The sequence below is a fragment of the Dipodomys spectabilis genome, unplaced genomic scaffold (assembly GCF_019054845.1).
Source record: "Dipodomys spectabilis isolate Male_0828 unplaced genomic scaffold, ASM1905484v1 ptg000091l, whole genome shotgun sequence".
Lineage (NCBI taxonomy): Eukaryota > Metazoa > Chordata > Mammalia > Rodentia > Heteromyidae > Dipodomys > Dipodomys spectabilis.
Genome location: NW_024870768.1, coordinates 1,105,109 through 1,215,678, shown reverse-complemented (window position 1 = coordinate 1,215,678; position 110,570 = coordinate 1,105,109). Strand labels below are relative to the sequence as shown.

General features: G+C 45.8%; 2 protein-coding genes and 1 non-coding gene across 3 annotated transcripts; 2 read left to right on the top strand and 1 right to left on the bottom strand.

The window, feature by feature from the left end:
- The first annotated feature begins 9,956 nt into the window (after nt 1-9,956).
- Nucleotides 9,957-15,998, top strand: Tsr2 (TSR2 ribosome maturation factor). Its single transcript, XM_042684864.1, has 5 exons — nt 9,957-10,057; nt 10,210-10,300; nt 13,110-13,201; nt 14,132-14,302; nt 14,518-15,998. Exons 1-5 carry the CDS (start codon nt 9,974-9,976, stop codon nt 14,650-14,652), a joined length of 573 nt encoding a protein of 190 aa, XP_042540798.1. The 5' UTR covers nt 9,957-9,973; the 3' UTR covers nt 14,653-15,998.
- A 44-nt stretch (nt 15,999-16,042) lies between these two features.
- Nucleotides 16,043-81,541, bottom strand: Fgd1 (FYVE, RhoGEF and PH domain containing 1). Its single transcript, XM_042684863.1, has 18 exons — nt 80,685-81,541; nt 52,728-52,901; nt 51,722-51,899; nt 51,135-51,594; nt 47,201-47,290; nt 46,336-46,484; nt 43,739-43,895; nt 43,492-43,630; nt 31,626-31,684; nt 31,343-31,489; nt 29,460-29,552; nt 29,273-29,352; nt 21,490-21,520; nt 20,881-20,982; nt 20,141-20,266; nt 19,824-19,985; nt 17,025-17,168; nt 16,043-16,530 (listed from the first exon to the last, which is right to left on the bottom strand). Exons 1-18 carry the CDS (start codon nt 80,989-80,991, stop codon nt 16,228-16,230), a joined length of 2,901 nt encoding a protein of 966 aa, XP_042540797.1. The 5' UTR covers nt 80,992-81,541; the 3' UTR covers nt 16,043-16,227.
- On the top strand, nt 30,293-30,399 carry LOC122112081. The gene has a single exon (XR_006148091.1). It is a non-coding gene; the product is annotated as a U6 spliceosomal RNA (small nuclear RNA).
- Nucleotides 81,542-110,570: the final 29,029 nt, after the last annotated feature.

Sequence of the window (110,570 nt, the reverse complement as noted above, 5' to 3'; positions counted from 1 at the left end):
TCTGGCTTCTTTTTCCTGGTTAACTGGAGGTAAGAGTCTCAAAAACTTTCCTGCCTGGGGCTGGGAAGGTGGCTCAGTGGTAGAGCACTTGCCTTGCATGCATGAAGCCCTGGGTTCAATTCCTCAGCACTACATAAGCAGGGAAAAAAAAGCCGGAAGTGGCGCTGTGGCTCAAGTGGTAGAGCGCTAGCCTTGAGCTGAAGAGCTGAGGGACAGCGCCCAGGCCCAGAGTTCAGGCCCCATGATGGACAAAAAAAACAAACTTTCCTGCCTGGGCTGGCTTTGTACCACAATCATCAGATCTCAGTCTCCTGAGTGACTATGGTTATAGGCATGAGCCACCAGAGTCCAGCTTTTCTTTGTTGTTTTTGTTTATTTGTTTATTAATTTGGCTTACTCGGGGTCTGGCTATGTAGGTCAGGCTGGTTTTGAGCTCTAGCTCCTCATGAGTGGTGATATTATAGGTGTACACCATAACACCTGACTAAATTTTGGCAATTTTTTTCTGGTAACAAGGTTTGAACTCAGAGCATCATGCTTGCTTGGCTGGTGCTCTACCACTTGAGTCACATGTCCAGCTGGGCTTCCTACTGCTTATTTTGGAGATGGAGCCTTCTCAAGGACTAGTCTATCTTGGATGGATTTAAACCTTGATCCTCTAGATCTCAGCCTCCTGAAAAGGTAGGATTATAGGTGTGAGCCATCGGTGCCTGGAAATTTTTGACAAATATTTTTGGGGGGTTTGTACTGGAGTTTTGAGCTCAGGGAATCTTGCTCTGGTTTAGCTTTTCCACTCAAGGCTGATGCTCTACCATTCAAGCCACGCTTGACTTTGCTGGTTAATTGGAAATAAAAATCTCCCAGTCTGGGCTGGGAAGGTGGCTCAGTGGTAGAGTGCTTGCCTCGCATGCCTGAGGCCCTGGGTTCAATTCCTCAGCACCACATAAGCAAAAAAGAAAAAAAGCCGGAAGTGGTGCTGTGGCTCAAGTGGTAGAGTGCTAGCCTTGAGCTGAAGAGCCGAGGGACAGCGCCCAGACCCAGAGTTCAAGCCCCACGACCAGCAAAAAAAAAAAAGAAAAAAAACTCTCCCAGTCTTTTCTGCCTGGGCTAGCTTGAAACCAGGATCCTCATATCTGACTTTCCTTTGTAGGTAGTGAGCTTACAAATGTGAGCTACCAGTGTCCATCTGGCAAATATTTTGATCTATGGTTGGTTGAATGAATACATGTGGAATGGAACCCAAAGATATGGCTATCAAACTGTAAAGACTAGAAAGATAGAAGAAAAAACTAGAAGATGTTTTTCTGGAGCTCTTCTCCTAGAAGAAGCTGCGTAAGGTTCTCTTGATTTTGTAAGGAGATGGAAGGAGTAGTGACAGAGGCCTTAGAGGAGGCCACGGGATTTAAGGGGGTAAAAAGTATTGAACAGAGCAGAGAGAACCATGAAAAGGAACAGAAACCCAGGGTACAATACTTTGCAGGATTGGTGACAGCTCAAGGCTGCCCCCAGTGGAAAAGTACTGCTTCTGCACCACGAGGTAAGACTCAGAAGAGTCCAGAATAAAGCAGATATCTTGCCAATCCCATCAAGTATCTTCAGTGATATTAGGAAACTTACTGTTTCTCTTCAAATTATGATGGTTGGGATTTGAAACTTTTTATGAGAGTATTAGAGAATGAGGAGAACAACTGGGCTCTGGTGGCTCACACTTACCATCCTCGCTACTCAGGAGGCTGAGATCTGAAGAGCACAGGATTCAAAGCCAGTCTAAGCAGGAAAGTCCATGAGATTCTTATTTCCAATCAAGCACCAGAAAAAAGCTGGAAGTGAAGCTGTGGCTCAAATAGTAGAGTGCTACCCTTGAGCCAAAATGCTCGGGATGGTGCCTCAGGCCCTGATTTTAAGACCTAGGGTCAGCGCATGTGTGCGTGTGCGCACGCACGCGCACATGTACGCGCACGCACACACACACACACACACACACACACACACACACACACTCACACACACGAGAGACCATATCAGATTTTCCTTTTTGGGTAGGTACAGTAAGACTTAAGACATTATACTTTATCATATATCCTTCTGTAACATTGAAGTTTCACCACATTCATTCATTCATTCAACAAACATTCGTTGAATACCTACCAAGTGCCAGGTTCCAGGGAAAGTAGAGATAAGAAAGAGAAGCAGAGTTCCTAACTTCTTGATGTTTTGGGTTGGAAACATATATTGAACTTGTTGTGTATATATGTAGAGCTGGCCACTGGTGGCTCACACCTATAATCTTAACTACTCAGGAGGCTGAGATCTCAGGATCTCAGTTCAATGCCAGCCTGGGCAAAAAAGTTATGAGACTATTCTCTCTAATAAACTACTAAAAAGAGCCAGAAGTGGTGCTGTGGCTCAAACGGTAGAGCACTATAGCCTTGAGCATAAAGAGGCTCAGAGACAGCACCCAAGCCCCAGAATGGGGGGGAGGGGCAAATTATATATATACTTAAGAGGAGCTCACAGTCCTCCTCCTTCAAGGTGCTGATGTTTGAACTCAAGGCCTCACATTTGATAGGCAGGCACTCTACCAATTGAACCACTCCACCAGCCCCTAGCTCTCTACAACTTTTCAAGTGTAGTACTTTTAAAAATTGGTGTTGGGCTGGGAAGGTGGCTCAATGGTAGAGCGCTTGCCTTGCGTGCATGAGGCCCTCAGTTCCATTCCTCAGCACCACATAAGCAGAAAAAAACCGGAAATGGCACTGTGGCTCAAGCACTGGCCTTGATCTAAAGAGCTGAGGGACAGTGCCCAGACCCAGAGTTCAAGTCCCACGACCGACAAAAAATAAATAAAATTAAATTTGGTGTTGGTACTGGGGCTTTAATTCTGAGCCTTGCACTCTCACTTGGCTACCTCTACTTTCTGCTTTTTGCTGGTTAATTGGAGATAAGAATCTTTTGGACTTTACTACCCCAACTACCCGATTGGCTTCAAACTGTGATCCTCATATTTCAACCTCCAAAGTAGTTAGGATTACATATGTGAGCTTCCAGCACCTGGCTAGTCACATCTGTTTTATTTCTCTAAGTGAAACTGGCTTGAGCATTTATGGACTGCGTTAGCAAGAAGTAAGCCCCTCTGGGCCTGAACGCCTTCCCTAAGATCTTTTATTTCAAGTCTCAGAGCTCTGAGCCACACCTCCATTTCGGATTTTCCGCTGGGTAATTGGAGATAAGGGTCTCCCAGAGTTTCTGCTCAGGCTGAACCGTGATAATCAGATCTCAGCCTCTTGAATAGCTAGGATTACAGGCGTGAGCCACCGGCGCCGACTACCATTTTCTTTTGTTCTCTTCCTCTCATTTATCCCAAAATTCATAGAGGCTGCAGAGGATGTTGCCCGGATGTTTTGTACTCAGCGGAGGTGGGAATTGAGTGTGGAGGAGGAGCCTCCTCTGCCGTGTTTGTCATTGCATCCCACTGCCACGACGCGTCGCTATTGCCCACTGGTCTACTTCCGTCTGATGCTGCTGGCTACTCCAGGGCAAAGCTTACTAACCTTTCACTGTAACTCAATGAGGAGGTTCTTCAAAGTTCCCCAGGTTGCAGCTTTAAAAGGCCGATCTTTTTTTTCCTTCTTTTTCTGTTATCATATCTATTTTTATTACATTACAGTAATTAGGAACAGTACTGTTCATGACAAAATTATGACAAATTTCATATGACTTTACAGCACATATTCCTATAAACATTTAAAAGTTAATTACAAGCCGGGAGCCGGTAGCTCAGTTTACGCTATACAAAAAGAGTTAAAATACATCCCAGATAAACATGTTACATTAAAAATATAGTACTAGGGCTGGGAAGGTGGCTCAGTGGTAGAGTGCTTGCCTTGCATGCATGAGGCCCTGGGTTCGATTCCTCAGCACCACATAAGCAGGAAAAGTCAGAAGTGGCGCTGTGGCTCAAGTGTAGAGCGCTAACCTTGAGCTGAACAGCTGAGGGACAGGGCCCAGGCCCAGAATTCAGGCCTCACAATGGGCAAAAAAAAAAAAAAAAAAAAAAATATATATATATATATAGTACTAGTAAGACATTGGTAGGAAAATGCAAAAGTATTTTCAACATGAAAACACGAGAGTGGATTAGAAGGTTCCAGACAAAATGTGTAATCCACTGAGCTGTGTGAGGGGGGTGGGGTTGAAATGAATATTTCCTGAAGATTACTTTGTGCTTCCTAAATTCATCTAAATGTAAAAGGCCAATCCTTGTGCACATATACTCAACAATTCTCAGAGCCCTCACTGCCCCAGAGGCACTGGCTCACATGGAGTCAGGTATTCACCCACCCCATTTCCTAAGAATTCACTGCAGAAGTCAAGAGGCATTCTTTTTCAGCCTACTGAAATTCCATTCCTTTTTTGATGTTGTTGTTGGTCATGGGGCTTGAACTCAAGGCCTGGGTGCTGTCCCTCAGCTTTTTTGCTTAAGGCACAGTGCCACTTCTGGTTTTCTGATTTAACTAGAGATAAATGTCTCATGATCTTTCCTGCCCAGCTGGTTTTGAACCATGATCCTCAGGTCTCAGCCTCCTAAGTAGCTAGGATTATAGACATGAGCCAGTGGTGGCAAACCCATTCCTTTTTTTTTTCTTTTCTGTTTGTCGTGGGGCTTGAACTCTGGCCTAGGTGCTGACCCTGAGCTGTTCAGCTTAAGGCAATCACTCTACTACTTGAGCCACAGTGCCACTTCCGGTTTTCTGGCGGTTAATTGAAGAGTCTCTCATGGACTTTCCTGCCTAGGCTGGTTTTGAACCACGATCCTCAGATCTCATCCTCCTGAGTAGTGACTATAGGCATGAACCACCAGTGCCCAGCCAGCCCATTCCTTTTTTTTTTTGTGTGCTGATAGTGGGGCTTGAACTCTGGGCCTGGGCACTGTCCCTCAGCTCTACAGCTCAAGGCTAGCACTCTACCATTTAAGCCATAGCACCACTTCTGGCTTTTTCTGCTTATGTGGTGCTGAGGAATTGAACCCAAGGCTTCATGCATGCTAGGCAAGCACTCTACCACTGAGCCACCTTCCCAGCCCTGCCCATTCCTTTTTTGTCTTTTCTTCCTCTCCTTCTTTCCTCCTTTCCTTCCTTCTTTTTCCTTCCTTCCTTCCTTCCTTCCTTCTGCTTCCCCCACACTTTTTTTTTTGTTTTAATAGGTATTGGGGCTTGAAATCAGGGCATCTCATTCTCACATGGCTTTTTAGTTGCTCAAGGCTGGTACTCTACCACTTGAGCCAAAGCTCCACTTCTTACTAATTCCTAGTTAATTGGAGATTGGAATTATGAATGTAGTACTGGTGACTCATGTCTGTAATCCTAACTACTCAGAAGGCTGAGATCTGAGGATTGAGGTTTGAAGCTAGCCCAAGTCGGAAAATTTGTAAGACTCCACCAAAAAGCTGGAAGTAGAGATGTGGCTAAAGTGGTAGAGCACTAGACTTGAACAAAAAGCTCATGCACAGTGCCCAGGCCCTGAATTCAATTCCAAGCACTGGCGCGCGCACACGCGCGCACACACGCACACACACACAGAATCTCACAGACTTTTCTGCCTGGGCTGGCTTCAAACTGGGATCCTAAGTTCTCAGATCTCAGACTCCTGAGTGGCTTGGATTTGGCTTGAGCCACCAGTACCCAGCTTGAAATTTCATTTCTTTCTTTCTTTTTGGCCAGTCCTGGGGCTTGAACTCAAGGCCTGGGCACTGTCCCTGAGCTTCTTTTGCTCAAAGCTAGCACTCTGCCACTTGAGCCACAGCACCACTTCCAGATTATTCTGTTGATGTGGTACTGAGGAATTGAACCCGGGTGTCATGCATGCCAGGCAAGCACTCTACCACTAAGCCATATTCTCAGCCCGAAATTCCTTTTCTTGAGCAAAAATGATTCAGTTGCCTCGAAGAAGACTCCAGATCTGATGAATACATAAGGATTTCTTAACTTTTCTTGGAGAAAAATACTTTACGTGGCTATTGATCACTCAGTTTTTATTTCCTACAATTTTAGTGAAAAACAAAAAACAGCAAAACACAATTTTTTTTAGATTTCTTTTGGTGGTATTAGTTTGTGAGTTCATGTCTCACAATTGCTTGTCAGGAGTTCTAACACTTGAACCTTTTTTGTCTTTCTTTTGCCTGTTTTTGTTTGTTTGTTTTGTTAGTCATAGGGCTTGAACTCTGGGCCTGGGCGCTATCCCTCAGCTCTTCAGTTCAAGGCTAGCTCTCTACCACTTGAGCCACAGTGCCACTTCTGGTTTTCTGGTGGATTATTGGAGATAAGAGTCTCACCGACTTTCCTGGCTTCGAACTGTGATCCTCAGATCTCAGCCTCTTGAGTAGCTAGGATTACAGGCCTGAGCCACTAGCTTCTGCCTTTTTTTTTTTTTGTAATTGTCAGATAGACTTGCCTGTTTTTGCCTCATGCTTCCCTTAGACCTTAATCCTCCTTCCCTTGGCTTCCCACCTATCTGGCATTATAGACATGCACCACCAGACCAGGCTCAACGGTTGAGATGTCTTTCCAACCTTTATTTTCTAGGCTGGCCTTAAACCCTGATCTCTACATCCTGAGTAAATGGCATTCACTGGCATGAACATGGTCTGAGATTTTTTTTTTTCTGCCAGTACTAGGGCTTAAACTCAGGGCCTGGGTAATGTCTTTGAACTTTTTGTTTTTTTCACTCAAGGCTACCACTCTACAACTTGAGCCACAGCTCCATTTCCAGCTTTTTTTTTTTGGTCAGTCGTGGGGCTTGAACTCTGGGCCTGGGCACTGTCCCTCAGCTCTTCAGCTCAAGGCGAGTGCTCTACCACTTGAGCTACAGCGCCACTTCTGGTTTTCTGGTGGTTTATTGGAGATAGGAGTCTCGCGGTCTCTCCTGCCCGGGCTGGCTTTGAACCGCGATCCTCAGATCTCAGCCTCCTGAGTAGCTAGGATTACAGGCGTGAGCCACCAGCGCCCGGCCCATTTCCAGCTTTTTTAGTAGTTAATTGGAGATATAAATCTATGGGCCTTCCTGGCTGGGTTAGCTTTGAACTTTGATACTAAGATTTCAGCCTCCTGAGGAGCTAGGATTACAGGCATGAGCTACTGGTGCCTGGCTGAGATTTTGTTTTTTTTGAGACAGAATCTTGCTATATAAAACTGGCTGGCCTTGAACTGGCAGTCCTCCTGCCTCACAAACTCTTGAGTGCTTGTAGTATAGGTATTTATCATCATGTCTCACAGGAGACTTCTTTTCTGGTGCTGGGGATTGAGCTGAGGGGTTTGTATACAATAGGAAAACTATCACTGAGATACACCCCATCCCTGGCTTGAGAGAGTTGATCATTTCTTCCCATTGAATATAGTCTGGAAGGACTTCTTTTTGTCAGTTGTGGGGCCTGAACTCTGGGCCTGGGTGCTGTCCCTCAGCTCTTCAGCTCAAAGCTAGCGCTCTACCACTTGAGCCACAGTGCCACTTCCAGCTTTTTCTACTTATACGGTGCTGAGGAATGAAACCCAGGGCCTCGCCTCATGCATGCAAGACAAGCACTCTACCACTGAGCCACCTTCCCAGCCCTGGAAGGACTTTTAATCGAGCTATACTGGCCTCTTCTAGTCAAATTATGGACACACGATCCATACTAAGCCAACTAAACTTTATTTAGGGAAGCGCTTCCCCAAATTATTTTTTTTCCTATTGTGAGGTTTGAACTCAGGGCCTGGGCACTGTCCCTGAGATTTTGCACTGAAGGCTAGTGCTCAACCACTTTGAGCTACAAATCCATTTCAGGTTTTCTGGTAATGTGCGCCTATAGCAAAATTACATCCTTATGGGAAATGTTTCATCTTATGTGGACCTTTCCATGGGAGAACTGACCACACATATCTTTTTTTTTTTTGGTTGTAGGGTTTGAACTCTGGGCCTGGGTGCTGTCCCTCAGCTCTTCAGTTCAAGGCTAGCGCTCTACCACTTGAGCCACAGTTTTCTGAGTGGTTTATTGGAGGTAAGAGTCTCATGGACTCTCCTGCCAGGGCTGACTTTGAACCATGATCCTTAGATCTCAGCCTCCTGAGTAGCTATGATTACAGGCTTGAGCTACCAGCACCGGCCACACATATCTTTTATATTCTTATCAGTTACATATGTTATTTATAAACAATAATTGCCAGTATGAGGAGGTATTTTAAAATTTTGATTAAACAATAGTACTGGGCTGGGAAGGTGGCTCAGTGGTAGAGCGCTTGCCTTGCATGCATGAGGCCCTGGGTTTGGTTCCTCAGCACCACATAAGCCAAAAAAGAAAAAAGCCGAAGTGGCACTGTGGCTCAAGTGGTAGAGCGCTAGCCTTGAGCTGAAGAGCTGAGGGACAGTGCCCAGGCCCAGAGTTCAGACCCCACGACTGGACCCCCCCCCAAAAAAAACAAAACAAAACACCAAAATAATGGTACCTATAATCTTGGGAGAAAAGTCAGGCTGGAGGTATATGACTCAAGTGGTAGAGCACCAGCCTGTGAGCACATAAGCCAAGGGAGCTTCATGTCCTGAGTTCAAACCCTTTTACCTGGAAAAGAAACAAAGAAACAACAACAACAAAAAATAAACAAAAGCAATTCAAAAATATTTGGGGGCATTTGTCAGTACTCAAAAATTTCTGCCTGGAGTGGGGTTGCATGCTCATCATGCCAGCATTTGGGAGGGTGTGGTAGGAAAGGTTAGCATTGCTTGTTGACATGGGCTAGTCCCAAGTTTACAAGCTTTGCTGTGTGAGGGAAGTCACTTAGGATACTCTTCTAAAAACAGTTTTATTGAGATATTATTTACATGCCTTCAGTGTACATAATGAACAGGTTAATTTTTTGTTTTGTTTTGAGACAAGGCTTCTCTATGTAGTCTAAGCTGCCCTTGAACTCACTATGGAGCCTAAGCTGTGTACTAACTTGAGATATTCCTGATTCAGATTCCAGGCATATGTCACCACTGCCTTTGGCTCCCACACACCACAATACTAGGGCTTCAATTCAAGACCTCACATTCACATGGCTGATTTGCTAGTTCTTTACCTCTTATGTCACTCTTCTAGCCTCTCTAGCCTTTTTTTTGTGTGTCGGTCGTGGGACTTGAACTCTGGGTCTGGGCACGGTCCCTGAGCTCTTCAGCTCATGGTGAGAGCTCTAACACTTGAGCCACAGCGCCACTTCCGGTTTTCTGGTGGTTAATTGAAGAGCGTCACAGAGATTCCTGCGGGGGGCTGGCTCAAACCTATAATCCTCACTGTTCAGGACGCTAGGATCTGAGGATCACAGTTCAAAGCCAGCCCAGGCAGGAAAAATCCCCGAGACAATTATTTCCATGTAATCACCAAAGCCAGTAGTGGAGCTGCGGTTCAAATGGTAGAGCTCTCGCCTTGAGCAAAAAGTCTTGAGAAAAAATAAAAGCTCAGGCCCAGTGCTCAGGCACGAGTTAAAGCCTCAGGACCGGCACACACACAAAAATATTCTGCTGTCGTTGACTATAGATGTTGGGACACTGTTAAAGATGCAGTTTGCTTTGTGCTGTGTCTACCACTTGAGCCACAGCGCCACTTCTGGATTTTCCTGTGTACGTAGTACTGAGGAATCAAACCCAGGGCTTCATACATGCTAGGCAAGTGCTCTACCACTGAGCCACCTTCCCAGCCCCGTCTTGTTTCCTTTGACTCGGTTATTGCGTATAATTTGTAGCGGTGTTCCCTACGTCACTGATTACCTCTATCCCCGCCTCCCTACTGGGGTTGGATTTTCAACTAAAACCTCGTATTTGCTGTTGGACTTTTCTATTGCTCTAGTCTTCCTGCCAGGTCAGCGGAAAAGCGAATCTGAGTTCTCATCCTCGGCTTTCGGCTTGTTTGGTCTGGAGCGAATTGGGGAGGGATTGGATCGCCGAGGCATCACGTGAGCCAGACGGTATGATGGCGGGCGCTGGGGAAGATGTGCGAGCGCTCTACCGGGCTGGCGTCCGAGCGGCTTTGGAGGCTTGGCCCGCTTTGCAGGTGAGCAAAACCATGGCAGGATGAAAGGTTAGAGTCTGGGACACAAGAGCTTGCCGGTCGAGACCCCTGAGACTTGGATGGGCGACGTGGGCGACTCCCGACCTTAGGCGGGTCCCTAAGCTGACATGGTGGGCTTCGAACTGTATTTTCAGATTGCGGTGGACAATGGCTTCGGGGGCGTGCACAGCCAGGAAAAGGCCGAGTGGCTTTGTGGTGCAGTGGAGGATTATTTCTTCCGCAATGGTGAGTGAGTGTGGGACGCCGCTTTCTCTCTGTGTGGCAGTGGGGACCGGAGAGGAGGAGCCCTGGAGAGCCAGCACGTCTCTCGAACGCTTGATGGATGACCAGTTTGCTACCCGAGGGCGAGGTGGAACGAAAGCTAGTTTGGGAGTCAGGATCTCGGGTCTGAGTGTCTTAAAGGTTGTTCTCCTAGATCATCATGTTATTTCCCTGAAGTGGGCGTTTTACCCTTATAAGATTGTTTCTTGGGTTTTGAAATGGGTATCACAGTTTCAACGCCAGCTTTGTCCAGTAGTGTTGTGTGAGTCATATCATTTAAAAACTGCAGAGCTGGGGGTGTAGCTCAGCTGTAGGGCACTTTTCTAGCATGCTCAAGACTTTGGGTTCCATCTCCAGCACACCCAATCTTACCAAAATTAGCAGCCACTATAGTGAAAAGTAGATGGAATTAGTGCTGTGTTATTCAGCTCACATTCAAAAGGTTTCAACATGTCATAAATGTAAACTTTTACATCTAATAAGATGTACAGCCAAGTGTTGGTGGCTCAGGCTTGTAATTGTAGCTACTCAGGAGATCTGAGGATTATTTTTCAAAGCCAGCTCCTGTAGGAAAGCCCGTGAGACTTATCTCTAATAAACTACTAAGAAAAAGCCGGAGGTGGCACTGTGGCTCAAGTGGTAGACCAGTAGCCTTAAGAAAAGTAATATCAGAGACATTGCTCAAGCACAGTGCCAGCCCCAGGACCGACACCCACGTGCATGTGCGCACACACACACAGACGTAAAAAGATTGTTTTTTTTTTAAAAATATGATAATTGCCTGATGTTAGCACATCTCAATTTGGCCTTGTCACATTTGTGTGTGTATGTGAGACGCTGGGCTTGAACTCAAGAGCCTCTTACTTGCACTCTACCACTTGAGCTGTGTCACAAATCCATGGACTAATCCATGACATTTCAAATCCTCAGTAACTATACGTGGCTATCAGGGTGGCAAAGATGGATACTATAGCCCCATTTAAGGGTTGTATTGGAACAAAGAGCCAAGCAGGGGATGGGTTAAATGCTATAGTGTTTTTTTTTTTTTAACAAAGTTCCCCATTTTCTAGCCTTGGATTTGGTATCCAGCAGAGTCCTATCTCAAGAACATTTTACTATCAAGTGAGGGATACAAATAAATGGACAAATCCAAAGCTAAATAAGTGTTCTGAAAGAAAGGAACACATGGTTCTTGTGGCAACTTGAGGTGGAGGTGGCACCTTTTCTGGGAAGATAGTGATTGGACTCCTTCCCTTGGGATGAAAAGGAGTCAGTGTGGGTGGGGAAAGCTAGGAAAGTTACACCAAGGAGGTCTGTGGTGATGGGGAGATAATGTGTAACTTTTGGAAGATGTCAAAAGGATCATTGTTCTAAGGCCATTGTGGGGTGGAGAACTGGGAGAGAGAATGAAGCTGGGTGGTAGGGAGACTTTCTACTCCAAAATGATAATATATGAAAGGCATTCCAAGCCGTGTGTGTATGTATGCTGGTCATGGGGCTTGGCCTGGGCGCTGTCCTTGAGAGGCCAGCTAGGATTGGAGGGTTGAAATTTGCAGCTTGATTTGACAGAGAAGTCTGAAAGAGTCTTTATCTCTGATTAAGCAGCAAAAATCCAGAAGGGTGTGTGTGTGGCTCAAGTGGTAGAGAGCCAGCTTTGAGCAAAAAAAAGAAAAGCCAAGCAAAAGAGCATTTGAGGCCCTGAGTCCAAGTCCCAGTACTTGCATGTGCAGTTTTTGTCTATAAAATAAGACCAAGAATAGGGCAATGGCATTTCTCATGGAAAAGAAGGTGGATTCGGGCATAGGAGAGTGCTTGGCTATAAGTAGGGAGGGAAAAAGAAGCAAGTTTCTGGTTTGAACGGTGGGATGAATTAAGTGCCTTTCAAGGAATAGAGGAACAGTAGAAGATAAGATGCAGGTTTAGAAGTTGGATATGGGGACCTAAGTTCTTTGTTAAATACCTGGGTATACAAGTACTCGGAGTTGGGGATAAATTTGGAGGATGTTAGATTTGAATAGTAGAGACAAGCAAGCAGGTGGGTGAACTCTTCCAGAGAAAGGGGAGGAGAGACTTTTTTTTTTTTGGGGGTCCGGTCGTGGGGCCTGAACTCTGGACTCTGGGCTTGGGCACTGTCCCTCAGCTCTTCAGCTCAAGGCTAGCACTCTACCACTTGAGCCACAGCGCCACTTCCGGCTTTTTTGTTTTTGCTTATGTGGTGCTGAGGAATAGAACTCAGGGCCTCTGGCATGCAAGGCAAGCGCTCTACCACTGAGCCACCTTCCCAGTCCAGGGAGGAGAGACTTTTAACTGAGAAAAGTAGACTGTGGGCCCAGAGAGCAGAGCTTGGCCAGAATCACATAATAGGTTTGTGTCAAAGCTATGAGAATTTTCTTATTGGAAGTATCATATCCCATTTTTTCTTACCAGTCCCATTGGCCTCTAGTCTCCAGAATGAGGTGAGCCAGTTATGAAGGCTCTCCATACTTCAAAACTCCAGGCATTGTGTTTGGTGAGTCCTCATAAGAGACTTTTAAGGTCACTATTAGCTCCACTTCACAGGTGAGGAAACTAGGCTCAGAGAGAAGTAGTGTGTTGAGTGTCACATAGAGGGGAAGTCAGATGAAACAAAAGCATTTTAGCCAATAAATATAACTGTTCACTGGCCTTTGCTCATTAATGAGGTGTAGACCTATCAAAAAGGTATTGGAAAATAGCAGGTAGGATGATGAAGTTGCCAGTCTTTGACCAAAGGGTCCTATCCTTTCCTACACAGCTGACTTGGAGTTGGATGAGGTGGAAGACTTTCTTGGGGAGCTGATGACCAATGAGTTTGATACAGTTGTGGAGGATGGGAGTCTGCCCCAGGTGAGTTAATTGTGGACACAGCAGCCATCTCCATTCCTGCAGTCTTTTCCTAACTGTTTGCTTTGCTTCCAGAACCTTGGCTTAAACCATTCTTTGCTTGGGTCATATACCAGGCCATTCTAAGATTCTGCCCCCCCCTTTTTTGCCAGTCCTGGGGCTTGAACTCAAGGCCTGAGCACTGTCCCTGAGCTTCTTTTGCTCAAGGCTAGCACTCTACCACTTGAACCACAGCACCACTTCCAGCCTTTTCTGCTTAGGTGGTACTGAGGAATTAAACCCAGGACTTCATGCATGCTAGACTCGTACCACTAAGCTACATCCTCAGCCCCTAAGCATTCCTTTTGCCTAAAGGAAAAAGTGTTTAGTCTTCCAGGCCTTTCCAAACCTTCCCTTTCTCCATATATCCCAGCCAGATCTGCTCCTCATCCTCATCCCAAGGGCAGGTTGATTCCCTTCCTCTTCCAGTTAGCATTACATGTCCGGTGAGATTGTCTTTCCTTCTGCATTTACTGTCTTTCAAAAAGCTCATGTTGCATACCTGTAATCCTAGCTACTCAGGACACTGAGATCTGAGGATTGAGGTTTGAAGCCAGCTAGGGCAGGAAAGACTGCAAGACTCATATCTCTCATTCACTACCCAAACATCTGGAAATGGAGCTGTGGCCTTGAGTACAAAAGCTCAGGGACAGACAGCACCTAGATCCTGAATTCAAGCCCCAGGACCAGCATACACAACAAAATCAAGCTTATGTCTTGTGTCTTTTCTGCTACAATAGCCTCCTTCACTGCTTCACCTGAGCCTTTCAGATGAGGCTGCCTCACTGGTGGACTTCTTAGAGGAGGACAGTTCCAACCCCCTCCCTCCCTCTGAGCTGGTTGTATAGTAAGATACTCTGGAAAATCCAAACTGGTTGAATGTTTTCTTGACAGGTGAGCCAGCAGCTGCAGACCATGTTTCAGCACTTCCAGAGAGGTGATGGAGCTGCCCTGAAGGAGATGACCTCTCACATCACCCAAAAGAAGCTTAAAGTCACAGCCACTGCACTTAAGACTGGCAAACAGGCTGAGGAGGCAGAAGCGGACACAGTGGAAGAAATGGAGGTGAAGAGGTACCCCTTGGGTGGTGAGGGTACAGATGCTTTCCATTTTGTGGGAGTGCATAGAAGTGATGTTTGTTGCTTATTGGTGGTGATGGTGATGATGGTGATGATATTCTCCAGAGAGAGGTCACACAGACATATCCTGGCAATGTTGGGTGAGCTTAGGTCTCCAATGATTAATGATGCATATAGCATTATCTCATATTTTTCCTCCAGGTCACAGCTGTGAATAATGGGGCTACTACTGAGAGGGTGTGTCCCCAGGCTGAGCCCTCTGAATCGAATTTCCAGACTATTAAGGAAGAGGATATAGTGGAAGATGGCTGGACCATTGTACGGAGAAAGAAATGAGTGGATCTGGAAATGGTTTTTGAGTCTTTGTTTCTTAAGTGTTTGGAGACTTCTGTAGGGTTGTTGTTGTTGTTTTGAGGTCTATAGACCTCTGGACTGTTTGTTCACCCTGTCCCCACCTTCTTCCCTGATCCTCTGTCCAGCTCCTTCCAGGGGAAAAAAGCCCTAGAGTCCTTGGTTGAGAGGGTGATGGGACCTACTTTACCATAACTCTTAAGCCTTAAGGTACCAAGTGAATGATTAGGCTGGCTTGTCCAGCACAGTGCCTCTTGGGTTTAACCAGTGTGAAGAGGGTGGGGGGGGGGATGAGTGTGGATGTGGTTGAAGAAGGGGTTAGACTCTGGTGGACAGTGAGCAGTTTAATTTGTGGAGAGGACCAGCATTCAGCTTTAGGGGGCTGGCTGCTCAGTAATGGTGAGATGAACATGGAGACCAAAGACAGAGAGAGAGAGAGACAGAGATATTGAGGATATATAGGAAAGTAGCTTGTTGGTGCCTCTCCCCTGTCCCTCTAACTCCTCACAGAGCAAGTCCTCTCCCCACCCAAACTTGAGACCTCCCAGAAATGTTCTGCTCTCTTCTTTCATTCATTCCAGCTTTCCCATGGAATTCCTTCAAATTCTAAGCCCAGCTAGGTGGTGAGGTTGGGAGAATTGGGATGTTTTCTGTCTCTTCCAACCTCTTCCTTCACTTCCCTCCCATCCTGTTAAAAGTCCAGGGATGAAGCTTCAGAACTTAATAAAGAATAGCTTCATTCATTGTTTAATCTGTGGGTTGACCTGTGTGAGCCATGGTATCAGGCAGACTTGTGGGAGCTGAGCTTCAAAGTTCAGCCACAGAGAGGTTTCTGGGCTTACCCTCATAGCCTGGTTACTTTGAACAGACAGACATAGATGAATGGACTATAACCGTGCTCTGAAAGTTACTGTAAGCCTGAAATAAACTGTATTTTTCTTTAAAAAACAAAACAAAGAGTATCCATTGTCCTCCCCCCACCCCTGTTCCCCTGTCCTGCCCAGTGGCCCTGCCATGGGTCTGGACGTTAAAATCCTGGGTAGCCTTGGGGCCAGGAAGCTATAAGCTGTGGAAGAGGCAGGAGGGGGTTTAGTCACCATCCCACGTGGAGTCAAAAACGTGAAGACACTGGCTGAAGAGGTGGGAGTGGGTTGGGCCCCGGGGTTTGTGGCAGAGCTGGCACTTGAACTCATGTTTCCTGCCTCTGGTGCTTTTGTTTGGGGGAGGGGATTGGGTGGAGGCAAGATTTTCGGGGTGTTTGGGATGGGGTGTAAATAATTGAATTCAGGTGGGTCTAGCAATAGCTCCCAACCTCCCTGGGGACAGGGATTTTTTTTTAAAAATAATTAATATCACTGTAGGAATATTTGTGTTTAAAAGCCCACATTTTGTGAAAAGATGAATTTAAAAAAAAACCCAAAACCCAGCATTCGGGATTGAAAGTGCCCGTAATGGGAGTTCAAGTATTGACTGAGCTGGGAGGGGAGGGGGCTGGAGTCCCCAGTTGGACATGGGCAGCTAGAGTGTGGGGTGGGGGCTCCCAATTCCCCCCTAAACCCTCTAGGTCTTGTCTCGGGTCTGGGGGGCTTCAGGGGACTCAGAAGTGGCTCCTGATGCTGCCACTGGTGCCTCCATCTCCCTGTCCTCAGACAGTGTGGGCCCGGGGCAGAACGTATCCCCACGGCCTGCCCGGCCCAGCACAGCCATCCAGCGCCGCTGAAGCTCCTCTGTCTCGGGACTGAAGTACCAGCTTAGGTGGCTCTGGGTTATCTTGAAGACATGCCTTCTGTCAGGCCGCTCCCCTGCCTCAGGAGGCCCCACCTCGAAGCCAATGAGGGGCAGGCTGCGCTGGGCTTTCACATCCTGCGGAGGAAGGACAGAGCTGGGGTCACCTGGGGGCTCTACTGGCTTGGTATCTACTCCTTTCTTCCCTTGCTCAAGAACCTGCCTTGGCTTCATTGTAATCAACAGGAAAAGGAACTAGGACTTGGTTTAAACACATGTCTCCTCCCACACCCCAAACCAGCTGGACTAGTCTCTTTAAGTAGAATGGTCTTTGACTTCCTCACCCCATCTGCATGCTCATCCTTACTCTGAATTAGACCTAGGAGTGCTAATGCCTGTTCCACTCCAGTTTTCTCCAAGCCAGACTCCCCATCCCACCTATTTGCCTTCCATGTTTTGCCTTGTCACTAGCTAGACTTTATGACCCACCCAAGGCTGGGTATTCTAGCTTTCCCTTAGAGATGGGCTCATCCCATTTGCCAAGGCCAAGGAAGAAGAGAAATCGGGGAAAAAGGGTAGCAGTGTGGCTTCACTAGGTATCCTAAAAGACTCAGAAGGAGGAGGATGCACACCTGAGGGGCTCCATAGATGTACAGCACCAAAGGTTCATTCTCAGGGACCACGAACCATGCCTTGTGCCATCCTTTCCCGCCCTTTTCCATGTAGTGCAGGAAGCTGCAGATGACGCTGTTCTCAGCAGCTACTGAGGCCTGTTTCTGGATCCAAGAAACATGGATAAAGTCATTGGTAACAGATGGCCTAGCCTGACTCCATTCTAGTTTAAGTAGCTTCTCCCCTCCCCTAGTACATGGCTTGCTATTCCATGTCTCAGATGCAGACTGTGATGCTCAGGTGATAGAAGTTTTGACTATTGCCTCCTAGTGAGTCCAGATTCAAAGCTAGACTTCTCTGCTTGACCCAGGCCATGACTGTTGTATGTAAGAGCCAGAGAGGGAACCTGGGCTCATGCCTGTAATCCTAGCTAATCAGGAGGCTAAGTCCACACACACACCACACACACACACACACACACACACACACACACACACACACACACACACACACACACACACACACACACACACACACACACACACACACACACGGCCGAAAGTTCATGAGACTCATCTCCAATTAACCACTAGAAAACCAGAAGTGGCACTGTGGCTCAAATGCTAGAGCACTAGCCTTGAGAGATGAAATGCTCAGGGACAGTGCCCATACTTAGAGTTCAAGCCCCATGACCATTAAAAAAAGGCCAGAAGTGGAGATGTAACTCAAGTGGTAAAGTACCAGCCTTGAGTGGAAAAGGCTAAGGGACAGTGACCAGGTAATGAGTTCAAGTTCCAGAATTGGCATACATATGCACACATGCACATGTACACACTAACAGAGAAAGGTGTGCACACACCAGCAAGGGCATCTAAAGGCCAGTTAGATAACTGGTTAATTTATTCAAGCTGTTCACACTTTCAACACCTCACCTCTTTACATCTTTCATCATACATCCATCACTCAGCAAGGGGCAATCTAGCACTGTGGTTAAGGGGGTGGATGGTAGGTGGTAGGTAGGTAATGCAAGCTGGCTCACACTCCGAGCTCTAGATGAAAATATATTGACTTGGAAGGAGAACACAGAGGGCTGTTGTGAGGATTAAATGAGCTAACACAAGCAATGCATTTAGTATAGTTATTGGCAGAGTAAGCTATTTTTTTTGTGGGTCATGGGTCTTGAACTTTGGGCCTGGGCACTGTCCCTGAACTCTTCAGCACAAGACTAGTGCTCTACTAGTGGCTTGAGCCACAGTGCCACTTCCCATTTTCTAGCGCTTAACTGGAGATAAGAGTCTCAAGGATGTTCCTTCCCAGGGCTGGCTTTGACCCATGATCCTTCAGATCTCAGCCTCCTGAGTAGCTAGGATTACAGGTGTGAGCCATCAGTGTCAGTGCCTGGTGAGTAAGCCCTTTAAGTGTTAAATGGCTTGATATGCTTAAAAAAACCCAAAATAAATTCTTCTGGGAAGAATTTATTCTACTGATCCTAGTTTGTAATAAAGGGCAATTTGTTGATTGAACAAAAAAAATCCTTGAGCTGTGTCTATAAATCTCAGCTACTCAGGAGGCTGGAGGCAGAATAACTGAGGTCAGCCTAAGGAATATAGTGAAATCTCATTTCAAAAAACAAAACCAGGAGCTGGGCATGTGGCTTAGCGGTAGAGTGCTTACCTAGCATGCATGAAGCCCTGGGTTCGATTCTTTAGTACCACATAAACAGAAAGAAAAACCCCGTCAGAAGTGGCACTGTGGCTCAAGTGGTAGAGTGCTAGCCTTGAGCAAAAGACGCCCAGAAATGGTGCCCAGGCCCTGAGTTCAAGCCCCAGGACTGGCCTAAAACAAAACAAAAACAAAACACCTGGGCACTGGTGGCTCATGCCTGTAATCCCAGCTACTCAGGAAACTTGGATCTGATGATCACAGTTTAGAGCCAGCCCTGGCAGGAAAGTCTGTGGGACCCTTACCTCTAGTCACCAAAAAAGCCAAAAGTAGAGGTATGGCTCAAGTGGTAGAGCACCAACCTTAAGTTAAAAAGCTAAGGAAGTGTCCACGCCCTGAATTCAAGCCCCAGTAACTGACAAAATAAAAACCACTTATTGACTGTGTCACTTGGTCAAATAACCTCCACATGCCTTAATTTCTCCATTGTAAACTAGGGATATGAGCATAGGTAGATTACTTACTATAAGGGTTAAAAGTGTAAAGTATTTTCATGAAATGACTCTTGGATTATTATTTTTTTTTTTTTGTCGTGGGGCCTGAACTCTGGGTCTGGGCGCTGTCCATCAGCTCTTCAGCTCAAGGCTAGCGCTCTACTGCTTGAGCCGCAGCAGCGCCACTTCTGGCTTTTTCTGCTTATGTGGTGCTGAGGAATCGAACCCAGGGCCTCATGCATGCAAGGCAAGTGCTCTACAACTGAGCCACCTTCCTAGACCCTTTACTCCCTTTTTTTTTTTTTTTTGACAGTCTTGGGGCCTGAACTCTGGGCCTGGGTCCTGTCCTTGGGCTTTTGTGCTCAAGGCTAGAGATCTACCACTTGAGCCACAGCTCCACTTCTGGCCTTTTGTAATTAATTGGAGATAAGAGTCTCACAGACTTTTCTGCCTGGGCTGGCTGTGAACTGCAATTATCAGATGTCAGCCTCCTGAGTAGCTAGGATTACAGGTGTGAGCCACCAGCACCTGGCTGTATATACTCTTGTACTGGTTTTGCTCGGTCCATGCCTGGGTTACTTGATCAGCCAGTGCACATGGCACCCTACATTTCAGAGAGTCCAGATCTCCTCAGATCACATTGGATAGGGGCTTGGCTCTTACCTCCAGGATAGACCTCCTGCGCTGGGGTGTATGTTGGTTGCAGGCTGGACTGCTCCCGGGCACCCCATGCAAGGCCACATAGCAATCAGTGCACACACGATTGGAGCGGTTATTGTCATAGATGAGGCGGGCCCGGAACTCAGAGCACTTCCCACAAACCACCTGGGGTGGCAAGTGGAAAAGAACAGTTGGATTCTGGCCGGCCTTTCCCTTTAGTGTAGCAAGTACCACGGCAGATTTGCACCTATTCCTCCCCCCTTGGAGGGTATCCATTTCAGAAATGGGTTTTTGGGTTGCCCCTGCCTCCCAATACTCACATGCCCACAAGCCTTGCAGTGGTGCCTGCGTTTGGTGATGGAGTTGAAAGGCTCCTGGCAGCGCATGCACATGGTGACTTCCTTTTCCCGGATGGGCGTGGGTGCTCTCTTCCCAAGGTCCACATTCTAGGGAAAGGCCAGGATCCAGGTCAAAGACAGCTGTTCTGCTCAGTTCAACCAACCCTTGTTCATTTCCCAAGACTTGGATCATTAAGGAGGATGGGGGCAGGAGACACATGGAGAATACCTGCCCTTTTCTTTTTTTGTGTTTGCTTGAACTCAGGGCCTGGGCACTATCCTTGAGCCTCTTTTGCTCAAGACTCTACAACTTGAGCCACAGCTTTCACTTCCAGCTTTCTTGGGGGGGTGGGGGGAGGTAAGAGATAAGAGTCTCATGGACTTTTCTTGCCTGGGATGGCTTCAAACTGTGATTCTTGGATCTCAGCCTCCTAAGTAGCAAGGATTACCTGTAGCTTTGAGCCAGGACTGGTTCCTACCTCATTGTGCCATCCAAGGTAGGTCACTTTACTCTCTGGGCCTGTTCCCCCCATGATTTCTCTGCAGCCCTATGAACAAAAAACTGCTCCTCCGAGGTCATGCATTGTCTGTCTAGTCTCTACTTCCTAGGAATGAGAGGATCATGCCAAGGAAAGGTGGGAATTTGGAGGCTGGAAAGGGATTCCCAGTGCTGAGGGAGATAGAGGTGAGGTGTCAGGGCATGGAGGGAGGACGACTCTTACTGGTGAGTTGGGTGGGGTATCTTCATCTTCCCTGTTTGTTGAGTTCAACAGTTTGAAGGTCTCCAGGGTCTGCTCATGCTTTAAGAGGGTGGAGTTGATGGCCTATCAGGGAGGGGTAAGAAATGAGAGGTCAGATCACTCCACAAGCCACCTATCTTCACCCTCAGCTCACCTTCCTATGCCTTAGTCTGGAGTAAGGAAAATTTACGTTCTAGGCTCAGCTGTGTCCATGTCAGACATATAATCTTGAGCAAACCCCTCCCATATTCCAGGTAATTAGAAAAATGAGGGTGGAAAGCCAGGGGATAGAGTTGGGGGAAGAGCTGTTACTGGAAAAACCTTAGCTGGCCTTCCTAGCCTCTGCCTGAGCTTAAGGCTTCACAGGTTTTGACCCACTCTGAGAAACCAACATCCTGAATTTGTGAATTTCTGTTTTGCCACTGGACTTCAGTTTGCTTAGCTATAAAATGGGGATGGCAAAGTCTGTTGGAAGGGAGGTATGTAGGCCCATTCTGTTAGATAGGAGTTTTGGGGGGAAGAGTCTATGTCCCCTAAGAGACCTGTTAATACTCTTTCAGCCCCCTCCCACCAAGCCTTCTTGGATGTTACCTGGACCCAATCTTTCTTCTCCTCCTCAGTCCTTGTGGGGAAGAAAGAAAAATGCTGAGTTAGGCAGGTCAATAAAAAAATTAAATTAAATTTAAAAAAACCTGGAAGCCGGGCACTATTGGCTCACACCTATAATCCTAGCTACTAAGGAAGCTGAGATCTGAAGATCAGAGTTTGAAGCCAGCCTAAGCAGAACAGTCTGGGAGACTTATCTATAATTAACCACCGAAATGTCAGAAGTAGAACTGTAGGTAGGGCAGAAGTCTTGAGCTTAAAAGCTAAGGGACAAACTGGGCACCGATGGCTCACACCTGTAATCCTAGCTACTCAGGAGGCTGAGATACTAGGATGACAATTTGAAGCCAGTCCAGGCAGGAAAGTCCATAAGACCCTTATCTCCAATGCAGCATCAAAATAAAAGCTGGAAATAGAGCTATGGTTCAAGTGGTAGAGCACTACTTTTGAGCCAAAAAAAAACTCAAGGACAGTCCCTAGGCCCTGAATTCAAGCCACAGGACTGGTGCATGTGTGTATGCGCGCACGTGTGTGCGCGCACGCGCACGCACACACACACACACACACACGCACTGGCAATGACTATTACTTTCTGGATCATTCTGAGCATCACTGAGAACGTGTAAAGCCCAGCCCAGCAGAATGTGTTATATTAATCACTGTGACTCCCTCCACTCTGTGTCTCTTTTTTTGTGCCAGTACTGGGACTTGACCTCAGGGCCTTGTTCTTTTCTCTTAGCTTTTTCCCTCACAGACCTTCCCTTCTGGTTTTCTTGCCTCCCTAAGGCCTGTGCCTCAGTGAGTCCTCCTCAACCACTCACTCTGCTGCCTCACATCTTCTAATTTCCTTCCACATTCATACTCTAGGCATCTAAAGTACTTTTTCTAGTTGAGTGTGATGTAATCCCAGCTACTGTGGAGGCAGAGATACGAGGAGGCAAGCTTGAATGAAATTATTGAGACCCACCCCTTCTTCCCTCCTTCCTTCCCTCCTTCCTTCCTTCCTTCTTTCCTTCCTTTCTTCTTTCTTTCTTTTTCTGTCCGTCATGGGGCATGAACTCTGGATCTGGGTACTGTCCCTCAGCTATTCAGCTCAACGCAAACACTCTACCACTTGAGCCAGAGCACCACTTCCGGCTTTTTCTGTTTATGTGGTGCTGAGGAATCGAACCCAGGGCCTCATGCATGCAAGGCAAGCACTCTATCATTGAGCCACCTTCCCAGCCCATTGAGACCCTATATTAAAAGCAAACAGACTATTAAGTGGAATAGCTCTTGTCTAAAAAGTTCAAAGCATAGGGTTCATCATGTGTGTTCATTATGGGGCTTGAACGTAGGGCCTATGTGCTATCCTTAAGCTTTTGTGCTCCAGGCTACTGCTCTACTTCTTGAGCCACAACTCCACTTCTGGCTTTTGGTGGTTAACTGGAGATAAGAGTTTCATGTATTATACAGGGTGGCTTCAAACTGCAATCCTTAGATCTTAGCATCCTGAGTAGTTAGAATTACAGGTGTGAGCTGCTGGTGCCTGGCAAAAATGGTATTTTTCTAATATGAAAACCTGATTATAACCTTAAAACCACTTCATGGAAAAGTAAAGCTGTTGCTCAGAATTTAGCTTTAGGAATATTTGTTGCCAGCTGGGCACCGGTGGCTCACGCCTGTAACCCTAGCTACTCAGGAGGCTGAGATCTGAGGATCACTATTTCAAAGCCAGCCTGGGCAGGAAACTCCATGAGACTCTTATCTCCAATTAACCACCAGAAAACTGGAAGTGGCACTGTGGCTCAAGTGGTAGAGCATTCTTCTTGAACTGAAAAGCCCAGGGACAGCACCCAGAGTTCAAGCCCCACGACCGACACACACACACACACACACACACACACACACACACACACACACACACACACACACACACACACACACACACACACACACACACACACACACAATGTTTTTGTGGGCGAATGATATAGCTCAGTGGTAGAACACTTACCTAGTGTGTTTGAGGCTCTAGGTCCAAATCCTATATGTATGCTCATGTGTGCAAACATACACACACAGAGAAAAGAATATTTACTATAATGCCTTTGTTGGTGATACTGGGGTTTGAACTCACAGCCTCACATTTCTAGGCAGGTGCCCCAACATTGGAGCCTCTTGTCAGACCCCTTTTGCATTATTTTTGAGACAGGATCTCCTTTTGCTTGGGATGGCCTATACAGTGATCTCCCTATGTGTACCCCTTAGCATTTCTAGTATGACAGATGTGTGCCACTGCACCTAATCAATGGTTGAGATGGAGTCTCAAACATTTTTTTTTTTGGGTCCGGTCGTGGGGCCTGAACTCTGGGTCTGGGCGCTGTCCCTCAGCTCTTCAGCTCAAGGCTAGCGCTCTACCACTCAAGCCACAGCGCCACTTCTGGCTTTTTTCTTTTTGCTTATGTGGTGCTGAGGAATCGAACCCAGGGCCTCCGGCTTGCAAGGCAAGCACTCTACCACTGAGCCACCTTCCCAGCCCAGTCTCAAACATTTTTGTGTGTGTTTGTCTGGCAAGGTCAAGACTCAAACTGGGACTTCCCTATCTCTACCTCCCAAGTGGCTAGAATTACAGGCTTGAACAACCACACCTGGCACAGTGTTTTTTATTATAGTAAAAAATTGGAAGCAGAGCTGAGAGGGAGGTGAAAAAAATATGTCATTACTACAAGACAATTTTAATGATGTAGAATGTTTATTATAAGAAGCAAAAAGAACATTTAAAGGCAGGGCAACTGTTGCTCACACCTGTAATCCTAGCTATTCAGAAGGCTGAGATTTGAGAGTCATGGTTCAATGTCAGCTGGGGCAGGAAAGTCTTTGAGACATTTATCTCCAATAAACAACTCAGAAAAATCCCAAAGTGGCGCTGTGGCTCAAACTGTATGTGGTACTGAGAAATCGAACCTGAGCTTCATGCATGCTAGGCAATCACTCTACCACTAAGCCACCTTCCCAGCCCCTTGAAATTATTATTATTATTATTTTTTTTGGTCGGCCGTGGGGCTTGAACTCTGGGCCTGGGCGCTGTCCCTCAGCTCTTCAGCTCAAGGCGAGCGCTCTACCACTTGAGCTACAGCGCCACTTCCGGTTTTCTGGTGGTTTATTGGAGATAGGAGTCTCACAGTCTCTCCTGCCCGGGCTGGCTTTGAACCGCAATCCTCAGATCTCAGCCTCCTGAGTAGCTAGGATTACAGGCGTGAGCCACCAGCACCCGGCCCTTGAAATTATTTTAAGAAGAGTGGAGCCGGGGGCTGGGAAGGTGGCTCAGTGGTAGAGCGCTTGCCTTGCATGTCTGAGGCCCTGGGTTCGATTCCTCAGCACCACATAAACAAAAAGAAAAAAAAAAGCCAGAAGTGGCGCTGTGGCTCAAGTGGTAGCTTGCTAGCCTTGAGCTGACCAAAAAAAAAAAAGAAGAGTGGAGCCGGGCGCTGGTGACTATGCTTATAATCTTAGCTACTCAGGAGGCTGAGATCTGAGAATCAAAGTTCAAAGGTAGCAGGGGCAGGAAAGTCAGTGAGATTCTTATCTCCAATTAACCATGAGAAAACTGGAAGTGGCGCTGTGGCTCAAGTGGTAGAGCACTGCCTTGAGCTGAAGAGCTGAGGGCCAGGACCCAGGCCCAGGCCCAGGTTCGAGCCCCATGACCACAAAAAAAAGAAGGGAGGGGCTAGGAAGGTAGCTCAGTGGTACAGTGCTTGCCTTGTATGCATGAGGCCCTGGGTTGATTTCTCAGCACCACATAAGCAGAAAAAGCCGGAAGTGGCACTGTGGCACTGTGGCTCAAGTGGTAGAGTGCTAGCCTTGAGCTGAAGAGCCTAGGGAGAGTGCCCAGGCCCAGAGTTCAGGCCCCATGACCCACAAAAGGGAGAGTGGGGCTGAGAATGTGGCTTAGTGGTAGAGTGCTTGCCCGGCATGCATGAAGCCCTAGGTTCAATTCCTCAGTACCACATACATAGAAAAATCCATAAGTGGTACTGTGGCTCAAGTGGTAGATTGCTAGCCTTAAGCAAAAGAAGCTCAGGGCGGGCTGGATAGGTGGCTCAGTGGTAGAGCGCTTGCCTTGCATGCCTGAGGCCCTGGGTTCGATTCCTCAGCACCACATAAGCAAAAAGAAAAAAGCCAGAAGTGGCGCTGTGGCTCAAGTGGTAGAGTGCTAGCCTTGAGCTGAAGAGCTGAGGGACAGCGCCCAGGCTCAGGCCCCAGGACCGGACCCCCCCCCCCCCCAAAAAAAAAAAAGCAGCTCAGGGACAATGGCTAGGCCCTGAATTCAAGCCCCAGGACTGGCAAAACAAAACAAAAACAATTTCAACAGGTTACACTACTCTATTTTCACACAGGCAAATAAAGTATTTTGACCATATGCACCCTCTTCATTAGCCATTTCCCCTCCTGTTATTATCCATTCTCTCTGTAGATCCTGTTTTACTTGTTACTTATTTTTCCTACTATGTATTAATTGTACCAAGGGGTTTCACCATGGCATTTTAGACATGCATATACTTTGATCAGAATAACTCTCTCCATTGCTTTCCCTTTCCCTGCCCTGCAACCCCACTGATCCACAGCTTTTCAGCTTTTCATTGAGATCTAGGTGGTCTGCGTTCACAACTGCAATGTATTTCAGAATTATTCACCCTCCATCTTTCTTTTTTTTTTGTCAGTCTCATGTGGGCTGGGGGCCAATGGCTCATGCCCATAATCCTAGCTACTTGGGAGACTGAGATATGAGGATCATGGTTTGAAGCCAGCCTGGGCAGGAAAGTCCATGAGACTCTTATCTCCAATTAACCACCAGAAAACTGTAAGTGGTACTCTGGCTAAAAGTGAGAGAGTGCTAGCCTTGAGCAAAAGAGTTCAGGACAATGCCTAGGCCCTGAGTTCAAGCCTTACAACTGACAAAAAAAAGTCTTGGGGCTGGAAAGGTGGCTCAGTGGTAGAGCGCTTGCCTTGCATGTATGAGGCCCTGGGTTCGATTCCTCAGCACCACATAAGCAAAAAGAAAAAATGCTGGAAGTGGCGCTGTGGCTCAAGTGGTAGAGCACTAGCCTTGAGCTGAAGAGCTGAGGGACAGTGCCCATGCCCAGAGTTCAGGCCACACAACCAGACCCCCATCCCCTCCCCCACAAAAAAAAGTCTCACAGGACTTGGACTTTCCTGCCTGGATGGCTCTGAACCTCAATTCTCAGATCTCAGATTCCTGAGTAGTTAGGATTACAGGCATGAGCCACCAGTGCCCGGCTAACCAATATTTTATATGTGTATTTTCTGTGCCCATACTGGAGCTTGAACTCAGGACCTTGCAATTGAATGGCTTTTTTACTCGCGGCTGTCATTCTGCCACTTAAGCTACACCTCTGCTTGCAGTAATTTACTTTAAAGATTGTTCAGCAAAGGACATATATGGCAGGCTACATGTGATGTCATATGCCTGTAGTCCCAGTTTCTTGGGAGGCTGAAACAAGAAGCTCAGGCATTCAAGGCCAGCCTAGGAATCCCAACAAAAATGTAAAACTGAAAAGAAATCTGATAGAATGCTTGTAGCTGACAGTTTCTTTTGCATGATGCTGGGAGCAAAACCCAGGGCCTTGTGCATGTTAGGTAAATGCTCTATCACTGAGCTATACCTCCCACACACCCAGATGCAACTATTGACTTTTAAATAATTGGCTCTAAACCCTGGTTCACACATTAAAATTACCTGAGGATGGGGCTGGGAAGGTGGCTTAGTGGTAGAGCGCTTGCCTTCCATACATGAGGCCCTGGGTTCGATTCCTCAGCACCACATAAGCAAAAAGAAAAAATGCTGGAAGTGGCGCTGTGGCTCAAGTGGTAGAGTGCTAGCCTTGAGCTGAAGAGCTGAGGGACAGCGCGTGGGCCCAGAGTTCAGGCCCCACGACCAGACCCCTCCCCCCCAAAAAAACTACCTGAGGAGCTTTAAAAGCTCTCCACATTGAGGCTGTATCCTAGACCATTTAAATCAGAATCTTTGGGGATAGGATTGGGGGCATCAGTTATTTTTAGAAGTTCTGAGATGATTTCTGGGGTTGCATGATTGAGAACTGGTTGTCTAAGTTGTGGGAATATGGGTGCTTATTGCATCACTTTGCTGGGTATTTAAAATTTTCCATTAAAAACTATTTTGGGGGGAACCAGTCCTGAGGCTTGAACTCATGGCTTTGTTGCTGTCCTTGAACTTTTCTGCTCTACCACTTGAGCCATAATTCTATTTGTAGCTTTTAGGTGGTTAATTGGAGATAAAGAATCTCACAGACTTTCTTGCTGGAGCTGGCTTCAAACTGTGATCCTCAGATCTCAGCCTGCTTGAATAGTTAGGATTATAGGTATAAGCCATAGTGCCTGGCTTAAAAACAATTCTTTTTTTTTTTTTTTGCAGCCAGCCCAAAAGTTAATTAAGTTTATTAAAATCACATAGAAGGTTTAACAAAGTGCACAACAGAATGACACCACTGGTTTGTTATAAATCACAGTGAATTAGTAGAATCCAACAATGTGATTTCTTTAAGAGGATTGTAGGACAGGGTTAATATTATAAAGGACAGGATCCCTTTTCAATAGGTGAAGCCAGTCAGCCTGTAATCCCCAGCTATTTGCCTCCAAACACTGCTTGAGAAAGCTGAGCCTTTTCCTCACATGTTCTTCTCTGACAATTACTAAGCAACTTAAAACACAATTCTTAAAGGCAGTAAAAGTGATTGCAAAGCAAAACTCTTTGTTCCTTCCTTGGGCCACTAGGCAGAAACCTTATACTTCTTGGTGACCCAGCATCCCTCTATCATCCCCTCTTGTGCAGACAATGTGCTTTTTTTGCCAGTCCTGAGGCTTTAGGCTTGAACACTGGGCCTCTTTGTGCTCAAGGCTAGTGCTCTACCTCCTGAGCCACAGTGCCATTTCTGATTTTCTGATGGTTACTTAGAAGAGTCTCATGGACTTTCCTGCCCAAGGTGGCTGTGAACCGGGATCCTCAGATTTCAGCCTCCTGAGTAGTTAGGATTACAGGTGTGAGCCTGTAATCCTTGCTATATTTTTCATGTCTTTACTCACCAGTCATTTTTTACTTCAGTTTTTTTTTCAGTACTGAGGTTTGAACTTAGGGATATCGCTTGTTTTTTTTTCACTCAAGGATGGCACTGTACTACTTGAGCCACACCTCAACTCCAGCTTTTTGATGGCTAAATGGAGAGTCTCATGGACTTTCTGGCCCAGGCTGCCTTTGAACTGTGATCCTCAAATCTCAGGCTCCTGAGCAGTTAGGATTATAGTTGTGAGCCACTGGTGCCTGGCCAGCAAATGTTTTAGGGTTGTTTGTCCCACACCAGGATCCTACCATGGACCAAGCATTGCATTTGGTTATTTTTGGTTATTTTAGATATTTCTCTTAAGTCAGTGAATCTACAATATACTGGTTTCGATGTTGTTATTCATGATAGGATTACCATACTACCGTCCTCTAACATAGCCCACCAGAAGAAATGTTCATTTCAATCAGAGAGAGCTTATTCAATCTACTAAAGGCTCCCCTGGCAGGAATGCTGCATCTTCTTCATGCTTGGAGTACTCACCCTAAATCCATATGGTGGCTAGCCCTCAGAGATCAACCCCATTGCTGAAGAACATGCCTGCATCTTGGGGGAAAGGTGTCTGGAATGCTTCAGCATATCTGAAGGAAAGAGGGGTTCGGAGGGAAGTCATAGGCAAGGATAGGTACCTGGCCTGGAGCTCCAGGGAGCGCTGCTTTCCTGATACCAGGAAGGTCCGAGGAAGGTTGAAGTTGGAGCTTTCCTTTAGCTGGATAGATGGAAAAAGGGTTATGGTGAGGCTTACTGAGCTCCCCACGGCCCTAGCATTCTGCAGCATGCACTCTGGGTTCTCATTTCCCACCTCCTGGTGCTTACCTCCATGCCATCTACATCGATGCGTGCCCGCACGCTAAACTTCTGGCCAAGCAGCCGCAGCCTGGGCACGCAGTAAAGGAGGCGGTCGTTGAACTAGAAAGGAAAAGATTGATATGTATGTATATGTGTGTGTGAGTATATGTATATGTATATATATATATATATATGATGACCTTGGGCAAGTTCCTTCTCTCTAAATCTGAGTTACATCATCTGTGAAGAAGAGGAAAGAAAGCCAGCCATTGGTGGCTCATGCCTGTAACTCTAGCTACTCAGGAGGCTGAAATTTGAGGGTCATGGTTTGAAATTAGTCTGGGAAGGAAAGTTTGTGACACTCATCTCCAATTAACCACCAGAAATCCAGAAGTGGAGCTGTGGCTCAGAGTGGTAGAGTGCTACCCTTGCGCAAAAAATTCAGGGACAGTGCTCAGGCCCTGAGTTCAAGGCCTATGACTGACAAAATAAAAAAAGAAAAAAGAAAAAGAAGAGGAAAGAAAAGCCAGGTCCTGGTGGCTCACAACTGTAATCCTAGATACTCGGAGGACTGAGATCTGAGGATAGTGGTTTAAAACCAGCCCTGGGCTGGGAATGTGGCTTGTGGTAGAGTGCTTGCCGAGCATGCATAAAGCCCTGGGTTCAATTCCTCAGTACCATATAAACAGAAAAGGCTAGAAGTGGCACTGTGGCTCAATGGTATATGCTAGCCTTGAGCAAAAGAAGCTCAGGGACAGTGCCCAGACCCTGAGTGAACAGCTGACACTAAGCAAAAGGAAATAAATGTACCTATCACCCAATTTAGTAGAAATAGTTCTATTGTTAAAGTTCGTAGAGTTGTGCTCGCTTCGGCAGCACATATACTAAAACTGGAATGATACAGAGAAGATGAGCATGGCCCCTGTGCAAGGATGACACGCACATTCATGAAGCGTTCCACATTTTTAACAAAGGAGGAGGCAACAATGCTTGATAAGAAATGTACTCATTATTTTGCCCATGTAACTATAACCCCTCTGTACGGTATGTTCACAATTAAAAATTAAAAAGAAAAAAAGTTCATAAAGTTCATAAGCATTATCTTAAGATAATGAGGATTATAATAGTGAAGGTTAAAAGGTGTTTGTGACTTTAGCTAAGTATAACTATGCCACAGTACTATGAAATTTATCTAATCATTTAATCTCAATAAAGAAATATTTGGAGGAATAAAAAAAAAACAGCCCTGGCAGAAAAGTCCATGAGATTCATCTCCAATCAACCAGCAAAAAGCCAGAAGTAGAAGTATGATTCAAAGGTAGATTGCCAGCCTTCAACAAAAACAAAAACAAGCAAAAGCACAAGGCCCCTAGTCTAGGCCCCAGTAAAGGCACCAAAAAAAAAAAAAAAAAAAAAAAAGAAAACAAATCCCAACATAAGTGTTTTGGTGAAAACACAATGAATGACTGCAATAAACTGGAGATGGCAGAGCCAAGCATCAGTGGCTCATGTCTGTAATTCTAGCTATTCAGGAGGCCCAGATCTGAGGATCATGGTTTGAAGCCAGCCCAAGCAGAAAAATCCATGAGATTCTTATCTCCAACTAACCAGCAGAAAGCTTGAGGTGAAGCTATGGCTCAAGTGTCAGAGTGCCAGCTTTGAGCTAAGGGATAGCATCCAAGCCCTGAATTCAAGCTTGTGTATTGGCACAAAAAAACAGAGCTGGGATTTGAGGATTTAGCTCAGTGGAAGAGCAAGTACAAGGCCCCAAGTTCAGTCCTCAGCTCTAGAAAAAAACATCAACAATAGAGATAGGAGGTGGCACAGCCTTGAGTGAGTACCAGGTTCATCTGTATAGAGGAAGAAAGGGAATATCCACTCCCACCACCAACTCCACAGCTGTCACTTACTAGTATGAGGTATCGGTCTTGAGTGGTCCCATTCTTTGCTGAGAGCTTCAGGATGTGGCCTTCTTTTATGAGCTCTTTGGTTGGGCTGACAATGTCCTCCTCACCTCCTAGCAGCTCATATACCTTCAGCAGCTTATGCATTCGCTCCTGGAAGAAGACAGCAGGGCTTGGGGTGTCAATTGCCCCCTGGATATCTTCAAGGCATAAGCCCGTCCCCAATCCCAGGACAGAGATACCAAAGACACGTGGCCAAGGATGGGCAAGTGCTAGGAGAACCACTCACCATCTTGCGAATGGCAGCATTAGAGTGCTCTGCCGCTGTGGCTATCAGCTCCAGAGACTCTATGGGGAACAAAGAGGCAAGATCAGATGGGAGATTAGCAGAGAGGAAGCTCTGGGGGCTTCTTTCCCCCATGGATAGCATCTCCTGTCCTGTCCACAATCTCCTCATACCAGAATGTTCAGCCTAAAGGCGTCCACAGCACTGGGCATGATGGCTCCAGCCTGTAATCCTAGCTACGTTGGAGGCAGAGTTTAGGAGATTGTGGTTTGAGGCTAGCCTAAGCCAAAAATAAAATCAAGAGACCCCATCTCAACTAATGGCTCAGAGCAGAGTTGCACTCCTAGCTACAAGGTAAGTACAATGGTTAGATGCAGTGCTACGTAGACAGCTTTGCTCTCTGGCAATAAGGAGAGGATAAGCCCAATTAGGAGGACTGCAGCCCAGGTCAGTCTGAGGAGTGAGACCCTAACTCAAAAATAACCAACACAAGAAGGGGCTGGAAGTGTGGATCAAGTGATTGAACATGTGCCTAGCAAGTATGAGGCCCTGAGTTCAATCCTCAGTATCACACACACACAAATAAATCCATAGCAACATCATGTGAAATCAGAAACAGTCTCAGCTGATGCCACAGTAGCAGAATCACAGTATATAGGTTAGCTGGCAGCCAACAAAATGGAAGCTTGGTAAATTACTATTACCATTAGTAGTAGCAACAATAACATTTGCATATGTAAATATGAGGAAACATCCATGTGCAGGAAGCTGTCTCTGGATGGTGGGACTATGTGTGGTTTTCATTGTCCTCTTTAGAGGGTTGGGTTTTTTTTGTATTTCTCATTTTTGGAACACAATGTAGCTATAGTGCTCTTGCTGATTTCAGACTCCTGAGCTCAAGGAATGTTTCTATCTCAGACTTGCATAGCTGGGTCTACAGGCTCACACTACAATATCTAGCTTTCTTCCACATTTTTTTCACTCATGGTCTTTGGAGAGCTTTTATTATTTTTTTTTTTCTTTGGTCGGTCATGGGACTTGAACTCTGGGCCTGGGCGCTGTCCCTCAGCTCTTCAGCTCAAGGTGAATGCTCTACCTCTTGAGCTACAGCGCCACTTCCAGTTTTCTAGTGGTTTATTGGAGATAAGAGTCTCAAGGTCTTTCCTGCCCGGGCTGGCTTTGACCTGTGATCCTCAGATCTCAGCCTCCTGAGTAGCTAGGATTACAGGCGTGAGCCCCCAGCGCCCAGGAGAGCTTTTATTATTAAGGTATGAGTATCCTCTTTCAAGTTAGTTTCACTACCAGTGATGTGCACATTCATCTGCATTAAGAGAAGTTTGGTTATTCCCACATTTTTTTGTGCCAGTCCTTGGGTTTGAACTCAGGGCCTGGACACTAGCACTTTACCACTTGAGCCACAACTCCATTTCTAGCTTTTTGGTGTAATTAATTAGAGATAAGAGTCTCATAGACTTTCCTGCTCCAACTGGCTTCAAATCTGAATCCTCAGATCTCAGCCTCTTAAGTTCCTAGGATCACAGGCATGAATCAATGACACCCAGCTCATACATATATATGTATATATACATGTGTGTATATATATGTACACACACATACACTATATATATATATATATATATATATATATATATATATGGAGAGAGAGAGAGAGAGAGAGAGCTTTTCTATCAGAAAACATCAGTCACATAAAGAAAATACAGATCTGGGGATGTAGCTCAGTAGTAGAGCACTTTCTTAGCATGCATGAGCCCCCTCAGTTCCATTTCCAGTGCCACAAAAAAGCAAACAAGAGAGAAAAATGATTCTTTGTTTCAATAATTCTGATTATAGGAACATATTCTTTGTACAAGTACCTTTTCACTGAAGTTTTGTTTAGAATATAGTCAAACTCCAAGCAAAAATATCAAATGGGAGGGGCTCAGTATGGTGTACTCATGTAATGGGATGTCAAACAAATTTTACAAATGATATTTATGTAGGATTTATAATAAGCTTAGAAATGTTCAGGGTAGGGGCTGGGAAGGTGGCTCAATGGTAGAGGCTTGCCTTGCATGCATGAAACCCTGAGTTTGATTCCTCAGCACCACATAAGCAGAAAAAAACTGGAAGTGGTGCTGTGGCTCATGTCGTAGAGTGCTAGCCTTGAGCAAAAGAAGCTCAGGAACAGTGCCCAGGCTCTGAGTTCAAGTCCCAGGACTGGCAAAAACAAAAAAAGAAACCTCCACCCCACGTAAGCTTCAATACCTCCCACTCTACATGCTGGGTCTCCCTACTTAGAACATGCACCTTGCCAGGCACCGGTGGCTCACACCTATAATCCTAGCTACTCAGGAGGGAGGCTGAGATCTGAGGAACTTGGTTCAAAGTCAGCATGGGCAAAAAAGAACCGTGAGACTCTTATCTGCAAAAACTGGAAATGGCACTGTGGCTGAAGTGGTATAGCTCTAGCCTTTAGCATAAAAAGGCTCAGGCACAGCGCCCAGCCCGAGTTCAAGCCCCCCCCCCCAAAAAAAAAAAGAACATGCACCTGGCACTGAATGGACATAGGTGGCATTTCTGAAGAGGGCTCATTTATATAACAAATGAAATTTTGTGTGTGTGTGTGTGTGTGTGTCTGCCAGTACAGACCTTGATCTCAGGGCTTCATACTGTCACTTAGCCTTTTCACTCAAGATTGGTGCTCTACTACTTGAGCCATCACTCCACTTCAGACATTTTGCTAGTTAATTGAAGATCTGTCTTTCAGATGTCTTCCCTGCCTGGATTCACATCATGATTTTCAGATCTCAGCCTCCTAAGTTGTCAGGCACGAGCAACTTCTGTCTGGTTCAAATCAAGTCTTGTTTTGCTAGGAATGTGCATCTCCATGATCAAGTTTGAGTCATAGACCAAGCAGATCTGTGTTCACTGGCCCAGCTGAGGCTTTCATATGTCTTTTTGGTGAAGAGCCTTTCTCCCACCCTCTTTAATCCTGGCCATCAGAAAAGCCTACATAACACACTGCTCCCTTTTGCTCTTCTGCTCAAACCTGTCAATGGCTCCTCTGTGCCTGCTGGGAAAGAAGCAGCCCTTTAGCTGCCATTTAAAGCGCTTGGTGACTGGCTTCTGCAGACCTCTGGCTTCTTCCACGTATGCCTCCCTCAACATGTCCCAACCTGCTCCACCAGGCCAACAGCCACTGAGTCTTACTGAAGTTCTTCACCTTCTGTAAGCCTGTCCTGAGTACTCAGGCTGGGTTAGGACCATCTGGGTTCCCACATTCCCCTCTGTTCACTTCCATCCCACTAGTCCTACTGGGACTGTCATTGTATCTGTATCCCTCAGTAAAGTAGGTGATCCTCACAAGTCCAACGCCCCTCTCCAAGCACAGGTGTTCTGCATAAATCAGCTCCTTCCATAGTCTCAACTCTGTAAGATAGGTATGATTGTGCCATATTTATCTAATGGCAAAACCAACATTCACAGAGAAGGTGGCTGCCTTAGGTGGTTTACCTGGGAGGTGAGGCATGTTTCCCTGCTGCATTTTTTCTCCTACATATTGTCCTTCCCACTCAAGGGAAAGGGACAGGATCAGTGACAGGGGTAGAGAGAGCTCAGGGAAGAGGACAGGAAGAAGACTGGCAAGCTTGGGCACACAAGCTCAGGACTGTGTAGATTGCTGGGCACAGGCTTGAAGGTTTTGGTTGCTTTGGGTAGCTGTGTGTGGAGATACACAATGTGGGAGGTAGATTGGCATTTCCAGGAGTCCAATGTGTAAGGTTCCATCTAAGGGTTCAATGTGGAAAGGAAGTCTAGGAGTTTACCTGGAGGTTTAGGCTAGAGAGTTTGGGGAATTTGCTATAAGGGTTTAGTCTGAATGCTTGACTGAGGCCTATTGTGGGTTTGGCAGGTTGAGCTCCTGGTTTTGGAGTTCAGTCTTGGGCTTAATGTAGGCATCTGAGGTCAGCAGTTTCAGCTCACCTAGTTTGGGGAGCTGAGCTACAGTCCAGACTCCAGAGTCCAGCCTGGGAGCCAGAAAGTGGGTGAGTCAGTCTGTGGAATCAGAGCTATGATTCAGTGGGGCTCATCCTGGGGATTTTAGTTGGAGGGGTAAAAAAAAGTGAGCTCACCGTAGGATCTCCTTCAGAGATTTAGTGAGAACCAGACAGGGAAATTCTTTCTGGGGGGTGGGGGTCGGGAGTGGGCTCATGAAGGGAGCTCAGTAGGCCAAGCTCAAGTTCTGAGGTTTGTTCTAGGGATTCAAATAGGGATAGGATTGGTATGAAACAATCTAAATTTGAAGAGCTAGCTGAGTGCCAGAGGCTCATACCTGTAATCCTACCTACTCAGGAGGCTGAGCTCTGAGGATTGTAGTTTGAAGGCAGCCTGGGTAGGGAAATCTGTGAAACTCTTATCTCCAATTAACTACCAAAAAAGCTGGAAGTGGAGTTGCAGCTCAATTGATAGAGGCCGAACCTTGAGCAAAAAGAAGCTCAGGGTGGGGCTGGGAAGGTGGCTCAGTGGTAGAGTGCTTGCCTTGCATGCATGAGGCCCTGGATTAGATTCCTCAGCACCACATAAGCAAAAAGAAAAAAGCCGGAAGTGGTGCTGTGGCTCAGGTGGTAGAGCGCCAGCCTTGAGCTGAAGAGCTGAGGGACAGCGCCCAGGCCCAGAGTTCAGGCCCCACGACTGGACCCCCTCCCCTCCCAAAAAAAAGAAGCTCAGGGACTGTGCCCAGGACTTGAATTAAAGCCTCAGGATCAGCATATAAGACAAAGCAAAAGCAAACAAAAGAAAAAAATTGAAAAGGTCAATCTGCAAATTGATTTTAATGGGGAATTCAGTATGGATGACATCAACAAAGGCATTTAATAATCAAAACACGTGGCCTGATGCTGGTGGTTCACTCCTGTAATCCTAGCTACTCAGGAGGCTGAGATTTGAAGATAGCGGTTTGAGGCCAGCTCAGGCAGGAAAGTCTGTAAGACTCTTATCTCCAATAAACTACTAAGAAAAAGTGGGAAGTGCTGCTGTGGCTCAAGTGGTAGAGTACTAGCCTTGAGCAAAAGAAGCTCAGGGACAGATCCCAAACCTCGAGTTCAAGCCCAAAAAACAAAACCACCACCACCAAAAACAACAAGAAAACAGACCATAATCCGGGCATTGGTGGCTGACACTGTAATCCTAGCTACTCAGGAGGCTGAGATTTGATGATCCCGGTTCAAAGCCAGCCCAGGCAGGAAAATCCTTGAGACTCTTATCTCCAATTAACCATTAGAAAACTGGGATATGAGCCGGGCGCTGGTGGCTCACGCCTGTAATCCTAGCTACTCAGGAGGCTGAGATCTGAGGATCGCGGTTCAAAGCCAGCCCGGGCAGGAGAGACTGTGAGACTCCTATCTCCAATAAACCACCAGAAAACCGGAAGTGGCGCTGTAGCTCAAGTGGTAGAGCGCTCGCCTTGAGCTGAAGAGCTGAGGGACAGCGCCCAGGCCCAGAGTTCAAGCCCCACGGCCGACAAAAAAAAAAAAAAAAAAAAGAAAACTGGGATATGCTCTGATTCTTTTTTTTTTTTTTGGTCAGTCGTGGGGCCTGAACTCTGGGCCTGGGCGCTGTCCCTCAGCTCTTCAGCTCAAGGCGAGCGCTCTACCACTTGAGCCACAGCACCACTTCCGGCTTTTTTCTTTTTGCTTATGTGGTATTGAGGAATTGAACCCAGGGCCTCATGCATGCAAGGCAAGCACTCTACCACTGAGCCACCTCCCCAGCCCTGCTCTGACTCTTATCTCCAGTTATGTACCAGAAAACCAGAAGTGTTGCTATGGTTCAAGTGGTGGAGCCCTTGCCTTAAGATGAAGAGCTGAGGGTCAGCAACCAGGCCCAGAGTTCAAGCTGCTATATATACATACATACATATACATATGTATATATATACATATGTATATACATATACATATGTATATGTTATATACATATATATGTATACATTATATAGATGTGTGTGTATATATATATATATATATATACATATATATGTATATAAAGGCAGGGTATGGGGACTCAGTCTTAGGATCAGTCTAGGGAAGTTACATTGGCAACTCGCTTTGGGGGTCACTAAAGACAGTTTCCATGTGGGGCTAGGTGCTAATGGTTCATACTGGATTGCTCGCTACTCATGAGGCTGAGATCTAAGGATGGAGGTTCTTAGCCAGCTCAGGTGAGCAATCCCATGAACTACCAAAAAAACCAAACATGGAAGGAAATTTTCAGAACTGAGTCTTGGAAGCTCAATGTGAATAATGTGATTCTGCAGGGGTCAGATGGGTACAAAATGTAGAGTCAATAGAATGGTGAAGTCCCCTTCCTGGATCCCTAAACAGGACCTAGTCTGGAGATTGCAGTCTGTAGACCCAGCCTGGGTATGTCTCAATCCATAAATTCAGTAGAAAACAGGGAGCTTGATCTGGGGGAGTCAGTCTGGGGGATAAGACTAGGAAGACAAGCTTAGGTACTTAGCTTGGATGGGGACAATCTAGGGGACAATTTGGGGACAATCTAGGGCATTAGGCTAAAGGCTTAGTGAGGGACTTTCAATTTGATGGATGGAAATAGAGGTCTTCATTCTGGGGGACTTGGAGTAGGGAGATTAGAGTGGAATCTCTGGAGCTCACTTTTGGCTGCTCAGTTTCAAGTTTTTCTTTTGTTTTGCTTTTTGTTTGTTGGTAGTGGGGCTTGAACTCAGTACCTGGCCAACTGTCACTGAGCTTTTTTGCTCAAGGCTAGTTCTCTACCACTTAGAGCCATAGCACCACTTCTGGTTTTCTGGTGGTTAATTGGAAATAAGAGCCTCATGGACTTTCCTGCCTGGGCTAGCTTTGAACTGTAATCCTCAGATCTCAGCATCCTGAGTAGCTAAGATTACAAGTATGAGCCACCAAGCCCAGGCTAGTTTTAGGGTTTTGCTAGGGATTAACACCAGGGAATTTAGCAAATCCAGTCTGAGAGCTTGGTGAATTTTCAGTGTGTGGGATGGAAGAAGAGTCAGTCTTTTGGGATCAGGCTTCAAGTTTCTTTCTTTTTTTTTTCTTTTTGTTCATGCCAGTACAGGGTTTTGAACTCAGGGACTCACACTCTCACTTGGCTTTTCCCCTCAAGGCTGATACTCTACACTTGGGCCACACCTCTACTTTTGTCTGGTTAACTGGAGATAAAAAGTATTTTTCTAATGTGAAAACCTGATTATAACCTTAAAACCACTTCATGGAAAAGTAAAGCTGTCGCTCAGAATTTAGCTTTAGGAATATTTGTTGCCAGCTGGGCACTGGTGGCTCACACCTGTAATCCTAGCTACTCAGGAGGCTGAGATCTGAGGATCACTATTTCAAAGCCAGCCTGGCCAGGAAACTCCATGAGATTCTTATCTCCAATAAACCACCAGAAAACCGGAAGTGGCACTGTGGCTCAAGTGGTAGAGCATTCTTCTTGAACTGAAAAGCCCAGGGACAGCGCCCAGAGTTCAAGCCCCACGACCGACACACACACACACACACACACACACACACACGCACACACAATGTTTGTTGTGGGCGAATGATATAGCTCAGTGGTAGAACACTTACCTAGTGTGTTTGAGGCTCTAGGTCCAAATCCTATATGCATGCTCATGTGTGTACACATACACACACAGAGAAAAGAATATTTACTATAATGCCTTTGTTGGTGATACTGGGGTTTGAACTCACAGCCTCACATTTCTAGGCAGGTATCCTAACATTGGAGCCTCTTGTTAGACCTCTTTCCTTCCTGACTTATTCTCTCTTCCATGATTCTGGCTAGCCCCACAGCTTTGAATACTATCCATGTGTCAATGGCATCCAAATCTCTCTTCCTGGAATTCTAGACTCATCTAACTGTTTAAATTGGTAGCCCCACTTTAATATATCCCAAATCAGTGGAGTTGTGGCTCAAGTGGTAAAGTGTTAGCCTTGAGCAAAAAAAGCTCAGGGACAGTGGCCAGTCCTTGAGTTCAATCCCCAGGACCTGCACACTAAAAAATAAAATACTGCCAGGAGCTGCTGGCTCATGCCTATAATCCTGAGATCTGAGGATGATGATTTGAGGCCAGCCCAGGCAGGAAAATCCATGAGACTCTTATCTCTAATAAACTACTCAGAAAAACACCAGGAGTGGTGCTGTGGCTCAAGTGGTAGAGGGCTAGCCTTGAGCAAAAGAAGCTCAGGGATAAGCCCCAGGACTGGCATCAATCAATCAACCAACCAATCAATCAGTACCACTTCCAAATAGAATATATCCTGAATTGAACTATTTCTCATCACTTCCACTGATAATAACTTCATCTAAGCCATCATTATAAATTGTAAATGCCTTCTGATATTTTTTAATGTAAAGTTTTGTTTTAAACTGTTTCGTCGGTCGTGGGGCTTGAACTCTAGGCCGGGGTGCTGTCCCTCAGCTCTTCAGCTCACTTGAGCCACAGTGCCACTTCCGGCCTTTTCTGTCTATGTGGTGTTGAGGAATCGAACCCAGGGCCTCATGCATGCAAGGCAAGCACTCTACCGCTAAGCCACCTTCCCAGCCCTCCTTCTGATTTCGTGGGTCTCTCTCTCTTCCTCCCTCTCTCAATCTCTCTCTCTATTCCCCCTCTCTCTCCTGGTACTGGGGCTTGATATCATGACCTGGTGCTCTCACTTGACTTTTTCTGCTTAAGGCTGGTGTTCTACCACTTTAGCCACAGTTCTATTTCCAGCTTATAGCTGGTTAACTGGAGATAAAGAGTCTCATGGCCTCTTCTTCCTTGGCTGTTTTCTAATAGTGATCCTCAGATCTCAGTCCCTTGAGTACCTAGGATTACAGGAGTGAGCCACTAGTGCACAAATCCTGACTCTCTCTTTTGCTTCCCATGTAGGCCAGATCAAAATTTCCCATGGCACCCACCATACTTAGAATCAGTCCATCTTCTTGTCTCAGCCTTTGAAGTCTTGCTCCTCTCTCCAACCCCACTTCTCCCATTCTACCCTTATTTGTCATGCTCATCATACTAGCCTTCCTGTTGGTCCAGAGATATGCCCACTCCCAACCTCTCCAGTCTTCCCATCTTGGGGACTTGGCACCTGTTGTATTTTTCTAGAACAAGTTCCTCCCATTTTGTTTTTTTCTTTTGCCAGTACTGCGTTTGAACTCAGGACCTCTACTTATTTGGCTTGCTTTCACAACTGGTGCCCTATCACTTAAGCCATGCCTCCAGCCTTGCTTTTTACTGAATTTTTTTGCTGGTCCAGGGGCTTTACCTGAGGGCCTGGAGACTGTCCTTGAGTCTCTTTGAGCTAAGAGCTAGTGTTCTACCACTTGAGCAACAGCACCATTCCTGTTTTTTTTTTTCTGAGTAGTTTTTGTAGATAAGAGTCTCATGGACTTTTCTTCCCTGGGCTGGCTTCAAACTGTGATCCTCAGATTTCAGCCTCCTGAGTAGCTAGGATTATAGGCATAAGCCACTGGCACTTGGCCTTTACTAAATATTTTGGAGATGGTGTTTTGTAGACTTTACTGCCTAGGCTGTCTTTGAAGTGAGATACTTCAGATCTCAGCTCTCTGAGGAGCTAAGATTACAGGTGAGTCACCAGCACTAGCTCTTATTCAGGTTCTAACTCAGAGAAATTTCCCAATCTAAAGTAGACTAGCCAGTCACTGTCACATTATTCTCTTCTAGTTCTCTTAATCATACTTAGCTCCTATCTAATATTCTCCCATATGTTCATTTACTTTTGTTTATTGTGTCTTTCCCTAACTAGAATACATGTTTTTCTGACATTAAGAATCTGGTCTACACATTTTTTTTCCCTACACTGGGGTTTAAACTCAGGGCTTTACACTTTGCTTCTAAAGGAGCTTTACTAATTGAGCCATACCCCCAGGCCTGGGATCTTGTCTGTTTTCTATACCCCCAGGCCTGGGATCTTGTCTGTTTTCCATATACCCTGTACCTAGGACAATGCACAGAATACTCAGTAAGTAGCTATTGAGTTAATCAGTGAATAAAATGGAAGTAAGAGTCTAGGAAAGGAGAAATGGAGTAGACACTGAAGTGACCTATCTGTGCATTGACTTTGTAGATGGGGTAGACACTGAAGGAATCTAGTGATGTACTTTTCTAGTGGTTCAGTGTGTGGGAAAGAAGTATCTCAGTCTTGAGACCCAAATCTGTGAGGGAGAAAATACAGGGACCAATCTGGGGTGCTCAGTTCTAGAGAGAGAAGTCTATAGGTTTTCTGATCAGACTAGAAGGTTCTTTGCAGAGTTCATTGTGGGGAGTAGCCAGTGGGTATGGCACTGGCCACTTTAACTCTGGTGAATAGAAAATCAGAAGTTTGATGACACAGACCTCTTTCTGATGTGCTTAGTCACAGAGACTCAGTAAAAAGGTCCTAGCCTGAGGGTGTGGGGTGACAGGCTGGGCTCTCAGTTTGATGGTGGCTCACTCCCTAGGAGTTGAGGCCCAGTTTCATTTTATTCTTGTTACATCTTCATGTGGGGATGCATCTAGGGGTCAACCTCAGAAATAGATAGATCTACCAGGTATCAGTGGGTTACACTTGTAATCCTAGCTACTTGGGCCTCACGATTCTTTTTTTTTTTTTTTTTTTGGGTCCAGTCGTGGGGCCTGAACTCTGGGCCTGGGCGCTGTCCCTCAGCTCTTCAGCTCAAGGCTAGTGCTCTACCACTTGAGCCACAGCACCACTTCTGGCTTTTTTCTTTTTGCTTATGTGGTGCTGAGGAATCGAACCCAGGGCCTCAGGCATGCAAGGCAAGTGCTCTACCACTGAGCCACCTTCTTAATCCTAGCTACTTGGGAGGCTGAGATTGGGAAGCGTGTGGTTTGAGGTGAATCTGGAGCAGAAAACTTCATGAGAACACTTCTCAACCAACAGCTGGACATGGTGGTTCATGCCTGTTACCTTAGCAACAATGGGAAGGCAAACATAGGTAGATCATTCCCAGGTACATATCTGGGTAGGAAGCAAGACCTTATCTCAAAAATAACCCGCAAGCCAGGCACTGGTGGCTTTCAACTGAAATTCTGGGTACTTAGGTGGCTGAGATTTGGAAGATCTTGGTTTGAAGCCAGCCCAGGCACAAAAGTCCACAAGACTCCATGTGCAAAATAACCAACAAAATCTGGCTAGAGTCATAGCACCTGCTTAGCAAGTGTGAGGTCCTGAGTTCGATCTCCAATTCCATTAAAAAGAAAGGATGAAGACCGGCATAAGTAGCTCATACCTGTAATCTTAGATATTCAGGAGGCTGAGATCTGAGGATCCAGTGTTAAAACTAGCCCAGGCAGGAAAGCCTGTGAGACTCTTATCTCCAATTAACTACCAAAATAATCTGGAAGTGGAGCTGTGACTCAAGTGATAAAACATTAGCCTTGAGCAAAAAAGCTCAGCGACAGTGTCCAGGCTGTGAGTTCAAGTCCCAGGACCAATGTGTATGTGTGCATGCACATGCACACACACACACACACACACACACTTGCACGCCTGTGCATGCACACACAGATGAATCCCTTTAGGGAATCATTCTGGATAAACTCTTCAAATGCTAGAGTCCCAATTAGGAAGATGCTCATGAGGAACTCCTCCCAAATATTCTTTCTGGATACTTAGGTTGGAATCCCAACCTAGAGATCCATCCTAGGGTCTCACATCAGAGCCTTAATACAGGCCTTAGAGTTTAGAGGTGGTATTGTGGGATATTAAGTACATGATCACGAAAGGGTAATCATATGAATTCAGTTTTGGGATCCTGTCTCAATATCTGGCATAGGGCTGCCAGTGTGGGTGATCACACTCACTTTGGGCATCCTTGCTGTCCGGGGAGCCATGAGGCAGCTTTAACAGATAGTCCTTGAGAAGCAGCTCATAGCGTGGGATGCGCTGCACAGGCTCCAGCATGTGGTGCTGCAGTGTGAGGTTGCCACAGGCTTCTTCCTTCTGTGACAAGCAGAAGCAGAGGGGCTGAGGTTCGGCTGCAGACCCCTGTCACCAGGTCCCTGAAGATCTCTCCTCCCACAGTCTGCTCCTTCCAGCTTTAACACTTACCTGCACCTCATGGATGATAACTTTAAACTGGGTGGAGCGCTCTGTCCAGGTGTTAACCAGCTCTACAGCCCGGTCAAAGTTTTTCACATACTCGCCATACATCTTGAGGAAGGGGGCCAGCTTCTGCAGGATGTCTCCAATGCGTGGGTAGCGGTCCCTGGAGTAGAAGCAGAGGCTGACATGGTCCTGCTGATCCTTAGTCATTAGGATCTCTCCCCACAGGCCTCCAGCCCCAGGCAGACCATTGAAAGCCCCTTTTTTCTTTCTTTCTTTCATTTCTCTTTCCTTCTTTCCGTCTTTCTCCCTCCCTCCCTCCTTCTCTCCCTCCCTCCCTCCTTTCCTTCCTTCCTTCCTCTCTCCCTCCCTCTTTTTCTTTCACTTTGTGCCAGTTCTGAGGCTGGAACTCAAGGCCTGGACACTGTCCCTTAGCTTTTTTGACTCAAGGCTGGCACTCTACCACTTGCACCACAGCTCCACTTATGATCTTTTGCTGGTTAATTGGACAAAAGAGTCTCACAGATATTCCTACCACACTGGCTTTGAACTGCAATCCTCAGATCTCAGCCTCCTTAGCAGCTAGGTTTAAAGGCCCTAGCTACACACACATTGTACCTTCTTTGTTTTAATTCATTCTTTCTGTAATAAACTTGTGTGTGTATCTGGTACTGGGGCTTGAACTCGGCCTGGATGCTGATGCCGTCCCCTTAGTCTTTTCACTTGAGGCTGGTGCTCTAACACTTGAACCATACCTCTATTTTTGGCTTTTTTCTTGTTAATTGGAGATAAAATTCTCTGAGATTTATCTCCCATGGCTGGCTTTGATCTGTGATCCTCAGATCTCAGCTTCTGGAGTAGCTAGGATTAAAGCCATGAGCCACCAGACACCTGGCCTTGAAACACATTTCTCAGCCAGTCTGCTTGATTGGAAATGCAGTTTACATGATAGGCCAATTAGGATAACAGGCTTGCTTTGACCTGAGATCACAGCTTGAGACAATATCTGCCCCAACTCTATCCTGCCCACACCTGTTCTGGAATGGTCTCCCTGAGCTTATAGCAAGGCCTACTTCATATACTCATTATTGATTCTGTGCCTGGCCTTATACTGGATACTGCTGGGGACACAGAAAGTCATCCCACATCGAGCCTTAACAGCATCACTGTCTGGTAGGGGACACAAAGTGATCACTCCTCGTCTCATCAATCACAGTTTGATGTGGGAAACAGACCAGACCTGAGGTCGCAGGTTTTGTGTGTGTGTGGTGGGGAGGGAATAGCAGAACCATCCCTCTGTGGTCACATTCTGGGTAGAGGGACACACTTCATTCTCTGTGTATAGAACATGGAGATGATTTAAGTAGGGACTGACATGGTCTGATTTTTGTTTAGAAGATCATTCAAAACCATGGCACCAGAGGCTCATGACTATAATCCTAGCAACTCAGAAGGCTGAGATCTGAGCATTGTGTTTCAAAGCCAGCCCAGACAGAAAAGTGAGACTCTTAACTCCAATTAACCATCAAAAAACCAGAAGGGAAGATGTGGCTCAAGTGGCAGCATGCCAGCTTAGAGCAGAAAAAGCCAAGTGAGAATAGCAGGCCCTGAATTCAAGCCCCAGTACTGGCACGTTAGAGAGACACAGAGAGAGAGATGAAAAAGAAAATGAAAGAGAAGCTAAGTGCCAGTAGCTCATGCCTGTTATCCTAGCTACTCAGGAGGCTGAGATCTGAGAACTGCAGTCGAAGATATCCTGGGCAGAAAAGTCTGTGTGACTCTTATCTATAAGTAACTACTGAAAAAGCTGAAAGTGGAGCAGTGGTTAAAGCAGTAGGGTGCTAGCCTTGAGCATAAAAGTTCAGGGACAGCACCCAAGCTCTGGTTCCAGGCCCCCAGGACTGACAAAAAAGAGAGACAGAAAGAAAAAGAAAGACCATTCATATAAAAGAAAGACCAATCATCAAAAAAGAGAGACAGAAAAAGAAAAAGAAAGACCATTCATACAGGCAGCATAAAATCTAAAGGCTGGCTGGCTGCTGGTGGTTCACCCATGTAATCCTAGCTACTCAGGAGGCTGAGATGTGAGGATCGTGATTCAAACCCAGCATGGGCAGAAAAGACCCCATGAGACTTTTATCTCCATTAACCACTCAAAAACCGGATGTGGCACTGTGGCTCAATTGGTAAAGTGCTAGCCTTGAGAATAAAGAGGCTCAGGGACAGCACTTAGGCTGTGAGTTCAAGCCCCACAACTAACAAAAAAATCTAAAGGCTGGATTGGAAGAAGAAAACCTGGAGGTGGAAGTTTGCCCTTTAACCCTACTCTTCACAGTCAGGACCCAGCCTAGACATTACTTCCTCTCTGAATCCTTCTCTGCCCCTAGGCTATGGATCTATTTGTTCACATCCCATTCTCACTTCCATCAAGAACTTAAAAATAACAGCTCTCAGTCATGAAACACCTGTACATCAAGTATTTCCTAAACTGTCTTCAAGTATTAACACATTGACCAACTCTTCTTATTATTATCCCCATTCCAGCCTGGATTTGGCATGCAAATGGACAGAAGAATAGGCACCCTGGTGCTGGGGCCTCTCACCATTCCTCCATACGCTTCTCCAGCTCTGGCAGCAAGAACTGTTGATGGAAGCAATAGATGGAGCAGATATTTGAGAAGATGCCGTGGACCACATCAGCAGGGAAGGAACTGCGGTTCCGAGCTTCTTCCAACAACCGGGCACAAAACACCTGTGGAAGAGGGCAGGCCTTCTCAACCCAGTTAGGCCTCAGGCTTAGCTGGGCAAGGGGCAGCTTACAGGTGAGGGTCATGTTTGTGAGTAGCTTTGTGGAGCTATGGGGTTAGCATTGGTTTTCAAAATGAGGAGCGAAGGAATGGAAATAAGTTATATATGAGGTTGGACTATAGGTTGTCAAAGTTAAAACCTAGAGCTAGGTGTTGGTATAAGGAGAAGTCAGATTCATGGTCAAGGTCAGACTGAATGAGAAAAATAGTTGAAATTCAATCTATTCATTTATCAAAGATTTTTGATTGTCTCCTGCATTGTTAGACACTATCCTGGGGCTGGGATGGAGCAGGCAATAAAGCAGACACAAATCTTTACCCTTGGGGATTCTAGTATATTAGGGGTCAGGAACAGGCCATGGGGTAGAATAAGACTCACAGTGAGGGTAAATTCAAGATCAGGGGAAAAGAGTCAGCATTCAAGTCAGAGCCACAGTCAGGAATGATATATCTGCTCACAGAAGTGAGGGTTGATACAAGGATCAAACTTCAGATTATAATCAGAGTTGGCTTCATGAACAAGTTGTCTCTTGGTCAGAGGGGGGCCTTAGCACCTTTAAATGCTGGCCTCAGTGGTGTGATTGGGCTCGGCTTCTATCACTTTCCCCTTGGAACTTCCTACAAGGTTCTGGGGTCCCAGGACCTGTGAGGGGCCATTCACCTGATCCAGAAGATGAAGTCTAGAAACATAGGCCTTCTCAGTTTGCAGGAGTTCATTGGCAATGTGGAATACCTTCTGCTGCACAGTCAGCTAGAAACAAGGAGATAATCTCTGATCATAACCCTAATATAAGCCTTGGAATTTTTTTGTCAGTCATGGGGCTTGAATTCTGGGCCTGGGTGCAGTCCCTCAGCTCTTCAGCTCAAGGCTAGTGCTCTGCCACTTGAGCCACAGTGCCACTTCCATTTTTTTTCTGGTAGTTTATTGGCGATAAAAGTTCCAAGGACTTTCCTGTCAGGGCTGGCTTTGAACCGAGATCCTCAGATCTTAGCCTCCTGAGTAGCTAGGCTTGAAGTTGTGAGCAATTGGCGCTGGGCTTCCTGGAAATGTTTTATTTTGATACCGGTCCTGGGACTTGAACTCAAGACCTGGGCACTCTCTTTGAGCTTTTTTTGCTCAAGGCTGACACTCTACCACTTGAGCCACAGCTCTAATTCCATCTTTTTGGTGGTTAATTGGAGATAGGATTCTCACAGACTTTCCTGCCTAGGCTGGCTTCGAATCACAATCCTCAGATCTCAGCCTCTTGAGTAGCTAGAATTATAGGTCTGAGCTGCCAACACCTACCTTCTTCTTCTTTATTTGGGGGGTGGGTACTGGGGTTTAAACTCAGGGCTTCACATTTGCAAGTAAGCACTCAATCTTTGAACCACATCTCCAACCCTTTTTGCTCTGGCTATTTTTATGTGTATGTGTATGCCAGTCCTGGGGTTTGAACTCAGGGCCTGGGTGCTGTCCCTGAGTCTTTGTGCTCAAAGCTAATTCTGTACCACTTGAGTGACAGACAGCATTACTTTGGCTTTTTTTGGTGCTTAATTGGAGATAAGAGTCCTATGGACTTCCCTGCCTGGGCTGGCTTTGAATGAGGATCCTCAGATCTCAACCTTCTGAGTAGCTAGGATTACAAGCATCAGCTACCAGCACCCAGCTAATGGAAACTAATATATATATTTTTTTGGGTCCGGTCGTGGGGCTTGAACTCTGGGTCTGGGCGCTGTCCCTCAGCTCTTCAGCTCAAGGCAAGCGCTCTACCACTTGCGCCACAGCGCCACTTCCGGCTTTTTTCTTATGTGTGCTGAGAAATTGAACCCAGGGCCTTGAGCATGCAAGGCAAGTGCTCTACCACTGAGCCACCTTCCCAGCCCCAAGAAACTAATATTTTTAATGAAAAAAAAAAAGCATGTTGTTATGCTGTCTGGGCTGGCCTTGAACTTCTGGGCTCAAGAATTCCTCCCTAGTAGCTCTTTAGTACCTGGGACAACAAGTGAGTATTGCCACACCCTGCTCCCCTTAAATTCAAGATCAGCTTATAAGCTGCTCTAAGCTTAACACCACCCTTATATAACCCTGACCCAAGCTTTACCCCTGGCTCATAAAGGTGGATCATAAAGCTTATCCTCAATTTTGATGGCATATACCCCTTCCCTCAGCCCTCATTTACTCATTCATCTGCTTTTCTTATTCATAGTGGTTAAGCATGGAAACTGGGAACTCACACCTCCTGGATTCAACGCTCATTTCTTCCATTCACTAACTTGCATAATAAGTTAGTGAACTGTTTAGTTTTTAAGACTCATTATCCATAAATACCACCAAAGGATTGAGTAGTCTATAACTATTAGCTATTTATTCACCCACTCAAATCACTGCCAGCAAAAAAGCTTGCTTAGTACCTGGGTATGAGGAAAAACAGAATTATAAAAATGGTAAAAAAATTGGGAAGTAGTGCTGTGGCTCAAAGTGGTAGAGGGCTAGCCTTGAGTGACAGAGCCCAGGCCCTGAGTTCAAGTCCCACAACCACAACAACAACAACAACAAAGAAAGGCTAAAAATCGTCAGATGCTGGTGGCTCACACCTGTAATCCTAGCTACTCAGGAGTTCAAAGGAAGCTGGTGAAGAAAAGTCCATGAGACTTAATTCCACTAAACTACCAAAAAAGCTGGAAGTAAGTGGAGCTGTGGCTCAAGTGGTAGAGTGCTAGCTTTGGGCATAAAAACTCAGGGAGAGGACTAGGAAGGTGGCTCAGTGGTAGAGTGCTTGCTTTGCATGCATGAGGCCCTGGGTTTGATTTCTCAGCACCACATAAGCAGAAAAAGCCAGAAGTGGTGCTGTGGCTTGAGTGGCTGAGCACTAGCCTTGAGCTGAAGAGTTGAGGGACGGCGACCAGGCCCAGAGTTCAGGCCCATGACTGACAAACAAAACAACTCAGGGAGATTGTCCAACCCCTGAGATCAAGTCACAGGACTTGAAAATGCTAAAAATCCATTTTCTGCTGGATGCTAGTGGTTTATGCCTGTAATGCTAGCTACTCATAAGGATCTGAGGTTCAAAACTAGACTGGGAAGCCAATTCCAAGAAAGATTCTTATTTCCAAAGAACCTACAAAAAGCTGGAAATGGAGATGTGGCTCAAGTGGTAGAGTACTAGCCTTGAGCAAAAATGTCAAGCAAGAGCCCAAGAGCCCGAGTTCCAGCCTGAGTGTACACACACACACACACACACACACACACACACACACACACAATCAATACAATTGATTTCCTAGTGGCTTGGCTCAGTTTCCTATTCACTGGACACACACTTATTAAGCACATTTCATCTCAGTAGTCCATGGCCTCATCCTCTCACTGAGCTTGATCTTGGCAGACCAGGTTTGAAAACAGGATGCAGTTTGAAAAATTGTTAGACGGCCAGAGCCCAGAAAGGGATCCATGCTGCCAAAAGCCATCATCTCCACAACCTTAGGCCCTTTTAAGGCTCTTGGTCTTGGCCCCTCCCCTAGCTGTGGGGAAGTCTCTCTGGAATGTGAGAGGCTTTCTGTTATACAGATAAAGAAACTGAGGCTTATAGTGGTGGGTTACACAGGGAAGGCACTTTCTCAGTGTCACCCAACTACAGAACCATGGAAATTTCTACTTGAGAAAGGAGTTTAAAGATCCCTAACCAGGATGCCCATCTTCAAGGCAGAAAACTGGAGGGCCACTCTCTGATGAGAGTGGAACCACATTCCACAATTTTTTTTTTGGGGGGGGGGGGGGTCCAGTCGTAGGGCTTGTACTCTGGGCCTGGGCGCTGTCCCTCAGCTCTTCAGCTCAAGGCTAGCGCTCAACCACTTGAGCCACAGCGCCACTTCCGGCTTTTTTCTTTTTGCTTATGTGGTGCTGAGGAATGGAACCCAGGGCCTCAGGCATGCAAGGCAAGCACTCTACCACTGAGCCACCTTCCCAGCCCGGAACCAGTTTCCTAAGTTGGTATTTGGAATAGTACATGGCCATTTTGGCAGTCATATAATTGGAGGGAGGTATATAGGTCCAGGGGACCAAAAAAGCTAAAGAAAAATGCTAGCCACGCTAAGTGGCTCCATCTTGTAATGCTAGCTACTCAGGTTCTCAGTTCAGAGTCAGCCTGGGCAGAAAAGTCCATTATCTCTAATTTTTTTGCCAGTCCTGTAGCTTGAACTCAGGGCCTGGGCCCTGCCCCTGAACTTCTTATGCTCACAGCACCACTTCCGGCCTTTTCTGTTTATGTGGTACTAGGGAATCGAACCCAGGGCTTCATGCATGCTAGACAAGCACTAGACCACTAAGTCACATTCTCAGCCCCATTATCTCTAATTAACTGGCAGAAAGCCATAAGTAGAGCTGTGGTAGAGTACTAGCCTCGAGCAAAAACACTTAGTGACAGTATCCAGGCTCTGAGTTCAAGCCCCAGGACCAGCACCCAAAAACCAAACCAAACCAAAACAAAACAACAGCAACAAATAAAACATCCTACATGGAAACAATGCCTTGTTTGGGGAAGAACCAAACACAGAAGCCAGGATTCTTGGTTTTCTGCACATGGTCCTGCCTCTTGGTGAACATGGGTCAGTACCTCCACGGACTCCTGTCTCTCCATTGGGGACACTGGGATTTCTCTGTCTTTCACTTCCTCTTCCTCCTCCTCTTCCTCCTCCTCCTCGTCCTCTTCCTCCTCCAGGTCACTGTCAACCTCCTGAGAGCCAGGCCGGTGGGGATCGGCCAAAGCAACAGGCATACTGGCCAAGGCAGGGGGCCCAGGACAGAGGCTGTGACTGGGGGCCCCATCATCACTGACGAAGCAGGTCTCTTCACTGTTGGATGGTGAGCTGATGCTGTCAATGCCACTGTCTCGGTTGGGTACCTTCTCACCATCCCGGGGCCCAGGAGCCAACAGGAACAGGCAGCGGGAGGCCTCACCCTCAGGAAGCTGGGACACTGGGGGCTGCAGGGGTGGCTGTGGCAACATAGCTGGCTCTGGGGGTCCGGGACAGGGGCCAGGGGTTGGCCTATCGGTGGTGACAATCACAGGTTCTCTGAGGCACAGGCAGAAGACATACATGGAGGCATGACATGAGCTTGACTGAGAGGGGCTTTTACAATTTTCCCTTCCTGTCCCAGACCTACCCTTCCCTACAAGGCTCTCACAAGGAAAGGACTCACCGTTCAAACTTCTCAATCAGTGAAGATACAGCTGCAGAACTGGGGCTGGCTTCTGCCCTGGGAGCCAGACCTTTGGCCACTCGAGGGTCTGCAGGCAGTGGGCGTGATGGTGGAGGAGGGATGGGTTCAGGTGGGGGAAGCATCCGGGGCATCTGCAGGTAGCTGGGCTTTGGGGGAACTGGAGATTTGGATGGGGAAAAAGAGGAGAAATGTTGATGAGCTAGATTTGGAGGTGACTATTCTAACTATGATAGCCAGGCCTCCTTACCCTCTTTACAAACCTTGTTTTAAAAATTTTAATTAATTTATTTTTTATTTTGCCAGTCCTGGGGCTTGAAATCAGGGTCTGGGCACTGTCCCTGAGCTTTTTGCTCAAGGCTCATGCTCTACCACTTGAGCCACAGTACCACTTCCAGCTTTTTGTGGTTAATTGGAGATACAAGTCTCAAAGACTTTTCTGCCCAGGCTGGGTTTTGAACTGCAATCCTCAGATCTCAGCCTCCTGAAGAGCTAGGATTTTAGGTGTGAGACACCCTACCCAGCTAAATCCCTTCTTTTTTTGCCTGGGGTATGTGCACATTAACCCCAGGGCACAGGCCTTCTGCCTGCTGCATTGGTAGCATTGCCCCTGAGACAATGGTACTTCCAGGTACTTCTTTCAGGTATATGTGCCAGTCCTGGGGCTTGAAATCAGGGCCTGAGCACTGTCCCTGAGCTTTTTTGCTCAAGGTTAGTGCTCTACCACTTGAGCCACTGCTCCACTTCTGGCTTTTTGCTGGTTAATTGGAATTAACAGTCCCATAGACATTCCTGCCTGGGCTGGTTTTGAACCACAATTCTCAGGTCTCAGCCTCCTGAGTGCTAGGATTATAGGTGTGAGCCAGCAGTGAGCACCCAGCAACCTCTGGGTACTTCTAATGAAGTGCTCTCCTCTGCTGCCAGTTAACGTCTCCCTCCTCTGTCCTCTCCCCTGGGCCATTTTTCTGTTCTTTCTGGAAATACTTACCCTGTGGCTTTGGGCCCGGTGCCCGCTTCAGTGGTGAAGGACGCTGGCTAGGGATTTCAGTGGGGGGGCCGGGGTCTGAGCGAAGCCGCTGAGGACCTTCTGGATGAGGCTCAAGGCTCTGGCCAGGGTCAAGGGACAAACTTTTAACCAGGATCCGGTTTCCCTGGTGCAGCACTACAGAAAGGAAGAAACATTAGGTAAAGTGATTGCATTTATCCCAAAGGAGACTAGGCAGTTGCATGTGTTAACCAGTATCTATAGCTCTTTCTCAATCTACACTACATTACCAGAAGTTCTTAGCCCAGTCCTCAGATGTGGGGGGGGGGGGGGGGCAGGATTGATGCCCAGGGCTGGAGCTGGCTGTTGTCACCAACAGGCAGGACTTGTCTGTGATTAACACATTGATTCTATGTATGCTAGCAGGCATTGCTAAGTTTAACTAGGCTGGGAGCAGGAGTAAGTATCCTAAATAAAGTTGGTATACATGTTTGCACAGCCAAAATGGGGATGTTCACTAAAAACCATTCTAACTTCGTGTGTGTGTGTGTGTGTGTGTGTGTGTGTGTGAGAGAGAGAGAGAGAGAGAGAGAGAGAGAGAGAGAGAGAGAGAGAGAGAGAGAGAGACAGAGACAGAGACAGAGACAGAGAGACAGAGAGAGAGTGTCCTGGGGCTTGAATTTGCTTCTCTCTCTCTCTTCCCTCCCCCCTCTCCCCCCACCTCTGCTTTTTTGCTCACAGCTGGCACTCTACCAATTCAGCCATGCTTCCAGTTATGGCTTTTCTTGGTTAACTAGAGATAAGACTCTTCTGGATTTGTCTGCTTTCAACCATGATCCTCATATCTCACCCTCTATAGTAGTAACTAGGAAGCTAGGAGTATAAGATGTGAGCCAATAGTGACTAGTTACTTCTATTTACAATGGCATTTAGAATATCTGAAATTTCTTATGTATAAATTTCTGCAGTTGAGTATACTTAAAAATGAAAAAAAAAATAAACAGGGGCTGGGAAGATGGCTCAGTGGTTGAGTGTTTGCCTTGCATATATGAGGCCCTGGGTTCGATTCCTTAGCACTACATAAGCACAAAAAGCCAGAAGTAGCACTGTGGCTCAAGTGATAGAGCACTAGCCTTGAGCTGAAGAGTGGAGGGACAGGGCCCAGGCCCAGAGTTCAGGCCCCACGACTGACCAAAAAAAAAAACAAAAAGCTAAAAACAGAGCCAGGCACTGGTGACTCACACCTGTAATCATAGCTACTCAGGAAGCTGAGATCTGAGGATCACAGTTTGAAGCCAGCCTGGACAGAAAAGTCCATGGGAATCTTATCTCCAATTAACCACCAGAAAAAACTGGAAGTGGGGCTAGGAAGGTGGCTCAGTGGTAGAGTGCTTGCCTTGCATGCATGAGGCCCTGGGTTCCATTCCTTAGCACCACATAAGCAGAAAAAAAAAGCCAGCAGTGGCACTGTGGCTCAAGTGGTAGAGCGCTAGCCTTGAGCTGAAGAGCTGAGGGACAGCGCCCAGGCCCAGAGTTCAGGCCCCACGACTGGACCAAAAACAAACAAACAAACTGGAAGTGGTTCAAAGTCGTCAAGCACTAGCCTTAGCAAAAGAGCTCAGGGACAGTGCCCAGTCCTTGAATTCAAGCCCCACGACCAACAAAAAAATATTGGTAAAACTGGAGCTCTGGGGGTGTGTGTGTGTGACATAGGTGGTAGAGAGCCTGCCTGGCAACCCCAAGGCCCTGAGTTCAAACCCCAGTATCACCAAAAAACCGATGGAACTAGGGGCCAGAATGTAATTCAGGGGCAGAGCACTACCTTAGCATGTGTGAGGCCCTGTGTTCCATCCCCAACACACACACACACACACACACACACAGATGATCCCATGTCACATAAGCAAACATTGTGCTTCTAAAAACCCCAGCTTCTCAACACATTTCTACTCCTATTCATAACACCCCCAGAATGTTTTTAAAACATAAGCAAGCCAGGTTCTGATGGATCATGCCTGTAATCTTAGCTACTCAGGAAGCTGAGAGCTGAGGATCCTGGTTTGAAGCCAGTCCTAACACAAAAGCTTGAGAGACTTTTGTCTCCAATTAAACACCAAAAAGCCAGAAGTGGAGCTGTGGCTCAAGTGGTAAACTGCCAATCTTAAGCAAGAAAGCCAAGTGAATATTCAAGGCCCTGAGTTTAAGCCCCAGTACCTGTATAAGATAAAATAAGTAAGCCAGGTGCTGGTGGCTCTCACCTATAATCCTAGCTACTCAGGAGGCTGAGATCTGAGAATTGCAATTCGTAGCCAGCTGGGGCAAGAAAGTCTGTGAGACTCTTATCTCCAGTAAACTACTCAGACAAAGTGGGAAATGGTGCTGTGGCTCAAGTGGTGGAGAGCAGTAGCTTCAAGCAAAAGAAGCTCAGGAATAGTGCCCAGGCCCAGAGTTCAAGCCCCAGGACCAGCAAAAAATAAAAATGAAAAATAAGGGCTAGGAAGATGGCTCAGTGGTAGAGCGCTTGCCTTGCATGCCTGAGGCCCTGGGTTCAATTCCTCAGCACCACATAAGCACAAAAAGCCGGAAGTGGCACTGTGACTCAAGTGGTAGAGTGCTAGCCTTGAGCTGAAGAGCTGAGGGACAGTGCCCAGGCCCAGAGTTCAGGCCCCACAACCGACAAAAAAAATATATAGGTTATTGTTGGTGGTGGTCATGGGGCCTGAACTCTGGGTCTGGGTGCTGTCTCTCAGATCTTTTGCTCAAGGCTAATGCTCTACCACTTTAAGCCACAGCACCACTTCCCATTTTTTGGTGAGTTCCATGGACTTTCTGACAAGAGTCCCATGGACTTTCCTGCCCAGGCTGGCTTTGAAGTGTGATTCTCAGATCTCAGCCTCCTGAGTAACTAGGATTACAGACAAACCACCAGTGCCTGGCTTTTTTTTTTTCATACATTTACTTATACAACCCTCAAACATGATGTCACTGAGTCACAAAGTATAGTGTCATTTATACTATATTTCAAATTGCAGGGTCACGTGGTATCACATATGGGTACACACAAAGACTACTGCCATGCAAAGTCCATTACAACAGGCTAAACATAATCTCGCACAACAGTAAAACAGCATAAAGTCACACAGCACCACATACTCAGAATCAAACACCTGCATAATTAATTGTGTCATATTCACAACACATGTCCATAGTATCCCAGCTCTTAGCCCAGGGATGCACACAATCACAAAGCCACCTGCTCTCTCTGCTTCAAAAACATACAGCTTCAGACAATAGAAGGGGTGATATTGATCAAGACACATCATACTCATAATTTATATATTACATTGAAGCCCTTTTGTACAACAATTTAAACATTAAAAAAATGCCAGGTGTCAGTGGTTCAAGCCTGTAATCTTAGCTTTTCCGAGGCTGAGATCTGAGGATTGTAGTTCCAAGCCAGCCCTAGCAGTGAAACTCTTATCTCCAATTAACCAGCCAAAGGCCAACCTGGAGCTGTGGCTAAAGTGCCAGACTTCAGAAAAAAAAAAAACCCTCAAGGACAGCAGCCAGGTCCTGAGTTCAAACCCTAACACAGTCATAAAGGGCAACAACCAAAAACCAAAACCTGAAGAGAGACAGCCACATCTTTTTTTTTTTTTTGTCAGTCGTGGGGCCTGAACTCTGGGCCTGGGCGCTGTCCCTCAGCTCTTCAGCTCAAGGCTAGCACTGTACCACTTGAGCCACAGTGCCACTTCCGGCTTTTTTTTCCTGTTTATGTGGTGCTGAGGAATCGAACTCAGGGCCTCAGGCATGCAAGGCAAGCGCTCTACCACTGAGCCATCTTCCCAGACTCACACCTTTCTTCAAAAGGTCAAACAGCCAGAGAAAGTCACAGGAGATTTAGGTCTCCCAGTCTAGGAAGGAAGGACTAGCTAACAGCAGCTTACCTAGACCCCTGAGTCCCCTCTGGCTGTAGTTTAGCAAGAGTGGTCCCAGGACACTCAAGACAAAGGCCCTTCCCAGCCTGAGGGAACATGGTCCTTATGCCCAGTGGGTCCCCCACCCAGTACCTTGCTCTAGGAGTCAGTGTCCTTCCCTACCTGAGCAGACAGGGTCGGGCCTGGACAGAGGAGGTGCTCCTCTCCTTGTGGCCCAATTGGGCTGCTTAGCTATCCTGCTCTGCATATCCTGGCAGGTCCTGCCTGCCTTCCCTCTTGAGTGTGGGGGCTGAGGAGGATGAATCACCTGGAGGGAAGCATAGGCTGAGAAATAGTTGGAAAGACACATGGCCAGAGAAAGTGAGAGATATACCGACTAGCTGGCAGAGACAAACAACCAGTAAGCAAAGCCAAGCACCCTACTGTGCAGAAAGTCACACTGGTACCTGGGGCCCAGGGACTTCCTGTTTGCCTCCTTGGACCTGTATAGGATACCTGTGGAGGCTTCCTTCTCTGTGCCTCTAAGTACATGGGCCTTCCTGGGCAAGCCCTACCCATTTTGTCAGAGCACCTGAGGGACTTCCCTTCCTCTCTGCTATACTACTAGTCCTCAGGGTTGGGTAATCCTGACATCCTCCATGATGCTGCCCTGGCTCACCCTCTGCCACTGGGAGCCCACAGATGGACTTGTCTCTTCATTCTCTCTGCTACCTTTCAGGAAACCCTACAGAATAAGAGACTAAATGAAATACATAGATTCGAGAGTGTCCTGGAGTCCCAGGTGTGGTGGACAGAGATTGTCAGCTCAGTTTCTAGTGTGGAGATGAAGGCAGAGAGAGAAAAATATAGAGAGAAGGGCAGTGATTGGCCCAAGGTAATATAGCCAGGCAGTGGCTGACTTTCAGATCTCAGGTTAGATTTTTTTCCCCTTAACTCTATTCTCCAAGGGAAGTTGGAAAAGAGGGGAATCAGGAGGGACAGAGGTGGACCCCAGTGCTTTAGGAAGTCACAAACTGAACTGATATAAGGCAATTAAAAATAATGTTTTAGCTAGGCACTGGTTGCTCATGCCTATAATCATTGCTACTCAGGAGGCTGAGATCTAAGCGTCACGGTTCAAAGCCAGTCCAGGCAGAAAGAAAAGTCCATGAAACTCTTATCTCCAATAAATCACTCAGAAAACCGGAAGTAACTCTGTGGCTCAAGTGGTGGAGCGCTAGCCTTGAGCTGAAGAGCTGAAGGACAGCACCTAGGCTCAGAGTTCAAGCCTGACAACTGACAAAAAAAGTCACAAACTGATGGAAGTGGCACTGTGGCTCAAGTGGTAGAGCACTCGCCTTGAGCTGAAGAGTGCAGGGACAGCGCCCAAGCCCAGAGTTCAAGCCCCATGACCGACCAAAAACAAAATTTCATCTAAAAAAAAGTCACAAACTGAGAGAACAAGGGAAGGAGTGACATTCTCGAAAAAGAAATGTAGTTCTTATTTTTTGTTTGTCGGTTGTGGGGCTTTAACTCTGGGCCTGGGCACTGTCCTAGAGCTCTTCAGCTCAAGACTGTATATCACCTTTATAATAGCAATTTAAAAAAATGAACTATGTAAATTGAGGATATGGATGGGATGGGGAAAAAGGGTAGAATGATGGAAGAGGTGACACTGACCAAGATGCATTGTCCTCTAACTTGACTTCTGGTATGTAACACCCCTGTATAACTACTTAATAATAATAAATAGCTTGGGATCCTTACAATAATAAGGACCATAGCTCCAGGTCAGTGGGCAGAAAAATGCACATACATTTGTCAGCAGGGACACAAACAATAGAAGAATCACAATCCATGCAGTCATCCAAGCAGGAAGTGGTGAGATCTTATCTAAAACGAAACCAGGGAGGGCTGGGAATGTGGCTTAGTGGTAGAGTGCTCACCTAGCATGCATCAAGCTCTGGATTTGATTTCTCAGTACCACATAAACAGAAAAAGCTGGAAGCCAGGCAGTGGTGGCTCACACCTGTAGTCCTAGCTACTTAGGAGGCTGAGATCTGAGGATCCTGGTTCAAAGCCAGCCCGGGCAGAAAACTCAGTGAAATTCTTGTCTCCAATTAACCATTAGAAAACCAGAAGTGGCACTGTGGCTCAAGTGGTAGAGCATTTTCCTTGAGCTGAAGAGCTCAGGGACAGTGGCCAGGACCAGAATTCAAGCCCCATGACCAACAAAAAAAAAAAAAAGAGGGAAAAAGAAAAAGCCAGAAGTGGCACTGTGGCTCAAGCGGTAGAGTGCTAGCTTTGAGAGCAAAAAGAAGCTCAGGGACGTGCCCAGGCCTGGAGTTCAAGCCTCAGGAGTAGAAAAAAAAAGAGAGAAAAGGGATTGGAGTTGTGGCTTAGCCTCACAAATACAAGGCCATGAATACAAATCCCAATACCTTCAGAAAAGGTCACAAATTGGGCTAGGAATGTGGCTTAGTGGTAGCATGCATGAAACCCTGGGTTCAATTCCTCAGTACCACATAGACAGAAAAAGCTGGAAGTGGCACTATGGCTCAAGTGGTGTAGTGGTAGCCTGGAGCAAAAGAAGCTCAGGGACAGGGGCCGGGAAGGTGGCTCAGTGGTAGAGCGCTTGCCTTGCATGCCTGAGGCACCACATAATCAAAAAAGAAAAAAGCCAGAAGTGGCGCTGTGGCTCAAGTGGTGGAGCGCTAGCCTTGAGCTGAAGAGCTGAGGGACAGGCCCAGGCCCAAAGTTCAGGCCCCACGACCGGACCCCAAAAAAAAAAAAAAGGCTCAGAGACAGTGCCCAGGCCCTAAGTTCAAGCACCAGGACTACTTAGACAATGTTTGTCCTACTTCCTCCTTAGCCCAACTTCCTCTTGCTAGTGCTCACCTCCCAAACAGAGCTTGATTCTCTTTTCCTTCCCAGTATTAATAAACAGCTCTCATTTAGGTACTTTATTTTCTCATATAGTTATAATGTATTTCAAAATTATTCCCCTCTGGGATAGGGTTTCTCCATTTTTCCTTCCCTCCCTTCCTCCCTTCATTTCTTTTTTTTTTTCTGTCAGTACTATGGCTTTAACTGAGGGCCTTATGCTCTGGTTTGGATTTTTCCCTCAAGGATGGCACTCTACTACTTTACTTCTGGCTTTTTGGTGTTATTGGAGATAACTCTCTCATGGACTTTCCTACTAGAACTGACTTTGAACCTCAGTCCTCAGATCTCAGACTCCTGACTAGCTAGGATTACAGGTATGAGCCACGAGGGCCCAGATTAAGTTCCCAATCTTAAAGACATGAGACAGGGGGCTGGGAAGGTGGTTCAGTGGTAGAGCGCTTGCCTTGCATGCCTGAGGCCCTGGGTTCGATTCCTCAGCACCACATAAGCAAAAAGAAAAAAGCCAGAAGTGGCGTTGTGGCTCAAGTGGTAGAGTGCTAGACTTGAGCTGAAGAGCTGAGGGACAGTGCCCAGGCCCAGAGTTCAGGCCCCACGACCAACCAAAAAAAAAAAAAAAAGACATGAGACAGCCATTCAGGAAAAATGAAGTGGTGGTTTAGGAAGTGCAATGGGGTTAGTTTATCAGGGAAGCTCAGGGAAAGGAGAGGCAAGGGAGAGGATGGCCAAATAAAATACAGGATACCCAATTAAATTTGAATCTTGGAGAAACAATGAACATTTTTAGGGAAAGCATATTTCATGCTGGAAATAAATAGTGTTTTCTCATGGGTGTGGTAATAAAGGCATGTCTGTATTCCCAGTATTCAGAAGGTGGAGGAAGGAGGGTCAGGAGTTCCAGGCCACCATGGGCTGTAAACTTACTTGGTTTTGTTTTTATTTTTATTTTAAAGGTGATATGCAGAGGGGTTACAGTTACATAAGTCAGGTAAAGAATACATATCTTGCCGGACACTGGTGGCTCACACCTGTAATTCTTGCTTCTTAGAAGGCTGAGATCTGAGGCTCATGGTTCAAAGCCAGCCCAGGCAGAAAAGTCCATTAGAATCTTATCTCCAATTAGCTACCAGAAAACTAGTAGTTCAAAGTGGTAGAGCACTTACCTTAAGCAAAAGAGCTAAGGGACCGTACCCAGGCCCCTGGCGGGAAAAAATTGAGTACATTTCTTTTTTGACATTGTTACTCCTTCCTCCACTTTCTCCCAATTGGGCATATTTACAATCCTGTATCTTTTCTTTGCTTTTTTCTTTTCTTTTTCTGGGATTTGAATTCAAGACACTAAGCAAGTGATCTACTACTTGAGCCATGCCCCCAGTCCTTTTTTGTTTTATTTATTTTTGATAGGGCCAACTGGCATAGCTGGGATGATTAGGCATGCTCCACATACTCAAGCTTGTTGAAATGACTTCTTGGTTAACATTTTGACCGGGCTGGCTTCAAACTGCTATGCTCTCAATCTCTGTCTCCTAAGTAGCTAAGATTATAGGCACAAACTATTGCACCTGCACCCTGTTTGAAAAACACACACAAGGTTCCTGCACAGTTTTCATGTCCTTTATCTGAAATGCTTTGGACAGTAAGCGTTTACGACTTTGAAATGTTTTAGATTTGGGAATGTTTACAGAAATGTCACTTAACATGAAACTCCAAAACTTGAATTTCAGAGCGTTTTGATTTTTAGATTGGGTTTTCCCAACCTGTCTTAAAAAGTTACGTGTTGTATATCTGAAATTCAAATCTAGCTGTACCTTTCTGGAACTAATTCTGGCAACCCTAGTCAAGGATGAACTTTTTTAGGGGGGCTGGTATTGGGATTGGAACTCAGGGTTTTGCACTAGCTTAGTCTGCTCACTTGGCTGGTGCTCTACCCCTGGAACCACACTCCAACTTCAGAGTGAATGAGCACACCTGGCAAACAAGGCCCCAGATTGCTGTCCATTTAATCTTCATATAGGCAGGGGGTCTACCCAATTCCCCCTGCAGCGGGCACCAATGGATACTTATGACACTAATATTATTTCAGGGATAATCTTCAATTTGGTCTTATTTATTAAAAAACAGAGATGGGCTTAGCGGTATAGATCAGGGTTAGAACAGTTGCCTAGCATGATCCTCAACATTAAAGAGAGAGAGAACGGAAAGGAAGTGGGGAGGGGAGGAGAGAGAAGGGAAGAGGGGAGAGAAGGGGAAAAGTGAGGGGGGAGGGAGAGAAGGGGGGAAAAGGGGAAGGGGATAGCAAGAGAAGGGGAGAAAAGTGGGAGGGAAGATAAAGGGGAAGAGGAGATAAGGGGGAAAGGGCAAGGGGGAGGAAGAGAAGGGAGAGGGGAGAGAAGGAAGAAAGAGAAGAGGAGAGGAGAGGAGAGGAAAGGATTAAGGATCCTGTGTGGATTAAGGTACTACAGCATCTGTATTCAGAACTGACTCAGGAATCAGGCAGACCTTAGTTCAAATCCCAATACCACCATTTGTTACCAAAGCAGCCCTGAGTCCTCATCTAGCTGTGCCTCGGTTTCCTTGTCTTGCAAATATGATAATAGTGGTTTCCTGGTTTAGGGGAGCCTATGAGACAATGAAGAGAAATAGCACAGTGACCCTGGACACGCTGAAAATCAGAAAAGGAATCCACACAACTTCACACAGACAAGCAAGCCCACAGGCAAAAGGCTACTAATGGACTGAGAGTAATTCTGAGTCCAGGTGATTCTGAATCAATTCCACAGCTCTGCTGATTAGGCTGGCTTCCTGTCAGAAGCCAACCAGGCAGTGAAATGACCATGATGGCCTAGCATCCCCCATCCAAATACAATTCAAAATACAAACCACACAAAAGGATAAAATGTATGTCAAGAAGTGTAGCTGAGTTTTGAATTTTCCCATGACAACTTATTGTTGTTGACATAGCCAGATCATTCCAAAAAGCATTTCTGGTGGCTGCATGCCCCTGCTTGGCAGGTGCCCTGAGCACATGCTTTTAGGTTTACTGGCAGAGCAGGTCCAGCTTCTAGCTGGGTTGGAGGAGGATTCCTCCTTTGGCCTATTCACATTGGAACCAGAACTCACTTCTCTCTCACCTCTTTCTGGGAACTTCAGCAATCTGCTTTCCCTTCTCCCTAACCAGCAGCATCCTGGCTCCCTTCTCCTAGCTGAAGCTTTGGCTTAATCTCAAGATAGCCCTTAGAGCTTCAGAGTGGACCTTGGACAATTAACTCCCTGGTAACCTGGGACACATAGCTTCAGAACCCAGGACATCAACTTCTCCATTTTTTAAAATGACAGGAACTTGTGTGTATGGCTCCAATGAGAACCTACTGAGATGCTAGGGTTGGCAGAAGTGTTCAGGCCTTCTCATAGCTGGGACAAACTTCTCCAAATCTTTGCCTTTCCTGGCTGAGGTAGGCCCCAGGAATGCTGAAATTCCTTGGATTGGGGTGGGGTGGGAAAAGGGAACAGAGGGAGTGGAAATGAAAGAAACGGCAAACAGAAAAGTGCCTTCAGGGAAGACTGCTCCTTAGAGGAAGGAGAGGCCTTTCAGTTTGAGTTAAAAAGAGCAGGGGCGCCTATAATCCTAGCTACTCAGGAGGCTGAGATCTGAGGATCTCGGACGGAAGCCAGCCCGGGCAAAAGAGTCCCCATGAGACTTTTTTCCGGTTGGTCCTGGGGCTTGAACTCTGGGCCTGGACACTGTCCCTCAACAATTCGGCTCAAGGCAAGCACCATACCACTTGAGCCACAGAGCAATTCCCAGTTTTGGTTTATTGGAGATAAGAGTCTCACATGGACTTTCCTGTCCAGCCTGGCTTTGAACCTTGATACTTAGATCTCAGCCTCCTGAGTAGCTAGGATTATAGGCATGAGCCACCAGCACCCAGCTCCCATGAGACTCTTATCTTCAATTAGCGACTCAAAAAAACAGAAGCAGAGCTGTAGCTCAATTGGTAGCGTGCTAGCTTTGAGCACAAAGAGGCTCAGGGACAGCACCCAAGCCCTGAGTTCAAGCCCCACAAATGACAAAAAAAGAGAGAGAGAGCAGGGGCTACCTGTGAGCTCAGCCCAGCTCCCTGGTGCCATTTTCCAGTACAGTGCATCCAGAACTTGCTTGGGTTGGTGTTAAGTTCTTTTTGAAAGTTCAGGCACACACAGCTCTGTCACATGTGAAACCTGATGTTTACAGGAACGCTGTGTGCAGTCCAGAAGTTTCTTCTCTGAAGCCCACTACAGTCTGCTGAATGTAAGAACTCTGGAGAAATAGGGTGTTTCCCATACAGTGAAGACACTTTGGAAAATGGGAGCCATTCTGGCAAGTAAGAGCTTCCTGAAGAGTGCACCCTCCTGCAAAGCTAAGCTTTTCACAAAATGGAGGACCTGATTTTTTATTAACAAGATTCCTGTCTTTTTTATTTATTATTTTATTTTTCTTGCCAGTCCTGGGGCTTGAACTCAGGGCCTGGGCACTGTCCCTGGACTTCTTTTGTTCAAGGCTAGCACTCTACCACTTGAGCTACAGTACCACTTCTGGCTTTTTCTGTGTATGTGGTACTGAGAAATCAAACCCAGGGCTTTATGCATGCTAGGCAAGGACTCTACCACTAAGCCACATTCTCAGCCCCCTGATTTGTTTTTTGTCAGTTGTGAGGCCTGAACTCTGGGCCTGGGTGCTGTCCATGAGCCTCTTTGTGCTCAAGGCTAGGGCTCTACCACTTGAGCCACAGCACCACTTTTTCTGCTTATGTGGTGCTGAGGAATTGAACCCAAGGCCTCATGCATGCAAAACAAGCACTCTACCACTGAGCCACCTTCCCAGCCCCAAACCCCTGACTTTTTAAGGCATTATTTGGCTGAGCACTAGTGGCTCATGCCTTTAATCCTAGTTGCTCTGAGGGCTGATATCTGAGGATAATAGTTGGAAGTTACCTCAGGCAGACAAAAGAAAAAGCCAGAAGTGAAGCTGTGACTCAAAGGTAAAGCTCCACCTTTGGGGGTGAGGGTGAGAGGAAAGCCAATAGAGATAGCACAAAGTCCCAATACCAGCACCAAAAGATATCCCAGCCGTATAAAGTAAGGACAGTTCCATAGAAGCCCTTCCCCAAAATGAATGATCTCTATGTAAATGAAGGAATTGGACAAAATGGAAGGCAGTACAGATAAAATAGAGTAACCACTGTTTCATAAAGTAAGATTCCAACAGTAACATTTACACCGTATTACAATGGTGAGTGAATTGAAACCCTTGGCACAACTACTTAAAGGCAATTTTAAAAATTAGAATAAAAAATATATACGCTTCATTGATGGTGCCAGTGGCTCAAATCTATAATTGTAGCTACTCAGGAGGCTGAGATCTGAGGATTGCTGTTTAAAGCCAGTCCAGGCAGGAAAGTCTGTGGGACTCTTCAATTAGCCACCAGAAAACTGGAAGTGGCGCTGTAGCTCAAGTGGTAGAGCAGCACTTGCCTTGAGCTGAATTGCTCAGGGACAGTGCCCAGGACCGACACAAACACAAACACACACACACACACACACACACACACACACACACACACACACACACACACACACACACACTAGAATTGCTGGGAGCTAGTGGCTCACACATGTAGTCCTAGGTACATAGGAGACTGAGAACTGAGGTTTATGGGCCAGCCTGGGCAGAAAAGTCTGAGACTCTCATCTCCAATTAACCATCAAAAAAGCTGGAAGTGGAACTATGGATCAAATGGTAGAGTACTAGCCTTGAGCAAAAAGGTTCAAGGACAGTGCTGAAGCCCTAAGTTCAAATCCCAGGACTGGCACAAATAAATTAGAATTATATCATGTAATTAATTGACTTCAGAATTTGGCCTGTTTCTGAATAAATAAAATGCCTAAAATGTGTTATGTTTGACTGCGCTAATATTAAAAACTTGTCTAGATTTATACTGTTTTTCGAAAGACACAAGATAAACCACACACTTAAAAGGAATGCTGGGGACTGTGAAACTGCAGAGCACATGCCTCACTAATGTAAGAACAGTAGCTCCTCCCCTCATTTAGTTAGTACTTTGCAGGAATAGGGCCCTGTATTGTTAGATCTCCTAGTATTTCAAGAGAATCCAGAAATATGGCTTTTTATATGTAATCTCTCTCTCCCACTCTCCCACTCTCTCCCCCCCCCACTTCCTCTTTGGTGCTTGTATAAGGGTGGACAGGGCATTGACGCTTAGCTTTTTAGCTCAAGGCTGGTGCTCTACCACTAGAGACAAAGCTTCCTTCTAGCTTTTTGCTGATTAACTGAAGATGCATCTTATAGACTTTCTTGTCTAGGCTGGCTTTGAACCTCAATCCTCAGATCTTAGTATCCTGAATAGCTAGGATTATAGGTGTGAGCCACCAGTGCCTAGCCCTAATTATTTCTTTAAAAGTTGTTTTTGGTGGTATTGGAGTTTGAACTCAAGGCAGACAAGATTCTTCCATTGGCACCACTTTTGCAAGTCTTTTGTGTTGATTTTTAAAGATAGGATCTCCCTTTATGGCTGGGCCAACCTGAGCTGAAATCCTATTTGTGCTTCCCTGCATAGCTGGGATAACCATCACACACAACCAGACTTAAGATGGGGTCTCTCAAATTTTTCTGAGATTCCCCTACTCTAAGCACTAGGATCACAAGCTTGAGCTTACTACAACCAGGTCAAATGTAACTTCTCAAACAAATACAACTTGCAGCCATCACATCCCAATATCTGAGTTACAGTCCATAAAGATCCTTCTATCTCTACTGTTTATATTTTTCCTTATGTGAAATGCTCTGGTCCTTGGAGACCAGCTATGGAGGCCCCTTGTCCCACGCCTTAGGCCTGAGCAGGGCCAGGAAGCTAGTTCATGTAGTACTTATTAGCGTCCTGAAATGGAATTTTCTTTTTGCTCTGTCCTGCTCAGAGAGATCAGCTTCTGTCTGTGTAGAATACCTACAGAAGACAGCATGGGATCAAAGAACAGTCAGAATTCTTAGGAGCTTGGCAATGGTGGCTCATGCCTGTAATCCTAGCTATTCAGGAGTTGAGATCTGAGGACCAAAGTTCAAAGCCAGCCTAAGCAGAAAATCCATGAAATTATCTCCAACTAACCAGCAGAAAGCCAGAAGTAGAGATGTGGCTCAAATGGTAGAACATCTTCACTAGCAAAAAAAGCGAAGCAAGTGAGAGAGGTCATAAGTTCCAGCACACATACAAACACACACACACACACACACACACACACACACACACACACACACTGAATTCTTTGGAACTCAAGCTTTATTTTTTTTCAGTAGAGAACAGGAGGTAGAAAAATTCAATTGCTAGTTGAATATCTACTTAGGCTAAGCATTATGTTCATCTTCCTAACAACTCTGTTCCATTTTACAGATAAAGAAACCAAGGTACAGCTGGGAATATGGCTCAGTGGTAGAGTGCTTGCCTTGAATGCATGCAGCCCTAGGTTCCATTCCTCAGCACCACATAAGCAGAAAAAACCCAGAAGTGGCACTGTGGCTTAAGTGGTAGGGCACTAACCTTGAGCTGAAGAGCTGAGGGACAGCGCTCAGGCCCAGAATTCAAGCCCCACGACCAATTAAAAAAAAAAGAAAAGAAAGAAAGAAACCAAGGTACAAAGCAGCAAAATAACCAGCTTGAGGTAATTGTGTTAGGGCTAGATTCTAAGTATGTCTGTGTCTAGTATCACAAAACCTATTTTCAGAAACTACTGAAAAAAGTCACATGTGGAGGGGGAATGGAAAAGACTTTTAAAGAAGATGGCTTTTGCCAGGTGCTGGTGGCTCATGCCTGTAATCCTGGCTACTCAGGAGGCTAAGACCTGAGGATCACGGTTTGAAGCCAGCCCAGGAAGGAAAGTCTGTGAGACTCTTAACTTTTCCAATTAACCACCAGAAAACCAGAACTGGTGCTGTGGCTCAAAATGGTAGAGTGCTCACTTTGAGCTGAAAAGCCTTGACTGAAAAAGTTCAGGAACACTGTGTAGGCCTTGAGCTTAAACCCCACAACTGACAAAAGAAAAAAGAAAAATTAAAAGATGTCCTTTACCTGAGCAGTCCATGATAGAATGTAAAATTTTCATATATATATGTATACATATACATACATACATACATATATATATGTATGTATATATATAGAGGGGGGGGAGAGAATGGTCCTGGGAAGAAAAATATAGGGGGTGTGGGTGAAACGTGTTTCAGGGACAGAGTGCTTGATTTATCAGATGGGTTTAGGGTAGAAAGAAGGGGCAGGAAAAGCCAAAATAAGTAAGTAGGTGGCACTCTTCATGACAATCAAGAGGCAGAGACAATCTGAGGACCATTGTTCAAGCCAGCCTGGGCAGACAAATCCTAGAGACTTATCTCCAATAACCAGCAAAAGGCCTAAACTGGAAGAGTGGCTCAAGTGGTAGACTACCAGCTATGAGTAAAAGAACCAAGCAAAAGAACGATAAAAGGGGTGATATTCATAAAAAATACATGTACGCTAAACTGATAAGTTGAGTTGAAACCCTCTGTACAACTACTTAAATAATAATTTAAAATTTGAAGTAAGACTGAGGGCCAGAGCTCAAGCCCCAGTACTAGCACACACACAAAAATAGACAGAGACAAACATGAATATAGACTAGACAGATCCGAGACAGACTAACCAACACATAAGATCTACAGAGAACCATAAGCAGAAGTATCTATAGACTTAGAAATAAAATAACATATAATCTGGAACACACAACACATAGACCCCAAGACACATGTGGTTATACAGAAATATTCAAACTTACACCTAGGCATACAGAAATAAAAATATTAAGATACACAAAACAGACCTGTGGGGACAAAAACACCCCCCCACCCACACACACAAACATAACAGCACACAACTACCCCAGATGAGAAGCTGTCTGTCCTGCTGTCCGTCCTTCTTCCAGTCCCAGTCGCTTGATTGTTGTGAAGGCTGGCCACCTCCTCCTTGCTTCTCTGGACCAGAGGCCAGAGAAGGACATGGAGGGGGGAGGGTGTAGCTCCACCCCTGGGAGGAGCTGGGGACTTCAGAGGACAGGAAGGGAAGGGAGTGGAGCTGCAGCAGGGAGCACTGGGGGCAGTAATTAGCCAGTTCTGGGGCTGCCACGCTGGCTGGGATTCCCCTCCCTGGGAGGACAAAGCTACTAAGGGGATGGTCCCTGCCTCTACCTCAGGGACCTCCAAGCCCACTCATCTCCTCTCTCATCCATGAGAGGCCTGGACAAGGAGACAGGAAAACTAGAGGCCCCGCGATATCCGTAGAGGAAGACAGAAGAAGGAAGGGGACAAGTCAGAAAGGAGACAGATAAAAAAAAGTCTGAGTAGGGCCCTGAGAATAACTGAGGGAGGCAGGCACAGAAAGGCAATGGGACAGGAACAAGAGGTCAGGCCAAGAACTGGACGTGACTACAATATGTCCTCCCTGAGGCTGTGAACTTGGCTGATAGCAGTTCAATCCTTATTGCCCTAGGCAGAGGAATTAACAACCTCACTTTACAGGTGAGGAACTGAGGTGTCTTGCTTAAAGTCACCTGAAATTTCGGAAGTTGGCAGAGCTGGGGGGAGGGGCTTTCCCCATCGCCAGAGACAAAGGTCCAAACAGGGACCTTCTCTGAAGGTATTCTGCCCCCTAAAGAGGAGAGGTCAAGGAAACTGAGAGACTCACCCTAAATGATGCACAGTGAGACAGAGCCATGCTTTCCTGCTGCCCCCTCCCCAGCTGCCCCAGGGAGGGTGGGAGAGGGGCCTCATCTACACCTGGAATGCATTAGGTAAGGAGGCCAGGACCAGGGAAGCTGGGAAGAGGCTGGAAGGAAAGCAGGGAAGGTGAAGGCAAAAGGCCAAGTGTGGGCGGTGGTGGTGGAAGCGGCAGCAGTGGCAGCAGTGGCAGCGGCGGCGGCGGCGGTGGCAGCAGCAGCAGCAGCAGCAGTGGTGGCGGCAGGCAGCGGCAGTAGTGAGGCTCAACAAGGCAAGGGCCTAGCAGGCCAGGCGGAAGAGCTGCCAGCTGCGGCTCCCATGGGCCAACCCTGCCAGTCCCGCCTTTTCCCACTGTCCACAGGCCCCTTCCTTTGGTGATTTAACTCCTTCCCTGCACAGGCCATGGGGTAGCTGGGACAGACAAAGACACCTGAGCTCTAAGTCACACACACCTATGCTCCCCAGTTTCTTGTCCTTACTCTGGGCCTCCTGATTAGACACAGCTGAGGCCTGTGTGAGGCGCTGTCACCTCCTTTTTTTTGCCAGTCCTGGGGCTTAAACTCAGGGCCTGGGCACTGCCATGAACTTCTTTTTGCTCAAGGCTAGCACTCTACCACTTTGAACCACAGTACCACTTCCGGCTTTTTCTGTTTATGTGGTACTGAGGAATTGAACCCAGGTCCTCAAGCATGCTAGGCAAGCACTCTACCACTAAGCCACATTCTCAGCCCATCCTCCTGGAACCTCCTCAGACTCCCTGCATCCTAAAGAAAATATACCCCTATCCCAATCTCCTGACTTCCCCCATCCCAGAGACAATACCTCCAATCAACCAATGTCCTAGATGGGTGTTGTGTTCTCCACCAGTCTTCTATCATCTCTTTATTCACAGAGAGTCCCCAAGTCCTGAGGACTCCAATCTACACAGTTGCAGGCTCCCAACCTCCTTACTGGTTTTCTCCCATCCTCAGGGCCTTCTTCCATTCCCTTTCAATTCCTTCAGCCTTGCCATGGGCAACCCTTGCCTTCGGGATGAAGTCCAAACTCCTGAGCACAGGGACAAAGCTGGCCTAAGCAGAGAAATACTTCCCTGCCCCCACCCCCAGGCCACAATGGCCTCTTGTCTGTTCCTCGAAAGTGCTCTCTTCCGCCCTGGGGCTTTGGCACATGTCATTCCCAAGGTCTGAACAGCTTTTCTACTTTCTCCTTACCTCTGGACTCATACTTTATCCTTCAGGTCTCAACACAAGGATCTTCCCAGCCCCCTTCCCTTGTGATCTGGTGGCATCTGTGCTAAGAATTCATCCCGGAGGAAAGGCATACCTGACAGCACTGAGTCCAACACATAGTAGGCATTCAATGGACACATTAAAGAGATATTCTCCTTCCTCTTTGCTTTCTCTCTCCTATGTTTTTTCTGTGCTGATCCTAGGGCTTGAACTCAGGACCTGGGCACTGTCCTTGAGCTTTAGTGCTCAAGGCTAGCACTCTACCACTTTGAGCCACAACTCCACTTCTGGCTTTTTGGTAGTTAATCAGAAATAAGAGTCTCAGCTAGGCACCAGTGGCTCATACCTGCAATCCTAGCTACTCAGGAGGCTGAGACTCTTATGTCTAAGTAACCACCAGAAAACTGGAAATGGGGCTAGTAGCTCAAAGTGATGAGTGCTAGCCTTGAGCTAAAAAGTTCAGAGACAGAGCTCAGACCTTGAGTTCCAGCCCCAAGACTAACAAAAGAAAAAAAAGAATATAAAGAATCTCATGAACTTTGCTGGTGGGGATGGCTTTGAAACTTGATCCTCAGATCTCAGCCTCCTAACTAGCTAGGATTACAAGTGTGTGCCACTGTAATCCTCGTACATTTGCTCACCAAGTGTTTATGGTTGCCAAATTATATGCCAGACAAATGTATGAATGATATGAAAATAGGGGAACTTTCATCTCCCTGAGCAGAGATGAAGGTCAAGAGACACAAAAATCAATCAGTAACAGAGCCAGGGGTGCTGAGACTCCTTTGGCTGCTGGCTTATATCCTTGTCTCCAGGTGTTCTGGAGGTGTGATGCCTTCAGGCTGAAGGTGAATTGATTGTTCCAAACATATCTGCTCTCTTCAGATGAGGGAACTTCAATCAGAGAGGCTAGCCAATAGCAGACTGTGCTTTATGCCCTCATTCCAGACATGTCTTAGCCCCACCCAACCAGTGTCTGGCCAGCTCCAGATCTGCCTAAGGCATTTAGCTAAGTGGTCCCCAGAAAGGTATAGCCATAGATGGTGTCTGTCCAGGGTTACTATTAGTTGCCATTCACCTTTTGTGGGATGTGGCCCTAGCTGGGCCCTCCCCCAGGGGGAGGATACCAGAAAGGGCTGAAGAGTATGAGGAAGGATTATGTGCCAACCATTCACACTAGGAAACTTCTATTATTTGTGTGCTTTTTTTTCATCAGTACTAGAGCTTGAACTTAGGGCTTCATGCTCTCTATTTGACTTTTTCTTTTTTGTTCAAAGCTGGTATTTTAGCATTTGAGCCACCACTCCATTTCTGGCTACTTGCCAGTTAATTACAGAAAGATTCTCAGGACTTTGAACCTTGATCCTCAGATCTCAGCCTCTTGTGTAGCTAGGATTACAGGCATGAACCACCAGTGCCCAAGCCAATTCTTTTCTTTTCTTGTGTTAGTATTGGTGCTTAAACTCGGGACTTTGCACTTCTGGCTTTTTTTGTGTGCTAGTACTGGGGCTTGAACTCAGGGCCTGGGTATTTTCTCTGAGCTTTTATGTTCAGGTTGTAACCCTACCACTTGAGCCACATGTCCAATTCTGGCTTTTGGGTGGTTAATTGGAGATAAGAAATCTCATGGATTTTCCTTAGAAATAAGAGTTTCAAGCCAGGAGCTAGTAGCTCATGCCTGTAATCTAGCTACTCAGAAGGCTGAGATCTGAGGATCACAGTTCAAAGCCAGCCAAGGCAGGAAAGTCCATGAAACTCTTATCTCCAATAAACCACCAGAGAACCAGAAGTGATGCTGTGACTCCAAGTGGTAGAATGCTAGCCTTGATATTTAAAAAAAAAACAAAAACAGTGACTGTGCCCAAGCCCTGAGTTCAATACCCACAACCAACAAAAACAAAAGTCTCATGGACTTTCCTGCTCCTGTGGGCTTAAAACCCTTATCCTTAGATCCTAATGCAGGTGTGAACCACTGGTCTCAGTGTGTGATTTTTTTTGTGTGTGCTGGTACTGGGGCATGAACTCAGGGCTTTGTGCTCTTGCTTAGCTTTTTAACTCAAGGCTGGAGCTCTAGCACTTGTGCCATACCTCCACTTTCCACTTCTGGCGTTTTTGCTGTTTAATTGGAGATAAGTCTCTCATATTTGTCTGTCTTTGAGGCTTTTATCCATAATCCTCTATTTCAGCCTCCAGAGTAGCTAGGATTATAAGCCGCCATCATCTAAATGGAAACATCAACTCCTTTAGTCCTATCTGGGGAAGTCTTTAGCATAGCTACCCAGAAACTTTACAAACTATAATGTGGGTTTAGAAGGCCCCAGATGACAAAAAAAAAAGTCTTTTTCCCCTCAAACACATTCCAGTAATCTCAACTACTGCTCTCCAAAAATCTCTCTCACAGCCTACCACCCATTCCTGTCCTAAGGGCATCCTTCTCCTTTCTACAACCAAACTTCATCTGAGCCCTCTTAAGATGCCCTAGAATATCAAGACAGCACACACATCTACTTTACCAATATTTAATTGTCTTTCAGTGTTTCCTCAATTCTTTGCAATAACCAATGGCTACCCCCCACCTCCAGTATGTAAAATGGGTCTTAGCTCCACATAAATAATGCTTTATAAGTTGTTACCCCCAAAGAGACTTGTGTGTGTGTGTGTGCACGCGCGTGTGTGCACGCGCCAATTCTGGGGGCTTGAATTCTGGGCCTCACCTTCTTACGTTGCTCTTTTTTCTCAAGGCTGGTGCCCTACTACTTGAATTATGACTCTAGTTCTGGCTTTTTGGTGGTTAACTGGAGATCAGCGTCTCATGGACTTTTCTGACTGAGCTGGCTTCAAACCCAGATTTTCAGATCTCAGCCTCTTGAGTAGCTAGGATTACAGGTATGAGCCACTGGCACCTGGCTTCACAAGAGTCATTTCTAAGGCAAAGTTTGGGCAAGTAGTGAATGTATGCTTTGAATGATTCTAGTGAGCTCACTACCTTCAAATATGCAAATGGCCACCAGGCATTGTTGGCTCACACCTATAATTCTAGTTACTCAAGAGGCTGAGATCTGAGGATCATGGTTTAAAGCCAGCCCAAGCAGAAAAGCCAGTGAGATTCTTATCTCCAATAAATTACTACTAAAAAAAGAAAAAAGGAAAACCAGAAGTAGAGTTTGGGGCTTAAGTGGTACAGCGCTGGCCTAGAGGAAAAGAAGCTCAGGGATAGTGCCCAGGTCCTGAGTTCAAACCCCAGGACAAGCATACACACAAAAAATGATGCCAATTGACCTCAGGCCATGCACACTCTCCCCATGTGCCACCAGGAGGGCCATCGTATATGTTGATAGTAAAAAGTCCCAAACATTAGTCTCAGGCCTCTTCTCTGACATTTCAAATCCTGCAAACAAATGCTTGCTGGTCATTACCTCGATGTCTCCCCCCACCCTGCCCCCCACCAGATTCTTCAAATTCAGTATACCTCAAATATAACTTGCTATCTTCCTTTATGTCTGTTCCTTCTCTTGACGATAGATGGCCTCACTATTATCCATACGGTTACTGTAGTTGGTTTTAGAAAGCAACTCAGAAACATTCTTTTACAGCTTCTATTTTTTTTTGTCTGAGACTAGGACTTGAAGTTGGTACTCATTAAGCTAGTGCTCTACCAACTGAACCATAGTGCCATTTCTTCCCCCCCCCCCCCCCCGCTTCTACATCTAACACATTACCAAGGCCTGTCCATGTTAGTACTCAAATGTCTCTCTCTCTCTCTCTCTCTCTCTCTCTCTCTCGTGTGTGTGTGTGTGTGTGTGTGTGTGTGTGTGTGTGTGTGTGTGTGTGTGAGAGAGAGAGAGTAATGGGGCTTGAACTCAGATCCTTGTGCTCTTACTTAGCTTAATCTCTCAAGACAGTTGCTCTACCACTGAACCACAGCTCCACTTCTGGCTTGTTCATGATTACTTAGAAATAAGAGTCCCAGGGACTCAGCTAGCCCTGCCTGGGCTAGCTTCAAACATAATCATCTGATCTCAGATCCTGAATAGGTAGGATTCCACATTTGAGCCACCAGCATCCAGGTCCTAACTGATTATTACACCTTCTTTCCTCACTATCCAGAATGCAACCTGAGCTTCCATGGCCTCTCATTGCTATGTCTAAAACCCCTACTCGTGCTTCAGCTTCCATTCTTGCATTCCTTTCACCCATTCTCCATATGAACCTCTGGAGAGCCTTCAAACCCCCACATATGAGCACATCATCTCCCTGTTATAAGCCCTCCAATGATTACTGTTTGCCCTAGCAGAGAAAAACTCTTTGTCAGCTTATCCTTCCACCCTTCCCACTACCAGTGCCCCATGTCTCCATGCCTTCGCTCCCATCTTTGAACTGAGCTACCTTCTGTGTGTTCCTGTCTAGCTCTATACTCCTTCCTTGTCAGTCCTCTGGGGCTCTTCCTTTGGGCTGGGCCCCATGATAGTAGGATTTCTTCTGCACAGAGGTCTCAAACAACCAGCCTTCTAACTTAAAACTTCTAACTGGCAGCTACAACAGCTGGGGATAAAGGTAAACTGAGGCAGCCAGTGTTTGCACCTATGCCTGCGAGGACCCATTCTACCTTAGATCTCTTATCTCTCTTTCAGTCTGGGGATAAGTTGAAGGAGACCCATGTAGGGACATGGAAAGGGGACTTTAGAGAGAGAGAGAGTCTAATGCTGACTTATGGCACTAAATAACTAAATAAGTGCTTCCCTGGGCCTCTCCTGTGTAAACTGCAAAAAAAGCTAGGGTATGGATCAGACACCTGGAATCTTTTGAAACTAGATTCTTGGTTTTTAACTCCCAAGATATATTTTTTTGGTGGGGGGTCCAATGTGGGGCCTGAACTCTGGGCCTGGGCGCTGTCCCTCAGCTCTTCAGCTCAAGGCTAACACTCTACCACTTGAGCGACAGCGCCACTTCCGGCTTTTTTCCCCCCCTGCTTATGTGATGCTGAGGAATCAAACCCATGGCCTCATGCATGCAAGGCAAGCGCTCTACCACTAAGCCACCTTCCCAGCCCCTAACTCCCAAGATTTTGGAGCCTTGAGGTAGAGCAAGAAATTGTTTTAAGGTCAAGAAGGAATTCTGATGCTCACTCAGTTTGGGAAACCCAGGTTCAGACGGTGTCTGAGGACTTTTCCAGTTTCAAATTAACTCTTTTTTTTGCCAGTCTTGGGGCTTGAACTCTGAGCTTGGGCACCATCCCTGAGCTCCTTTTGCTCAAGGCTACCACTCTACCACTTGAGCCACAGTGGCACTTCTGGCTTTTTCTGTTTATGTGGTACTGAGGAATTGAACCCAAGGCTTCATGCATGCTAGACAAGCACTCCACCACTAAGCCACATTCCCAGCCCCCAAATTTAACTCTTAAAGGTCTCTAAAGGTGCCCCAGGCTCTAAATCAGAAGGAACCAGCCTCATTTGTCCTCCTGCATTGGCTCAATTTCCCAAATTATCTATGAAACTTTTCTAGCATCAGGTGCAATGCCTGTGTGCAGGTGTGTGTGTGTGTGTGTGTGTGTGTGTGTGTGTGCGCGCGCGCGTGTGCACGCACACACATGCATGCACATGCACATGTGCATATATGCCTATGCCAGTACTGGGGCTTGAGCTCAGGGCCTTATACTCTTGCTTTTTTTGCTCAAGGCTGGTGCTCTACCACTTGGGCCATACCTCACTTCCAGTTTTTTGTGTGCTGGTCCTGGAACTTGAACTTGAGGCTTAGACACTGTCCTTGAGCTGTTCTTCAAAGCTATCACTCTACCACTTGAACCACATTCCTGCTTTTTGGTGGTTAACTGGATATAAGAGTTTCTTGAACTTTCCTGCCTGGATTGGCTTTGACCCATAATCCTCAGATCTCATCCTCCTAAGAAGTTTGGATTGCAAGTATGACTACCAGTACCTGGCTGTTTCCAGCCTTTTTTTTTTTGCCAGTCCCGGGGCTTGAACTCTGGGCCTGGGCACTGTCCCTGAGTTTCTTTTGCTTTAGGCTAGCGCTCTATCACTTGAGCCACAGCGCCACTTCCAGCTTTTTCTGTGTATATGGTACTGAGGAATAGAACCCAGGGCTTCATGTATGCTAGGCAAACACTCTACCATTAAGCCACATTCCCAGCCCTGTTTCCAGCTTTTTGATGCTTAATTGGAAAAAAAAAGTCTCACAGACTTTGCTGCCTGGGCTGGTTTTGAATTTTGATCCTCAGATCTCAGCCTCCTAAGTATCTAGGATTACAGGTATGAGCCACCACTGCTTGATGCATGTCTTCGACTGAGTTGGGATCTGGCTCTAAGGTTTTTCCAACCATGTGGAAGAACAATGGAGGTCTCAACCCTAGAGAGTAGAGTAGGACTCCTCCAAATCCCTATGCAAAAACTTGTACTTGGGAAGTCCTTTCTAACACTCTCTGGCATCTCACTGACCCAATGAAGCTTTAGGTATTATCAACTTGGAAAATAGGCATAATACCAATGGTACCTCCCGCTAACAGGAATGGAACAGGATAACTAAAACACAAAGAAGTTGGAGGCAATTTAAGCCTCTCCACAGGGATAAGATATAATTATTATTGTAGAAATCCCCCCTTACTGACAAAGGGTGAACAAATGCAGCAGTAGTACTCACTATGTTGAAAAGAAACTATACAACTTGTGGGTGAGGACGGGAAGGAAAACCTAGGAGAAAGTGAGGGAAGGGGTGACACTGGCACTGGATACTGACCAAAAAGAAATTTACTCTTTCCTTGACTTATATAACTGTAACCCATCAGTACCTCACTTTTATAATAACAATAAAATAATGTAAAATTTGTTTTCAAAAGTTCCCCCCCTCCCAGCCAGGATGGGTCAGTAGGCTCAAATTGTAGCAGTTCAATTTAAAAAGCTTCAGTAATCTGAGAGAGGAAGTTAGCAGGCACAGGGAAATCTTAACATGTGGATAAAAATGCTTCAACCCTTTAATTGAAGTTCAGGAATACCTCTCCCTCCTTTACACACACATACACACACACACACACACACACACACACACACTCCAACCACCAGCCCTGCCCTCTTTGGGCCAATTATAGGAAAGTCCCGTGGAGAGAGAAGCAAGCCACTTGTGCCTACCCCTGGGTTGGCTGGGCAATGGGGGAGGCGGGCCTCTCACAACCCATGCTGCTGTGAATCACATGGCCCAGTGCCCGCCTTGCCAGGGCTTGAGTAATTCCTCCACCTCCTCCTCACAAGGGTTTCTCTCTTATTATTTTATTTTAGTTCTTAAATTCTTGGTTGCTGAGGATTTATACCACTTTGTAGGCTGCAGGCTTTGAAACCAGTATATATCTCCTAGACTCCTCAATTCTCTAGATGAGGAAATTGAGGTTCACTCCAATGAGTGAGCCCGGGGTCACACAGTGAGTCAGTTTGGAATGGCTGAATGGGAGTCTAGATCTTTCCCTGACAAATCTTGTTTTGGATTAAAAACAAAAAGATCCCAGCCATGCAATTACAGAGGCAAGGACTTTATTGGGGGAAAGGATCCTGAGAATTCACATTGTGTTGCTTTGTGGGGGAGAAAGAAGGGAAGTGGTGTGAGGAAGGTATTGTGATTCGTAATTTGGAAGGATTGGTGGAGTAGGAAGTCATACTCAGAATCATCACCAATGCTGGGCTGGTGGCTCATTCCCGTAATCCTAGATACTCAAGAGGTTGAGATCTGGGCTGGGAATGTGGCTTAGTGGTAGAATGCTTGCCTAGCATGCATGAAACCTTGGGTTCGATTCCTCAGTACCACATAAACAGAAAAAGCCAGAAGTAGTGCTGTGGCTCAAGTGGCAGAGTGCTAGCCTTGAGCAAAAAAAAGAAGCTCAGAACAGAACCCAGGCCCTGAGTTCAAGCCCCAGAACTGGCAAAAAAGAGGTGGAGATCTGCGGATGCTGGTTCAAAGCCAGTCTAGGTATAAAAGTATTTAAGGCTCTTATATAACCAGCAAAAAGCTGCCAGAAGTAGAGGTGTGGCTCAAGTGGTAGAGCACTAGCTTTGCATAGGAAAACACTAAGCAAGAGCACAAGGCCCTGAGTTCAAGCCCCAGTAACAGAAAAAAAGATTACCACCAAGTATGGATCAGAGACACCAGAGACCAGGCATCTAGACATTCCCAGCTATTGTCTGCTAGACCAAGAGTACAGGGAAGGCAGAACTCTTCAATACTAGTTACTGAGAATCTATTCAGCACCTTTAGTATCTGTTCTGGAATTTACTCAATAATATCTTACTGAGTACCTACTGGATGCTAGGCTCAGTGCCAGTTGCTAGGGATATGATTGGGAACAAAGCAGACTCCATCCCCTTGCCCTCAAGGAGTTCACATTCTAGTAGACAAAGGCAGCCAATAATCAAGGATATATATCCAACAGGGTCACTTCAGATTGCATTAAAATGCAAGGATCGAAGCACACTGGCAGCTGTGAGGGAGAGTCACAAGAGGCCCTACTTAAAAGTGGTTGGGGAAGGTCTTTAGGAGGTGACATTTGAGCTGAGACCCGAAAGATGAGGAGCAAGCCAGGTGGGAGGGCTGGGGGAAAAGCTACAGGCAGAAGGCAAAGCAAATGCAAAGACTCATGTACAGTGGGAGTGTTGTGGGTGTTTGGGGATCTGGAAGACGGCACTACAGTAAAGTGAGTATGAGTAGCCCCCTCCACACAGCATCTGTCAAGGGGAGTTTGGAAAGGCAGCAGAAGCAAGAAGCCAGGCACAGCATGAAAAGGGCCTGTCGTCAGCTGGCTATCTCAAGCCTACAAGGAAGGAGCGCCTGAAATGTCTAGAGGTTCCATCCCTAACTAGCCCAAGAACACAAGCAAGGGGACACATCCTGCCCACACTTTCTGCTTTACTACTGCTACAGTCCCAATGACCTGTGGAGTTTAGGCTGTGAGCCACAGAAGCCTCTAGAGACTTCAGTCCCGGTAGAAGATAGAGCAGATGCACACAGTCTTTTTACTATGGCTCTTGGGCTCAGGCCTACATGAAAACATCTCCCAGATGGAGGAGGTCCCACTAGGCTCCTCAGAAACTTCGGGCAGTGCAGTGCAGTGCAAATGCCTCTCCAGGTCTGTGGCCCCAGGCCTGACCTAGATGTGCTCCACCTATACAGACCGAGTAACTATTCCGATTTATCCTCACAAACAACCTCCTGGCCCAGCAGCCCACCAGCTCTGTTCAAACTGCCTTCTGCTTCCTCTGACCTTTCTGCTGTCTTCCCTACTTCTCAGTCCCCAGCCCTCTCTTCCAGCCTAATCTCCCCCATCTTTCCCTCTCCCATCAGCACCTTCTACTCCTTCCTTCCCCTGTCCTCCCGCCACATACAGCTGGCAAAACCCCAATTTTTGTCAATCCTCCCCCCCCCCACCTCTCTCTTTCCACTCATACTTCAGGGCTGTTGAGTAGTACAGGAGAAAAATCACATAAGCAGAAGGCTTGGCACTACTTCCATGATCTCCAGCCTCAGTTTGGGGAAGCAGAAAGATCACAGACTTTGGACTCAGATCTGCTTTTGAATCCTGGGTCCATGCTAGCTGTGTGACCTTGGGCAAGTTATTTGACTTCTCTGAGCCTCATTTTCTGTATTACAATGCGTGGCTAATGATACCAACACAGAAATGAGAGCCCATGCAAAGAACCCAGTTTAGTGCCATGCACAATGTAGGTGGTTGGCTAATGGGAGATTTCTTTTCTCCTGTTCCCCCAACTAAAACCCTGCTGTTTCCCAACCGCATCCTCAGTGCTGTCTTGCAATCTGCCCCCCCCCCTTTCTTGGAGTGTTTCCTCTCCCATTAGCCTCAGCAGTTACAGGAGAAGGGAGCCACGGGAGTTGGCGATGGTGGGGGGGGGGGGCACAAGGGAGACAGAAGAGGAGACAGAGGTTGGAAGGACTGAACTGGATGGAAGGCCCAGAAATAAGGGAAGGAATGGGGATTGAGAGGGCCCAAGGGGCCAGGGTGAGCAGGCCAGCTCCTCTGTGGAGCTTAAAGCGAGCGCCCCAGAACAAGAACCCGTTCCCAGTACCAGGCCCATGGCCCGGCTCCCATGCTGTCTGGATCACTCACCAGGCCGAGACTGTGAGCCCTCCAGGTGGTAGGAGAAGCGCAGGGCCCGATGGTGCTGTGGACTGGGGCCGCAGGGCACGACCCGGGGCCCTGGAGCAGCACCCAGGCAGACGTCCGAGGGTCCAGCAAACTGGGGATCCAGGGGGGCTCCCAGAGCCGAGCCAGAGCCTCGGCGCACCGGCAGTCGGGGTTCCAAAGCTCCAGGGTCCGAGTCGGCACAGGCCAGTGGAGCGGCGCCGGGGGGATTCGGGGCCGGGTGTTCGGGATCCGAAGGCCCGGCGCCCCCCGGGGCTCGGTGGCCAAGCATGGTCCGGGCCTGGGCGCGGGGCCCGGGCTCCCCGCTTGGCTCCAGCTCCTGGGGCGGAGGCGCGGGCGGAGGAGGCCCGGCGCCCGGCGGAGCAGCGGCCTCAGGCTCGGGGGGCGGGGCTGCGGGCTCAGCCCCACAGCGGAGACTGGAGCCCCCGACCCGGGCCAGCAGCCGTGGCAGCGATGGCAGTAGCAGCAGCAGCCGCGGCCACTGCCTCTGCCTTGCCAGGCATCGCCGGCCCTGGCCCCAAGCGGGGAGTGGGTTTGGCGAGGCCGGGGGGAGGGGGGGGACGCTGGGGAGCGCTGTCTACACGGCTGCGGCTGGGCGAGGGTCGGGGGGCTGCAGTGGGCGCGGGTTCTCGGATGGACGGCGAGCCACTTCCGTGATTCTGGGGCGAGTAGCCACTGGGATCCAAGTGTGGAGGTCTCTTCTTTCTCCCCGAATGGGAATCGATCTGGGTTCTCCTGGCTGGTCGGAAAGGGTTCTTCCTCCCGCCGCAGCGGAGGCTGGGGGCGGAGGAGGAGGGGAGGGGTGGAGAAGGGAGGGAAGAGAAGACTGCGATGGCCTGGGGGCGCGCGTGTACGCCTCGCGCTGGAACTGCGGGGGTCGCCTTCAGCCAGTCCTCGAAGACGAAGCTCCAGCCATGGGAGCAGAAGAACGGCCTCGATCCGGCCCTACTGTCCTCAGTCTGGGTCTCTTGGCGGCGGGCGGGAAGAAGTCCTGGGAAGGGGGGTGGGGAGGCGGGAGTCGTCGCTGAGGCAGCCGCAGCCACAGCGGCGCTGGGACCCAGTTACCGGGGCCCCACCCCCTCGCCCGGGATTTGCAATTGACCACGCCCCCTCGCTTGGGCCAGCTTCACTCCACGCTGCAAACACCCTCTGGGCCCTCAGGCTCCTTATAAATCCTCACCTCCTACCCCCACCCATCAGCTTGCCTTTCCTGTCTCTCCCTGGTACCCCCCCACCATGCACGTTCCTAGACTCAACCCCTTAAATCTGTCCATTTGCCTTTCCCATCTCTCCCTGCTTCCCCCTCCCCCCCCCCCCCCCGTGCGGTGCTAGGCTCCTAGGGTCAACACCCCCCCCCAAATCTGTCCATCTGTCCCATTTCAGGTCTTCTTTGGCTCTCCCATCACCCTCTTTTCCAGAAGCCTTGCCACATGTTCTAGAGTTTCCCTAGGGCTTGGCTCTAGCAGACCTGTCTTTTATACTCTTCCAGACCTCACAGCCCCTAACCAATAGCCTCAGTTCCCCATCACAAACTTGGATCAGTCCAACTGTCCATCTTTTCTATGCCAGGGCCCAAGCAGCTAAACATTGCTGGAGAAAACCATTCAACTTCATAGATATGTGCCACATTAAACCCATTTTCTAGCTTCTATGAGGCTATCCGTGCTGACCCCACAACCCTTCTAAGTCAATTCTTCCATTCTCACCACTACACTCTTAATCATCTCTCTCCCATTCTCCCCAGTGGTCATATAAAACCTTCCCTCTCCTTGGCTTCCTAATTTCTCCATCTACCCCACTACCCCTCAGCAGATAACCCTTACCTCCTATTCCATATAGCAAACAAGCCATCAAAAAGAAGTGCTTGACTTCTTGCCACCGAGTTTAGAAATTTGTCCCTTGCTCCTCAACAGAATCTGAACATATTCAGTCTGAAGACAAGCAATTACCAAAACGTCTTTTTATCCAACCACCCTTCTCTCTTTTCCTTTTCTACAGACTTTTCAAGACTTTCCAACACTCAGCTACCTTCATTTTTCCACTTCCCACTTATCTTTTCAACCCTCTCTAACCTGCCCCAGCTGCTCACCTGAAACTGCTCTCTTACCTATTTTGCCAGAGTTTTGGTTACTAAATCCAATAGAATCTGTGTGTGTGTGTGTGTGTGTGTGTGTGTGTGTGTGTGTGCGTGCGCATGTGTGCACACATGTATGCGTGCACAGATACTGGAGCTTGAACTCAGGGCCTAGGTGCTGTCCCTGGCCTTTTTGCTTGAGCCACAGCTCCACTTCTTATTTTTTTCTGTTGTTATTTTTTGGGTGGTTAATTGGAGCTAAGCATCTGCTTGGGCTGGCTTCAAACTTTGATCCTTAGATCTCAGCCTCCTTGAGTAGCTAGGATTACAGGCATGAACCACTGGAGCCTGTCATTCCAATAGAATCTTTTCAGAGGTTATCCTACTTGACTTCTGGGTGGCATTTGGTAGTAGTGACTATCTTCTTCTCCTTGTCCTCTCTTCCTCCTCCTCCTCCTCCTCCTCCCCTCTCTTCTTCCTCCTCCTCTTCCTCCTCCCCTCTCTTCTTCCTCCTCTTCCCCTCCTTTTTCTTCTCCTCTTCCTCTTCTTTCTCCTTCTTCTCCCCTCCTACTCCCCCCATATCCTCTTCCTCTTTTTTTCCTCTTCCTCCTCCATTGTTCTTCTTTCTTTTCTTCCTCCTTCTTCTCTCTGCTCTCTCATTCTCTCCCATAGCTTCAATTATAGGCTCATTGTTGATAACCCCTATACTGATATCTTTTTTGGGGGGGAGGGGTCCGGTCGTGGGGCCTGAACTCTGGGCCTGGGCGCTGTCCCTCAGCTCTTCAGCTCAAGGCTAGCGCTCTACCACTTGAGCCACAGCGCCACTTCTGGCTTTTTTCTTTTTGCTTATGTGGTGCTGAGGAATCGAACCCAGGGCCTCAGGCATGCAAGGCAAGCGCTCTACCACTGAGCCACCTTCCCAGCTCTACACTGATATCTTAAGTCTAGATATTTCTCTTGACTCATTCATTCAGCTGGTTATTACACAGCTTTGGATGAATATCCCAGAGAAACCTAAAACCTCAGCTTTTCCCCAGCTCAGGGCATCCTCCTCTACAACTCGTTTGTCCTTTGTATCTTACCTTAGTGAATAACCCTAAAGTAGAAACCTGAGCAGTACCCTGACTCCTGTCACTCCATCCTTTCATGCAATTACCAAGTCCTGTCGTGTGTGTGTGTGTGTGTGTGTGTGTGTGTGTGTGTGTGTGTGTGTGTGTGTGTGCGTGTGTGTGTGTCAGTACTGGGCTTGAACTATAAGCCAGTTTGTTGTCCTTTAGCTTTTCTGGTTAAGGTAAAAAAAATCTACCACTTGAGCCACAGCTCTACTTCTGACTTTTGGTGGTTAATTGGAGATAATAGTCACATGGACTTTCCTGCCCAGGGTGGCTTCAAACGGTGATCCTCAGACCTCGACTTCTTGAGTAGCTAGGATTGCAGGCATGAGCCACGGGTGCCAGCCTAAACCCTGTCTTTACCTCCTGAATGTGTCTCTAATCTTTTTATTCAATGTCTTCAATCCTACTCTTATTACCCTATTTTAGGCCAGCACCATTTACAATTTTCACTAGCTTTACTGTCTCTGCTTTTTGCATTTTTTGGTAATTTTATCTTTTCTAGGATTTTTTTTAAATCAGCATATTAGTTGTATGAGGAGTTTCATTGTGATATTCCCATACAGGTATATACAGTAACCCATCAACCTTGCCCCTTCTATCATTCTTCCTTCTCCTTCCTTCCCTCTTCTTTTTTTTTTTTTGGGGGGGGGGGGCGGTCCAGTTGTGGGGCCTGAACTCTGGGCCTGGGCGCTGTCCCTCAGCTCTTCAGCTCAAGGCTAGCGCTCTACCACTTGAGTCACAGTGCCACTTCCGGGTTTTTTCTTTTTGCTTATGTGGTGCTGAGGAATCGAACCTAGGGCCTCATGCATGCAAGGCAAGCGCTCTACCACTGAGCCACCTTCCCAGCCCTTCCTTCCTTCTTCTTGAAGCAATATCAATCCAGGCACCTGTGGCTCACACCTGTAATCCTATCTACTTCGGAGGCTGAGATCTGAGGATCATGGTTCAAAGCCAGCCTGGGCAGAAAAGTCCAGAATACTCCAGAAATATCCAATTAACCACTTTAAAAAGCCAGAAATAGAGCTGTAGTAAAGTGCCAGCATTGAAAGGGACAATACCCAGGCCCCAAGTTTAAGCCCTTAGTACCACAAATATATTTTTAAAAGGAGATATACAATAGCCAGCTTCTTCAGGGTTTTCCAGCACAAGGTAAGGAAAATGGACTTTATTTTATTAACAATACTAAAGCAATTTTAGTTATGTGTCAAACTGGGGAAGATATTGAATCCAATTGAGGATCGAATAGAAAATATTAGAGTATAAAAAAATAGGAACATGTGGGAAGGGTGGATATATTTCACGTAACTTCAGTTTGTATGTCAACTGGATCATGAGGAAATAGCCTTTTATAGATACTTAAAGTCCAAAAAGAAATACTGAAATACATGCTGAAAGGTGTAGGTGTGTGGATGTGTGCACATAAGTGTGTGTATGTGCACACATTAGTACTGAGGCTTGAACTCAGGGCCTGGGAAAAGTCCCTTCGATTTTTTTTCTGCTTCAGACTAGTACTCTTATCATTTGAGCCACTCTTCTACTTCCAGATATTTGGTGGAGAATTGGAGATAAAGAGTGGACTTTCTTGTACAGGTTGGCTTCAAAAACTGATCCTCAAGTCTCAGCCTCTTGAGTAGCTAAGATTTTAGGCATGAACCACCAGCACCTGACTAACCGGGGAAAGGTTTTGTTTTTTGTATTTATTTATTTATTGGTCATGGAGCTGAACTCTGGGCCTGGGCACTGTCCCTCAGCTCCTCAGCTCAAGGCTAGTGCTCTACCACTTCAGCCACAGTACCACTTCCGGCTTTTTGTGCTTATGTGGTGCTGAGGAATCGAACCCAGGGCCTCATGCATGCGAGGCAAGCACTCTACCACTGAGCCAATTTCCCGGCCCTTATTTTTATTTTTTTGTGGCAGTCATAGGGCTGGAAGTCAAAGGCTAGACACTGTGTGTTTTTTGCTCAAGGCTAGCATTCTACCACTTAACCACAACTCCACTTCCAGTTTTCTGGTGGTTAACTGAAAATAAAGAATCTCACAGACTTTCCTGACAGAGCAGAGAGTAGAAGAGAATCCATGGCTGGTCTCTAATCAACTACAGCATTACAAGTTGGGTGTAAAAGGAGACACCAAGAGATCAACAGGAGCTGGGTTGGGAAAGTGGCTTGGTGGTAGAGTGCTTGCGTAGCAACCATGAACCCTTGTATTTGACTCCTCAGTATCATATAAATAGAAAAAGGTGCTGTGGCTCAAGTGGTAGAGTGCTAGCTGTGAGCAAAAAAGAAGCTCAGGGACAGTGCACAGGCTTTGTATTCAAGCCCCAGAATTGACAAAAATAGAGTAAAATAATTTAAAAAATTAAAAAATAAAAAAGGAGCTGGATATTAGTGGCAATGAGACCCTTATCCCCAATTAATCAGCAAAAAGATGAAAGTAGAGCTGTGGCTCAACTGGTAGAATGCCAGATGGAGTGGAAAAGCCAGCCAGAACACCCTGAGTTCAAGGCTCTAGTACTGGCACAAAAGTGCTAAATGTATGTAGATGGCATAAGGCCTCTCACTGAAAGCTGCTAAACAATAGGGGGGTTGGTAGGGGCAACGAAGTAGATTATTCTTATTAAAATACAATATATGCACATTACAACTAATATACACTAAAAATGAATGATAAGAAAGGAAAAAGGGCTCTATTGGGAGGGTGAATTTTAATTATGTTGTGCCAAGGTCGCAGGACACCCCCCCACAAGAAGACCACCGAGTCAGACTCTACAGGTGTTTTATTTAAACCGGCTGCAGCTCGGGCCTCGTCCTACACTCCGACACAGTGGAGCCTAGGAGGAGAGCCCCGAGCTAAGGATTTGCAGGTCTTATATAGGCACACAATCAAGCAGGTGTTTTGATTACCACCACGTGTTGCTTTGCTAGATAGAAACAAGCAACACGTGGTGGTCACTGCCTCAAACTTTAACCTTTCAATTGGAGATGAGAGAGGGAGTGGAAAGGATAAAGGAAGATGAATATGGTTGAAATTGTTTTAAGCAGGGAGAGGGAGTAAGAGACAAATGGGGTAGGGTTGATTGGAATATATTGTAATTTGTATGGAAATGTCACAACGCACCTCTCTTGTACAACTAATGCATGCTAACAAAAAATCTTTAATGCCAGTCACTGGTGGCTCACTCATGTAATCCTAGCTTCTCAGGAGTATGAGACCTGAGGATGAAGGTTTGAAACCAGGTCAGGCAGAAAAGCCTGTATCACTAACCAGCAAAGATTTGAAAGTGGAGGTGTAGCTCAAGTTGTAGAGCACCAGACTTGAGTGAAAAGGTCAAGTGAGAGCTTGAGGTTCTGAGTTCAAGCCCCGGGAATGGCACAAATAAAAGTCAGTCCTGGGGCTTGAACTTAGGACCTGGGTTTTTTTGCTCAAGACAGGTGCTCTACCTTTTGAGCCACAGTTCCACTTCTAGCCTTTTTTTTAGTGCTTAATTGGAGATAAGAGTCTCACAGGCCCAGCACTGGTGGATCACAACTGTAATCCTAACTATTCAGGGACCTGAGATCTGAAGGTTGTGATTCAAAGCCAGTATGGGCAGGAAAGTCTGTGAGACTCTTAAGTTCAACTAACCACCAGAAAAACCACGAAATGGTGCTGTGGCTCAAAGTGGTAGAGCTCTAGCCTTGAGCAAAAGAGCTCAAGGACACTTCCCAGGCTCTGAATTCAAGCCCCACAACCGACAAAAAGAAAACACAGTCTCAGGGGCTTTCCTGCCCAGACTGGCTTTAAATCACAATCCTTTTTTTTTTTGTATATCTGCCAGTCCTGGGGCTTGAATTCAAGGCCTAAGGCAATGTCCCTAAGCCACAGCTCCACCTCTGGCTTTTTGGTACGTAATTAGAGATAAGAGTCTCATGGACTTTCTTGCCCAGGCTAGATTTAGAACCTTTAGATCTAAGGGTCAACTTAGATCTCAGCCTCCAGAGTACTTAGGGTTACAGGTGTGAGCTCCCAGCATCTGGCTTATTGTTCCTTTTAAAATCAACATATTTCATTCTTTTTTTTCTTTTTCTTCTGTCCTGGGTTTTGAATTTGTGGTCTTTCTTTGTACTTTCTCTAACTTGCTTGCTCATGGCTGATGTTCTACCACCCAAGCCACACCTTCAACTCAGCTTTTTGCTAGCTAGTTTGGAAGTTACAGCTCATGGAGTTTTCTGCCTAGGCTGCCTTCAAACTTTGATCCTCTAGGTCTCAGCTTCCTGACTAGCTAGAATTACATGTGTGATCTCCCTTATGCCTAGCTTCAGCTTTAAATTCTAATACAGTAACTATAAGCCCCACATAAACCAAAGTTTTTTGATTTTTATTAATTTTTTGTGCCATTACGGGGACTTAAACTCAGGGCCTGGGAGTCAGCTGTCCTTTAGCTTTTTCACTCAAGGATAGTACTCTACCACTTGAACCATAGCTGTACTTCTGACTTTTCGGTGCTTTATTGGCAATAAGAGTTTCATGGACTTTCATGGCTTTGAAATGATATCCTCAGATCTCAGCCTCCTGAGTAGCTAGGATTATAGGTATGAACCACCAGTACCAGTCTACAATGCTTTTTATTGCTAGTCCTGGGGCTTGAACTCAGGGCCTGGGCACTGTGCCTGAGCATCTTTTGCTCAAGGCTAGCTCTCTACCCCTTGAGCCACAGCACCACTTCTGGCCTTTTCTGGTTATGTGGTACTGAGGAATCGAACCGAGAGCTTCATGCATTCTAGGCAAGCACTGTACCACTAAGCCACATTCCCAACCCTCTGCAATGCTTTTTAAGGCTGTATACCAGGCATGGTTGTGGGCTGCCTGTAGTTCCAGGTATTTGGGAAGCTGAGGAAGGAGAACTATTTAAGCCAGGAATTCAAGGCTAGTTTGGAAGTGAGTCAAGCACTATCTCAAAAAAGGGGTGAGGAGCCTTGGAGACCAAAAAGTTTGTAAATACCTCTAGAGCCACTTCAGCAATGTGTCACAAAAGCCTGTGTAGAGCAGCTAAAACTGGAAACATAGCATAGTATGTATATACTGAAACAATTTTATAAAATAGAATGCTGGAGCTGGGAACCCAGGTGGCTCAGTGGTAGAGCGCTTGCCTTGCATACATGAGGCCCTGGGTTCAATTCCTCAGCACCACATAAGCAGAAAAAGCCAGCAGTGGAGCTGTGGCTCAAGCGGTAGAGAGCTAGCCTTGAGCTGAAGAGCTGAGGGACAGTGCCCAGGCCTAGAGTTCAGGCCCCACAACCAACAAAAAACAAAAACAAAACAATGCTACAATGAAATAAAAATGAATTGTATGGACATATATCAACATCGATGAGACTCAGGAAACCTAATGCTAATTCAAAACAGTCACTGAGAACATGTTTACATAAAACATGCAAAATTAAACAACTCATGGATATAGTCATATGTCATAAAAGAATACAAAAAAGGAATGAGCTGGGAGCTGATGGCTCATGCCAGTAATTCTAGCTACTCAGGAGTCTGAGATCTGAGGATGGTGGTTTGAAGCCAGACTGGGCAGGGACATCCTTGAGACTTTACCTACAATTAACCAGCAAAAAGCCACCGGTGGGGCTGTGGCTCAAGTGGTAGAATACAAGCCTTGTGCAAAAAAAGCTTATGGACAGTGCCCAAGTTCTGAATTCAAGTCCCAGGACTGGCATATAAAGAATAAAGACAGAATAAACAAGAGAAAATTCAGGATATTGATTACCTCTCAAGGAAGAGAAAGAGATTCAATTTGGAAGGGTCCCATATGGGGTATTGTCACTAGTAATAATGTGATTTCAAACTCAGTGACTGGGTACACAGGGATTTGTTTTTATTATTTATTCCACACACATATAGTATATATTCTAAATTTTATGTATATCGTAAAAAATTCATTGAGTGAGTTTTTTGTGGGTCATGGGGCGTGAACTCAGGTGCTGTCCTTGAGCCCTTTTGCTCAAGGCTAGCACTCTACCACTCTGAGCTACAGCTCCAGTTCTAGTTTCCTGGTGGTTAATTGGAGATAAGAGTCTCATGAGCTTTCCTGCCTGGGCTAGTTTTGAACCATGATCCTCAGATCTCATCCTCGTGAGTAGCTAGGATTACAAGCATAAGCCATCAGCACTCAGCTTGAGTGATTTTTTTTATGCTGGTACCAGGATTTGAATGTGCACCTTACAATATTGGATTTTCTCACACAAGGCTGGCACTCTACTACTTAAGCCACAGCTCCACTTCCAGCTTTTTGGTGGTTAATTGGGGATAAGAATCTCATGGCAGGTTTCAAAAGGTTATACTCAGATCTCAGCCTCCTGATTTGCTAGTTTTACATTTTTCTGAGGGCACCCATCCTCAGGTTTGAAGTCAGGGCCTCGGCATTGTCTCTGAGCTTTCTTTTTCTTCTTTTTTCCTTTTTTTTTTTTTTTTTTTTGCTCAAGGTTAGCATTATACCATTTGAGCTAACAAGTTTAAAAAAATGTAATCCTACCTGGGCACTGGTGGCTTACAGGTAATCAGGATGCTGAGATATGAGGATCACAGTTTGAAGCCAGCCTGGGCAGGAAAGTCCATGCGTCTCTGATCTCCAATAAACTACCAGAAAAAGCCAGAAGTGAAACTGTGGGTGGAGTAGTAAATTGCTAACCTTAAGCAAAAAAGCTCAGGGACCAGTGCCCGAGCCTTTAGTTCAAGTCCTAGGACTGGCACCCAAAAAAAAAATAAGAAAAGAAAACTTTCAGCTTCAAAATAATATACTGCAGGGCTGGGAAGGTGGCTCAGTGGTAGAGCGCTTGCCTTGCATGCATGAGGCCCTGGGTTCGATTCCTCAGCACCACATAAGCAAAAAAGAAAAAAGCCGGAAGTGGCGCTGTGGCTCAAGGGGTAGAGCGCTAACCTTGAGCTGAAGAGCTGAGGGACAGCGCCCAGACCCAGAGTTCAGGCCCCACGACCCAACCCCGCCCCCCCCCCCCCCAAAATATATATATAGCTCAGTTTTTTAGATTTAGGAGAATTTCTGTCTAGTTTCTTTCAGATGAGTTTCAAGTTTTTGGGACATTCTTTTTTTCTTTTTCTTTTTTCTTTTTTTGTCGGTCATGGCCTGAACTCTGGGCCTAGGTGCTGTCCCTGGCTGTTCAGCTCAGGGCTAGTGCTCTACCACTTGAGCCACAATGCCACTTCTGGTTTTTTCTCTTATGTGGTGCTGAGGAATTGAACCCAAGGCCTCATTCATGCAAGGCAAGCACTCTACCACTGAACCACCTTCCCAGCCTCTTCCTCTCTCTCTCTCTCCCTCTCTTCTTCTTCTTCTTCTTCTCTCTCTCTCTCTCTTTCTCTCTCTCTCTCTCTCTCTCTCTCTCCTCCTCCTCCTGCTCCTCCTCTTCCACCATCTCCTCCTCCAATTAAAGGTATGAGCCAGGGGAATCAGAGTATTTGTTTTCTTGTAAACAAGCAAATCTTTAGAAATCTTTAGTACTGGGGTTTCCATTGTTCATTAACCAAGGCTTTGTAGGGACTTGTGTAAATCAGGGATCCTGAAGCTTAAGCTTTAATGACTTCTTTGTAAATCTATCCCTAGGGCTGGGAAGGTACCTCAGTGATAGAGTGCTTGCCTTTCATGCTTGAGGCCCTGGGTTTGATTCCTCAGCACCACATTAAGCACAAAAAGCTTGAAGTGGTGCTGTGGCTCAAAGGGTAGAGTGCTAGCCTTGAGCTGAAGAGCTGAGGGACAGCGCCCAGGCCCAGATTTCAAGCCCCATGACCAATAACAACAACAAAAATCTATCTCTGGTCTCCTACCTCCTACTCCAGCAAGCTTTCTTTGCTTTCCCAAAACCAGATTTCTTCCATAGTGCTTTATTTCTCCCATTCACTTCTCTGAGCTTAACTATATCTGTCTCTTCTGCTAGATGATTGGAGCTTCTGAGGACAAGTACTCAGGACAATTACTCTAGGGACTTAGTAGTCTTCCTTAGTCAGTGAGCAAATCTTCCTCAAAGCAGTATGGCATGGTGACCAAACATTTATATGTTGCAGTCAGACAGACAGCAATTGGGCTTTCCATACCTCAGGTGCATAAAACAGGATTCTGTAAGGTTTGCTCCTAGATGGCTAGCAGACTCCACCCTCCTCGCAGCAAAGTCTCCACCCAGTACCTGCGTTACCTAGGCAACTGCCACACCTGGAAGAGGTCACATCTGCATCCGCTGAGGTCACATCTGAATTTGATGTGGCCACACCTTTCCCCGCCCATACCCTACATAAGGCCTAGCCCAGGCCCAGATGCTCTCTTGCTGCTCTTTTCTTGCTCTCTGTGTTCTATTCTAGCTCACTCTGTTTTATTCTAGCTCTCTCTCTGTTCGTTTCTAGCTCTCTGCTCTCTCTCTCTGTTCTATTCTAGCTCTCTCTCTGTTCTTACCTCTCTCTCTCTGCTCTCTCTCTGCTCTAGCTCTTTCCTCTCTTTCCCAGCTCTCTCGCATTCCCAGGCCTTTCCCAGCTACGTGGAGTGCCAACCTTGCCTGGTCCCAACAGGTCTACTGAATAAACCTACCCCTTACCTGAATACCACGTGCGTGCTGGTGCAGTTCTTACTCGGTTTTAAAAACCTAACAGATTCAACCTAATTCTTTCTTTTTTTCTTTTTCTTTCCTACCATCCTTCCTTCCTTTCTTCCTGTCTTTTTCTTTCTTTCCTATCTTTTTTCTTTTTCTTTCTTTCTTTTTCTTGGTGCAGGTCCTGGGGCTTGAACTCAGGGCCTGGGCACTGACCCTGAGCTTTTGTGATCAGGTTGGCACTCTTCTACTTGAGCCAAAACTTCACTTCCGGCTTTTCAGGGGTGCTTAATTGGAGATAAGAGTCTCATAGACTTTGTTGCCCAGACTGGCTTTGAACTAAAATCCTCAGCTCTCAGCCTCATAAGTAGCTAGGATTAGAGATGCGAGCCATTGATGTACAGCCAGGGTGACCTTTTCTTTCTTTCTTTTTTTTGCCGGTCCTGGGGCTTGAACTCAGGGCCTGGGCTCTGTCCCTGAGCCTTTCCGTGCTCAAGGCTAGTGCTCTGCCACTTGAGACACAGTCCACTTACAGCTTTTTCTGTTTATGTGGTACTGAGAGATTGAACCCAAGGCTTCATGCATGCTAGGCAAGCACTTTACCACTAAGCCACATTCCTGGGTCCAGGATGATCTTTGATTAATGATACATGCTCACAATGGGTCCTGGCTGAGGCTTTATTTCTAGCTCCTCTGTGTGACCTTGGGCAAGTTACTTGACCTTGGGCAATTTACTCACTGCCTAGAGTCTCAGCTTCTCCATCTTTAAACTGAAGATAATAATAATACCTACTACATCAGAGTTATGAGGCTTTAGTGATATCATCTATACAAATGCATGCTTTCTCTGGGTCTGGCATTCTGTGATGAGTGTAGGATGTAGTACTGAACAGCAAAGGCCTATTTCCTTCTTTCCTTCTCTCTCCCTTTCTCCCTTTTTCTGGTGTAGGTATTGGGGCTTGAATTCAGTGTTTGTTTGTTTTTTTTCGTTGAAGGCTAATGTTTTACCACTTAAGTCATATCTCCACTTCTGGCATTTTGGTGGCTAATTGGAGATACAAGTGTCTCAGATTTATCTGCCTAGGCTTGTTTGAACTGTAATCCTCAGATTTCAGCCTCCTGAGTAGCTAGGATGACAGGTATGAAATACCAGGCCCTGGCAAACATTGAGCTCATAGACTAGTGAGCTTTATACAGCTCAGTGCCAGGTGTGACCCAGTCAACAGACATGTGAATAATTAAGCTGAAATGATGTCATTCTTTTGTCTCTATTTCTGTTTTTTGCCCTCTTTTCCTGGGGTCACCATCACTGTCACCACCTTCACAGACATCACCTATTGGTCTCTATTTTGCTTTCTCATCTTTCTCTACATCTGTCCCACTGTTTCTTTCTTTATTTCCCCCCTCTCTCTTTCTTTCTCTCTTTGTCTCTCTCTGTCTGTCTCTCTGTCTCTCTGTCTCTCTGTCTCTGTCTGTCTCTGTCTCTGTCTCTGTCTCTCTCTCTCTCTCTCTCGTGTTTTTGGGGATGAACCCAAGGTCTTGCCCATACTTGGTAAGTGCTTCACTGAGCTACACCCTAGCCCTTTCCTAGTCTCTTTCTCAAACTCCCCTTCTTGTTCTTTCTCTGTGCCTCTCTATTCATTATGCTGGGGGCTGCCTTGTCTATAATCTGTGTCTAATTCATCATCCTCATGTTGTCTGTGGTCTGTCCTTATAGACATTTTTCTACCTCATATATTCCTACATTTTTGTGTTGCAGAAATTCTCTCTCAATTTCTCTTAGCTTCATAGCCTCTTTTCTGTCCCTATCCCTCTGTCTTTATTTACCTTATCTCTGATGTCTCCAGCTCCTCATCTTTCTAATTGTATTGCTGCATTCATCTACTTATGTCCCCCACCTGTCTCTCTATTCTTACCTTTCTGTTCCAATCTCCATATCTCTGTCTTCATCTCCACTGCAGTTCACCTTCATGGCCTCCATCTCTGTTACTGACATAACAGTTAAATGTTGGATTCCAATCCTAGCAATGCCACTGGCTTACTCTACTTGTGTCATTGGCGGAAAATGAATGATGATAAAGGTAAGCACCAGTGGCTCTTGCCTGTAATCCTAGCTACTCAGGAGGCTGAGACCTGAAAGATTGTAGCTTCTATCTGCAATTAAGATTCTATCTGCAATTAACCAGCAAAAAGCAGGACAGGACATGTGGCTTAAGTGGCTGAGAAAGCAAGCTGAATGAGTATGAGGACCTGATTCAAATCCTGGCTAAAAAACAAAAGTCATATGATAATAGTACACGTACTTTACAGCATTACTATGAAGATGAAATGATTAAATATATAAAAAGCTCACAGAACAATACCTTAACAGAACAAAGGCTGAAAAATATTAGTTTCAAGCCAGGTGCTGGTGGCTCATTTCTGTAATCCTAGCTACTCAGGAGGCTGAGATCTGAGGATCACAATTCAAAGCCAGCCCGGGCAGGAAAGCTCATGAGACTCTTATCTCCAATAAAGTACTAAAAATGCCAGAAGTGGCGCTGTGGCTCAAGTAGTAGAGCTGAAGAGCTGAGGGACAGTGCCCAGGTCCAGAATTCAAGCCCCACGACTGTCAAAAAACAAAAAATAGTTTCAGCTGAGTGCTGGTGGCTCACGCCTATAATCCTGGTTACTTAGAGGCTGAGATCTGAAGATGATAGTTCAAAGCCAACACAGGTAGGAGAGTCCACGAGACTCTTATCTCCAATTAACCACCAAAAAGCTGGAAGTGAAGGTATGGCTCAAGTGATAGTGTTAGCCTGATTACAAAGGCTCAGGGACAGCATCAGGCCCTAAATTCAAGTCCTGTGACTGTCACTAAGAGCCTTATATTCTAGCTTGGCTTTTTTGCTCAATGCTGGCACTCTACCACTTAAGCCACATCTCCACTTCTGGCTTTTTACTGGTTAATTGGAAACAAGAGCCTTAAGAGCTTTTCTGCCCAGGCTGGCTGCAATATCCTCATATCTCTGCCTCCTGAATAGCAAAAATTACAGGAGTGAGCCACAAGGGCCCAGGTGTGCTATTTTTTTTTTACCAGCCCTGGGGGCATGAACTCTGAGCCTAGGCACTATTCCTGAGCTTCTTTTGCTCAAGACTGGAACTCTATCACTTGAGCCACAGTGCTACTTCTGGCTTTTTTCTGTGATTAGTTGGAGATAAGAATCTCACTGACTTTCTTGTCTGAGCTTGCTTGGAACTATAATCCTCAGATCTCAGCCTCCTGAGTAGGATTACAGTCAGGAGCTACTGGTGCCCAGGTGTGACATCATTCTTGTAGCTGCTTCTTTGACCCCAGTCTATTTCCATCTCTCCCTACATTCCTCTTTCCTGTAAGCTAGAGTCTATTTCTTCACCCCATTCACTTCATTTCTCTTTGTATTTTTTCCCATTCAAGTTATTCCTTTAATCTTCATTTTTAACTCATTCACTTTTGAGAGAGGGTTTGCCTAGAGCAGGCTGACCTGGAGCTCTGTATACAGCTGAAGTTGGCCTCAATTTCTCTACCCTCTGCCTCAGCCTCCTAAGTGGTAGGATTACAGACTTAATCTCCATTTTATCTGTCTGTTCCTACTTTCCAAACTCCAGTTCTTGGTCTCTCTTTGTATTTATCTATCTGCCCCTTTTTTGTTCTCATATTTGCATTTATTTGCTTAAAAGTTATGTTGTTTCTTTGTCCCCCATCTCTCTGAGTCTTCCTCTGGCCCCTGAGCAATTTAGATTAGAATTGAGCTGGTAGATAATGTGGAGCTATAAAAGGGTTTAGGAGAAAGAAGTTGGCCTGGCAAGAGGCAAATGGCAGGGTGTGGAATTTCATGGCTCTGCCAAAATCTCCTGAACCACGTGGCCTCTGAGGTCAAGGTTAACATAAACCCCTTCAACTGAGTCTCCTGAAGAAAGACAAAGAATGCTGCATTTATTGGGAGGACCAGGAAGGGGTATTTTTTTTCTGAGTGAAATTCCATCCGGAAGCTGGAATCCAGAGCATTTCCTGTTGTAATGTTTCTTCCAGACTTGCAGAGTCTGAACTTGCCACGTAGCATGTGCACCCCATACATACACTTCCACAGTGAAACCCATACATGCAAAGGATTTCCCACCCTTAGAGAACCACACATATGCTCACACATAAAGATACACATAGATTCACCATCCTGACAGATGCAGAGACATGGAAAAGACACAATCACTCGCCCACTGGCAGACATGAAGCCATATGCAGGGACAGAGAATCACAGAGTTATCCACTTCCAGCTCAGAGACCCATGAAAACAGATACAGAACAGCTACACAGAAAAGCACCCAGGCAATTTCTCTTGGAAAAATTGTTCTCTTTCAGTCTGATATTTTGTATAAACAGAAGTAGAGCAGATCATTATGTATAAACATACACATTCATAGAAGTGTACACAATCATATATAGTCACAAATATTCAAACTAGAGAATAACACATGGCCTTTTTTCCCTACAAATGCAAAGGAGCCAAACTCCCTTTGGCCCCCAAATGACAGGCAGGCTGCTCCTCTGGCACCCCTCAACCTCTCTGGGTAGGCATTGCCAGGTGCTCAAGCCAGAAACCTGACTGCTAGGAGCTAGAGAGAAGTAATTTGAAAATGGAGAGAAGATTTCTTTTCCAGATCTAGAGAAACATAAGATGACAAAACCCAAAAAAGGCATAGAAAGAAGTATAGAGTTTGAATAGATGACTATTAATGAAAATGAAATGGTAGTCAGGAACCACTCCAAGTACCCTCCCCACTCCCCTGCATCCACACATATCCAGAGGGTTTTAAAGTTTCAATGTGATATATTCTCAAGAAATTTAATTAGCTTCTATATAAATATAGATTGATTGACTTATTGGTTGTTGGTACTGGGGCTATAACTTGAGGCCTTACATTCCTGTTTAGCAAATTTGTTCAAGGTTCGCACTATACCACTTGAGCCACACCTCTACATAGTTCCAGCATTTCACTATTTAGTTTGAGGTAAGAGACTGACAGATTTGTCTACATGGTCTGGTTTGTAATTGCTGTTTTCGGATCTCAGCCTCCTGAATAGCTAGGATTACAGGTGTGAACCACCAGTGTCCAGCTATTTATTTATTTATATTTTTCATAATGCCAGAATTAGAATCCAGAGCCTCATGCAAAAATTACATGCCTGAGCCAATTCTCTGCTTATTATTCAAGAAAATAGAAAATGAGACAAAGTTCTCTGAGCCACTTAATTTAATTACTGTAGTACAATCTTGAAATCTTGATTCTAAAGCCAGGTAAAAATAATACAAAAATAGTCAGGTGCCAGTGGCTCATGCCTGTAATCCTAGCTACTGAAGAGGCTGATATCTGAGGATCACAGTTCAAAGCCAGCCTGGGCAGGAATGTCTATGATACTCTTATCTCCAATTAACTACCAGAAAACCAGAAGTGGCACTGTGGCTCAAGTAGTAGAAGAGCTGAGGGACAGCATCCAGGCCCAGAGTTCAAGCCCCTCAACTGACAGAGAGAGAGAGAGAGAGAGAGAGAGAGAGAGAGAGAGAGAGAGAGAGAGAAAGAGAGAGAGAGAGAGAGAGAGAGAGAGAGAGAAAGAGAGAAAGAAAGAGAGAGAATTATAGGCTCACTTTAATTACAAACATGAGATGCAAAAATCTTTTATTTTTTTAGAAATAGGGTCTCATGTTGCCCATGTTGGTCTTGAACCTGGGCAACATAGCGGGGAATAGTAGCTGAAAAATCCCAAATAAAAAATTAGCTAGTAGACTCTAACAGATATTAAAAAGTACATTATGATTAAATTTGTTGCATAATTACAAAAAGAATTTGTTCGATCTTAGAAAAAGAGTAGTATAATTTACTACATTAACAGACTAAAAGAGAGTAATCATATGATTATCTCAGTGTAGAAAAAGAATGTTATATATACCTACAAAAAAGTTAAATTCTTAGCAACCCAGGAATAGGATGAGCTTTTCTCTTCTTCTTCCTCTTTTTTTTTTTTTTGTCATGGGACTTGAACTTGGGGCCTGGGCCCTGGGCCCTGTCCCTGAGCTCTTTTGCTCAGGGCTAGTACTCTACCACTTTGAGCCACAGGCTGCTACAAATTTTCTGGTGGTTAATTGGCGATAAGAGTCTCATAGATTTTGCTGTCCAGGCTGGATTTGAACTGTGATCCTCAGATCTCAGCCTCTTGAGTAGCTAGGATTACAAGTGTGAGCGACCCACACCTGACTCCTCTTTTGTCTGGAAATAGCTATGTTGCCCATTCTGATTTCAAATCCTTGATTCTTCTGCCTCATCCTCCTGAGTAGCTGGAGTTACAGAAGTTCATCATTGCATCTCATTGGATGATTTTTTTTTAACATCATTATGGTTACATACAAAAACAACACACTTTATGCCAAATAGAAAATATAAGATGTTTTTCCTTTAAGATGAATAAATTTAAGCATACTTGGAACATGGCTTAAGTGGTAGAGAACTTGCCTAGAAAGAATGATTCCCTAGGTTTAATCCCCACCACGTAAAAAAAATATAATCCTTTAAAAATAAGACTAGCCAGGTACCAGCGGCTCATGACTATAATTCTAACTATTCAAGTGGCTGAAATCTGAGAATTTTGGTGAGAAGCCAGCAGGCAGACAAATCCACAAGACTCTTATCTCCAATTAACTAGCAAAAAGGCAAAAGTAGAGGTGTGACTCAAGTGGTATAATACTAGTTTTGAGCAAAAAAGATAAGGCAGAATGTGAGACCCTGGGTTTAAGGTCCATTTTCACCAAGGAAGAAAAGAAGGAAAGAAGGAAGGAAGCAAGGAGAGACAATAAGACTAGATACTCTCCCAACTACTACTTAATATACAAATGGAAGCCTTGGTCAAGATTTTTAAAGGGAGAAAAAGAAATGAGAAAAGATTGGAGAAAAGATGCAATAGACATATGATTAGGAGTTTGCCACATAGAAAATCAACTTATAAAAATCAATAACAAGCCTGGTGCTGGTAATTCATGCCTGTAATCCTAGCTGCTCTGGAGGCTGAGCTCTAAGGAGGATCATAGTTCAAAGCCAGCTCGGGCAGGAAAGAGTCTTTAAGACTCTTATCTCCAATAAACTACGAAGAAAAAGCCAGAAATGGTGCTGTGGCTCTAAATGGTAGAGCAATAGTCTTTTTTTGTCAGTTGTGGAGCTTGAATTCGGTGTCTGGGCACTGTCCTTAGCTTCTTTTGCTCAAGACTAGCACTCTACCACTTGAGCCACAGCTTCACTTCTGGCTTTTTCTGTTTATGTGGTGCTGAGGAGTCAAACCCAGGGCCTCATGCATGTGAGGCAAGCACTCTACCACTGAGCCACCTTCCCAGCCCCGGTAAAGCAATAGTCTTGAGCAAAAGAAGCTCAGGGACAGCGTCCAGGCCCTGAGTTCAAGCCCCAGGACCAGAAAAAAATCATCCTGGTACCTGTGGCTCATGCCTGTAATCCTATCAACTCAGGAGGCTAAGATCTGAGGATCATTGTTCAAAGCCAGTCCAGAAAGAAAAGTCCCCGTGAGACTCTTATCTTCAATGAAATACTCAAAAACAGCTAGAAGTTGCTCAAGCCTTGAGCACAAAGAAGCTCTGGAACAGCACTCAGGCCAAGAGTTTAAGCCCCAGAACCAGCTAAATAAATAAATAAATAAATAAATAACAAGGGCTAGAAATGCAACACAGTGGTAGAACACATGCTTAACATGCATGTGGCTCTAGGTAATATAACACTGAACACAAAATTTTACTACATTTTTTATATTTGCAATAAAGAATGAGAAAAAGGAGATGGGTACTGGTGGCTTTATGCCTTGCAATCTTAGCTATTCTGAAGGCTAAGATCCAAGGATCTCAGTTTAAAGCCAACCTGGGAAGAAAAATCTATGAGACTCTTATCTCCAGGTAGACAGCAAATATTTGGAAATGGAGTTATGGTTCAAATGATAGAGCACCAATTCCTTTTTTTGTGTGTGTGACAGTACTGGGAATTGAACTCAGGGTGCTGTCCTGAGATTTTGTGCTCAAGGCTAGTGCATTACCACTTGAGCCACAGCACCACTTGCAGCCTTTTTTGGTGATGAATTAGACATAAGAGGCTCATTAATTTTCTTGCTTGGGCTGGCTTCAAACTACAATCCTTAGATCTTAGCCTCCTGAGTAGCTGGGATTACAGGTGTAAGCCACTGGCACCCAGTACCACAGTACCAGCTTTGTGTGGAAAAAGCCAAGGGACAATACTCTGGCTCTGAGTTCAAGCTCCAGTACTGGCACAAAAAAAGAAAATAGGAAACAAAATAACAAAGAAAAGACAAAATAAATCACTTGTCCAAAATCTAAATTCTTTTTCCATACTAGGGTTTGAACTGAGCATGTCATGCTTGCTAGTCCAGTGCTCTACTATTTGAAGCATACCTCTAGCCTCTAAATCTAATTTTTTTCCAGTCCTGGGGCTTGTACTCAGGGCCTGAGTACTGTCCTTGAACTTCTTTTGCTCAAGGATAGCCCTGTACTGCTTGGCTTTTTCTGTTTATGTCGTACTGAGAAACCAAACCCAGGGCTTATGCATGCTAAGCAAGCACTGTATCACTAAGCCACATTCCCAGCCCCCTAAATCTAAACTTTTCTATCTTTCTTTTTCTTGTGTGTGTAAGTGCCATGGATTAAAGCCAGGCCCTCACACATGCCAGGCAAGCATTCTACCACAAAGGTATATGCCCAGTCCTAAACTTTTCTAAATGTCAGAATAACTGTAAGAGTAAACAAAAAAGTGACTATAGAGAGAACTACTTTCATTTCTTGCCAGTCCTGGGGCTTGAACTCAGGGCCTGGGCACTGTTCCTGAGCTTTTCTGTGCTGAAGGCTAGTGCTCTACCACTTGAGTCACAACACCACTGTTAGCATTTTTTGCTTATGTGGTACTGAGGAATTGAACCCAGAAATTCATGCATATTAGGCAAACACTTTACCACTAAGCTACATTCCCAGCCTGAGAGAACTACTTTCAATATATAAACATACATATTAAAATAAAATAAAATGATCAGCACCAAACATCTTTCATATCAATGTCATGGCTGACGTCTGTAATCTCAGCTATTCTTCAGGTGGAAATTAGCAGGACTGAGATTTGAGACCAGTCCAGGCAAAATGTCAGGAAACCAGACATGGTGACAACTTCCTGTAACTTAGCTATATAGAAGACATGGGTAGGAAGACTGTGGTTTGAGGCTGGCCCCAGGCAAGAAAAACCCAACTTCTATATTCAAGAGAATCAGCTAGGGCATGGGATGAAGCTCCTTGTTAGAAAGCTTCCTTAGCTCATGGCAGGAAAAGAGAGGAGAGCCAAGGAGAAGAGGAGAAGAGAAGGGACAGAAAGGGGGAGGGAAAGGGGCAAGAGACAAAAAGAGACATAAAAGGTGGAGGAGGGCAGAAAAAGAGAGAAAAAGGAGGGAGGAATGGACAGAAGGAAATAGACAGAACAAATTGATCCAGAAAGGAAAAAATATGAGTGGAGCTGGGAGCTTGTGGCTCATGTTAGAATCTTAGTTACTCAGGCGGCAGAGATCTGAGGATTGCAGTTCAAAGCCAGCCTGGGCAGGAAAGTCCATGAGACTCTTATCTCCAATTAACTACCAAAACACCTGGAAATGTAGCTGTAGCTCAAGTGTTTGACTGCTAGTCTTGAGCAAAAGAGTTCAGGGTCAGCAAATAGGCCTGTACTTCAAGCACCATGACAGACCAAATATATATACATATATACATATACATATATATATATACATATACATATACATATATATATATGAAAGATACATCAGTCAAATGGAGATAAAGATGGCAAATTTGCAGTCTTCACCCTTTCCATTGGTATTGGGGCTTGAACTCAGGCCCTCATATTTTCCATTGACTTTTTTGCTCCAGGCTGGTGCTCTTGAGCTCTACTTTTGGCTTTTTGCTGGTTAATTGGATAGAATAGAAGAGGCTTGTGGACTGTTCTGCCTGAGCTTTGAACCATGATCCTGAGGTCTCAATTTCCTTAGTAGCTAGTATTACAGGTGTGTACCTGGCTTAGGTTGCAGATGTGTGTGTGTGTGTGTGTGTGTGTGTGTGTGTGTATGTGTGTGTGTGTGTGTGTTGGTCCTGGGGCTTGAATTCAGAGCCTGGGTGCTGTACCTAAGCTTTTATTTTTATTTTTTCACTTAAGCCATACCTCTACTTCTGGATTTTTTTGGTAGTTAACTTGGAGATAAGAGTTTCATTGCCTTTCTTCCCCAGACTAACTTCTAACTGCAATCCTTAGATCTCAGCCTCCTGAGTAGCTATGATTATAAGTGTGAATCACCATTGTCTGGCTAAGGTTGTAGTCTGGTTTTTTTTTTTTGGGGGGGGGGGGGGTCCGGTCGTGGGGCCTAAACTCTGGGCCTGGGCGCTGTCCCTCAGCTCTTCAGCTCAAGGCTAGCGCTCTACCACTTGAGCCACAGAGCCACTTCCGGCTTTTTTCTTTTTGCTTATGTGGTGCTGAGGAATCGAACCCAGGGCCTATTGCATGCAAGGCAAGCGCTCTACCACTGAGCCACCTTCCCAGCCCCTAAGGTTGCAAATAGCAACCTTAATAGCAAACAAATAAGTTAGGAGTTCATTAGTTGACAGCCGGGTACTGGTGGCTCATGCCTGTAATCCTAGTTACTCAGGAGGCTGATATCTGAGGATCACAGTTCAAAGCCAGCCCGGGCAGAAAAGTCTCTAATAAACCACTAGAAAACTAGAAGTGGCGCTGTGGCTCAAGTAGAGCACTGGCTTGAGCTGAAGAGCGCAGGGTCAGCACCCAAGCCCAGAGTTCAAGCCCCACAACTGACAAAAAAATTAGTTGACTGTTAAGGTCATAAAATACAAAGGAACACTAGGACTGTCACATTGGAGCAGACATGGAGTAAATGCAATGTGGTATCCTGAAGTAGAACCTGGGAGAGATGGAGAAGGATGCCTGTAGAAACACTGATGAAACCTGAGATTGGTAGATAGAATGTACTAATGTGAATACTTTAATTGTAATAAAAGATGTTAACACAAAGGACAAAGGTGAAAAGTATATAGAAACTCTACAATTTTTCCAACTCTCTATAAACCTAAAATATTTCAAAACAAAATGTTTATTATAGGTGGTTTGTGTGTGTAATTCTAGCTATACAGGAGGCTGAGATCTGAGGATCACATTAGAAATCAACCCAGAAAGCAAGTCCAAGAGACTCTTATTGACAATTAACTAGTAGAAAGTAGGAAGTAAAGCTGTGGCTCAAGTGGTAGAGTGCTATTTTTGAGTGGAAAATACTAAGGAACAGCACTAGGCCTTGGGTTCAAGCTCAGTTAAGGCGTGTGCACGCATGTGCACACGCACGCGCGCGCGCGCGCGCGCGCACACACACACACACACACGCACAATTATTATAAAAAGAATTAATTGAAACAAAGAAGGTGCCAGGTCTTAGTGGCTCACGCCTATAATTCCTAGCTACTCAGAAGGCTGAGGTCTGAGGATTGTGGTTCAAAGCCACTCTGGGCATAAAAGACCATGAGACTCATATCTCCAATTAACCAAAAGAAAGCCAGAAGTGGAGATGTGTACAGTGCCAGCCTTGAGTGAAAAAGCTAAGTGAGGGTGTGAGGTCCTGAGTTCCAAGGCCCAGACTGGGTGGATGTTGGTGGCTCACAACTCTGATCTTAATTACTCTGGAGGCTGATATCTGAGGATACTGGTTCAAAGCTAATCGGGGCAGGAAAGTCCATGAGACTCTTATCACTACTTAATCAGAATTAAAAAAAAAAGTTGTGGGGACTGGGAAGGTAGCTCAGTGGTAGAGTGCTTGCATGAATAAGGCCTTGGGTTCAATTCCTCAGCACCACATAAGCAGAAAAAAGCCAGACGTGGCACTGTGGCTCAAGTGGTGGGGCCCTAGCCTTGAGCTGAAGAGCTGAGGGACAGCACCCAGGCCCAGAGTACAGGACCCACAACTGACAAAAAAAAGGTTGCAAGTGGAGTTGTGGTTCAAGTGGTAGAATGTTTGTTGCTTGCCTTCAGTGGAAAAGCAAAGGGACAGTGCCCAGACTCTGAGTATAAACTGCAAATGGCATGTGTGCATGTATGTGCATGTCTCCACCTGCATGCACATGTACAAACACACACACAAAATGGTACAACATCAGTGAAGAGCAATTTTTGCAATATCTAACAAGGTTCCAAATATAATTCTCAGAGTTCACCGTGAGAAATCTCAGCAAATGTGGCACCATCTGTAATACCAAAGAGTAAAAGCACTCCAAAGTCCATCAACAGGGAACTCTGCTCATCACATAAAAGACAGTACATCCACATAATTAAGCACATTTGCTATGTGCATTCATATAGTTACTTTCTGAGTACTGAACAATCTCTAGTGCAATTATATGGAAAGCTGTCCATGATGTATTATGTGAAAGAGCAACACATGTAACAGTATTTATAATATGGTACCTTTGGGGAAACAGAAGTGGGGAGTGGAAAAGGATGTATATTTATATGTACAAGCATAAAAACATTGCAGGAACCAGCTGGGCCTCGGTAGCTCATACCTGTAATCCTAGCTATTCAGGAGGCTGAGATCTGAGCATCATGGTTTGAAGCCAGCCTGCGTAGGAAAGTCCTTGTGACTCTTACTGCCAATTAACCACCAGAAAACCAAAAGTGGAGCTGTGGCTCAAGTGGTAGAGCACATGCCTTGAGCTGAAGTGCTGAGGGACAATGCCCAGGCCCAGAATTCAAGCCCCATGACGGACCAAAAACAAAACAAAACAAAAAACCCCACAAAACAAAAAACAAAAACCAACCACATTTCAGGAAGACAAAATATGCTAGTAAAACAAATACTTATGGAGGGATGTGGCAGGGGGTGGGGTGGAGGAGGGCAACTGGGTCATGGACAGTGGTAAGATATTTCAAAGTGTAATTTTTTTTTTAAAGGAAACTTTTTTTTTGGGTCCGGTCGTGGAGCCTGAACTCTGGGCCTGGGCGCTGTCCCTCAGCTCTTCAGCTTAAGGCTAGTGCTCTACCACTTGAGCCACAGCACCACTTCTGGCTTTTTTTTCCTTTTTGCTTATGTGGTGCTGGGTAATTGAACCCAGGGCCTCATGCATGCAAGGCAAGCGCTCTACCACTGAACCATCTTCCCAGCCCCTCAAAGTGTAATTTTGAATTGTTTTGAAATATATTGAACTGTTTCAAAATATATATTACTTACTAAAAAGTAAACAAAAATACAACATTTCATGTAACTGTAACCCAAAATGCAACACAATAGTAACAAAAAGTGGAAAGCAAATATAAATTAATATATAATGCTAAAAAGAAAACTTTAAATAAAAGAACAAGCTGGACACAGTTGGCTGGAATCCTAGCTACTCAGGAGGCTGAGATCTGAGGATGCGGGTTTGAAGCCAGCTCCAGGAGGAAAGTTGGTGAGACTCTTAACTCCAAAAAACTACTCAGAAAAAGCTGGACACAGCACTGTAGCTCAAGTGGTAGAGTGTCAGCTTTGAGTCAAAGAAGCTCACGGACAGTGCCCAGACTGAGTTTGGGCCCCAGGACTGGCAAAGAAAACACACACACACACACACACACACACACAGAGAGAGAGAGAGAGAGAAAGAGAGAGAGAGAGAGAGAGAGAACATGGTATGATGAACAAATTCTATATTCCATGCTCTTGCATAGAATAAGTCATTGCTACAATGTACAATGACATCAACTCTCCCAAATAAAATTTTAAATCCAGTGTCATTCCCATCAAAATTTTAGCTGGTTGTGCATGTGTGCACGTGCTTGTGTGTGCATGTGAGTGCGTGTGCTGGTAGAGGAACTTGAATTCAGGGCCTCATTCTCTTGCTTAGGGTTTTTCTCTTCAAGGCTTGTGTTCTACCACCTGAGCAACACTTCCACTTCTGTCTCTCTACTGGTTAACCAGAGTTAAAAATCTCTCTCTCTCTCACATTTGTCTGCTGGTACTGGCTTTGAACCAGGATCTTCAGAACTGTTCAGCATTTTGCGGTGGAAATTCTTGCTCCCTATGTGAAAAGAAACAAAAGGGCATCCTTGGGCTGGGATGGAGCTTAGTGGCAATGTGTTTGCCTAGCTAGTGCAACATTCTGGGCTCAATCCCCAGTATCAAAAAAGAAAAGACAATAAAAAGGGCATCCTTACATATTACCACTTATAAGAGTGGATTCTACATGGATAAAAATCTAAATTTGGAATTAAAAACTATGAAGTTAACAAAGAGAAGTGGGTGAGATATGTGAAGAGAGGGATAGTGGGGGAATACAATCATAATATTCAATATACATAGGTGAAAATGGAGCCAAGTAACTTGAGGTAATGGGTAGAGTTGGGAGATGTGGGAGGAATGATGTAAGGTGACATTGATCATGATGCATTTTACTCATAAAGCGACATGTTGAATTGAAATCCTTTTGTACAATCACCTAAAGATAATAAAATAGAAACAAATTAAACTGTAGTAGCTGGGTGCTGCTGGCTCACACCTGTGATCCTGCTATTCAGGAGGCTGAGATCTGAAGATCTGGCTCAAAGCCAGTCTGGGCAGGAAAGTCTCTGAGACTCTAATCTTTAATTAACCACCAGAAAACCGGAAGTGGCACTGTGGCTCAAGTAGTAGAGTACCAGCCTTGATTAGGAAAAGGTATAATGAGCACCCAGGTTGTGAGTTCAAGCGCCAGTAGTAGCATGAAGAAAAAAAATCTATATTAAAATGAGGGAGGAAGGGAGGAAGGGAGGGAGAGGGAGGGGGAGGGAAGAAGAGAGAGAGAGATCTTTATGATCTAGGAAGAGGGAAGTACTTTAAAAATATAACCCCATACCAAAACCACAACAAAAACTGATGAATGTGAGTTCAGCAAAATTAAGTTCTTTTCAGCTGGGCACTGGAGGTTTATGCCTGTAATTCTAGCTATTCAGAGACTGAGATCTGAGGACCAAACTCCCAAGTCAGCCTGGGAAGAAAGATCTATTAGACTCTGATCTCCAGTTAACCAGTGAAAGACAAGATGAGCTGTGGCTTAAGTAGCAAAGCACTAGACTTTAACGAAAAAGCTAAGGAGTAGCAATTGGGCTCTGAGTTCAAGCCTCAGTGCCAGCACACACACACAAAAGAATTTCTGTTCAAAGAAGTTCATGATTAGCAAGGTTAAAACAGAAGAATATTTGCAACATCTGAGGGCTAGACTCCATAAAGAACTCCAGGAAAAATAAAAATCTCAGATGGGAGGCAACTACACAAGAAATTTATAGAAGCGATGTTTAATTCACTTATGAATGGATGCTAAAAGTTCATTAGTGACCATAAAATTAAATGTGATACAAAATATTACTTTATACCGGTTAGACTGGCAAAAATTAGAAAGCTGGAAAATACCAAGTGTTAGAATACAGAGGGGGCTCCTCTTCTAGATGGAAAATAATCTAGAAGTAAGTACTAATGTTTTGGGTTTTGACAAATTAAAATATGAAAAATTTGTACTGGGTGCCAGTGTTTTACACCTGTAATCCTAGCTTCTCAGGAGGTTGAGATCTGAGGATTGAGTTTTTTTTTTTTTTGGGTCCGGTCGTGGGGCCTGAACTCTGGGCCTGGGCACTGTCCCTCAGCTTTTCAGCTCAAGGCTAGCGCTCTACCACTTGAGCAACAGCGCCACTTCCGGCTTTTTTTCTTTTTGCTTATGTGGTGCTGAGGAATCGAACCCAGGGCCTTGAGCATGCAAGGCAAGCGCTCTACCACTGAGCCACCTTCCCAGCCCCTGAGGATTGAGTTTTAAACCCAGCCCTAGCAGGAAAATCTGTGAGACTACTTATTTATTTATTTATATTGTAAAGGTGATGTACAGAGAGGTTATAGTTACATAAGTCAGGTAATGAGTACACTTCTTTTTGAACAGTATCTCCAATTAACAACCAGAAAACCAGAAATAGAGCTGTGGCTCAAATTATTAGAGCACTAGCTGTGCGGACAAACCTTCAGGGTTTGTCCTTGGGCTGGGATGGAGCTTAATGGCAATGTGTTTGCCTAGCTAGTGCAACATTCTGGGCTCAATCCCCAGTATCAAAAAAGAAAAGACAATAAAAAGGGCATCCTTACATATTACCACTTATAAGAGTGGATTCTACATGGATAAAAATCTAAATTTGAAATTTAAAACTATGAAGTTAACAAAGAGAATCAGGTGAGATATGTGAAGAGAGGAATAGTGGGGGAATACAATCGTAATATTCAATATACATATGTGAAGCCCTGAGTTCAAGCCCTAGGACTAGCACACACACACTCTCACACACTCACACACAAACAAACAAGCAGGATGCAGAAGCAAAAAAAAAAAAAAAAAAGAAGCAACAAAAGCCACTTAATTTATATTCATAAAATATAAGAAAAACAGAAAATGAAATTTATTCAGTCTTATTTTTTCCATCAATAGTTCTCAAAATGTGGTATCTGGAATGGTATTAGTAACAGCTTCATCATTATCATTATTGTCATTGTCACCTGAGAACTTGCTGGAAATAAAAATTCCTGGGTCCTTGACCAGAGTTACCAAATCAAAACTCTGGGCAAGGAGCCCAGTATTTGCTATTTTAATAAGCTCTCCTAGTCATTTTGATCTTTGCCAAAGCTAGAAAACCAATAATCTGGATTTAACTATTACTAACATTTTTGTAAATCCTTGATTTTTAAAAAAATTATGAAATATTTAAGGCTCATAAATATAGAAAAGAATACAACCAACACTCATGGACCATCCATGTATCCTGCTAAGAAAATAAAATATTATACAAATACTTAAATTCCTTTTATCTTCCTTTATTTTCCCTCTATTTGATATCTCTCTTTTGTTGGTCCTGGAGTTAGAATTCAGGGGCTGGATGCTGTCTCCAAGCTTCTTTTGCTCATGGCTAGTGCTCTAACACTTGAGCCACAGCATCATTTCTGGTTTTCTGGTGGTTAATTGGAGATAAGAGTCTCATGGACTTTTCTGCCTGGGCTTTGAACACAGATCCTCAGATTTCAGCCTCCTGAGAAGCTAGATGTTAGCCCAATGAGTTCCCTTCCCATAGCTTACTATGCTCCTTCCACTGTCCAAAGTTTAACATCTCCTTTCTTAGGCAACACTGGGCCCATTTAGTAAAGGCAGTAAATAATCAGCCTCCAACCCCCTTTACCTTGGGATGGCACTTCTCTGGGGCAACTACCACTATATAAGGCAACAAGAGCCCCTTAGGGTGACCTTCAGGTCTGGGCAGCTGCAGGGACCCTTATCTACTACTTGGGCAGTAGCCATAAATCCTAATCCATCATGATGAAGTCCCTGGCCCTCATGTCCACATCAAGGTCTCCACCTTCTAGCCTCTTCTAGGCTCTCCTAGCCTCAGTAGGTTATATAGATCACCTCAGACAATAGAGGGCACTTCTTCTCACTTCTCCCTTGTAAGAAGGGGTCTTGCAGGCCCCTTTCCTGGCAATAAACCTTTCTTTGTACCTGGATGTCTGCGTGGTTTTCTGGCAAAGTCTAAAATACTCCAATACTAGGATTATAGGCATGAGCCACCAGCACCTAGGTGGACTTGTATTTTATCACCGTGTTTGTGAAATTTATTTGGGTTCATGCATGTAAACTAATTCACTCTTCTTCAATGTTGTATTCCATTTCATGGCTATCATTTTTATTCACTCTCCATTGGTAGACATTCAGATTTTTCAACTTTTTCTCTATTAAAATAGTTCTCAATTAACCTACAAAAAACTGGAGTGGAGATGTGGCTTAAGTGGTAGACCCTCAGTCTTGAATGGAAAAAAGGTAAGGAAGAGAACACTGACTCTAGCCTGGTGCTGGTGGTGCATGCCTGTAATCCTCACTACTCTGGCTGAGATCTGGGGATCAGGGTTCAAAGCTGGCCAATAGAAAAAAATCCTTGAAAGTCTTATCAC

Excerpts from the sequence above, each read along its gene's own strand:
- Fgd1 (XM_042684863.1), bottom strand. The coding sequence starts at position 80,991 with ATGCTTGGCCACCGAGCCCCGGGGGGCGCCGGGCCTTCGGATCCCGAA. Across the intron at positions 31,490-31,625 it reads ATGCTGCCATTCGCAAGATG|GAGCGAATGCATAAGCTGCT; the intron begins GTGAGTGGTTCT and ends GTCTTCTTCCAG. Across the intron at positions 29,553-31,342 it reads AAGACCGATACCTCATACTA|TTCAACGACCGCCTCCTTTA; the intron begins GTAAGTGACAGC and ends TTTCCTTTCTAG.
- Tsr2 (XM_042684864.1), top strand. The coding sequence starts at position 9,974 with ATGATGGCGGGCGCTGGGGAAGATGTGCGAGCGCTCTACCGGGCTGGC. Across the intron at positions 10,058-10,209 it reads AGGCTTGGCCCGCTTTGCAG|ATTGCGGTGGACAATGGCTT; the intron begins GTGAGCAAAACC and ends CTGTATTTTCAG. Across the intron at positions 14,303-14,517 it reads ACACAGTGGAAGAAATGGAG|GTCACAGCTGTGAATAATGG; the intron begins GTGAAGAGGTAC and ends TTTTTCCTCCAG.